This window comes from Megalops cyprinoides, chromosome 12 (genome assembly GCF_013368585.1).
Source record: "Megalops cyprinoides isolate fMegCyp1 chromosome 12, fMegCyp1.pri, whole genome shotgun sequence".
Taxonomy (NCBI): Eukaryota; Metazoa; Chordata; class Actinopteri; order Elopiformes; family Megalopidae; genus Megalops; species Megalops cyprinoides.
Window position 1 is genome coordinate 27,224,855 of NC_050594.1, and position 114,966 is coordinate 27,339,820.

Genomic DNA, 114,966 nt, shown 5'->3' on the forward strand with positions numbered 1-114,966 from the left:
AGGAAGAGAAAGCAACCATTGATGGCAGCATCCATCCTCAGACCACACAGCACATCGCCCCCTTCTGTCACGCATGGGAACTGCAACTCCCTTCCTATTCTGAATCCTTCATATTTACATGCTTCTCAACAGAAGTCCCACAGCTGACATTCTTTCAAATGAAAATTAAATACCACTTTCTAAGAAAACAAGCAAAAACAAAACAAAAAAAAAAAAACGGCCATCAAAGTGCAATGGTAGAGTTAAACATTGGCCTACAAAGACTTGAATACACAGTACGTTTACAGTTGGTTGTATACATGGATGGGGGGAGGAAAGCTGATATGAGTGGGAGGAGTCAGTGGTGGAGGAGAGGGGAGTGTTGGAGGACTCCGCCCCGCCTTCTCCTCGCATTGCTCCGCCTCCTGCCAGGGATCCCGCTCGGACCGTCAGTGCGCCAGGTCCGTGTGGCTGGCGCTCAGGTCGCGGCCTTTCTTCAGACGATTATTTCGTTCCTGTGAGGGGAGCAGGGGCAACACAGAGTCAATTCGGTTCCAGCAAGTGCAACGCTGAAGGGTTAGTGGTAAATAATTCAGTTTAATGTAACAAAAATGTTGAAATGTGGACAATGACTACTGATGGACTTTTTTTTTTTAACCATCATAATGTCTCAGGTTTCAGTGAAAATTAAGAGTCAGTTGTCTGTAATCTGAAAATGTGAACTGAGAGCAGAAGGGAGAGTCAAGATGGATCACTCTCCCCATGTGTTCCTGGGGCTGCAATCAATCTACGCAATGAGAAAGACCCCAAATGTTCAGCAGAGCAGCATTCTGGTTTCCACTGATGATGAGTGATGCTGGGTTTAACACAGGTTTTAAAGGACTAGAACACCTGCACAGAAAAGTAAGAGTCCACAGCCCAGCACCCACACTTGGAACATCAGTCGTACGGAGCATGGGCCAGCCCTCTGTTCCCACTGCAATCTACAGCATTACAAATGTGCCGAACCCAACTGGCCCCATAATCTGACAGGCACAATACATGCAGATCCCTGTATATTTAAAGAAAACCACAAGACAACATGATCCTCTGCTATGTAAGACCTCTTTCATTCAGGAGTGAACAGTGATGCAGTTTTAAACCAGCTAATGCCACGTGCCGCAGTACAGCACTGATGTGGTTCATGGCATTTAAGCAGTGAAAGAAGCCCTTTAAATAATGCAAAGCTAATTCAGAACACTGCTGATCCAAGCTGAAAGTGGCTATGTGGCTGTGTCTGTAGTGTGCAGACGCAGCAACACTGTACTGAAGTGGAGTGTCAGGTATGTCCTCTTGCTATTCAGGTAACTCTTAACATATTAAAGAGTAAATATTTGTTTGCAGTTCATATAAAAAATGATACTGCTGGTCATAAAAATGAATGGATAGCATTTTTGCAGGGCCTTTTTACAGATTTCAAAGCCCTTCATATTGCAGACTTCAACCATAAAATATGTAGTATGTGCATGTATGAGGTACAGCACACCTGCCATTCATCCGCTGAGGCCGACAGGAAAGAATGTATTTTAGCCAATTAACCTAAGGGGTGACCAGATGGCCAGGACACAAACTCTGCTGTCTGAAATAAGTGCCACAGGACCCTTAATGGCCAAAGTAACCATGCATCTCAAGGGTAAGAGACAGACCACAGCCCACCGGGCTCTCCTAAGCCGTGCTACTGTGCATTCACCATCTCAGGTCAGCAGAGGTGTATGTGAGGTTTACTTGATGCAATGCTACCCACTGCGGGTTTTTCATGCTATGTCTCCCACCTTTAAACATGTCTGTGTTACTACTGCACATTGCAAGAATCCTAACAAGCAGCACAAACAGGAATTTCTTGTCACACTGCTTGTTTGTTAGGAGGGAGTGGTAGCAGCTCACGCCAGTCAAATGGCAGACCAGCACACTGCACAGTAAGCAAAGTGATCCATACAATTCAATTGACCAGATATGCTGGCAGTGGCAACCCAACTTGAAAAACTCCTGAGAAACACAGAGCCACACGATCACTTGGCTGACCGAGTCACACAAAACAACAGGGGCAGAATACAGCCGAGCCACTTCGTTAATATGACAGTTCCTCCAAGTTTCAGCACAGCGGCCAGCCTCAGGTCATACTCCACAGGTTACAGGGCCGTCAGGGGGGTTAGTGGACACACTGGGACACGACACATGTTAGTCTGTAAACCACACTGATGTTACACACACATCATTAGTGACCAGAATTGTTAACTGCGTCTGCTGCTCAGGTGTGATGGTGAGTTGTGGAAAGAGTACTGTGAGAGAGTGAAATATTACACATGGAAAGCAATAGGGCACACACAACACTGATAACAGGCAGTCCTTAGCCAGGAGGTTGTTCATTTCAGTAACATACCTTATATAACTGTATATTTAGTATATACCTGCTTTAGACCAATGATCTGCTTTTTGTAGGCACTATGCTGTTCTATATATTAATTTGATGCCCAACAAAAGTTTTTGAGAATAGTATGGTAATATATTTTATAGCAGTAACAGAAAAATATATTGTAAATACCAAATTTAACAACTTTTGTTGAATATGCTGAGTTTAGTATGCTAATGTAGTATTCTGTCTATACCAGCTATATCCTTAAACGGAATAAGTTAACTTTCCGAAATGAACTTTTTACATTTTATTTGCAGTGTGTTTGAGGTAATCATAATTCATATTAACATATCTACATAGCCCCAAAGGAAATAGTGCCTTGAGGGAATGATTTGATATCTCAAGGGAAAGACATCCTTATCATGAGGGGAACAGCGGGTAGTGAGGATCTTGTTCCCTCCAAATAAGTCATTCCATCAGGATGGGGATGCCATCCCCTTGAGATTAGTCTGTCCCTCATGATACTCAGTTGCTCCTGTGAGCAAAATATTTTTCTTCTCGTTACCATCTTAGGGGCATTGTACTTAGTACAATACACTATAGGAGCAAAACTACAGTGTCTTGATTCCTCCTGTCTACAGAGACCTTACAGGTCAGGTCTGCACAGGACTTTGAACCTTGATTTTTGGTGTGTCCACATATTGTGTATTTTTGGGGGAAAGAGAGAAAGAAAGATGGACTCCTTACTTGGAAGGGTTCCCCAGCAGCCTTGTCCGCCACGTTTAGAACCCCCAGCGAGCTGGCGCGCTTCATGCTGCATCCAGGGCAGTGACATGCAAGGACAAATCAGTGAGAGGGGGCGGAGCCAGTCGCCACAGAGACGCCGCGCTAACGGGCGCGGCGGTGGCAAGGAAGAGTGCACGTGTGTGTTAATTGGATCTTTCACAGAGGTTAGTTTTACCTGACCACACCTTGCCCCCAAATCCCAGAATTCAAAGAACATTTTTTTAACACCCTCACAGAAGTGAGTGGACCAATCCACAAAGAGGATCCTGTGCAGGACTCCGTCTGGGCAGTAAGGACAGTGAGTGCAGATATGCCACAGGCTTAGGGATGGCATGTCACAGTCATCTCCTGTGGCTGTCTTTCCCTCAATACTACACACTTCAATAATGTCAAACCCTATGACTCCATGCCATTTCACTATTGGCTAAATTCCTCATTGCCAAGTGCTCTGCAGATGACCTCCTCTTATGATGCAAGATACAGGAAGTGTCTGCATGCACAGAGCTGCATTCCAGCCATCCTTATGCAAAACGAAACCATATCAGTTCGTCACACAGCCTGTTCTGAGAAGACTGGTACATTGAATCAGAGGGGTTAAAATCCAAAGCAATTCAGGAAAGTTCCACAATGATCACTCGTTTCATGTTGACAATACCATAGCATGAGGTCACCTGCCATGCCAGCCTTTCGTACATCCCACAAACTTTCAAGGAGTGCTTTGGATGTGTGAGTATCTCCTGGTTACATGTTACTAATCCCGCCCCTCACCAGTTTCCCAAACATCCATCTGAATTGAGAGGAGATGAGTTGGTGTAATCAAAATGCGGTTAATGTACGATTGACACCATCGATATATGTCACTGACAGTGGTTAATGGTTTGGACCAGCCGGAGAGGGCCAGTGTTAGAGTGGTTTGGGGCAATGGACAGAAAAGCCACACAGCGTACGACACGCAGAGAGAGAGCGAGAGAGAGAAAGGGATGAGGCATGCAGCAGTCGCTCTCTTGCTTTAAAAGTTATTTATTTGTTAAATAAGTACAACAGAGCGCAGAGATATTCAAATTAAAAAAAAAATGCTCATGCAGACAATATTCATACACATACAATCACAGGCAACATACTTTGAAAGAAAGGGGTTCTTAAAAATATGTACACTTAAGGAAACAAAATAAAATGGAAAAATAGAAAAAATGTAACAAGGCATGAAAATAAATAAAAAGCAGTTGTATGGGGTTTGCATACTGAGAGACCAGTGTGTAATTCAAAGGAGTGAATTTGTGCACAATAACCTGTAGTCTTTTTTGATACAGGGTGTGGTTAGTTAGGAAAGGTATGCAGCAAATAGCCAATCCTTCCATGACACCGTCCTAACGACCGGACGGGCCATAAAAAGGTTAACTGGTGTAGTATAATACACATTCTTAGCTGAATAAAAAGATTTATGAGGGAACACAGATGCCCAACATTCCTGTTGAGATCTGCAACAGAGGAGCCAGTCAGTGAGCAAACCCTTGAGGCCACATAAGAAGACACAGAGAGAGAGTGTGACCACAGAGAGTGTGCAGTCAGAGCTGAACGCTGAGGATCACTGCTGTGCTTCGGTTCACCGCTCAGACACACCCTGCACCCCACTGGCAATCTCAGGGAAAATTGCTTCAATTCGATTCGGAGCTTTTTATTAAGAGGAGGAATAAATTAATACAAAAACATCAACTGCTTGCAACCATATGCTGCTCTATCAATTTACAAATGTCAGGATATCCAGGACCACAGCACTGAATGAGCATTACTCTTTCAAGTGGAGTCAGCAGTAATGTGCAAAATCCTTATCGTTGTCTACTGGCACAGATTTTTGCAGACAGACCAAGGAAAAACACAATAAGGTATTTTAAGTGTTTGGAGATTTTATAATACTTTATCTGCACTCAATCGATGAGTCTTGTCAATGTATAGCGCTACATATTCCAAAACCTGTATTGCTTTTCAGTGTTTGGCACGAGTAAACAGATTCATCCTGGAAGAGCAGCACAAGCATATCTGTCAGATTCCCGAGATGAATCATACGAGCCCCTCTGTGCCGCAGCTCTGCTGTAAACGTCTATGTACAGTCTTTAAAATGATATAAAACAATAAATTCTTACAGTAGTTAAAACCAGCTTTGAAGCTAGGGAATCAGGAGAGGCCGTGCCAGCATTGACTCTGATGTCAAAAATCACAGGTGTACCTAATGGAGGCACTTCAAAAAACTATCTCAAATCTGAAAATGGATGGTAGAGCGTTTTAAAAAAAGTTCCTGCCCCAGCCACCTATGACAATAACTGTGACATACGTATACCTGGAAATGGAAGAGCAGAGTATAGTACAGTGGGTGGGGCTCAGTAACAGTGCTGCTCATGTGATGTAAACTGAAGCATCATGGCACAGTGGCCCACAGATTAGAGTCATCAGAAAAAATGTCTCACAGAGACACTTAATGACTCCTTTTACAATTGTACTGAAAAAAAAAAAAGAATTGGTTGTGGGTTTCTAGATTTACATGGTTTTACATGGCTGGTATTGTGATCATGCCCACCTTCTATCCTTTTAATCGGCAATCTGATATGGCACCTCCGACCCCACATTCAGAGGATTTCCTTATTGCCTGACCAATTGCCTGACCAATTTGCAAGGTGACTGGTCCTCAAGGGCAGCCTTGTAAGACTCAGCACACTGTTGGCATATGCGTGGATTATCTTTGGCAATATTGGCCGCTGGACAGGAAACAATCTGACTGTACAATAAGCCTGAGCACAAGGTAATGCGCCAGATTACCACATGCTGCAACCTCAGTTTCCTCAGAGATCGATGCAGACGTGCAGCACTACGTGCATGGTGACAGCACCACCTCCACTGGGAGCACATACCCCACCCCATCTCTAACCAGCCCCCTCCTACCTACTGCCTTATTCATACATACTGTGTCATCTGTATTCATCTCACCATGAAGATAGTTTTTTGTGTGAAAGTGGAGGCCTTAGGGGGAAGGCTGGTGCAACTGGATGTAGAATGTGATATGCTGGTGAAAACGGGCTGCCACCTTTCTGGCTGTGCCTCACTATAATTCATTGGAGCATTCAAAGGGTGCACGGTCTCATCTCTCCCGACTCGCGGGGGGTAAGAAACTGAAATTCACACTCTGTAAGCTGTGTCTGCGTTCCCAAACCCTCACTGCTGTTGGAGGAGTGCCCCTGTGTGTCACACCGGATGAACGCCAATCAGCCGCCTCGGTCCTTCCCCATTTTGCCGCGGCGAGGAGTCCTTTCTCTTAAAAACGCCAGATCTGGGCCTTTCCTGACGGCGGGGGGCCTCTCCAGGAACAGCAGGGGTGTTTTTTTTTTTTTTTTTTTACAGTCAAAGCAGAAGCACCACGGCCCAGCGGAGGAGAGCGAGGCACCACACACTCAGGCTCCGGAGCGGGGAGGGGCTGGGGGGTGACGGGAGGGGGAGCGGGGGGGGAGGGTGCCGGATAGTTACCCAGGGTTCTTGGGCTCGCTGTCCCGGGACCCGCCGCCCTTCAGCTTGCGGACCAGCTTCTCGCTGCTGCGGCGGATGGAGGCGCGCAGCTTGCTGAAGGAGCCGCTGCGCTTGAGGGAGCCCGAGCCGTCCTGAAGAGAGAGGGCAGAGGGGGTTACTCCCACACACACACGCACACACACACACACACACAGGCACACCATCCGCATGCCCGCACCCACGGGCGGCTACAGGCAAGCTGTGCTTCTAACAGGGTTTGACCGCAAGTCTCCTCTGATGTGAGTGCTAACTCACTCTTTGGCTTTTCTTGGGCTTTTTGTGTGGTCTGTGGTTTTTATATTCATGGTTGGGAATGAACAATGTACACTTTCTGCATTTTCAACAGGACTGCACACTTGTTATGTCAGGTCCACCGGTTGATAATGAGGTAAATTCTGTGACTGTGATGTGATTTCTCTTTTGCCTAGAACACAATCCTCTTCTTTATGTTACTGTGAAATGGAAAGGATGTAGTTCCACACTTCTGAACACACAAAACAGCAGTTTGCTTATTCGTAAGAATATTTCAAAAGCCAGGCTCTAAACAGAGATGGTTCCACTGGAGGCAAACAGACACACAGATACGCACAGAAAGAAACACACACGCACGCAAAAATACAGACAAGTTAGTTATGTGCCATTCAGGGAGGTCCAGACTTGCTTTGTAAACAGATGCAACACTTTTTCAAAGCCAAGCATGGATTAACAAAGAATTCCTCCATGGACTTGGGCTACTAGTCAACCTTTTCAAAAGCAGGAACATAAGGTACGAAGATAAGGAGACTGCCTCACAGGGCAAACTGCCCACCAGAAACATATCCAAGGATAATGGGGGGCAAGGATAGTTGGGGGGGGGGGGGGGGGGGGTTAAATACTGCTTACCAGCTGAGCTTGGTTTCCATATGTCAGTGCTATTGCTTTAATATTTTCTCCCAGTGCTGTCAAAATGTAGCAGGAGGAGGGATATGGAAGAATTCCAGTGATTTGGGGGAACAGTCTGCTTAAATTCGGCCACACTGGCCTATAATTATGAAGCCCAAATAACCTCAGGGACAGAGAGCACCATTTATGTCAAGCCAACCTCCTGGGTGGTTTGGGCTCCTGTGATCACTGTGAACAAACCCACCAGGGCAATAATTCACCAATCATCTGTGACCTCTGCACATGGTGTACAGATTCACTGAGCAATGTCTAATCAATCAAAAATAAACAAGCCCCCAAATACCTTCTTAAATTTTGTCTGAATGCAAAACAATATTATTAGCACACAAAAAGAGCTGGTTTGGAGTTCTGGGATCATGGTGGAGTCTTGTGCAGGATCCATTGCGTTCATCTGATAACACCCTGATCAGCTTGACCTTCACTGTTACTGCAATAGGCACTGCTGACTATCATATTAAAGAGTAGCTTAACAAAAATATTAGAGACTAAGGATATGTTCATGAAAATGTTCATGTTTTCTCCCAAAAAATTAGCCACTTAAATCATCATTTGAGAAGAAAACACTTGAGATGTAGGCTCTCAACAACAGATGCATAGAAGTTGTGTCGTGTTTTATTTTCAACTTTCTTCACTGGTAGAAAAGTATGTGTTGCCCCATCTCTTTTGAGAATATTGCTCATACTAAACCATTATTCCCATTCTCTCTCTCTCTCACTCACACACTCACACACACTCTATGTCTGTCTGTCTCAGTGAGCGAGTAACACACCTTCTCAGTAACACTCTCTCACACTCACTCCCTCTCTCAGGTCCACTGTGCTGTGTCTAAACCAGCCTGTCTCCCAGGAGTCCAACGGGGCAGAGGGAAAAGGAGGACGTGTGGTACTGCCACAGCACCAGAGTAAATCTTCACCACAAAGATTTACACACACACACGTGCGCACACACACACACACGCCAGGGAAAGAGAGCACAAAGAGGCAACAGGCACAGACACAGGTGAGTAAAGAGTGAGTTTTATTAGAAGTTAAGAAAGACATAGATACACCAACACCACAGGACACGGAAGAGATTAGTAGGAGCAAACAAGAGAAGAGTTTGTCTTGTTTCCTGCAATCCAGGGCATGACGTGTCCCCTCCCCTCGCCCATCTCTTCCCCTGTATCTGGGAGCGGTACTGCATTTCACCACGCTCTTGTGACAGTAACATCACAGTAATGTTAGTCTGACATCAATTTATAAAAAGGGTACAGAGTCAAACACTTAACACAGAGTACATATGCTAGTCAAACAACGGTTCTCTGCATAAGCTTACGATCATGCCACTTAAATAACCATGTTAATAAGAGTAATAGCTGTTAGCTCGATGCCACACCAGAATGAAGAGAGGCTCCTTCAGTAATGGTACACTGTAATGCATGGCAGGGGTGTCTTGGGATGGCTGGGGGGGGTTCTGAACAATACGAGAGCTGCTGTTTCTCTCCTCGGAGAGGCTGGCGGTTCTGAGAGCACTGTGGGGGGGAGGAGGGACGGCCCGGGGGAGACGAGGGAGGGGGGGGAGGCCCGAGAGATAAGAGGCCAGAGCTGGACAGAGAGAGCTGTAAAGCTGGAAGATGGCGCACATCCGTCATGCAGAAGACATGTTTTAGAATCACAAAAGGCATCTTGATCTAGGCCTGCCAGCCGGAGAGAGGCAGAAAGAGAAGCAGAGAGAGAGAGAAAGAGAGAAAGAGAGAGAGAGAGGAAGAAAAGCAGGTCAAACTGTTGCATCAGACCCAACAGTTTACTCCTGACAGAAACAGTATTTCTCCAAATGAGAGGGGATCTGGTGGTGTACTGTCTATTGCTCTGGAGCTCTACGGGGAAAGGAAGTCGACAACTACAACAGGAAGTCAACAAAATGAAGAATGAAACAAAAAAAATGTCAACAAGAAAAATCAACAGCAAAGCAAACGGAGAACCAAATGAATTAATGCAGACATATGACCTTGACCCTGCACTGATAAATGAAAGCTGCACGGTACAAAATGCATTCAAAAGACTGATGTTAATTGAGCTCTTTCAGTATATTGAGCTCAGCTTATTACACCAGACCTATTGCCTGAAGTGCAACTACAGTAACCTGGGAGATTCTGACTTTGAAAGTATTAGCCTTCAAGAGCAAATAGATTCTCTCAGGTTCTCCTCCATACTCCAGTAAGCTTGTTTTTAACTGACACACAGGAAAGAGATGTCATCTAAAAAAGCGACAAGTCAGTTTGCCAAGAGTACAAACGTCTAACACAAGCGTCCTAAATTAGCCAGACACAACACAATGAAACCAGATGTCAAGCTAATATCCCTTACGAATATGAATTCATTAAATCACTGTCATGCAAAACATTACAAATATATGAATTCATAAATCTCAAACAAAGCAAACGGTGTCCTGCAGTGCTCTCTCTTTTTCACCAGTTCTATAACTGACAACACCACGCTTTCCTCCAGAAATAATCACCGCAAAAAGCCATCTGCCATTTTCTACTCCGAGAGTCCAAGACGCCCACAGCCCATCTACTATAGCCGCTGAGGGCCTGATGGCAGCCGAGTGGCCAACAAAAACAATACGGGCTGAGCGTCCGTGAGGGTTCAGGCACAGTTCTTCAGAGTGACAAGCTCTGACCTGAGGCCATGCCCAGAGCCAGCAGCCTGCTCTCGGCTTTCTCTGCACGCCCGGAGCACAGCCTGCAGACAGTTTCCACGGCACCGGTGCAGGGCACTGGGCGTTACCACGGGGCCTGGCATGCCTCATAATGTGGAGCCAGATCAGTGAACTGGGCTAGGGTCATACAGGCCTTGTGCTATGAGAGTAGTGTCATCTGTTGAGTGGTGTTGGGAAAATGATTTTAAACCTCCCATTTCTCACATCTACAAGACTTCTGCAGAAAATCATTGCAACTGGAATTTACAGCTGTGAATGCCTGTCATAGCTGAATTTCATGACAGCTCTCTTTGATCCAAATATGTTACTGTGTACTACTGTGTTCTACACGACATATTTTTGAAACAGGCCTGCCACATAGCATTTGCTTAATCTTGTATTCCTGATCTTGGTACCCTCACATACCTCAGGGGCCGCGACAAACAGCAAGAGCAAAGAAAACACAGGGAAAGCAGACACAAAGGGAAAATGCATGAGGACCTTTCCATGCAAAAACACAGGTGTCAAGATGCAAAGCGAGAGTAATACTGTTTCTGTGTAACAGTTTTTTTTTGGCATTTGCACAGTTATGACATTGTAATGCACAGCACACCACACCGTTTCACATGACAGAAAGAAGGAAGAGAGAAACAGGTTATTCACTCAGGACATGCTCACAGGAACGAGGCAGAGAAACACCAAAGGTGTACAGTACACAGCGCCCACGCATGAGTCAGTGTATGGAGTCTCCTACAGACAGGTCTGAGGGCGGAGCTTGCTGGGGGAGATGCTGATTGGTTGTCTTGGAGCTGAAGTTACTGTTGCTATGGGAACAGGACAGCCGTTAACTATGTGGAATAGAGGGAAATGGACTGACACAAGGATCAAAAGCGCCATATTCACACATGGGGGCAAAAAGCCATTGCAGACTACAACGATAAACTACAGGAGAGATGGTACCCAAGCACCCTTCTGCCTGATGAAATAAACTGTCCTTCACATAGCAAGAAACAAGAATAATCTCATTGCAGATTCTTTGCTGGTTTCCTTTATTAGTGACCTTCACAATTGAACACTAAAATAAAGGTGCTGCCAGTTTCTGTGGCTGCTTCAACACAATCAAAAATACCATACTGACAATTAAGGAGTCGATGCAACACACTAAATGTTTTTTCCTATTAGGAAACGAAACTTATATTGTACCAATGCTTTCTGATATGGCCTTGCTAAACAAAAAGATAAAAAGCAGGAGCCTTACAGGCTGCCTCTGCGAAGCTTACAGGCAGTACTGACAATGTCTAACACACAGCATGCTTACTAGACCAGCCAAAACATGTGAAAAAATTGACAGATACACAAACTAAGCAAATAACTACAAAGAAAAGGAGAACTGCATATTTGGATTGCTCGTCGCAATGCTGTTTTTAGGGACACCGTTTTAAAATGTCAGTAAGCCTAACTTTTCCAATTTAAAACATCCAGTACATCTTATTGGCAGTACATAGTGCCAAATGGAAAAATGCCAAATGGTGGTCAAGATGGCTAACAGTGTGGCTGTGGAAAGTGCAGAAGGTGGGGAATGGTCTGGTTAATTGGGGACTATGCGCATTAGTGAGACTGTGAGGGACAGACACACACACTCATGGTGAATAGGGCCCAGGACAGTCAATCAGCATTATGGTATGACGCCACAAACTGGCTGAACCCTGGGGAAAGGGACTACAGCCATGATGGTACCCACCACTGTTGTTACTGACACAAATGACAGGGTCTCTGGTCATGACATACCCATGTTACACACTGATTTACACTGTGTTAAATGACAAGAATAGGGCACATTTTTGAAGAAAAGTAATTCCCCACAATCCCCTCAGGTCTGCCATATCCTTCTTCAAGAGAAGCCACAGTTCATTATTATTTATGCTTATGTGTCTTAATTTGACACTAATTAACAGTGTAGTACTTTCTCACTGATGAATAGGAATTGAGAGCTATCCAGACTAAAGATTCCCAGGCTAGAGAGAATGAATAACCAAAATTAGAACATCAATTCTGACAAAAGATGTGGCTGAGAGAGCATATCGACCATGAGATGTTGCTGTCCTCTGATGGGTATTAATATGTACTATGAGATATGGCTTCTCTCCAAGGAGGATATATCTATGAGATGTGGCTTCTCTCCGAGAAGGATATATCTATGAGATGTGGCTTCTCCCTGAGGGGGGTATTTGTGTTTGTGTTTGGGTGCAGGCTCCCTCCCCCCAGCCTCCCCCTGTGTCTGGGCTGTGTACTGTACTTACCCCGTTCCACTCCACGCTCATACTCACTTCCTCGCCCCCGTCCGGGCCGCTCTCATACTTCACCACGTCCGAGGTCAGGCTCTCACGGCTGCGCTGTTTCTCCCGCGCCTCGGGGTCGTTCAGCACCTCCGCCACGCGCTGCTTATGCACCGTGTCCAGACCCTGTGCATGCGCGCGCACACACACACACACACACACACACGGACAGACAGACACACAAGCGTGCATACACACAAAGACACAGCAACGTGTACACACGCATGTACCCAGAAACAGAGAGACAGACAGACAGTCACACAGATACAGACACAGACAGGCAGACAAACAGATTTATGCAGAGAAGACTCCACTCAGAGTTTCCCTGCTACCTTAATATTAACAGGTCCTCATGGACCGTTTCAAGAGGATGAAAGGCATGATGGCTCAATAAATGGTCTATACTTCCTAACAACAGCTGCTGCACAGCTCTACACAATAACACCAACCTGATCTGACAACTACCGTACCTCTTTTTCTGTTAATGTTAGATTAAAGTCTTCTGCATACCTTAATGTGTTTCATCAAAAAGCATACAGTAATGAGACTGGTCCGTAAGGAATTCTTTGCGGAGGAAAAACTATAAGGAGATATATTTCCTCTGATCCCCACCAGAGGGAGTAATACACCATCGCTAAGCATGCATTTCTGGAAATTTACATGCAAAAGGTAAAGGCTGCCCTGATTCCATTCTGACTACTTTGCTCTGGACCCTGCTCTCTATAACATTTCCTTTCTGATAGCGCTTTCCCACAATGCAATCTAATGGATTCTGGCTGCAGAAGATAACTTAAGATAGCTGAAACGTAACAGCAGGGAATCAGAAACGCGGGACCCACCTGCTTCCGGGAGCGCATGGCCGCCTCCTCGAGGGTCTCTGCTGCCTCAAACTTGCCCTGTCGTCTGTAGAGGGCGCCCAAGTTTTTAAGAGTGGTTGTCACTGTGGGACTGTGGGACAAACACAATGATGAGGGACACTGGGTATTAGATTTAATATTTACAGCTCTACAGAAATTTACTTAATTTACCTTGAATTGTCAGTAAAAAATAATGTAAATGGATGAATATCTTTTCTATTGCATGGCAGGTAGTTCAGAGTTCTGTTTCTCTGAATTATTTCGGGCAGTTGAATGGCTTCATTAGTCGATAGAAAAACTTTTGATATTCTGTAATTCCCGCTCAGATGATAAGGGAAACTCTGGGAGTTTCATTTTCTTTTCACTTCACATGAAATTTGAAACGAATAAAAAAAGTAGGCAAAAAGCTCATAAAAAGCCCATCATAAAAGCACGGAATATCTCTGAAATTAGTGTGGCTCATTCTTCATTTCCCACATGAAACCTTCAAGGACATTAACACTGGAGGCAGGAGAGATAATGTGCAGAGTTTGATATCATGAGCGAGGACATTTGTCTGCGCAGCTCAAGATCACTGCTGGGCTGAATTCCCGCTCTGCATGTGAGGAACGTCACCTGGGCACTGACCTGTCTACTTTGCATGCCTTGTACCAGCCGCCGTACTCTCCGAAGGGTGAGCCGTCTTTCTGCTTTCCCTGCAGGAACACAGACACATTCGCTAATACACACCTGCGGCAGCACTCCGCCCATTCCGCTATCAAACCATTCACTCTCAAACGACCTCTGCAGTCTTAAATAATACAGAGTTTCAGGAGAATCTCTGCATGTAAATGTACTTTTCAAACTTTTCAAACACAGAACTGGAGAATTAGACAAGTATTTCTGCTTTGCTGTGCATGGTATTGCATGGGAAGGTAGCAGGTTTACATCATACAGAGGACACATGTTGGTGGCCTTTGTATTGTATGACAAATGTGAAGAGGATAGGCGAGTATAGTGAGAGTTAAAAGGGTTGGCAGGCTATGGCTTGGGTTAACAGGATAAGTAAGGTAAAGGTTAGTAGCATAAGCATGGTGTAAGGGTGAGGGTGGTTAATTAGCATGGTTCATTGGTAAGAAGGATAATAAGTATGTGTTTTGCATTGTTTGATCCAGTGTATGTGTGTGTGGAGGAATGTGAGAGAGAGCTCGTGGGTAGTTTGAGTGGCAGAGGAATGTGTTCATTGTTCAAACTTCAAGGGCATTACAGATGAATTAGCAGCATTAGTCACTTGCATAAGGTTCCATGTATTAATTTGGCAAATTTGACTAAAAACAGATTTAAGATTAGAACATTATGAAAGACTAGCATGATAACCCTGTTAAAAAAGGCATATTCCATCATATAACAAAATGAGTGATGACACTTTTTCTGATTTTTATCTCAAACCTCAAAATACCAAATAGTTTAACAATTCAAATTCAAATGCAGAGAGGCATTTGAACTTCACTGACCTGAGGGGCAATGCAAATTCAATCAGCTGAATGTGTAGAGTTCTTCAATCATTTTGGATAATAATGTTGCAGTTGTATAACCCCTACTATGTCATACCCTCATAGCATCCAATTAAAATATTTTAAGGGTATTTATTATTTAGAGGAATGACAGATTTCCCTGCAGTCAGTTTCCCTACAGCCGTTTTAGCCTATCACTTTCTGAGCAGCTTTCCCGGATCTTAATGCTGCAGAGTCTTTGAGTTTTGACTTTCCTCAAAATCCAAAAAACTGCAGCTGAAGCTAAAGCAGTGACTGATTTAATGCCATTTGGGGATTATCTCTTCTAAGCAGGCATGCAACTGGGCATCTTAAAGACTGCCTTGTATCAGAACAGACACGAGAGTAGGTTAGGATTGAAGTGGGAGGTATTCACCTTGCTCTGTTCTTCTCTCTCCTCCGCGTGCATCCAGATGGGCTTGTTCTCATCTGTGAGGACAGTCACAGGCAGTCAGATAGACGGGCAGTCAGACAGACGGACAGAGACAGACAGGCAGGCCCAGACAGGCAGTCTGACAGAGGGGCAGTACAAAGTAGGAGGTGTTGTCCCCCTTACTCTCACTGAAAGGTCACTGTTGTTTTCAGACAAATGGATTTTAATGCTGAGGACAGCAGTCTAAACCTGACCTTTTCATGAAGGAGCAGAAGACCCCTGGTCACTGTGTGTGTGTGTGTATGCGTGTGTCTGTCTGTCTGTCTGTGTCTGTCTTTTTGTCTATGTCTGTCTATGTCTGTCTATGTGTGTGTGTGCGTGTGTGTGTGTGTATGTATATGTGTGTGTGTGCATGTGTGTGTGTGTATGTGTGTGTGTGTGCGCGCATGTGAGTTTGCGTATGCTGGCCTCATCTGACATCAAAATAATTACATTTGGAAACCCACTTTCATATTTTGTTTGTTTTAATTTAATATGTAGTCGATTTGAATTGGTACACATGAACTCAAAGACATCTCAATAAACCTCTCCTCTAATGTTCCTTAGAAACTAGTAAACAGATACCAACCTTCACTCAAAATATGGACACAAGGAAAGGCTGGTCTACTGACAGCTGACAAACACTCTTCATTTAGGACAATCAGAACAGAGGCCCTTACCATCCACAGAGCCGAACTCCCTCTCGTGCGCGCGGGTGAGGATCTCTTTGTACAGCGTTTCTGCCTGCTTGAACTTCCCCTGCTTGAGGTAGCAGGACGCCTGGGAGAGGAGAAACGACAGCAACTCTAATGGCAAAGCTCATCGCCGCTGACACCTAATCACTTTAATATCGTGCTGCTTTTATTGGCCGGCGCTGGTGCTCATACCACTGACCGTGTGAACGGGGTATCGTGAGCCCACAGCCAATCACGCGGCACTGAAGACAGTGGTCTCAGCGGTTACATAAACTGGCTGCTCTTACTGACCCCCAGTCTCAGCCTGTTTGAGCCAATCTATCACAGGAGGCGGTCAGCAGCCCCCGGGCTGAGAGAGGAGCCTGGGCCTGTTACCTACACGCCTACAAAGAGGCCGAGTCAGTCCTCGGGGCCTCGCTGAAACAGTGTCACTCTGTTACAGTATGGATTTTGTGACTGCAGACACAGCGCACATGTCAGACAGGCACTGAATAAGGTCTAACAGTGATGGAGAATCCATCTGTGGTTCAGAACTGTGCGCATTTATTGCTTTAACAAGAAACGGCTGTCTCTGTAGCAATTACTAAAGGCTAGGAGCAAACAACAACCATGTTATTTGGAGGAATCAGTGACAAATGGCTTCATTGAAGTGGAGGGCAATGTAGCAAAAGGAGGTTGTGGGAAGGGCATGCTTAAGGCTCTGATGTGCCTTTGGGGGCGTGGGGGCGTGGGGGCGTGGGGGCGTGGGGCGGGGGGGGGGGGTTCCTCTCACCAGATTGTTCTTGGTCTTGGCCACGTTGGGGTCGTCGGGGCCCAGCTTGGTCTGGTAGATCTCCAGCGCGCGCTGGTAGTAGTACTCCACCTCGTCGTACTTGCCCTGGTTCTGGCACAGCAGCGCCAGGTTGTTCAGCTGCTTGGCCACGTCCGGGTGGTCCTTGCCCAGCACCTGGTGGGACACACACGCTGTGGGCCGCCGATCCACGCAAACGTCCAAACGCAGCACACTGCGGCCACTCCCCTATTCACGCGCTCGAAAGAATGTGCTGACACAGACACAGCGGCTCTCTTTACAAAACCCCATTTAAAACGCGCACACACACACATACACACACACACACACACACACACACACACACACACACGCACACATGCACAGACCCCAAACACAGATCAATTACACACACTGAGTGAGAATAAACACACACAGTGACAGAGCGGGGGTGGTGTTTGGATGTGGTGTACATCAGTGCTGCTTCCCAGACACATGTGGCCCCCACTGCTTCCACTGCAGAAGAAGTGGGCAGCAGAACTGTTTACCGTTCCTCTGCTCCAAACACTGGGCACGCAACACTCGCATCACTGATAAAAACCCCAGAGTGCTCTGCAGTGGGGGGGGGGGGGGCCCAGAACAACAACTCACTCCACTTACATTCCCCAGGCTTATAACTTTAATGTGCTCACAGCAAACAAAGTGCACGCGGGCAGAGAATGGATGGCGCTCATTACGGGGACAGCAAAGCCCGGGGGCCACAGGCTCGCTGAGGAGGCCGGCTGATCGTTAGAGAGGGGGTGCTCCAGCGGGACTCGGAGACGGAGTGTCTCGGGCTCGGCGTGTCACGAACGGCTGCGGGGAGGAGAGAGGCCGCCCCGCTGAAGCGGCTCTCGCCGCTTGCCTCTGCCGGCTCACTCACTCACGCTGGGGAGCAAATCTCTCCTAAGCTTCAGTGAGAGCCTTATCATTAGAAAGTTTTGCGCAGAAGCCGGGGGTGTTAATAGACGGTTTTCCGCTGTTCTTAAGCCGATGAGCGAGCCGCCGCTCCCCTACCAGCACCACCACCACCCTCCCGCCCCACGGAGATGAGGCTTTGGAGTACTGACGCAGGGAGAGGGGGAGGGAGGGAGGAGCGTGGCGGAAAGAGCTGCGCTCCTCGTTTTTGGGACCGCTGAGTCTCCGACGTCCCTCTTTATTTGTCTGAGTCGCATTATTAGGGACCCAAAATAAACGGACTCTCCAGATTTGACTTTCACAGAAGTCAGAGGTTCTCTTTGTTGCCAGGACAGAAAGAAAGAAGGAAGGGGGGGGGTTGCTTTGAGTCCCGAGGGAGAGTAGGGAGATGATGACAAAGGACAGAGCGGTGTGTCGCACAGTGGTCCGAGTGACCTCAGCGCAGGGTCAGCTTCTGCTTCCAAACTTGCCGCAGAACTTGAGAGTCTGCTCTATTCATCCTCTCTCCGTCACCCACAGTGCATCTTTCACCCCTGCGTCCCCTGCCCCTCGGACCCACCTTCTCCCGGATCTCCAGCGCCCTCTTGCACAGCGGCTCCGCCTCCTTGTACTTGCCCCTCTTCCCATAGAGAACAGCCAAGTTGTTGAGCGTGGCTGCGACCTGGAAGGAGGGGAGGGGGGGTTAAAAACACAAACTTGTGTCACTGAGAAATTAGCCTCTTGACAAACTTCTGCTCAATCATGCCTGTGTGCTCAGTGAAGGACCACCAGACCAACAACAGCAGCTGTGCGCAATTGATCAGGGAGCATCACGCGGTGAGAAAGCAAATTACACAGAGGAACACCAAGGGAGTGAGGGGGAGAACAACTGAACAAAAGGGAAATAACCGCCGGCTAAAATTAGACAGGAATCAACATAATGAATTCTCCCCACATGAAAGAGATTCACAACAGCGATCGCCCCGCTGTGGGAGGGATTGCTCTCTGATTGAGACTGATCCCTGTGCACGCCAGAGAAGGTGCTGTTGACTGAGTCTAACCTCTCCGTAGCAACGAGGGGGGTCACAGGTTCCGGAGGGGGGGCCTGTCGGGTTCAACACAGTACACAAGTCACTGTGCAGCTGTGGGAGTCAACAACGCACCACACAGAGAGGAGGGGGGGTAAGGGAGGAGCCCCGAACACTCACCGCCGGGTGGTCCCTGCCCAGGGTCTTCTCCCGGATGGCCAGAGCGTCGTTCAGCAGGTTGGCCGCCTCCTTGTACTTGTTCTGGTCCCTAGAAGGGAGGAGCGTTGGGACTCGTTAGCATCTCCATGGCAACTCCAACAACATGCGCCACTTCGGCTTTCATCCTTTTCTTACTGCTGTCCTTGGTGGGAAAGCAGCACGGATAAAATGACACTGGCACTGTGAGTGGGGGACTCTCTCACCTGTGACTGAGCACTCAGCTGAAGAGAGCTAAATGCATGTTAGTGAGAATATGTCGGCAAACTGGTTTTCCCCAGTAAAGCCAGGCAATTTAGAAAACAATACTCTACAATAATCTGCTTGGTAGCACAGTGAGCCGGGACTGAAGGGGCGAGCTCAGTGTGAGGGCGCGATTCCCAGGAGCCCACCTGTAGACCAGGGCCAGGATGTTGAGCATGGTGGCCACGTCCGGGTGGTCGTGGCCGGAGGTCTTCTCCAGGTCCTCCAGGGCCTGCTTGCAGAGGGGCACGGCCACCTCGTAGCGGCCCTGAGAGGCGTACTGGATCACCAGGTTGTGCAGGGTGCGCAGGCGGGCCGGGATCTCGTAGCCTCCCTGCTGCGCTGCCGCCGCTGCGCTGCTGTTGTGCTGCTGGACTGCAGGGGGGGGGGGGAGAGAGACGCCGTTATCCTCCCCACAACTGAGCCTGCACACACTCTGAACAGCATGCAGCTCCATGCACAAACACTCCTGTTTCACTTCAGGTTTCAGGCTCAGAATCATAAGCAGTAAAAAAGAAAAAAACACTGACAATCATTCACAGAAAAAAAGCTTGAAAGGTAGTCAGGTAGTGGTGTCTTGTGCATTTCAACAGAGGAGACTGGAAAACATCAACAATATTGCTGCAGAAATCAAATGAAACTATATCACTTCACAATAATAAATATTCTGTGTTTCGGCAGTAAGGGAGTGGGCAGGAATGTATCAGACCTTCTAAATATAAGACCGCAGTTCCCCATCTACGTGAACTGTACAAGTTCTCCAGAGTGGCAATTCACAGTAATAACAAAATTTCACCAGAAAGAGGAAGTGAGCCATGGGAAGTGATTCCAGGTGTTCAAACGCGTCCACATTTCTGCATTTCTGCAACAATAACCTGCTATACTGATGTACCTGGCACTGGTGTAGCCCTGCCCTTTAGACTGGAACACAACAAAACCCTCACTGAATTACCAGAGCAGACAGACTTCAGATGTAAATTAGACCAGATGCTCCATATTGTTCTAATCCACCTACGTGTAATTAACTCAGCGTGTGGCAAACGTGACCTGCCACGCCAGTGGAGGGGTGTAAAAGATCATGTCCCAGATGGACGACCCGGTGTTTGTTTGTCGGGGCAGAGAGTAGCACAGAAGTTTTACTGATCCGCCCGTCTCCACTGCAGATCCTCCATGATGCGAAAGCCATGTAGCTACACATGCACCGAGAGCTTTCATCTGGCAGGAGAGCTGATGACAGTGTTCTCCGCAGCGCTCCGCGCGTTTGATGATGCATTCCGCCTACACCGGAGCCTCTCCTGCCGCCGCTCCGGCTCTCCTTTGATGCCTTCCTCAATGCCAGGTAATTAATAGGCAGGCGCAGACAACGAACCTCTGGATAAACAAGGACAGGAGCCTGCCTGTATGCGCGCCTCACGCGTTGCTGGGGATACCTCTCTGCCGCACCGCCGGGACTGCGGTCTCAGCCAGCGGGTCTGTGAACAGAGGGCTCTGTGCCACAGTCACACAGCCACGCGCTGCCTGTACATTTGCTAGGTCTCAGGCCTCCGCTGTGATCTGCTGCATTAGGCCCAGGTCCAGCCCCCAGGCAAGCCCGCTTTGCCCCGTAGGACTTGGCTCGTGGGCACTGCGGTTCGGTTAAAAGATTTAATCAGACTATCAGGGAGATGAAAGGGCTTTCAGGGGCCCGCTTCCGCTCCCTCAGCCCTGCTGGAGGAAGCGCTACGGGAGAGACTTACTGCCCGGGCCCTGGTCGTCCTCGTCGTTGGGGAAGAGGTCGTCCAGCGTCTCCTTGCTGGAGTCCGAGTCTTTCTCTTCCTGCTCGGGAGAGAGGGAGAGGGACTGTGGTGAGAATATCAGTTGCAAGTAAACTGTACACTCTCCGGCGGATCTGGAGGAACTGTCAAAAAATCAATTCCCTAATCCAGACAGTCCCTGGCAGCTTTGAGACTCTGCAAGCTACCTTCCAGCGCTGGCCTGGATTCACATTCAGCTACTGATGCAGAGGTGGCCTCACCCCTCACACATGAAAGGGACCCGCCCCTATCTGCTATTTAAATCTGATCCAGTAATAGCACTTCTTTCAGAAAACGTTTTATAAAGTATACTCAATGCAAGAAACAGGTATTTCATGTGAGCTGGGAGGACTAACAGTTCGAAATGCATTTAAGTCAAGACATCTATAAGATTTCAACACTGACTGCAGAGAAAACATTCCAGAGCAGGAAACCCGCCCATGCAGTCTTTACATTGGCCACAGCTTTCCTTCACACTGCAATTACAGTACACACCCCTCCAGATTAATGTGCGCATTTGTTTTCACTGAACTTTGTGCCAGTTAATATGTCAATTATGCACATATTATTTAAATTCAGTTCCCTATCGAACAATGACATGTTGTGATAACAGGAGTAAGTTGGAGAAAGCTTTTCACCCAAAATCCATTTAGTGTAAGAGATGAATTATTATGATTTTGTAGCAGGGCTGTTTTTTCTGTTTGAATCAAGCCACCGATCCCACACCCACTCTATGACTGACATTTCCTGCTATGGGACTCATAGGCTGGAACCTGTTCAACTGCTATATCTTCACAATATGATTTACAGGGTGTTCATTATACGCCCTCAGTCAGGGTAATATTAACATTTGACATATTACTCAATAACCACGCTGGATTCATACAGGAGCAAATCAGGCGAAGTGAGTTATGTCTAATATTCCGACTTCTTTTTAAATCACAAGACACTACTGCGTGATACCATTTACATTTAAATGTAGTCCTTTAACAGACGCTCTTATCCAGAGTGGCTTACAAAAGGGAGCAGAAAGTAGTGATGGAATTACGATCCTGTGGAACTGAAGGATTCTAGGCTGACGCACCACATGAGCCGTGGTGTGCGTCACCACCTCAGGACCTGGCAACACTGACAATGACACAGCCCTGTATGATGGTTATAAGGAGCTAGTCACAACACCTGAACACTCACAAAAATACCATCCTTTCTGCCAAGCTGTCCTGTTATTGCTGTATTTTTATCATTCTTCCGCTGTTCGTCACAGCAGGTTTCTGCAGCTCTTCTGTGCTATACTCCTGGGCAGCATGCGCTTCTTACTACGCTGTGCTTCCTGTTCCTCGCTTACCTCCTACTTGATGTGCTGCTGTAAAACCTTACGCTGAATATGACTCAACGAAAATTTCCTGCTTCCTAGAAATGGGCTCGCAGCTCAAAGGAGCTTCCAAGAACAGTCACCATCACTTCAAAGCATGAGACATCCGATGCCATCAGAGGTGTCACGCCACTGTGTGGTTTCAGCATGCACTTTTAATGTCAGAAGAGTTCATTTGTGGCCAAAATCCTGACCACTACACATAACTGAAAGGTAATGGGTAGCAGTGGTGGCACAGTGGTAAGGAGCAGGGCTTGTGAACTGAAAGGTTGCAGATTCAATTCCCTGCTGAGGCTCTGCTGCTGTACCCTTGGGCAAGGTACTTAACCAAGAGTTGCCTCAGTAAATATATCCAGCTATATAAATGGATAAATCTGTAACCTATGTATATCGCTCCGGATAAGAGCGTCTGCTAAATGACAATGAGAGAGTTGAGCTGTAAGCGTTACGGGTGCGTTAGAAGGGACGGCCTGGGCCGTGACTCACCGAAGGGGAGAGGTCCTCGTCGTACTTCTTGAGCTGGTTCATGAACTCCAGGTGCTTCTTCTCCTCCTCCAGCTGGGCCACGCTCTGCTCGCTCTTCTGCAGCTTCTGCTGCGTGTTGGCCAGCTCGTCCCGCAGCCACTGGTTCTCCTGGCACAGCCGGCGCACCTGCGCCCGCAGCTTCTGCTTCTCCGACTCCACCGAGCTCAGGTGCCCCGACAGCGCCATCATCACCTGCGGGAGGGGCAGAGAGGGGCAGGGGGAAAGGGGGAACACATGGAGGAATGGAGAGGGAAGCAGACAGACATCAGAAAAGAGAGGAAGAGAAAGTGAAAGGGAACAGGGAGAGATAAAAGATCAGAGAACACAGATTGTTCAGGGCAATAGAAAACTACAAAAAAGGACTACAGTTAAACACAAACTCCTTACTGTGCCTCTTTTTTTTTTTTTTTTTTTGCAGAGTGATCTTTGGGAGTTGTTACCATTCCGATTCTAAATGCATTTCACTGTGTAGTGACTGCAGCCCTGGGAAGTATGATCCCTCAGAATGCTGGACTCCTGGATCAACCCAATACGTTTCCCCTTTAATGCATTACTCTAGAGGCCAAAATTGACTCCTGACCTCTACCCAGGTTATTATCTTTGAGATACAACCCCAGACCTCCCCCCCATCCCCAGGAACAGTGTCTGACCTGTGCCTCGCTCAGCCCCAGCTCCAGCATCTCCAGGGACTTGCGGATCATGAGGGACTTCTCCTCCACCAGGCTGGTCTCCTCCTCCTGCTTGAGGCAGTTGAGCGTCTGCAGCAGGCCGTCCAGGATGGAGTGGTGCTCGTGCTTCAGGGCCTCCAGGCCTTGGATCACCTGCTTGGTCTTGGAGATGATCTCATCCTGGGACAGCTTCTCGCCCGGGTCCTCCTTCACGCACACCATCGTGGACATGTTCTCATACATTCTGTGGGGAGGGAGGGAGATGGAGTTACTGTCACGCTCACAGCACAGGGAAAAGGGCCACGGAGAACCCAAACACCAGCCGCGCAGCATTATCTCGGGACGCACCACACATTCCTCCCCTCCCTTGCTTATCTGGCATGCTTTTAACACAGACTGCCTTGTATTACCAAGAATGACATCTCAAGGAGGGAGAGTAGCAATTAGTTTAGTCCGACAGGGGCTTGAGCTTGCCTCTAATATAGGAAATGTACCCGTTCAATCACTTTACAGATTAATCTGAATTCATTTCTGAAGCAAGACATCCCCTCGCTGAATCGACTACATTCAAAGAACCAAAAAAAAAAAAATCAACAAATGAAAAATCAGATGAATTCAGCTACAAGCTCAAAGCTGAATAATTCATCGCGGCTCTCCAAGAACCAATTTATTACCATTCTTTCTGAAGAAGAAGATGCAAGAGGGCCCCGGTGCTGGCAGAAAATCCCTTGCTGTATATTCTTTAGCTCCTGCTCTACATATCTGACAGTTGTACGACTGGGAGAGAACCAGACAGGCCGAAATTGGCATTCTAATGCGGCTAGCTTTACGCAGCTTGTGCTTGCATACTCTTTCTGTCGGTCCCTCCCCAGTTCATTTCTACCACAGTCTGTCCTGGCTTCACACAGATGTTTTGCCATGCTGCTGTTGAGATATGAAGTGGTGTGAGCGCTCAACCCGGGCTGACCGTCTGCTGTCTGATCCTCCTCAGTGTGGTTTTTATTACAAAGGAACATCTGCACTGCGAGAATATTCTGGAATGCTGCATTTTGGAGCGAGCATGAGGGTGAACCTGCTGAACCTTTGCGCCCTGGTTGGCGGAGAAGACCATGCCAAGCTGAGAGATGCCACACTGTGGATAGGGGCGAGAGATTATCTATCTAGGTCTATGACGCATCCTCTGTGCCATAGAATAAAACAGACAAACATTACCTTTACACTGGTCAGGGGGTGGGTGAGCCTGTCTCTTTCACACAAAATCCTGTACTCTAATACCTCTAATAAACACAAATCCCAATCCAATTTGCACAATGAAAACATGCAAGTACATACACACTGCACATAGCTTTGGGCACAGTCACAAGTTTTGGGTTTAACACTGTAAATAGCTGATTGCTTCTTCACATTGCATGTTATTAGTAATGAATCTGTCTTAAGTGGACCCCAGTGGGCCATCACTGTTGTGGTAGTTTTCAAAGCTCTGGCATCTTTCTGTTATGTCAGAAAGTACCGACATGTTCAAAGGATACACAGCTATCAAGCTGCATATGCCGGCTTATTGTCGTCAGCTCCCTGCTGATAATTCGCCCTCGGCCTTGTCACCCTGATCAAGCACCGCTCTGCAGTATTTGAAAACCCTGTTTCTGCCATCCTCCCTGATGTTTTTTCAGTGGAGGGACTCACTGCCGACAGAACCTTAGATATTTCTCTGAATCCATTCTCTGCACAAATATCAATGAAGGTGACATTCGCATTACACCACCACGTCATTTCAGTTTCAATATTAATTCAATATACACTGGGCGAGCAAGCAGTTATGTGACACTGCTGAAACTGTAAGCCACACATGACCTGAGGAGAAGCTAGTTAGATATGGGTTTTTTTCCCCCCATGTACATATCAGATCCATAAAGCCTCCTCTTCACTAAAGAGCCGCCCAACAAACATATGCTTCACATCACTTTTCTCAAGTGTGTTACTCTGCCCGCAGACCTATGGGGAAAAGCGCAGCACAAGATGTGAAAGGAGGTTAATGTTACCCCAATTACTACTACCCGGCACCATCCCAAAGCAGGCCTGAGGAATGCTTTTGTGGATGGAGTTAAGGGCAACAATGTCCCACTCCATGCATTATGCAGCAAATTTGAATCTGATTTAGGAGCGGCCATTCATTAGTACGGAGAAGGGGGTGTCAGTTGCTAGAGATGGACTATTGTCATTCCAGAACAGCAGCTTTTTGGTTCTCATTACATGCCACCTCCTCCTCCTTCTCAAGCCTTCTCTCACTGTGGTCATAAAAACCAGACAAACTGTAATGTCCTACATTTTCAGTACATACCCAAGACAGATCTTTGAGTCTATGAGAAAATGAAATACCCTGCAGCTGAAATTATCAAACCCACTTCTAAAGACTGGACAGACACCTCTGGATACCATGACTTTTTGTGATTTCACTGTAAGCTATTTCTACCTTTTTTCACCTAATTTGGAATCCTCAGTCTTGTTACATTAAGCTTGTCTCTTCACACATCCCCTATTCTTTCACAGCAGTGGCTGAGGCGAGAACAGACCTCTGACAGTCTCGGACACAGCCAGCGGCTATTTTTCACTTTGCCCAAGTCCCACAATGCACCACAGCAGGGCCGATGCCAGTAGGGAGGACGGACACGTCCCCAATGACATCACCGGGGGACTTATCAGGCGCCTCACAAGTCGTTAGAGAGCACCGCTCTGGAGAAACGAGGGAACACCAGATGACCTACGCACCCCTATGCCCCAGCAGAACGAAGCCAATTTGTTCTGCTGCTGTGGTCTCCCGGTCACCGTAGGCAGACGGCACAGCCAGTCTCGAACCCTGGCCGGAGGGCTCAGCCTGGACTTGAATCAAATGTCTGGGCCACGCAGGAGTCTGAAGAGCATGACTGCTTTGCAGGACGGCAAAGATGGGCCCAGTATCAGACACTAAACATGATCAGGGTCCATGAGAACAGTCAAAACTAAAAAAACCGTCACTCTAGATGTAGTGCGATGACAGCACTGCAACAGCAGGCAATTCCGTGCATCAGCCCAAGGCAGATAAAGCTTCTCTGCTACTCAGAGGAGCGTGTGTGTCACAGACAGCGCCTTCACTTCTCTTAATACCAAATGAAACCTTAACTGAAATGCACATAAAATATAATTCCAAAATGATTCAAAACAAGTAAAACTAAAATGACTGCGGTAAGCACACAGAAGCCTTATCTGCTGATGCAGGTAGACTGGGCTCCGTGCCCAGATCAGAATCACACTGATGGGTGGCACCGAATTCAGACAGAGAGAGTTCTAGGCTATTGGTTACCAGTATTTACCACACTGCACTTTCAATAGACGCTGCCTCTGTTAAACACAATACAGAGGCCATTTGTAGCTGTTCATCTGTAAAGATAAGCAGCAGCAAAGGGAGTGTCCAATGGTGTCAAGGGGTAGCTCCAGCCCGGATTAAACAGCCTACCTGTCAGGGCAGCTACGCCAGGCAGCCAGACATGGCTGATCAGTCATGAGGAAAGCTACAGATATAACGAAGATAACAAGCCTTGACAGGCTATTCCAAAACAGACCAACACACAAAACACTTTTTAGTGCCAGTGGTGGGAACCATAATTGCAATATCCAACAAAGATAAGGGATGAGTTAACAATCGCACTGGGAGAGAAACCCACTCTGGTGACTGCATTAAGCTTTACTAAACTGCATCGCAATATTAACAGCCGTTCTGCTAATTGTTTTTCTCTGTTAATGCAATGATAAACATCATTATCGTTATTGCGCTGTGTGTAAGAATACATCTCTAAGCTAAGGGATATGACTCAGCCCTTGTATTGGATCAAAACTTTATTTTTAAGTCCTGCTCTCCGTGAAGTGAAAATTGGTAACTACTGCTGACGAGGACATTAAACAGCGGCTACTGCCTGTAACACCATGAAAAGAAAGTCACACAAACCCCATATTTTGCCCAAATTACTTCAAAACCATGGGGTCAGACGCGTCATGTGAACAAAGCTTCAGCGCTGCAGAATCTCCCTGTCGACAGCGAGTGATCATGCTAAGCCTCCTTGGGCTGGTTTTAACGGGAATAAATTTCAAACGTTTAAACAGAGCATAATGTTCAGACTTGGTACAGTAGAATATACAACTGAAAGAAGTCTTACATACATTACAGCCTGCGACTGCCTCCTCCGTCACTATGGACTGGTGAACATAATTCCCTTCCATTTGCCTGCGCTTGCCCCTCTCTCCTTCTCCACCATTGTCATTAGGATGGTTGACTGTTTATGGGGAGCATTACACACACATGTAAGAGGATTAGCAGGACTTCAGCATGCAGCCGGCATAGGAAGTAAATCTGTGCACGCACAAAATACTCAAACAATAAGCCCATTTTCTAAAGGTTTAAATCGCAAATGCATAAGGCCTCGCCTTATCTCTGGAGGTCAATACTTCACTAGAGAAACACAGATTCTTGTTATTCTAATTTATTTTCCATACATGTGTCATCCCACCTTGTTTATGAATGACAGTGAGTAAGCTCTCTGATCCTATAAATATTACTGTGGCTCAGGTCAAGCATGACTGGAGACTTCAGCCTCCTGGGAGGTCCTTTTAATAAAGAAAACTAATGTCAATCATCACTCAAACAAATGCCTGACAGCACTACATAATTCACCATGACTTCCCAACCCTCTAACCTGTCATTACCCTCAACAATTAAAAATAATTTGAGATATAACAGGCTAAACATATTTTAAGAACGTAAAGGCCACTTCAACATTACCTTATACACTGCGCTAGTTAAAACAAATCACCATTTTAAAACTGAGAGTGCAACCTTGCTATATTTATCATTGATTTAGCTCGCTTGCACCACTTTAGGGTCAATATTATAATTACTGAAACAGAGCGTAACAGAGAAAGTCAGTAGAGAGTCATGCGACATTGCATACATTGTTACATGAGCCTTCTACAGACACTGTCTCTGTCCTTAAAGTCTCAAGGTTACAGGTCACTGGGCTAAGATATCACTGTAAACAGTTGCTATGATACCAGGGGAGGCACCCTTGGTGCTCTGGTGGGGTGTGACTGTGTACAAGAAGTTGAAACACAAGCTTTAAAAAAAAAAAAAAAACGTTCTTTCCAAATAACAGCATGTGTGGAGCAATGATGAGCTATTGAGAAAGGTTCGTCCCTAAGCCGCCCTGAGAAAACCCCAGCTGCGTTCAACTTACATTTAATCTACAGCAACTTTTGTGATAGAACCCAGATCCGTATTTTCCACAGGACTTCCTCTGCTGCAGCTCTTCCTGCTCATGTGCGCTGAGGATCCGTGGCTTATGAGTTACCGGCTGAGTATTCAACTATTGCATTGTTTGAAATCCCCACCCCTGCCATTACATTTTGCCAAGAGAAACAGTGACACTGACGCATTCAATGAACTAAAGACTTGGCAATGGACTCAGTCCCAGTCTTATATAGTAAGTAATGAGTCTACATTTTGGACAGACAGATAGATGAGTGCCGTGCCTATAGCAGTAAAGCTAACAATAAAGAGAAATACTAGGCTGTTCTGAAGAGACACCTACTTCACGCAGTGGGTTGCTGCTTCATCAGTGCAGTCAAGCCTGAGAGAGACGTTTCTCCACCATCACTGGATCTGGAGGAAATGGAAGCGAAACCACCACGTGCTGCACTTTCTCCGGGGTCATGTGACTTTGCGGTCAGCCAGTGGCCAGGCATGTGACAGGACAGGAAATGCAGGCACGCGGGGAGTCGAGGGGCAGTCACTGACACACCTCATGCCCGCCCTCCCTCTCGCCCAAATCCCACACTTCTCTCACTCAGCCCTGATGCTCACACGTTTCAATCGTATGCAAATACAAGTTTTTCCTAACCTGAATCCCAAATCACAAGCGGCTCCGGCAGAAGGAAGCCTTGCGATGTTATCTTTAGAAATGTAAATACAGTGTTTTCAAGCAGAGCTTGGGGAATGCGCATTTTCGCATTGAGTCTATAGCTCAGTGCAGATGTATTGGGGGGGGCCTGAGTTTCAAACTTCTGCCCACACACACCGCATTGTTGCCTGTAACACACCTCTTCCAAAAATGTGCCCTTCTCTGCAGTACATGCGAAGGAGCAAAAAGTAACAGAACAGGGAGGTAGGAGCACACCCACAAGAACCACAGCTCCACAGTGATGGAGGTGAAGGGACAGAGCTGGAAGGCTGTATGGGCGGGTGGGGTTATGTCTATGGTATGTCTGAGCAGTAGGGCCTCACTAACCAGCTCTGCTGGGATTTCCACACTGGCCAGGGCTGAAAGAGGGTGTAACGCTCTGATATTTGCATATGGGATTCGAGCACCGCCCAGCCACACTAATGAACTCCGGGCAAGCAAAGAAAGCTGCCGAGACCGAGCCCTGCCCAGCTTGCAGGCACAAAACGCCGTCCATCCCCCCAACACAGAATCTGTTTGTTATTCCTCTCACTCCAGGCATCAACAGGAATATCCATCATCTCATCTCACTGATCAAGAGGTCTTTCTGGTCCTACAGGCAGAAGCAGCAACAGTCTGGGGGGTGTTAGGACTTGGATGCTGACCAGTCGCTCTCAGACAGGAGCCCAACAGGAGTTTACAGAGAGCCCAGCTACACCTCCAATGCATGTACGATGAGGCTCAACAGAAGATTCATTACCCTTATTCTCAGACCTCCGTCATCCGTGAAGGTTTCAGCTCCGTCATCAGCGTTTCAGCAAGGGAGCGCTGTTGCCAGAGCTGGGGCCGATTGAAATGCGGCTGTACAGATCGACCAGAAGAAAGTACAGCAAATCCCTGACTGGAATCCCCCCCCATTCAAAGATGCAGGGGTTTTCGATGATCTAACTGAATCGGTCCTTACCGGAAGTGCGAGTGGACAACAACGCACCAGAGTCGGCAGATTTCATTAGTGCCACTGAATCCTCTGACCCTAACTCCTCCTGACCTTTCACCAGGCCTCACAGAGTCAGAGCGCCCAGCCCCCGACCAACCCCCTGCAAGCCACATCCTCCGCCCGGCGCCCTGAAACAACAGGAAGCTCTGTCGGAGGATGGGTCGCGTGAGCGACATCAGCCGGGGCGACCGCTCCGCGTGCACGGGTGAGCCACACGCTGGCCTGCCGGGGAAGAGAAGGGGCATTGTGGGGGAAAAAGACTGACTGACGCAGTTTTGTCTCTCTGTCTCATTCTCAGACAGAGCACAAAAGTATGAGGCAGTTATGAGACGGCAGCACAAAATTACCACTCAGATTCTCCAAGATGTTACACAGGCTCTGAGCGAGTGTGCCGCAAGGAGGATTCTGGGAAGGGCACCGAGACGCATTTCCAGGCCCGACGGGCCTGAGGGCACGGTGACGGACAGACTGAAAAGCAGTACCCCATTAGACGGCCGTCCTAATGGAATTAGATAAAAAGGACACAATAAAAAAAACATAACCCCAAAAGAAAACAAAAACACGGACAGCCTTTTCTGTTTCTAAGTATCCAAGTGTATCAATGTAAAACAAGGAAACACAGGTGAATAAAGATACGTGTCAAAATGTTTTTATGCTACATAGCTGCTGATTCAAATATCATTGTCTATAGCATGCACAGGCACAAAAGTGGCATAGGCACAGGACTGAAGCGGCATAGGAAAAGGAATAGAGGCACAACACAGAGAAAGAGAGTGCAGAGTACCTCTGCAACCTTTACCTGTTGCCTTATAAGCCCTAAAATTCAATCCTTCATTCCTTTTCCCAGGGGCATGTCATTCTACATGTTATCCGGATTGGTCCATAACTAATACAGTTATCCTGCTCAAAGACAGACAGACAGACAAAGAGGAAACTGAATAACCTACACTCCACCTAATACCTGCTCAGACCAGACTGCTGCACAGATGATTGATGGTGTACAAAGAACATCCTTGTATGATTCAGTTACTATCCTAAACAAAGCAGAGATGAAGGTCTATTCTATATCTCACAGTACAAAGGAAGTTGATTGGTTTCTTCTGCCTGGAGACTCACCGGTGTAGCCTACCACTAGAGGCAGGAAGTACCCAGAATATAGGTCCCAAGAGATGAATAAATCAGGAATGCAGTGTTGGAGTAAGAGGAGGGGCAGTCATATCCAGGCAGGGATAATCTCACAATAATACACCCATTCCTCCTTCAGCGGGCAGCAAACGTTCGCCGTGACAGGACCGAATCTGGTTCCCCGGTACCCAGCACACCCATGGGAGTGGATTCAGGTGGGACAGCGTATTACTGTCCGCCTCACAGTTAGGGTGTGTTCACACCGGTCTCTCCACAGGTGAGCAGCAGGTGAGTCTCTCCTGCATTCTCGCCCTGCCTAGCTGTAAACAGGAAGGCTATTCAAGAAAGGAACTTGTCACACATGGGCTGGGTAGTTCTGTCTCTATGAAGCGGATTCACTGAGCTGACAGAGCACCCCGAACCAAACTGCAAAGAAGCAGGGAAGATGCTGACGACACGTCTACTGTTGTTCAGCCCGGTTCAGACGAATCACACTCAAATCCCACTGAGTGCCAGCATGAAAAAAATGCTAAATTCAGCACCAGACCAATTCAGTTAAATTCACTGTAACGTCTAGCGCTCAAGGTTCCACAAATTCCCCGAAAAGGCAGGAAAACGGGAACCTCTGTGATTTCTCAATGCGGGGGGGGGGGGGGGTAAAAACGATTCACCACCCACGCTATGGGCTCCTGCCAGCGAGCTTTCCGCTGCCCTCAGGATCCTGCTCGCCACACGCACGCCCTGCGGGGCCACTACAGGCGCCCCGCAGACACTGGCACGCCACGGTGGGCGTCCGCGTCCCACTCTCCCACTGTCGTTTCCACTCGCCAGCACTTTCTGGGAGGTGCCACTTCCTCCCACAGCTGCACCGAATTCCTCCTCTTCAAAACCCGCAGGTCCCTCCCCCCCTCCCCCCCGGCCCCAGAATTCCTACAAAGTGGGACCCAAGCGGGATCCGGGAGTTTCTGCAGACCGAAAAAGCGTCGCTGCCCAAAAAGATCCTGTTACCGGGTGGGGAAGCAGCCCCTGAGCTCAGCATTTCTGCAGGTCAATTCACTGTGGCATTACATAGAACCCACAATGACAGCCAGCATATGTGCGTGGACACCACACCGCAGGGTGTTGAGGTCCTGCAACAGTCACGCTGCACCTCGGAAGTCTGGGAGATCATTGGTTATGCAGCTCTAGGACTTAGACCTAGGAACCCCCCCACCACCACCCACCCAGGTGGAATACAGTGGTTGTTTAGAGCAAGGCAAGAAAACAACTAAATCCCAGAGCTTCTTCCACCCCCTACCCTCTGTGGTTTGTTTATTTTCTCTCAGTGGGAGGTGTGGTTGGATGAGCTAGGGCTTCACTACCTTTCTTTGCCTTAAGGATCTGCTGTCTGACACTGCACTGAGGGGAATAAGAGAGCCCTCAATGCTCTGCCCTCTGAAGGCACTTAAGCAAGCCCTGCCAGCACCGCTGATCGACTCCTTGCAGAGGCAGACATTCAGGGCGGGACTGACAATCTTCACATCCGCCACACAGAAAAGCAGGTTTGTTGGGCCACTTAAATAGAGGCAGGTCCCCGACACTGAGCCTTTCGGTTTACATTTCGTGAAATTGAGTACGGAGGGTGCTTGGAAACAAAGACCACTGAGAGGGCGTAGCAGAGTTCTTATTATTTCAGCTGTACAAGAAAGAGAAAAAGAAAAAGCCTAGCTCAACCACCTTTAAGACTCCTCTGTCCTACGCTCCCCGACAAAAGAAGTGACCCAGGAATAAGATTTCCTGCATAACAGTTTTAAATAATCGGGAGAAACTCGTTAACTATTGAAATCAGACCCGGGCACCAAGCCCTGCGCAAAACCGTTGTCTGAGAATGATACTGTAGTTATGAGGGGGATGGCCTCTACATAGTAACTTGCAGCATTTTAGCCCATGCGACTGCTAATTTAAACAACTTGCGACGAACGCAGTGTCCTTGAAGCAAGTGGTGTGGATTTAATTTCATTAATTCGCAGGCGACGGAGTTCCCGACAAACCAGAGCGCCCACCTGTCCGTGACACAGTGGGCACTCAGTAACCACGGACACAGAGCCAACATCCTGACCGACACAACCACGCTCTGAAGAAGGCCACAGCTGTCTTTCCCCCAAACGCACGCATCCGGAATAATAATCGTAACCGTAAAACACCCACCTTATACAACTCAACAGAATCGCACAATTCAGATGCATCTGCAGGACAAAAACAAGTGCCCTGGTGCTTGCGGGTGATGACACAACAGTGTCTTCGGACTGAGCCGTTTTACACGCTACGGCGGAGTGAATGTATTTTGCAGCAATGTGACAAAGCAGGTTCGCTTGTTTAATGTTGTTTTTTAGTTAAAAGATTAAAGGACAGAATCCAAGAGGTACGAAACTAGTTCTCGCTGTCCTCAAAGCTGCGCGCACACAAGAGAGCGTTGATTCTAAGATTACCTATAGGCGATCAGTTCATAATCAAATCTTTTGCTCGCAATAACATAACTGCATTTTAAATATTAATGAGATCGGGTCTGTCATTAATAAATGCACATCACTCCACAGCCTGCCAGATTAAGAATTTTTTTACAATAATAGTTCAGTTGCACGTAACCAGCCACCAAGCAAGCATGCTGCCACAACAGAAAATAACTATCCAAGCCCTACCCTAGATAAATTAACTAAGGTTATTATATCAACGTTGTAGAAACGAACCAAATGAATAACTAATCAATCAACTAGCAAACAACGAGACTTTTTCTTGCTGTGGCTAGAGCTGCTTACTCCTTAACGACCTTATGTATCTAAGCACTTTGCTAACTTGTCCAGTTTAGAGAATACCTCAGATCGCTAGCTAACGTTAGCTGGGTTTAATGTGACGAAACTAGCTAGCTGGCTAGCCAGGCGATTACTATTAAAATCATAGCCAGTTTACATTGTTAGTTAACAGTTCGTTAAACCCATCAATAACGTTGTAGCGAGCTATCCGTGGCTTATTGAGAAAACACCCGGTGTTGTAAGAGGCATCTCGGGAACTTAGCTAATGTGAGCTAGCGCGCTAACGATACTTAAAATACAGGAATTACCCAGCTAGCTACCCAGTTAGCTACCCATGACTATTCGGGGATTAATACAAGTTGGCTAGCTGGCTAAATGCTTTTAACATGAGCCTTTGACAGGCAGACACAAACACACGCAAGTGATCAATAGTTGGGTAGCTAGCTAGTCACTAGCAAGCAATTCCTACCGTTCTGCCGAACATCCAGTTGCCTGGTGATGTATGACAAGGCTGCTTTACCCGGCTTTCCTCCAGGGGTATGGTTGCAGACCGTTGGCTTTACAGCGATCTGGACCTTTTACGTTGATTTATCGCTTCTTGATGTGATTAAAGTGGCCAAAAGGCCGACCCGGTGAAAATAAGCAGTCCCAGTGTCCCGTCTTCCGAAGTTCGTCTTGAGTCAGTCCTAAGCTCTTTTTGTATGAAGAGGTAGCTAGCTTAGCGATTTCGGCAGCTAGCAAGCGAATAACCACTGGCACTTGCTGGCTCGCTGGCAACCGCCTCTACATGCACCGGACACACAGCAGTTTTTCGGCAAAACTCAGGGCACCCCGACGTGTTACATGTTCGTCGGACAGTCGAGGGCCACACACTTCCGTCTTGATCAGTGATTTCTAGTACAGCAGAAGCGCATCCCCTCACTGACAGCTCCTATCCCTGTACGAAAATGGCGTTACCTTGCGCCCCATAATTCCCCTCTTCCTTAATCATGATGTCATCCTTTTCAGACCTAAACCGGAAGTAACAATAACATTGATTTTAGAACAAGCGCATGGTATTCAGATGACGCATAATGTACGAATGGACGGAGCCTAGTTCTGTCATAAGAAAAATCAGTTACTAATACAAGCAATATAAATCGGCACTGGATCCTGGGAAGGCGTGCCCGTTGAAATCTAACTATTAACAGTCAAATCCTCCTCAGCTGGACTGAAAAAAGTGCAAATAATGAACTCTGAAAGAGTTGAACATGATTTTGTAAATAGCATAATTTATTTGGGGCATAATTAGCAATACTTTTAAATAATATTTATCAAGCAACATCTGTTGATGTTTTCATCTATTTTTCCATTAAAATGACTCAAACAGGGGAAAAAAGGGATTTTATTCCTCTAATGCCTTCAATGCCAGGGAGTGAATGTTGTAAGAGGATCACTGAATTGTACCAGGAGGGAAGGTGAAGTCATTTCAGTGTAACTGCACACAGCCACTTTTGTTTTTTTTTTTTTTCATTTCCCCAAAGGACCTAAGCCATTTTTTCCTTAAATGACCATAAATAAACCCAATACTGTGTGCTGTGCAGTTTTTTTAATCCTGTACACAGGACTGATGTTTGTGAATCAGAGTTAAAATGTGTGACAGATCATCAAAGTACAATATCAAACTGGACTACAGGCCACGTGCATTATTTAATCAGAATATTTCTTTACAGGAAAACAAGTGCAATGATGTCTAGGTTTAAGGTCTTTGACAGAGGTGATCATATACTGATTCCAATAAATTATTCTAGATTATTGTCCCATTCAATTTCACATTCCACCAGTACAAAAAAGATAATTATAATTTGTGATGTAAAGGAAGAATTTTATTTTCTCATAAAACAAGTTTAAAGTATTTATTGTTATAATTATGTTTGCTACTCCTGTAATTCCACTCTCTTGTTTCTGTTGCCTCCACCTGGGCAAACCTGTGAATATTTGCCATGACCACTCCCTAATCTACAACCACTCAGACTGAAGTGTGCAAGATGACCACAACATCGAATGCATGTGTGTAGATTTTAGTGACAATGTTCATAGGAGGGCTACCTTGAAGTCAACACACTTCACTTAAACTGTTCACACCACATTGCACTGCTATAAGGTAACCATGACCTGTCTTTTTGCCAATGTCACCTGACCCCTCCTCCTCAGTGTCAGGCACAGAGAGACACTCCAAACATGTAACACACAGCAGACACGGCCATGACTGTACAGGCAACAACTTTATTGAGGGTCACGTAACAGGACTCCGTCTCCTTGTCAGCCTCCTCCAGGCCCTGTGCAGGGCCACTCTTCCCATGAGTAAGGTGATTGTGAAATTGCGTCTGTACCACTCCCTGTGGACAGACAGCAGAAAACACTGAGAAAACTGATGTAACGGTCACACACCCTTCACAACAAACTAGTATCAACTTCAGCGGCATTCTGCCGCTTCAGATCCCTTCCGCTGAAGAGTCCAGTTACAGGCAGCTCCTTACAGGGACACGCTGAATAGTCTGGACAGGAGAGAAATATAAGCCTTTTGCTGCTGCTGCTGCTTTGCTGAAAGATTTATGTTCGATTTGTAATTGGTTCCAGTTGTCTCAATCTTAGCAGGGCTTAATGTAATATTTGTTTCGTCTTTCCAGTGAGAGTACTGTTTTATTTATCCTAATGCTTACAACAGACTGCTAATAAAATTCAGATTCTCCACTTGCTGCTCAGTATCTGCATAAATGAAAAGGTCAGGCAACACTCACTTGTTGTAATTGGCATGTTTCGTGCAGTTCTTGTCAAGGAAATCTTTGTAAAAAACTGCCATCTCTTCACTGCTCAGAGTTCTCTTCCTGCCTGAAAAGCACACATCAAGACCCCCAAGAATGACTCTTTAGCTATAGTTATCTTTCTCCATAAACAATGGTGAATATTTATTTATATTTAAGGAACATAATTGATAGGTGGGCAATCAAGCAGGTACCACTGTAATGAAAAGATTGTACTTGACATGCTCACCATTCTCATCTCTACGATTAAGGCCCTTTGCCTTCAGGCACATATGGATAAACTCATCTTTCTCCTGAAAGAAAAGAGGAACGTTAGAATGACACTCACCTATCACTTGTATATCTGGAAAAATTCAATGCATTTGACATACTGTCAAAAAAGACATACATTCTGTGGGGCAAATAATTCTTATTGTTGACAAAATTAGCAAAATGAATGTGCATTACAATATACCATTCAATAACAACTACTACTGTAATTAATACCTATAACATGACGAAAACCCATTTGACTAAATTGTGTATCAGGCAAAATGTTCCCTAAAATATTCTTATCCTGTTTTGTAGTGCATAGACTATTCTTTTGAAGTAACAGCCTGCCCTCTTCTGTTAAAAAATAATATGGCAGGTGCATCTCAAGTTATCTAGTTAGCATGAAACCCCCTCTAGTTTTAACATGCATTAATTGTATGTTTAGGAGATGTAAAGAGAATGTAAGGTTAGAGCTAACTAAGAATAGACATTTTGTATCCTTGAATGAGCTGTAGCTGTACTGTGTCTCTTAATTAAAGAAGGGATCATCTCATAAAACTTTACTAATATTACTATACGAGCAGTATAACAACATGTCCAATCACCAAAAATGTATCCACTCTTTGTTACAATTGTTTCAATCACTGACTCTAACCTTGCTGAAAGTGAGATTTTGATTGGCCCAGAACTGATGATTCCAGTCCTCTGTCTCCTGTCTCATGTGCCTTAGCTGTCTCTCCAATGGAGTCTCATTCTCGGGAATATGGTATATGATTGGCCGGAGATTCGACAGCCTGTCTGGGGGACCAATCCAGTCATGCTTGGAGCTGGCAACCGGAACAAAGTTGGACCTCTAAGAACACAAAGAGCACACATGATGCAAAACAGAGATATGACCAGCAGCCACACACAAATAAGTAGTTCAATACAGGCCTAATACACAAGTTCATACAAACAATTACACTATATGGACAAAAGTATTTGGCCACACCTGTTTTTCAGGGTTTGGGCTAGGCCCCTTATCTCCAGTGAAGGGCAATCTTAATGCTTCAGCATACCAAGACATTTTGGACAATGCTATGCTTCCAACTTTGTTGCAACAGTTTGGGGAAGGCCCTTTTCTATTCCAACATGACTGTGCCCCAGTGCACAAAGCAAGGACTATAAAGACATGGTTTGATGAGTTCGGTGTGGAAGAACTTGACTGGCCCGCACAGAGCCCTGACCTCAACCCCATCCAGCACCTTTGGGATGAACTGGAACGGACATTACGAGCCAGGCCTTCTTGTCCAACATCAGTGCCTGACCTCATAAATGCTCTCCAGAATGAATGGGCACATATTCCCACAGAAACACTCCAAAATCTTGTGGAAAGCCTTCCAAGAAGAGTGAAAGTTGTTATAGCTGCAAAAGGGGGACCAACTCCATATTAAAATCTATGTCATTACAGTCCCTGTTGGTGTAATGGTCAGGTGTCCAAATACTTTTGTCCATATAGTGTATATTCTTAGACCAACATTTCCTTAAGGCAGGACTAGTTCAGCTCTGCATTTTAAATGTATAAACAATGGACCTCTTGCACCTTGTACAGTGTAAACCACTGTGTGTCTTTAAGCTTTAAGCACTGCTGCAATTGTTGGTAATCATAAAATCATATCCCTTCACTTGCTGCCTTTTACTGTAACCTCATCTTTACAGAACACAAAGATATATGAGTAAATTGACTCTGAGATGGTATATTAATGGGCTACTTAAATGTTAGTTCCACAGGAATTCAGAACAATGTTAAGTCGATGCTTTCTAGTAAGTAATTAGATAATTCCTCCAGTTTATTCAAACTGCTGCAACAGTCTCCCACTGGAAGTTGTTTCTAAACTCTGAAAAGGCATTATTCATTGTAAAAAAAAATCATTTTCATTCTTTAAGAAAATGAAGTGGCAAGTGACCACCTCCCTGATCAGAAACTAACATATTAGCCCCGCACAACTTCAATAGAAAATCTGCGGACGAGACAACCCTATCAAATGGACCAAAAATATTCAATGTAAGACAATGCCCTAACATCTGTACTAAGGAAACTTTCTATGAAATCAGTAATGGAGTCAGCACACTTACTCTCCCTTTCCTTTATGTGTGCCGGACGGCGCAGTTGTGACACTAAAAATATTTATATATAGACATGGTGAAAAACGGTTAATAACAATATAGCGATTAGGACTTATTTGTTTAAGACAGGTATAGTAGAGAACGGGATAGTTCGCTCTGTAGGTCAGTTTTAATCCTCAGTTTACAAATAGAGACTCGCCCCCTGAATTACTGAGGTAGGTGCAAACCGGGTAGATTTAAAAATAATTTTTATGTGTGCGCCCAACTTAAAACATGATTTCGCTGGGCGGTACAGTGTGATTAAATAAGCAGTTTTTCCTTTAAATCAGGCGCACGGAGCTAATATAATAATTAGAATAAACCGATCCTTCATTTTTGCGCTCTAGCTGACACTCCTTGAAATACATATTCATCAGCTCTACGGCTCACGTTGATCCCGGGGAAATCTCCGCAAATAAGTAACAGGCCTAATATATTTTTCTACGTTATAGCAGAGACACTAGAATTATAGTGTGTGTGTAGCAGGGTGCACCCCGCTTTCTGTGTGGAGTCGGGAGGAGAGGGTTTAAATCACGAAGCCGGCTCAACGTCGTGATGTCTGTCAGCCATCGGCCCAACCCTAATCAGAAATATAATAAAGTAATTCACAGAAACATCACCCGCATTGATAAACTCAGGAGTGGAAAAACCAAATATGACTAATGGGCTAAAATGTGCTGTTTTAAGTTTCTTCAATTATAAAATTGCAAGAATGTCTAATACTTTTGCACAGTAATATACAGTATATAGACGATTTTAAGTCCTCGTTAACTGGCTTACAGATTAATTCACATTAGCTATTGGAGTATTCTTTTTGAAGATGTGTGTTTAAAATTAGGAACCTAGAAATTTGATTTCTCTGGCTCCTCAACTTTATTCTGTCTGAGGAGTAGGTGTATTGAATGAGATGATTATAATCAGCATGCGGCTTCTTCCTCAGGCCAGCGCCTCTCTGACTCTGTAGCCTTCAACTCCTTCAAGACAAATGCTCATGTCTACCTGAGCCACCTTGCACTGACATGTTTTAGTGTCATGATTGCGCAAAACGGACATCAGTGCGAAATATATATCCCAATTATAAAGATGACATCACTGAACCCTTAATACATGTGTGCAGGGTTTGAAGACACAAAATAATTTCATGATTTAATCTGTTTTCTGTAGTGACAAGGGTATTCTGTTGCACCATGTTATTAAACTTGTTCTGTTAACTCTTTTCTTAATTCCTCTAAAAATCAGATTGTCATATTGTTGACAAGATCTAGGAATTTCAGTAAGGTTCATTCTGTGTGTCTACGATCTGTCGGGTTCCTAAATCCATTTCGTCTATACCCTGAGGCAATATATTTTGACAGTTATACCTCGATACAAACAAGTTACAATAACTGTTTCGGGTAATGTTGCTGTTTAACTGGTCTTATACCACGTACAGTACAGGGAGTTGTATTGGTTTACGTTTCGTAATCGGTTGGATATGCCTGAACCAATAGTACATTTATCTTTCGCCAGACATCGGTGATCTCAAAAACTCAGCAACCAACTGTCTTAAGGATAATGCAGATCTGTTTGTTAGACACAAAACTGGTACAGCTCGTTAGTGACAGTATTTGCAATGCCACTATTTTAATTTGGCTAACGACAACTCACAGACCTTGCCTGTCCTTTCTGGTTGTCCGCTGTCTGATTCGTTTGCGCTGCATGTTCGGCGACTTGCACAAACGTTTCTCAACGTCTGAAAACAGGGTAGGTTGTGCTGGTGGTATGTTCTCCATAGCTGACAAACTGCTGCCTTTACGTTCATTTTTACTCCAGCTTTTTTCCCCTTAAAAATGGCCTCATGTCCTCATTCCATTGTCGCAAACTGCAAAGCCAGTAGTACGACTAACATGACACGTGACTACGACCTGCTGCTAAAGTGGTTGAGCGACCAAAACGTTTCACTGGGGTAGAATCTACTGAGTCCTTTATAATTCCAAAAGCAACCGACATATTGCCAGATTTGTAACGTTATAACAGCTGATTCAGACTATATTGCTGGATCGCTACTCCTGTGATCTGCAGAAAACGTAGTTCCGTGCTATTCAGACTTGCGTTGGTGCTAGTGCTTCGTGGACGAATATAATTTACTTGAAGTTAGGCAACAATAGCGAATTCACAGCTGAGTTAGAATAGACCATTTAAAATTTAAACAAATTGTGTCGCTAGGTGGTTAACCGGTTTGCTAGCAAGGGAATTGACTTCAGGTAAGTTAGCTAGATAGATCAGCTATGGTAAAAGACCTTTTATTCCATAATTAAAATAGTAAAAATAACAATAAAACATACCCTGTACTGATATACACTTGTCTCGGAAACTAACTGACGGAGGGACAGTGTATGTCCTCGTTGCTAGGGTTGAGAGTGACGTGCAAGGCACACGGATGTTATGAGCAAATGTTAGCTTCCTGGCTGTACTGTAAGGCTGGCCAGCGTTAGCGTGTGGAATTGGAAGCCTTCGGCGTTATCTCGCTCGACCAGCCCTGACTGCATCCCTCTCTGCTGTGCGTGTGATGTGGATTGCTTGTTTATCTCTCGTTCCCAACTGCTCCAATGGCTGTTCGCTGGTTATGCAGGTAAGTGTGAAGCAGTACTTTCCTAACATCAGCTAACCTAGCTTAAAGTAACTGCGTTACTTTATACTTTGAAGCTAGCTGTAGTAGCTAGCTAACAAAATTTATACGAGATAACGTACAAGTAGGTACATAGCAAGCTACTTTGTCCTGCATTACTTTTTAATATAATATGGGTGAGGGTCAGCTACGCCGCTGTCACCGGTCACCACCACACTACAGGTATCTAGCTAGCTAGCTGCTAGCGACACAGGATTTTGAAGCAGCTTTGTGTACGGTTGTCAGCCATCAATCCAACGCTACTCTACACAAAGAAACACAGGTACTGATATAGCTGTTCGTGTTATGTGGATTTTCGTCGCGGTCTGTGTTTCCTGCATAGGATTTTGCTCTGTGTATGGAGTTGATGCTACAGTTTCGACGAGACCACTTGCTTGCTAGATAGCTTGGCATTGCAATTAAAAGATCAAACCATTTAAATGGGGGTATGCGTGTGACTCCGGATGCTTGTTTAAATAACATTGCCCGGGATTAGAGCTGAGCTCAGATGTGCATTGCTGACATGTCGAGGCGTTCGCGTGTCCCATCGGTACCTGCTCTCGCGAGCTCGCTTGCTTACGTCGCGACAGTTCTGCTATCCCCCCCATCACGGCGCACAATTGGTACCCCCACTTTCTCCATTCGTGCGTGGGAGGGGTTGACAATGCAGCTAGGCTCAACGCGAGGTGAATTTGCCGAAAGGATTCGAAAAAACCGATGTTGCAAAATGCCTAGACACCCGTGTCTTTGAATGCCACGACACGCCGATGCTTTTTAGCTGATGGAAACTGACATCCTTCGCAATGTGCGCGAATGTCTTTGGCGCTTTGAAAAGGTGAGAGATTTCTTGCGCATCTCTGAAGGTGGTGAGACATAGCACTTTGTCAGATAGCTAGCTAGAAACAGCTTAGCTGCCTGCAGGAGGGTGAAAATGTCTCTCGGTTGATGAAAAATCATACAAATACCAATCAGAAGTGGCACTGCAATCACTGGGAGAAATGATGAGGAAACAGCGTTATGAAGGCGTCTGTGTGTATGCATGTGTGTGAACCAGTTGTATTACATCACGGTCATATCTGGAAAGGATATGATAGGGTTGGATATCTGGAAGTTGGCTACTGTATATTTTTTGGCAGGTGGATTGATTAGTTGTCTTCAGTGTTGCATTTGACACTAAACCTATATTGAATGAATGATCTATAAAGTGCCGTATTTGTTTACAGTGCAGTTCACATTTTCTAGGGGGTGGGTGCCACTGTCACCTAAAAACACCTAAAACTGGCAAACAACCCCAGCTTTTAAGACCTTCATTTAATAAAGGCCATAATGCACCATGGTGTTGCTTTTTTGGGGGGGGTGTATTTTTAGTCTTGGCATAAACACACAATTCTAGAGCCATATTACGCCTTATCAAATGTTTTGATTTTTGGATCATGTCCAGAAAGCCCAATAAAAAGAGGAGAGTAATCTGAGAGTCATTCACCAGACATCCTGGTGCTGACAGTATTGCGATTAGGCTTTTCCTGATGAAATGGACCACGATATATAGGTCCAGACACAGAGAGCATGACCTGACCAAGCTTGGAAGAGAGCTAGAGCAAATCAACAGGCATGGACTTTCCCAGCTGTTGATTTCCTCAGATCAGCGTCTTCATGTGCACCATCTGCCCCTCCCCTGAGAATTCGGGCACTCACGCCCACTCGATCTGCTGCTCCAGTGTCTCTGGTGCTGAGTGAGAGGGTAAACATCTGGAGGGAAGACAGCAGCTGTGGCGTTTGCTTGGCATCGTGACTCACCCTGTACTGGCCCTGTCCACACTTGTGTGTTTCCTTTTTTTCCCCATATAGTTAATTATATCCCACTGTGTAGCATATCACTATGACTCATTCTGTGCTTTTCTGTGCCATTCGTAGGTGAGTGTTTCGCCGTGAGGCTGTAGTGTATCCCATTTTTCTTGTAGGTCTCGTGATACTTAAAGTGTCTTCTTTTTTCACTAATCAGCCGTACGTGCACACACCCTCTCATGGATTGGAGATTTGCCGTAAAGTGTGTGTGTGTGTGTGTGTGCGCGCGCGCGTATGTGTGTGTGTTTATCTCTGTGCGTAGCTATGACCACAGAAGCAGATACAGACATTGTCTGTCACTGCAGTTATGACAGCTAGCGATCACGCTAGTGTTTCAAGTGACCTGGTGCGTACCCTAAAAGCACCATGTTGGAATCTTCTAGACAACGCTTTAAACAACTAACTTGTATTGTTGAGAGAATCTCAGGCAGCTGTAAGGGTAAAGTTGTACTGGTCAGGAGAGTGGACACTGAATGGTGAACAGCTGTACAGTTTGTTACTGCTCCAAAGTCTAGAGTGTGTCATGTTCACTAATTGTGAATTTAATGGTAGGCCATCAGCACAGAACCAGTACAGACACAGGCCTTTGTGTAACCTGTTATATAAATGCGAAAGACAAGGCATCTTCAGGCTCTCTATGAGTCCCGGGAGGACTGTTCCATTGCTTTAAAAAGAATCTATTCTCGCTCCTCTGCCAACCCTCACATCCGACTGTTGTGGTTGCACACAATGGCGTGTGAATCATAGGGATTAGCAATGTATTGTCAGGTTATGTATGTTTACCAGAGGACCCTGATTATAATTACTCAGAGTTGCTTCTATGTTCTTGTTTAGGTCAGCCATTTATTATAACCAAAATAGAATTTAGAGGCATTCCATCTGGTGAATAAGAGTTTGTTTTATGGATCATTTGAATCGTTTGGATTCTGTATGCCAGTGGATTCACACCTGAAATAAAGCTTTGAACGCCCAGTGGTATGCGATGCTGTCACTTTAAGATTCAGTGCAAGAGAAGGACCAGATCTGAGGTGACATCACAGACACGTCACTGTGGAATAGCAACTGCAGTGCTGCCTGCCGATAAAATGTTCTCCAGCCCCCTAGAATCTTCAGTGTCTGGATGCCAATGGCGCATAACTTATTAGTGTATTTAAGGGGATAGATTTCAACAGTAATTTCATTCAGCCGGTCCTCTCTCAGCAGTACTTGTGAGTAACGCTATGCTGAATACATATTTATGGATTTCTCTTTTTTGCATTTATGTAGTACTTTTCTTGTTGATTAAAAAATAAAGTGTGCAATTTTTTTGTTATGGTCACACTGAAAAAACAGAAGCAGATACTCTGAATTCGTATTAACCAGAGGTTACTAATAATTAAGTTTTTAAAAGTAGCAGAAACATTCAGACTCGCATGTATTTCACAGGTACTTTACACTGTCACTAATTAGACAACAGTTCTTCATTTGGTTGGATGGAATAAGTCAGTGCTTACATATTAAACATGGTATAAGCAAAGTTGGACTTTAAATGGTTGGCTGAATACCCCTCTATAAATAGCATTTTTTAGAAGTTTCAGCATGCCCCTATTGTTGAGAGACTATGTGTCAATATAGTATTTGGCCAAGGACTGCAATCAATGAGATAAATTAGTAATGTATTACATAATTTTTGGTTTGAACTCTGCTGTAGAAGGAGTTCCAGAAGTCACAATTTGCCATTAAGTTGTTCTGAGTGGATTGGGGGTAAAGGGCAGTTCCAACAGCACTCCGAGTCAACATTGCTCAGCAGGGAACGCCTGTTTAAACTCCACATGCCTGGCAGAAGTACCCTCTGTCTGTGCACGTATTTGGAGTGATCACTTCTTCATTTATTCCCGAGTGTGCATTTGTTATGGAGTAACCCAAAGACTGTAACTGAATCTCTCTCTTCGGAGTACGGGTTGTTGTCCTGCCTCTGGCTGCTGTAGAGCTGTTGTGTTGGAATGTCCTGACCTACCTGTTCCCGGGTCTCCCTTGTCCTCGCAGCCTGTTTGGGAAGCCCTTTGATGGTGGGAAGAGGATGGACAATGGCAGCCAGCACCCCTCCATGGCACGCCTGCAGGAGATACAGACAGAGGTGGCTGTGCTGGGCCAGCAGGTGTGCGCCTTCAGCGGCCTGCAGAGCGACCGCGAGTACCGGCGGCTGGAGCGCGAGCTGACCCGGCTGCAGATGGAGGTGGACCAGGTGGAGACGGAGGGCAAGGCCGAGCTGCAGCAGGCCCGCAAGCGCGCCGCCCAGGAGGCCGAGGGCCTGCTGCGCCACCTGGAGGAGAACGCCACGCACCCGTCGCGGCTGGCCATCGAGGAGCTGAGCCAGGAGGCGCAGCGGCTGGTGGAGCAGGGCGTGGTGGAGCCGCAGCGCGCCGGCGCCGCCGAGATCAGCGACGAGCTGGTGGACGCGCTGCAGGAGCTGGTGCTGCGGCTGACGCAGGTGAAGACGGGCGGGCGCGTGCCGCTGCGCAAGGCCCGCTACCGGGCGCTGACGCGCCTCTGCGCCGTGCAGGACATCATCGAGGGCCGCGCGCGGCAGCAGACGCTGCCGCTGCCGCTGTCGGAGGGCACGCATGCCGCCGTGCAGCGCATCAACCAGGTGATGGTGCAGGTGAGCGGGGCGCGCAGCCAGCTGGTGGCGCTGCTCATGGGCCTGAGCGGCCGGGACAGCTGCGCCCACCTCTCGCGCATCCTCACCGAACTGCTGGTGGAGCTGGACGCCCTCGACGTCTCCGGCAACGCCTCCGTCAGGAACTACCGCAAGCGCGTGGTGGAGGACATCAACGGCCTGCTGAAGCACCTGGACCTGGAGGGCGAGGGGGACGACACGCGCAGGTACAGCACCCAGCTCATTTTCATCAGATCAAAGGCTGAGCTGCACACTACACTGCATTACATTACATTACATTACTGTCATTTAGCAGATGCTCTTATTCAGTGCGACTTACATAGGCTACAGTGTTATCCATTTATACAGCTGGATATTTACTGAGGCAATTCTGGGTTAAGTACCTTACCTAAGGGTACAACAGCAGTGCCCCAGTGGAGAATTGAACCAGCAACCTTGCGGTTAAGAGCCTTGCTCCTTACCAGTACTCTACACTGCCAGCCCAATAACTGTGCCTGCTTGCGAGGCAAATTTCAGACAGTTAAATATTGCTGTTACGAGACGTTTATACACTCTGCTTTTAGCAGCACTTTACAGCTATGCAGGACATGTGTGGGCAGAGTACATTAAAATTACTACCCTGTCAGAATGATCCTATTACTGTTTTCATAAGCATATATTCATTTATTCTGAAACATTCAAATGACTAGTTGCTTCCACCTGCTGCACTGCTACACCTATGTGATTTTCTGTCGGACTACTTTTTTATTTGGTTGTTTTGAGGTTTTTTATTCTGTTTAAGTTTAAAGAAATCCCTGCATGTTTCTCTTGGCCTGTGTGGTCCAGTACGTCACGGGTGTTGAATGGATTTAGGATCACTCAAAATCTACTCACCGTGAAATGAAATCAGTGTATTTTAAACAGGTATATTCTGAACACTCTTAATCTTGTCATGCCTCCAAATGAAAATCACTTATTTTATATTTTTTTAATCAGAATTGCTTTATTTGCATGAAAAAACGTGGCATGTCTTGACATGCAAACTATCAAACCACAGTATACATTAGTAGCAAGCTAAATGAGACATGCTGTGGTTTCCCTCTACCTGCTTAGACTCGCTCAGCTGTTACTGACCGCTTGTGGGCCTGGGAGGAGGGTGATGTGGTTAGAGGGTAATATTTATCATTGTCAGACTCAGCTGGATATACACAGGGTAAATGGAGCTATCAGTCTGTGGTAGACGTCATAATGTTCCTTTTTAGTAACAGGATATTATTTAAAGGGTATAAGAATCCCACATGTCCTAGGCCCCTGTATCTTTGATTTTTGCTTATCAGTGATTATGGGTGCCCAACTGTCTCTTTCTCTTGTGCCCATTTTTACTTATTGACAAGGAGACAGAGGGTATTTTCCCTTTAGGCCAGTCTATGGTGTTCAGCTGTGTAACGTGTGTGTGTGCGTGTGTGTGTGTGCGTGTGTGTGTGTGCGTGTGTGTGCGTGCGTGTGTGTGCGTGCGTGTGTGTGTGTGTGTGTGTGTGTGTGCGTGTGTGTGTGCGTGTGTGCGTGTGTGTGTGCGTGTGTGCGTGTGTGTGCGTGTGTGTGTGTGCGTGCGTGTGCGTGCGTGTGTGTGCGTGCGTGTGTGTGCGTGTGTGTTTACAGGTATGACCTGGCCCAGAACGATTCCATCCGTCAGATCGAGGCGGTACGGGGGCGCGTGGCCCAGCTGCAGGGAGAGGTGCTCCGCCAGGGCGGGGCGGGCGAGTTCACCTTCAGGCCCAAGGCCGAGCTGCAGAGCCTGCTCACCCACCTGGACCAGGTGGACACGGCCAAAAACCCCTGCATCCGCGAGGCCCGCCGCCGCGCCGTGCTGGAGCTGCAGGCCGTCATCACCTTCCTGGACCTGCGGGAGGCGCTGGAGAGGCGGCAGCCGGGCCCCGGCGAGCACCCATCACACCAGGCCGTCTGGCAGGTCCTGGCCAGCCTGTCGGACCTGCAGGCCCAGGTGCTGGGCTTCGACGGCAAAAGGGCCGACAAGAGCTACATGATGCTGGAGGAGCTGCTGACCAAGCAGCTCCTGGCCCTGGACGCCGTGGACCCGCAGGGGGACCAGATGACCAAGGTCGCCCGCAAACAGGCCGTCAAGTTCGCCCAGAACATCCTCAGCTACCTGGACATGAAGACTGACGAGTGGGAGTACTGATCCCACAACCCCGCAGCCTCCTGCGTTCCTCTCCCTAACGCAGAGGGTGCTGCGTATCACACACAGACACAAACTGGAATAGGCTGTGAGTTTGGTGATGATTCGTGTATATATAAAGGGCATGGACTTAAGGGGAGTGTAAATACTGACGAAATGCTAGAATGCACTGCAGTGGTGGTCTCTATGTTTCCGTTTTTTGACTGTTGCCCCGTCTGATCGCTGGGAAACCGAATCCGGATCTTTTTGCAACCGCGTTATTATTATTATTAATATTCCATTGTGTGCTTGAAGTATCCGCAGCATCCCTGAGCGCTTGCTTGTGATTTTGAATTGTCCCCGTCGGCATGGTGCTAGAATGTGGTGTGGAGGCCTGCAGCCGGCGTGCTGATTGGTCTGCCTTTGTGTTAGCCCGTGCGGCTGTCCGATGCTCGTTAGGACAGGGAGGAGGGGTAGGATTGGAGGAACTGCATCTTAATCTGATGGCTTTCTGATTCACACTGAGGCTCTACATTTGCTTGTACTGCCACAGACTTTCATCTTTAACAATATGGCCCAAAATACCCTCTAGCAAAATGGCATACATTTCCTGTGTACCCTGAGGTTTGCTTTCAGCGTGACCCTTACAGCTCATGTTAAATTCACTCTCTATGATTAATATTTAGTCAGCTTTAATGCAAAATCCCCTCCCACCCCAGCTGTCACTGGCTGCCATTCAAATGTTGCAAAGCTGCAAACCAATGTTATGTCTCACATTAAAGTGGAAAGAATGCAGTGAATCCAGAGTGGAGCGTGAAGCTTTCCCCTCTGAAATTAGGCCAAGGATGGCCTCTCAGAAGCGTCATCAAACAGGGAACAGCAGGTCTGAGAATCCCCCCCCCACCCCCCGCGAGCAGCTCCGGGACCCGCCCGCACTCCTGCCTCATCCTGTCCTGCCCGGATCTGAAGAGCCCCTCTGCTCCTCACTCAGTTCCCTGTTTTAATTGTGAGGGGAGGAGAAGAGCGTGTTGGCTCTGTGCGCCCCTCCCCAGGGGTGTCACGTCTGAAGCGGAGACGGTGATCAAAGCGGACAGGGCTTTCTGGATCTCCGCTCCCGCCCGGTCGCAGGGAGCTATTTATAAGAGGCCCAAATGTCTGTGCCTTCCATTTCCTTTGTGATGCATCCCCCCTGTCCCCCTCCCTTACATTGGGGTGGGGGGGGCTTAATGTGGGTCAGCGGGGAGATGTGTAACCCGCCCATCCACAGAGGCACCGAGGAGAGTCTCTGCTTTCCCTGCTAAATTATTCATCTCAAGCACAAACTCGGAGCGGCGCTAGCCGGGTGACCCTGCGCACCTGCAGCTCCACCCCTCCCGGCCCCTCCCTCCCGAAGCCAGCCGAGCCGGAAGAGTCGCAGTGGAGGGAAGAGAAGGTCAGCCAGCACAATACAGTGGGGTGGGCCCAGGCCGCGGGCTGAGATTTGCACTTACAGCTTCAGTTTGATTGTATCCCCCCCGCCCCTCCCTTCTTTGTCTCGAGTAACCCACCTGCCCCCTGCCCATCTGTCCAAATCCGATGGCCCCGGAGCGTGTCCCCTCTGCACGGTGCCAGCCTCTCGGAGGCCGGCGGCGCTGCCCTTTTTCCGCTGTGACAGAGAGAGTGGGAGCGCCCGGGCAGCAGATTACACCGGACAGTCATCACATGGCACATCTGCCCTGGAAACAACCGTCTGCAGCAGCATAATCCACTCTGCCAACTGCAGAGCCCGACTGCAGCGTGGCGTCTGCCAGTCAATAGGCATGGCCTGCACGCAGTGGCTACTGTGCAGTATTCCCAAACAGTATTAAACCGCTCTCTCATCACACACGTCTGCTTTATGAGTGTGCTCTTCATTTATGGAACGAATTCCTGACGTCAAGCGAGTGTCAGAGAAACAATGTAGAGGCATTTCCTGGTTAGGATGGTGTAGCTTTGATCACCAAGAAGAACAGATTTTTCCATTACTAATTATCAGTAACTAAGTCAAATCTTATTTTTCTTTCTTCCATTTTTTGGAAGGGTGTGTATTCAATGTCTGGAAATGAAAACATCCTTGTGGAGTAGGGGTGTCAGACTTGACTGGTGTACAAGCAATGGTATTCTATTTTTATTTCTAGAAGTAATTGGTAATCAGTATGTCTCCTGCGGGGCTCTGCTCTTAAAATCGGATATGTTGTGACAGCTACAACATATTAAAAGCCTTGATATGCATACTTTCATGATGGCTCAAACCCAGTAATGCAGAACCAAAGCACACATAACCAGGTTTGCTTATAAACCTGAAAAATGTTTTTGAATTACATAACAGTATGTATAATTATTTTTCAGTATCTTAACTTAAAGGGCACTTATCAGCTATCGGCTCACTTTTATTCTTACAGATCAATTTCAAATTCATATGACTAGATGGCTTAAATCACAGAGACGAGGCTGTAATGTTAACCGTGCCTCATTGGTTCTTGGAAAAGGAATGGGACATTCCCAGTTTTAGAAGGATTTCAGACCTTGGGATTGGAAAGGATTGGGAAGGCTGTTACATAATGAGTTTAGACTCAATCCCTGAAAGAGGAGGGCTACACAGTCACCAGTCACCTCATAGGCACAGCAGAGAAGCATCAGCTGAAACTCTGAAATAGTGTCCTTTAAGTCTGTCACTTAGCACTACAATGCAGCGTTTTCTAGTTCTCTTTATATCTCCAGCTTCTTAACGGAAGGCAATGGTTGTATGTACCTTATCAAGTTTAAAAAAAAAAAGAATTTGTTTGGTGATTAAGGGGCCTGTTGGAGTGAGAGCCAGAAATCGTGGATCTGAATGGAAGAACTCTGTCCTTATACATCTGCTGTAATATTCAGTGGAGTTGGAAAATGTGTGTGCAGTCTCCCATACAAGGTCTCGGACCGCAGGGTCCGTGAGAGCGGGAGAAGAGAACCAGACCAGGATTGGGAAGGAATGCCACACATGAAGTATCTGCTGTCAAAGAGAAATGCTTCACACTTCAACTCCAGTGAAGCTTTAAGGCCCCACGCCCAGCTGAAACCTTCCATCTCCTCCCTCATAGGAAAGCAAGAAAACATTAGAGCTAGAATGTAGCAATTAAGAATGTCATCATCATGCCTCCAAGTACCAAAGCTATTTTTGCATAATTTTTTTTCCATCATTTTTAAAGAAAAAAAAAATTTTTTTACATTGTAAGGAGCCAGCTGTATGGGTTTATAAAAGATGCCTGGTAGTGGTTATTGCTTGGTGGCTGGATATCGGTTAGATATCTGTGGACAGTTTTTGGCCAGCACTACTTTTGCGTTTACATACTGCTGTCCATGGTGAGATTTTTGTTAGAGTTGTAAATATTGCGAAAAAGACAATAATTCATTTAACAAGGTAATAAGATAACAAGTGTCATCTTTACAAAAAAAAAACAGGTGATTGTGATGGGCTTGTTGTGTTTGTAAGTCAAAAAGGAGATGCTTGTACAAAAGCACACCCGGGTTTTAATTGTGTGTGAATGCTAAGATAACCGGTTCGTTTCTTGTACGTTTGATTTTCCAATCCAGCCCAATAAATGAATCTATCTTGATGTTTTTGAGTGGAGATATTTGTTTTCCCTTTCCTTTCCCACAATGGACATCATATGTGCCTATCATCTGGAGATATTTTTCTCTTTCCTTTCCCGCAATGTACATCATATTTGCGGTTGACTGGAAATAAGCAGGCACATAATTACAAAGCCATAATTCTTGTGGAATGCAGCTGCAGTTTTACAGGCCTTTCAAAATATCTACAAACATCCTGAGAAGAGCCACCACAAGGGGGCAGTGTAGCTCTGAAATTGCTTTTGACTTGAGATGACTTCCAACAAATTGGAAAACTATAGGAAATTTTTGTAATCATGTTGCCAGCCCTCTGAAAATGTGTTGCAAATGCTCTGAATTCGCATATGTAAGTGTAGTTAGCGTACAGGGTGGCACTTTTTGTTGGAGTAGGGTCTTGGACATTGATGTGCAGAGCCGCAGTGCACTGACAATGAAACTTCCATAGTTGGTCAAGGAGATATTACTGTATTTCTGTTGTCTGTCTGTCTGTCTGTGTCAGGTTATGCTGCATCTCTGTCTCTCTTCCCAGTCCACTGAGAATTTCAATCAGACCATGAAATCATCAACTGCAACAGAGCTACAAACCTCTGCCTCCTAGATGTCCTTTCCCTTTAACACAGCGTAAATTAATCCCAGAAGGTAATGAACAAAATTCAACAAACAACACAGTAACTTTCCACTCCTGCAGCCGAAAGGCTTCAGTCCCTTTTCCTTAGACAGCGTGGGTCATGGGGGGGCACTAACACTTCTGCTGCTGCGTCCCCTAACCCTTCACTCCCCCCCCCCCCCGGTCCACTGACCGCCGGAGCAGAAGAAGGACATGGCTGTGTGCGTGGGAGGTAACCCTAGCGCTGCCGAGTCCCTGTCAGCGCGAGTTCACCACGTTGCATTACTCTCATGATATCTAGACCGACTTACTTATAGTAGTTTACAACTTTATCCATTTATACAGCTGGATATTTACTGAGGCACTCGTGGATTAAGTACTTTGCTAAAGGGTACAACAGCAGTGCCCTAGCAGGGAATTGAACCAGCAGCCTTTCGGTTATAGTTCCTCTCCTTACCACTGTGCCACACTGCTGTGCAACTTAAGCGTGATGAGCAGAGCAGAGTGCCCCCTCTTCCCGATCCCATCTGTTTCTGGCTGGGCTTTAAAGAGACAAACTTCAATTAAGATATTTATTTACACTTTAATCTCTGCAGGACTGTGGCCAGCTCATGTAAGCCGAGAAGGCTGGCCCGGCACCAGGCGGGTGATATTGCTCTCTGCTGCTTCTGGTTATCTTATTGGCCCATTCTGTGGGTCCAGCCCCCTTTGTTTTATATGTTTTAACCGTAGGTGGGGCCAAGGTTAGGTCAGGCCTTGCTGGAAGGTGACGCTGTCTTTTGTTCCTGGCAGGGTGAGGAGAGCTAAATGTTCCAATGGCTGACAGAGGGACTTTGTTCTCTCCTGCCCCTCCCCAGCACACACATGCTGAGTCCCTCCCAGCTCCAGAACGACCCACCACTGCCAAAACACGTCCCCGTATCAGCCCTCAGACATTTACCAGCCTGAGATGTGTCATTGTCACCCCATGACAGTATTATCCCTCTCTCTCCAGGAGAACTAGTGCTATCCCAGATTCCCCCTTTTTCTTCGCCACAGTCAAGTTCCCTCCACTGCGGGGGGAGCCACACCCACACGCTCAGCAAAGAGACACTCTCTCTAGGGGCAGGGTAGAGGGGTGGCCCTTATGAGGATACACATCCATCACTGATGAACAGGTGCGTTTCCGTGGCAACAGCCGCTTTTTTTTCCCCCTCCTTGTTACACGAATGAGAGGACGCAGCAGGAGATGCATACCGAAAGCAGGGCAGGGGTTCACTCTCCTCTCTTTATTTTTCAGCAAATTCCATTCCCAAAACAGCTGAGCAATCAGGGGCACTGAGGAATGGCCGCCAACAATGGTGATAATAGCAGTGGGGTCTGTCTGTGGACGAGGGTCTTCCTTTCCGGCGAGAGCCACAGTTAATAACAGCGCAGGGACGTGGCCATGACAGGGGCTCAGGCTTGAGGCGTCTGACGCAGAGCTGGAGGACAGACGCTTCCTTCCGTAGCCTGAGAGCGGCTCTCTCTGCACAGACACGCTGGATCACTGAGCTACAGCCAGCAGTAGCAGCGCTGCCATTAATCACCCGGGCGGCTGCGCGGTCTGCTAGGGAGTGCTCCATCTTCATCCTGCTGGAATGCAACACTTAAACCACGCAGATAAAAACCGAGTCTCGCAGATTTCGCAGCTTGTAATGCAACATAGCGGTCACACGTGTAATAAAGCAGAACTGTGATAAAGCAGAAATGTCTCATTGACGACATCAGTTCCATATCATACAATAAACATCGATAACAGTGTTACCAGCTCTTCAGAACGAAGAGCGTATTGCCCTCTGAACATTGCTTTCGACAAAACACAAATTGCAAGTAAGGAAGGAGCTGACATGTTTCTAAGCATATCTAAGCATTATGGTACAGTAAACGCATAAACTGAATATTGTTTTTTTGGTAAATTGCGTAAGGAAAATTGATATCATTTGATTACACTAGATGCCTCTTACACTGGTAACAAAAAGAAAAAATGACACGCCCTAGACTACCAGAGTAAGATTACGGGTTTTTATGCAGCCAACAGATGGCACCAGATGCATTGCCCTGCACAAGCCAAGCCGCCTTTGTTTAAAATGGCACACACGAGTGGCAGCACACTGTATCCACAACAACATAATATCTGGTTTGAACCAGAAAGGAGGGGGGGGCTTTCCTAAGCAATGCTCCATGTTGCGGTGATGTGTGTGAAGCCCGGCCAGGGAGAGCAGACTGCACATCCCCGAATCCCGGCGGGGCACAGTGCATCCTTTGTGTGCTCCCGACAGGATTGCAGGATGTCCCCGGCGTGTCAGCACGCACCCGGCGTGGCTCGGCGTCTCTCACGGTGAGGGGATTCGGCGGAACTAGGTCACAACCCGTTCCCGTTGGCCGGACACACACACACACACACACACACACACACAGAGCCACGCACACACTGGCTGCGTGCTAGTGCTCTGTTCGCGAGAGGTCACCCTTTAGCGCCCCTTTCCGCAGGCTTGGCCGGCAGGTGGCTGGACATCGATCAGCATTTCCCATCAAGGGAAGGTATTGATCCTGCACTACAGCCCACAGCATTAGAGTACACAGATATACCTGAGGCCCTAAGTCATGAGGGATGCTCTGCAGATTTAGCTGGGCTTGGATGTGTGTCTATTCAGTTTGAAGCATACCATCCCACAGTATATTACCTGCATCCTGCAGGATGTATAAGACACCGCTGAGAGGGGGACCTGGGGGGCCACACGCGCACAGTCACGCCCACCCCTCTGCTTCTCACTGCACTGCAGCGACCTACTGCATGCTGTCACAGCGCTTCGCCACACCAGTGAAATAGCATATTGTTACGGTGGCCTGTTTCCCCCGTCTCCACACGCGGTGCTCTTACGCGGTGCGGGTTTGCTCTGCCAAGTGTGGAACGGAGTTAGGAGCAAAGTAAGATCACACGCAGGGAAATAAAAAAAAAGAGACACAACCGTCAGGAGCTCCGCTTCAGTTTCTCCTGCTCCGCCTGCTGCCGTCTCCATGGCGACGGTCACATGGGCTTGGCTGTCCCAGTTTCCACTCTCCCCATCCCTTCCTTGCATTGGCAGCCCCCTAGCTCACGGCTCACAGAAGGAGAGACTGATCTCCATCCCACTCTCCCCCCTCCCCAGCCTGGGTGCTTAAGAGGCAGCACACGTGCTGGACGGTATAAATACATGTTACATAACTGTACTCACTTCTGCACCATTACACCGGCTTACATGCAGCTCCCTCTGCCTTTTAAATGTACATAATGTGTATGTTAGGCAATGCACACAAGCTGATATTGAAATGTCACTACGTTTTCCCTGCAAGAGTTGCCCAATGGCCTCTCCCCAGTCCCATAATTACTGCTCTGCTTGTGTTGTGAGGATTTAAAATGGATCCTTTGTACGGTTTGCTCCTTGGCACCTCCGGCCAACAGGGCCCCTGCTGCTTACTAATTGGTAAAAATGTGGGCTGCTTTATTTTTGCACCTCAGTCATCACACGCACCTAAAAGAAAATGGCTTCCTTTGCAACAGCAAGAAAGATGAGCGTGTCAGTGTGTAAGGAGGGAGGGGGTTCATTGCTTGTGCTCTCCTTCCCTGTCTGTGACACACACATGTTGACTCGTGCGGTTTGCCGCCCCGAAACTCGGCCAGTCCGGAGCCAGGAGGCCAGCTGCTTTACATAACCGCTCCCTGCCAATGGGGAGAGCCGACACATCTGCGCATGAAAAGCCCGTCTGCGCACGCGGGCCACGGCGCTCTGCCGACGGCACAAACCGGGCCGTTCTGCTCCAGGATGTGGCTCCCGGGCCCCTTGCAAACACACTCCTCCTGCCCACCAGTGACTTAATAGCCGAGCCTCCTCCTCCTGCTCTGCGCTGGAACGGGCGTTGGCCGGGGATGAGTCTGTGCGAGACAGGCTGATGGGTGTGAGGGAGAGCAGAGCCCCGGTCTGAACAGTGGGAGTGAGATCTGATGCAGCATCCGTGTCCTCCCGCCTGCTGCGTGGGATTCTGCGAGGAGTGGGGGCGGAGCTGAGGGAGGGGTGCAAATGTAGGCCGCTCCGATCTGCCGAGAGCCCCACAAAAGACTCCGAAAAGCCGGTGGAGAAGTGAAAGGAATTTTTAATGTGGTGAAAAGTAGACACAGTCATCCAAGACAAGCCTTTCTCTCCCTGTTTTGTGGTTTGGCTATTAATATGCTCTTGTTTGCGTGCTTGAAAGAAGATGGAGTAGGGACCGGGAAGAACTACAGGACCTGGCTGTTAAAAACTTGTGCAAGGCGCATCCACCGATCTGTAGGTTAATTCAGCTTGCTGAGGCCCGTGCCAAATCACACGTAGTCCTGAGGCGCAGCTGCAGAACACATTTTCCCTCCGCCCAGCCCTCATGAGAAACGAGCCAGCTCCGGGCGTGAGTCACACAAACATGCAGTGGAAATTTCGCAATGGCAATCTTGTGGGTTTGGTTGGAGCGAAACCTCGGGATCGCAACAACTTGGCCACGGAGGTTGGCGGCGGCATGACAACTTGGATTACCGCTGCCCCGACAGGCCTCTGAATGAGCCTTCTGTGGCTGCGTCCCAGTGCCTTATTTGATGTTTCCCCGCTTAGTTAATGTAGCATTCCTCCATGTTGCGCAAGGCTGAGCTACAGGGCAGGCATTGTCGTGAATGACAGTTTAGTAGTGAAAGTAAAACAACTTATTTTACTTACACACAGCTCACTCCCAAGATCTCCACGACAGGTAAACTGGGACTGTCTCACCCCATTCACAGTACTGATTTGCCGCAGTCATAGCTCACTATCGAGATTTTTGTATGAGCATGCATATATCTGCCATACGGTTTCATATGCTTGCACATCAACGGAGCACATGTAATTGTCTTTATTTTAGAAGCCTTGTCTTTCCACCAGGGGAGGGCATTTATCCTGCACTACAGCCCATAGCATTAAAGTACACAGATATACCTGAGGTGGTAAGTCACTAGGGCTACTCTGCAGAGGTAGCTGGGCCTGTATGCTTGTGTATTTTGTCTGAAGCAAGCCATCCCACAGTACATTATCTGCATCACACAGGATGTACAGCCTTGTCTGTCATCTGTCACCGGGTAGGAGTCCTCTGAAGAGTTTATAACTTTGAATATATTCTGCACAATTCACCCTTGCAGTAGTTTCCTGGACGATGTTGCAAAGAGGATTTAACATAATATTGGTATACTGTACCAACTCAGTGGCTTACGCTATAAAACACCCAGATGCATCTTGCATATAAAATTGAACCACTATTCGCCTTTCCTTGTTTCCTCATGCAAAGCCATAAATGAAAATAAATGTCCTCTTATCGAATTGCATGAGATAAAATGACAGGAAATAAGGAGAAGCTGTATGACATCATCTGAAGCGTGGTGGTCTACGCCTTGTTGTCACAAAGCTTGGCCAGAGGGGGTGCAATGAGATTAAAACAATGTGGTCTCACTGCTCTGACATGCAGCACCGAATATCGATGTGTCAGAGAACAGCCTCCTATCTAATATCGTACATTTGACAGGCGAGCTGGAAGGGGCGATATGGCCCAGGGTAGGATGCAAGACCCAGCCAGAGACCTCACGCCCGAAAATAGGCTCTTCAGATAGGGAGGGAATGCTCTCAGCCATGGCGGTCAGCTGACAGAGGACTGGGTAGTGAATAGTTGCTTAGCTGTATGTTATCACAGTGGATTAGGTTCTCCTTTGCAGGTAAGATCTGATGCAGTGAAACAAAGGCCTCTCAATTTCAAGTTAAAAGCAGTCTCCTCGCTCAGCCAGGATTTGGCCACTCATGCTGTCTTCTTGACAGCTCTTTGTGTCTGCACCTGACAGGGCCTCTCTCACTGTTCGCATTGTACAGTGCCGGATAAAAGAAACAGAACTGACAGAGGCCTTATTCAGCACACACAAAGAGCAGCCCCCTGCTTAAAAATGTGTGTTTCACGGCCGATTTAGTCCATTGTGCCAGTCTAATTAGAAATACACTTTCATCCAGCTCCCTCAGTATCCTGAGTAAGGCTGTATTGCCAGTCTCTCATCACTTTACACACACACACACACGCACGCACGCACACATGCACGCACGCACGCACGCGCATGTGCAAGCACGTAGCTCAAGGAAGCGAAGACCTCCAAAAAACGTCCGCAACAGAATCCTTAATGAGCTGGAGGCATTGTGGCAAGGTGCGGTCTCCACGGCAACGGCCAGCAGAGCCGAACGGGGAGGGAGCGGCAAGCGGCCACGATCCTGGAGCGGCGCAAAAGTGGGGCGGGCAGGCCGTGGCACTCAGATGAGCCCCCTTTCCACGCACGGACCCTGTAGAGCAGTCAGCTGCCGAGGTCACACACACAGCTCATGAGCCAAAGAACCCATTTCTCGATTACAGGGCATGTCTGAGATCTGCACGACAGCAGGCTTTCCCCTCCTGATCCAAGGCCGTCTGCTTTTCCTTTTTTTTTCCTCTAGAGTATTGCATAAGCAGCTGAAGTCATGTGATCATATGCTGTCATCAGAGATGCTCTGAACAGGCTCGATGGAATGCCAGCAGCTCTTCGGACTTATGAGCGTCAGAGCGCACTTGGAGCAGTTCTCAAGGCCAAGTGGCTGCCATGGGATTTGTTTCTGTGAACAAAACATGAGTGGCCGTAGCCATGGAGCGGTGCTTCAAAGACCAGTGATCATCCCTCCCTGTCACTCACACTCTACCTTTGGTGTGATTGGGAGGTACGTCTTCAAAAGACTCAGCCTCACAGTATTCTGAAACAAGGATTAGCTCCGCTTTGCTTTTGTGTGTGGTTCAGCAGTTTACAGATTTCAAGAATGAAATGGCCACACAGTTCCCTAAAACTGTCTGTCCTCCTGAGAGATTTATCACTCGTGACTTTACTATTATATAGTACATCTCAGACTCCCATACAGCCATAAAGTGCCAAGCCGCAGTTACAATTTAGTTTCATCATTTCTACATAAGTATGTTTGACCAATGTGGCTTGGTCTGGGAAGCTACTGAAGACATTTTTGAAGTCCTTGTGTGAGGATTTTTCCACTCATATGAGTCAACCTCCCTGTCCTTCCACTTCCTCATTTTTGCCACGTCTCATGATGGGTTTTTCTACTTACTAGGTCCTACTTGCAGCAATTTCAGACCACCAGACTCCTGATTTGTTATGTTCTGAGTGAAAATTTAAAAAACACAGTTATAACAGAAGGCTTGGCAGACCACTGTGGCTGTGCCCAAACTTAACTGACCTTGAGCAAAGAGGACAAGGTTGCACAGGGTAAATTTACCCGTGACCAGGCGCTTGGGCAATTGAGAAAACATGTTTCTTTGAGGCAGTAACCGCCGTCATTAGTAACCTGGATAACATGCATTGCAGCTCAGCTATGATGCATTCCTCTCCAGCCTGGCTAGTTCGTCTGTGCTTTAAAGGCCCGTATTCCCCTGATCCTCTTCATTACGGCATGTTTACACTTCCCCAGGCCACTATCAATCTGTGGTTCAAACATCCGTAAACAGCCGTTCTCATCACCATCATCAGAGCCAGCAGGCCTGAGTCCCATCCCCCAGCCTCAGCGGTGAACAGAGGCTTGCTTATGACTGAAAGCTACAGCATACCAGCACACCAGAATAAGGGCGTTCGGGGTCCTTTACTTTCATTTTTCTCCCCTGAGGGGTCATCTAATCACAGCGCCATCTACTAGTGGCTGGCCTTGCGTCCATTCCTGAAGAATCAGTCCTTTCATCTTCAAACAGAACCCGGACAATGGACTGGGCTCTGTGTTTGTGTTCGAGGGCCGGCTGGCACTCTGGGCCGAAGGCCACTCCACCATTTATCTCGAGGAGCCTGTTCCCAGTGTGCTCTGTTTCCACTCACTCATCAGGTCCTTCTGCAAACTTAATCAGAGAGAAAACATGTTGCTTGGTCATGAGAATATTAAAAATGAAAATGACACACCTGACTTAGACTGAAAGGAGGGATCCTATGCCGCAGGAAAACAAATATTATTCTGAACCTTTCCTTTCATTGAGAGGGAGTGGCTGTCTCTCCAGCCACATCTATTATCCACAGTACCTCTAGTATGAAAAGATACGCTTCCACGTAAACCTGATCTGCACTAACCTGACGTAAGCCCGAGCAAGGCGATGACACAAAGGCCGTATTCTCCTTAGTGAAATAAGGTGGTTTCTCAGATACCGCGGCCTGATAGGCTCAGACCTTCACTTGTTCTTGAGCCGCACGGCGCCTCTGAACGCCAGCCATCACCTGAGGGATAAACTTCCTCATAAAAGGTTGGAGAGGGGCGGGACAGCACAGGTAGCAGCGGCCTGAAATGGCCGAAGTCCAAAGTCAACCTGCCGTATCTAAAGCGCACAGCCTCGTGACCGCCCTGGAGGTGCAGCCAGGCGCCTTTGTGTCAAGCACAGCAGGGAGTGCTGCTCTGCTCTTGACCGAGGTGTCCTGTTTAAATATAGCATAATTCCAGGCGTTTGACAAATATTCCACGCCTCAGCTACCTCAGGCAGTACAGTTAGAAGGGCAATACGCCACCTTGACCCATGTAGTAGCACTGGGTAGGGAGCTTCACTGCTGTAAAGGGATGTGCTTTGGGCTCCTGCACAACACTAGGAAGGGATTCTGGCCAATGACATGAGTGCTAAAGGGTATAATATCTGTACCGTAAAGAGAGAAACCAGGGACTGTACCGAATTAAGAAACGCTTACCGCAAGCCTCAGAGGTATCCTTGTAATGCATGCTAAAAAAATGGCTGACCTGGCATTACTGTCCAATAAGGAAGTGGTGGAGTACTGTTTCAGCACTAAACACATGAAAATGAGCTCTTTAAATGCAGTCGCTATCTAGTCTGGTGGCGTTCGTGCTGTACGGCATTCGCCAGACACGGTATGCGTCTGATATAGCCTTATCTTTTTACAGTCCATGTTCAGCTCACAGGGTCCTCTGTTCAGCACAAGGCAATGACATCACTCTGTGTCAATCAAAAACACAGATAAGACATTTATGGAGTTATTAAGTCTTTGCTAAAGCAACTTTACACAGCATTTATCTGTGACATGACACTTGTGCTCTGAGACAGTGAGAAACAAATGAAATGACGTAGTCTGACTGATCAAGTAATTTCAGCCATCATATGTCAGAACTGCAATATTTTCTTTATTCTTCAATATTTCATCTACTAATGCCCATTAAAATTCAGTTAGTTAAAGAAGAATATTGGAATGAACAGTGAATTCCAGGTAAATGTCAGCTATGTATATTCCCAGTGTTTCCAAGAGCATTTCCAAAGTAATTACTAATCTACCTTGGACCACCGGGGCCATGAAGATGTGACTTCACAACTCTCTTTTTATTCTGTGTTAAAATACACAGAAGGTATTCCAACATTGTTATACTTTTTCATACAAAATAATCAACACCTTGCATGAATTATTTGTAATTTAGTGAATAACTGCTCCTAAAATGATAAATAAATGGTGCTCTGTCCACAAAGAGTAAACCGGACTAACATTTAAGCAAAGGTGACTTTGTCTCCTCCCGCCTTCTTGTTTAAAAATGTAGTCCTGTGCGGGTAAATGCGTATGCTGTACGACAGAGAGGCAGGCTTCCAGCGGCAGAGCATGAATGTGGCATTCTCAGAGCTGATAACACAAAGCCTCCGCACTCAGCTGACCGGCCACCCGTGACGTCCGGGAGGAACAAAGCGTCCGTTTTTAACCCTGAGATGTACGCGGCGCGGCGCGCGATAGACCGGCGTGCGGAAAACGCCATCGCCAATCTTATCCACCCCGCTCTGAGATTACCGCCATAATGGAAAGAGCAGCTGAGAGAAAGAGTGCTATTTAACAAGTGGACTGGGTCCCGTAATCTTGGACCGGGCCATCATCGCGGGTTATGTCATTTCTGTAATCCGCCTCTATTCGCTGGTCCGTTCAGTTGTATCCCAAATACCCTGGGGATGGGGGATGGGGGGGGGGGTCTCATGCTGTCCTCGGTTCCAACAACACAGGGCAGATTAATCCAACGCAATCTGTAGATTTGGGTTTTATCAGCCTCTCTGATTAAAAATGAATGTGGGAAGGTCACACCTCTCAGCCCCTCCCCCTGCTCCCCCCTTAAATCGATTCAAAGTCCTGCCAAGCAGCTGTAGACAGTGCTGCCAACAAGGCAGTTGATAGTGGCTGTTTAAAAGCCAGTGGGTTGGTTCGTTTGTTTTGTATATGTGTTTGTGTGTGTGCGTGTGTGTGTGTGTCTGTATGGGGGGGACTTTTATGGCTCATGGGAACTCAGACATTTCCATTTAAGGCAGACAGAGGAATGGCATGATGCAATGTTATAAATGGATCCAGTGCAGGAACTCCAGTTGTGACATTAGTTTCCATTCAGTCCTGCTGAGTCTGACACTAATGGGCTCACAGACAGCCTTCAAAATGGATCGAACGAGGGGCTAAGTGGTAGCAAGCGAACACGATTGAACTGATACTACCGACTAGCGAACCGTCCCCACAAGAGGTGAATGACAAGCCCTTGCTGATTTCCTGTGTATTCTCTCTCCCACCACACCGTTAACACCCTGAGATTCCCACCATCCCCACGCAGTGTAATCGTCCGCACTGCAGAACGCACTGTCAGGGTGCTGTTTGTTTCCGGACACCACGCCCTCCGGCCAGGCGAGCAGGCCCACAGATCTGCAGTCCGCACTGCGTGTCCCTGCTCACAGGCGCAGGAGCGTGAGGCTGCATCTCCCGCTCCCGAAAAAAAAAAAAAATGCATCAGCACTGCCCACGGCACACTGATAGAACTGCTACACACATCTGCACACATCGATCCTGGGCTTTTCCTGCGCTCGCCATCTGCCAGACTGCGTTCTATGGCATGCGCGGATGATATACTGCATGTGCAGGGATGGTATAATTGCTGCACATATCAGGTATACCAGGAAATGGTTCTCATTTTTTGTGGCTCACTGAAATGTGGATTGTTTTCTATGATCGCAGGTTTACCCATCACAACTGCGTATAGACAGCAGAATTGGGTTACTTGCTAACCCAGTCACGTTATGCCTGTTGGCTGCAGCTTTCCCAAAGCCCCCCCCCCCCCGGGCTCTGACAAGATCTGTTCTTCTCCTGTGATCCAGTCATTGAGGCAGACATCACTGACACTCCAGCACATTGCTGGAAAGAAACATGGGCATATTCATTACACCACCGCCCATTTCCACACCTCTATGGTCCATATCTTCCACCCACTGCAGCACTTTCCCTTGCGTCCATCCGGGAGCTGATTCTCAGGCTTGGGAGCTGAACAAATCAACGAGTCCCTGATAAACCTATGAGCTTAGGAGCTATGATCCTCAAACCAGGCCCCACATTCGACGCACTGGGAAGGCATAAACAGGGCAATTAAGATACTGATTAACCCTAAACTGCTTCCCTGGAAATGTGCCTTTGGTGTTTTACAAGGCTATCAGCAGGAAGTCATCTATGAGATCATGCCAGGGAATCTCCTCTCAGTGCAGGCCCAGTGGAATGAGATAGCAGTGCCAATTTCTCACTGGCCAAGCAATACGGATCAGCTGGATTCGTGACGCTACAGCAAACGGCAGGGTCTGCTGTGCTTCACAGGGCACAGCAAAGCTGTAGCTGTGCGCAGACCTCATGGCCGGTGTGGTCTGTTGGCGGTAAGTAGAAGACTCACAGCGCCACATGCTGTGAGTCTTCTAGCTTTAAGGCCCAGCTGCCCCTGCTCATGCTAACTGCATGCTAACACTTCATCACCCAGGCCAGCAGAGAGAGAGAGAGAGAGAGAGAGAGAGAGAGAGAGAGAGAGAGAGAGAGCAACTAGCCTGCGGGACTCCCAGTCATAATCTTCACACGGCAACATTCGGAAAAGAAGTTCAGGGCTGCGGAACAGGATTTGGCAGTGTTGAGAGTTATGGTCCTGCTGACGTGAACGAAATTGCATATTTCTGTAAAGAGGGCAGGATGCTCAGCAGTGTGCTGGAGAGGGGGAGGGGGTGAGCGCACAGCATTCCTGGGCCCCTGCCTCCGCCAGGGCTGAGCAGGAGAAAATAATTGCACAGAATTCATTAGAAACCCCATCGATCCCGACTCAGGGAAGGATGACGAAGCACCTCGTAACGGTCCCAGCTGATTTTCACCCTCCACATCTCCAGGGACCCCATCAGCATGAGGCACTGCATAGTGGCTTTGGGGGGGAGGCAGGGAGTAAATAATCTTATAAATCAACAATCTGCCAATTTCATCCCATGCACTGGCTCCCAGGAGACAATGTAAGGGACAATCTGTATTGTCAGACGACACCCCTGACCCCTGGCTTCTCATGCAGATCTGAACATGATATATACACACACATTGTGCATAAAGAATCAGAGGGGAAATATACCAAGCCTGACCTCTGTATGACACACATGCGCGAATATTTTTTCCTGAATCCAGACAAAGGGAATGTCCTGAATGACGCGTCTTTATCTTCACAGTAAATAGGAATATGACTGCACACACTAAGACACTGAACAGCTGTCTTGTGATGGTAGACTCATACTAATCACGGAACTTTCCAATTTTTCGGGAAGTCTAAAGCAAGAAACGAGAGAGGAGATCCGTGCCTCACCACTCACATTTTCTATGCATATATTAATAAAACAGGGCACATTTAGTCACCCCATCTCTCCACCCCTATTTATAAACCCATCTATGGGAACATGCTATCACACCGCAATCTCACCACACTCTAGTTCCCATCCAATGTTTCAGACAAAAATAGACTGCAGATTCCCCCCTGGCAAAGACTGGCTACAAACTCCAGAATTTAGAGGGGAGGGAAATTTTTGCATGTAGAAATGTAGCTACCTCGCCCTTGTAAACAATGAGAAAATGCAAGAGTGAAAGTGTGTGTTTACTGAGTGTAAATGTATCTTGATTTCAGGGTTGAGAAATCAGTGTTCTCTTCATTAAGAAACTGAAAGTAATCTAGCTACAATTACAAGAATGTCTGTTGTTTCTGTCAATGGGTTATTTGGTGCAAGTGCAGCAGAGTGAAGCAGGTGGCGTCTAGCTGGAATGAAACCATTCTCAGTCTCCCTGGATTTCGGCGATAGTAAAACTCCAGGGCTGCACTCCTACGATACCCCAGAATACACTGGGGCGGGACAGCAGCAGTCACAGACTGCAGCTTGTCGCATAATGAGGAAACACAGGACTCCTTTAGGATAACACACAAAATCAGCCATGCAGATGGAACTGCGGCCAAGACACAGGACATCAGCCTTTGTGGGTAAAGCCAACACATTTGGCATAGTCACTGTAAAGCAAGCAGGGTTGCTGGGAGAGCGCCTGTCAGTCTTGGCTGTCTCCTGTACAAAGTATGAATGAAAGGCAGAGTGCTACTGAGGGAGAGGTGAAAGTAATGTGTAACCTCACTCTTAGCTGTGGTGTTAAAATCACAAAATGATGTTAATACCACCAAAGGTGGGGTGAGCTTAACTGTACTTACCGTCAAAATTTCTTCAGACCCTTAAAGAATTGTGGGGACATGGATCATGATTCCAAAAACCTCTCCCCCAGCCGTTACTGTTAAAGTTCACCTACATCCCCCTAACCCTAATATGAACATCATCAGGTCTGGGGCAGGACATGGAAGCTCAAAGCATGACAGAAACCCCCTTAAAAGGGTGTGCATTCAGAGGTCTAAACACAACCACAACACCAAAAAAAGTTTGCAAGCAAATTATTTTTGAAGGAGTCTTCACTGGCATTTAATTGCCTACCTCTGAACTTCATTGTTTTAGAATTTGTTGGGTATTGGGTTAGTTATTTTGTAGTTAAATGTTTATATAAATGTGCTGATAAGGATCTTTGTTTTGAACTTTGTCAATGATTAATAGGTTTAATTAATTGTTAGTTAATAACTTGAAATTAAAGTAAAATTGTAGTTTTTGTATAATATTTCACCTTTTAGTGTTTTTCTGTGCACTGCTTTGGCCCGCACTACTACATCATGTCATGATTGGGATTTCACTATCTTTTGTACAATTGTTATGCAATTCCTACTAACAGAAGATGTCAGACACATAAATAATTATTGGCCCTAATGATTGGCTGATTGGAATAAATGTAAACCATTGATACAAGCGTGATGCAAAGCTCTGTTTTTGCTGGTGTTGTACAAGTCCAAAATCACATGACAGTGATGAGGGGGGCGTTAGCATCGTATTCCGTCACCAGTATAGAAGCAGTCGTCAGAACAAGAGCCGCTTGTATAAGAGGTTTATTGTACAAAAACACCAACAAGAAGACACAGCTTTTCCTGAATCGCCGCTTGCGCTCTTTAATCTGATCAGTGTTTTATTTTTTGCTTGCACGAGCTATTCCAGGATTGAGGCTTAAATCCAAAAGTACTGACAGAAAGAAGGCTGGAGACCTAGAGAGTAGAGAAAGAGAGAGAGAGGAAGGGAAGGAGATAAAGAGAGGGAGGGAGGAAAGGAGACTGCTTCTTTATACGGACCACTTGTACAGAGAAAATCTTTACAAACACAAATTGCCTGGAGCACTGCTGGTCAGGGAGCTACTCAAACATAGCTCTCCCTTTGAGACATTAGCACAGAACACATTTTCCCATTTCTCCTCCGGTAGTTCCTCTTTTCATCCTCACAGCAGAGGCTGACAAGAAGAATAAACATGTAGGCAGGCTTGGTTTTCAGCCGCAGGTCCCACGCACGGGGTGAGGGGAGCGCAGCTCACACCCCTCACTGGGCAGGCAGAAGACATCCCACAAGCGCGCACACCTGACCTGAGGTCACAGGGTCGCTACCGCCCTGTCACAGCATGACAGCCTCTCACGAAGCTGGAACTAATAATATACAGGAATACAACCAATTCTCCCTCCGCCCCCAACCGCCAATTCCGCCCCCGTGACTGCAGGCCCCAAAATTGCACCTACAAGTCCCGTGCCACCCATCCTATCTCCTTCTCCAGTGTCTGGACCTGGACCCAAATCAGCTCAGTAAACAGAGGACAAGCTGATTAAAGGCTAGATTTCCAGGGGCTCAGGGCTGCTATTCCCAGCCTCAGCCCTCCAGATTAGACCCTCTTGGGCAGGCCATCAGGTGAGGGGCTTGGGCCGGGTCGGACGAGGAGACACCACTCTAAATGCCTCTGAAAGCAGCTACTGAACACAGCCACCTCAGGACACGGCCATTACCGCGTCCACATCACGTTTCCTCTTTCCTCACTGCAAAGTGTGTGTGTCTGTGTATGTGGGGTGAACTTTCCTAATTTTGCCAGTAAGGCAAAACGACATTTGAGCTCAATTCAGTGCGTTTCTGAGATTTTTCGCGGCCCTCCCCCTAGAGGTAACGAGAGAGTGAGAGGTGTGCAGTAACCCAAACAGAGCCTGCCCCAGCGCAGAGCGGCACATCTGCACCTCCACGAACGCAGCTGCTCCCTCTCGGCCTTATTTGGTGTGGAGCCACAGCCAGGGAAGCGATGGCAGTAACAGAGTTCATCCGAAACAGCAACGGGGACCGCGGCAGACAGGGCCCTGTAACTACAACAGCGCAAACCTCTGCAGAGCTGCGGGGGAGGGAGGAGGCAGAGACCATATCTGGCGAGAGGTATTTTAAGACCATTTATCCCCATTATCCCTCTTTGTATCGGAGTGCTTTTCGAAGGTTTTCCGATCTCCAACCCCCCAGTGCTAAAAGCACTCCAGTCCCTTTAACACACAGTACCTTACAGCTGCATGCTACACCTCAGGGACCGGTTGCATAAAAACAGACCCAAGTCTATGACTAAGTCTAACACTAAGTCAGACTGAGTTTGCTGTCCAGTTTAAATGCTTGCATAAAACTAACGAACTGATGTAACTTAAGTATGAGTAATACAGCCTCATTTACTTTCAACTGTGTGTAGTTTAACACATTAAGCAAACACGGCAGGTGTCAAACTCAATTCGATTGGTCTGAAAATCTGCATTTTAGAGTAACACACTACAGAAAAGACTATTTCATTCATGTAACTTTACCCCATGTTTCTAGTTATTGCTGACGGAGCAAGTGGTGTAACTTTGGATTCCTACAGATCTTTACAGTCCTGTATTTCCAATCATTGCTGCACAACAGATACATTACACTCAGAAATATCACTTTCGAGATGCCGATAGTGAGCTACTACAGCTAGCTGCCTTGTTAAGAAAATGATGCTCAAAGTCAGCCTTATATGTAAAGAGACTATCTTTTGGGAACTACATACAGTCAGTCTTAACATTTATAAAACTGACCAACTTCTTTTAGAACAGGCGAACATAAATCCAGTCTAATTGTTTATACCAGCCTTAAATTCTTCTGGGCAACTGGCCCAGGATTTTTGGAGAGGGGATTTTAAGGTTTCTAGCATCTAAGCACTTCATAAATTGAAATACATATTTCAGTTGCTTGAAAAGAATTCTTTGATTTTCAGCCAAGGCTACAGAGGTCACCACACAAAAAAAAAAGATTTGCAGCTATCACCACCTGAGGAGGATAAAAACGCTAGCAGAGAAACACATTATGTTCAATGCAATCAAACACTCAGTCATACTTTTGTGATTTGGGATAATACAAACGAGATAAGGTGTTCAGTCTGCTACAGTCAACCTTCATTCACTTCAGCATGAAACACAAGTCTATTCTGCTGGTAAATTATTAATATGGCTTACTGAAGTTCCAAATGAAGATTCAGGAGAATTTTCAGACGATCCCTACACACTTAGCCAAACTTAGTCCCATCCACGAATACAAATATCTCACTTACTGCTTCCTTTCTGCATCAGCTGTTCACGGCATCCCTCCTCCACCCCATCTCCCCCCTTTCTTTTCCCTGTTTATGACGTCCAAATGGGGGGTCAACAACCTCGGCCCACAGCCAGATGCAATCCCTTCTTCAGACTCCAAGCCAAATAAAAGTGCAGCTATAACCACATCAAACGCAACCCTCACACTTTGCTGGTGTGGAAAGTCATATCTACTGAATTATCTATTAAAAACACCTGCTGCTTTTATTTCCAACGCCCTATGTGAAGGACATAGAGATATAATCTACTATCATGTGAAAAATACCATTTCACACCAGCTGAATGCACATTATAAGCAGACATTGTTAACCAATGCACTGAGAAAGGTAGACTGTTTATATATATATATTACAATCAAAGACCTATGTTGCAAAAAATTTTAGTTCTGGATTAGACATATATAAAAATACATAAAGACCATACATACAAATGTTTTCAGACACAGGTTTTGGACAAAGTCAAGAAACACGCATTAATTTCAAATTGATTTTACTCCATTAAAGTCCAAAGTACAAAATAAATACAAAACAAATGCAGATGCTTTCAGAAACGGGTACTAAAAGAAATAAAATCTCAAAACTGAAAACTGAGTACTTAAGGAAATGTGATACTGAGAAAAGGCAGGTAGCCCATTACAATAACTGATCTATGTCATTAAGAGGGTGTGTGACTTATGCCTGCCTCTTTTCACAGCTGCCTCCACCGCTCTTCATCTCTGCAGTCAGCAGGCGGATGGGTCCGCCTCATCTGTCCAAAATCTGTGCACCTGTGGATTTGTATTCATGCCTATACACATGCATTACACCATGTATCAACAGATTCCTCTCAAGTTAAATTCTCTCAAGATTTCGCTGTGCGTACAGACAATGGACACCTATGTAGTGAGGAGAGACCAACAGTGAGAAAAACAAGTTTTCTCGCTGAGCTGGTTACATAGGCCAAACTCTTGTTATATATTGTGCACCTCACATTTGCTTAGGCCTCCAGTAACAGTCTCCTACAGTAATCTCCAACAGCAAATTCCTACACCAGGCTCTTAGTGGCGAAAGTCAGGTATCCGGTGTGGCCAGCCATTTCTCGAGGTGGCATGGCCGTCTTGCAGGTGACGGTGGCGTTAGCAGCGGGGGTCCCAGGTGCGCCCCCTTCTCCCGGAGCGTCGGGGCCAGCCTGGAGGGGATCGTCGGGCCCGAAGTCGGGCAGGGCGAGGGAGACGGAGCGCACGTCGAAGACCCGGAGCAGCACCTCCAGGGTGCAGATCTCCCCGAAGCCGTGCTCCGCCAGCGCCGCGCACGTCCGCTGCACCTGCTCGATGCAGGGGGAGAAGGAGCACAGGCGACCCCCTGCAGACACAGACACACACAGGGGTCGAGGGGACAGGGCTCATCATTCAGCTGCATGCGTTCAAGTTGTGTTGCTTTTCCTGTGAGCTGGGAGTTGGAAATATTCATACTCCGACAAGGGAGGAGCTGTGCTGCAAAGTGAAAATATAACGTGCAAAAGTATTTCATAACACACCCCCGACATTCCAGAAAACCATACTCTCTTAGTGTACATTCAGCCTGAAAGAATGCGTACTACTCAGCGTGACTGTGCTGTTCCGCCTCCCGTTGCTGTAAATCATTTTTAACTGAGGGCTGGACAGCAGAAGCAGGAACCTGATTCTGGCTTGCCCAAAAAGTGGCAAGCTGAAATAGGCAGAGGAAGGCCGAATGAGACAGCCAGAGCAAACCCCAGCAGCGGAGCAGCAGGTGAGAGATAATGTGCGTTGAGATGACACACACAGCTCCACAGCCCACCCACAGCACTGTCTAAGTTTGTGCAGCGAGTGGGAGCGCTGACCGACACCGCTGACCCGACCAGCGTCTTCAGTCAAGGGCGGTGGGCGCGGGGGGGGATAGTTGCTGTGGAAACGGCCTTGGCTGATGCTGACTGACGGACGCTGTGCGCTGGAGACGGGAGGTTCAAACCCGGGGCAGTGTGTTCTGCCGCTGACATGATCGCCGGCTTCCTCTCGGCTTCTGACGCACCCGCCGCATTCGCCGGAGGCAGGCCCCCGGAAGAGCCGCACCGCGGAGGGGCGAAAACACAAGGCACATAACGCAGGGCCCTTAAAATAGCGCGAGTGAGCCATTAACCTGCCGAACCACGCTGATACGGGGATGCAGGGAGACAGTGTGTCTAACAGCACATCTGCTGTTCCACTCTTTCACCCTGCTCTGCCTGCTCTCTCTTCTCCAGAACCTGAAACATTTTCACACACACACTGCTCCAGCAGCCTGCCATTTCACCTGCTGATTCTGCCCTGAACAGATTCAGATTAACATCCAAACTCTGCCTCTGTGGCAAAAAAACAGTTTGTGGATTACAGACTGCGCTACAGAGGGCAACTGTCAGTCATGTGACTCCCCATCCCAACAGGAAGCGGGAGGAGGGTTACTGATCTGAGAGCTCCCGCTCATTAGGGTACATTGTGTAAGCAGATGAGGGTGCAGTGAGGTGGGGGGGGAGGTCCTCACTGTTAATCAGTGGTATTTTACTTCCACTCCTTCACATAGGACTGGGATCTCATCCAATCCACTTTACTGAGGATCACCTCTTGCTTTTGTGTGCTGTGAAAGGTTAGAGGAGACAGATCAACAGCCTCATTAGGGAAGTGTGTTTGTGTGTGTTGGGGGGTGGGGGGTGTAAACCTCATGGCTTTTTATAGACTACTCTGACTTTTAGAACAAGAGTCAAATCTTGTCACCAACATTACACTGCACACAATCCTTCAAGAGAAACCAAATGATAGGGGCAGTCTCAGATTTTCCTTGACAGGCTAATGAAAGGTTATTAAAAATGCTGGCGCTATTGAAGGAGCCATGTTTTAAAAATGGTAGCTTTGTTTGTTGTGTTGGTTAGTATAAGCCATTTACCCATTAAATATTTTATTTTACATAATCGCCATCCCTTGGGTGACAGACATGCCACTGGCATGAGTGATTCTGTTCATGCCAGGTAAGTACTGCAGTCCAAAATGAACATCACACAAACATGCATGCCTATTCTGACATCTGTACAGCTACATTTAAGCCCGTTGTGATATTAAAACTTCAAATACGAAGCACAACGTCGCAGTAAATGCTGCTTTGAGAATGAAAATGGAGGCACCCGGATACCCACTGGCCCTGTACACAGCCTTCTGTTTATACCCTGGAGTGATTTTCTTTAAATGTCAAGCGTCAGTCCTGCTGTGAGAGGCTGGCTGAGGATGCAGTCCTCCTGCCGCAGTAACCGAGATGTGGAGCTGAACACGGGGCCGGGGTCTCCGGCGAATGCGGGAGGGTTACCATGAGTTACCGCTGTGACGATGACAGGGGCTGTCAAGCGAATGGTCAGACGTTGGGAGGGGGTCTGCTTAATGAGCGAGGAGCTGACCCCTCCATCTGCCACCTGCGGCCCACTCCCCTGCCCTCCCCTCCCCCCATCTCTCCTGCTATGCGAGTTATATAACGGCAGAGCAGGCAGGGCACAGCAGCAGGACAGCCAGCTTGTTTAATCCCCACACAGACACACACACACATACACAGACAGACACACAGAGACACACACACAGACAGAGACACACACACAGACACACACAGAGACACACACACAGAGACACACACACAGAGACACAGACACAGAGACACAGACACAGAGACACACACACACACAGACACTGGGAGGTCTGAGTCACACCACTTCAGTTGTGTAGCTACACTTAAAGCACTCATTGAGGACTGGGTAGCCTTGCTGAGGGCTCTCCTGACAGAGGATGCTAGATTTAGTGGGTGAGCAAGGAACACTGAGGGATGGTCATCACTGACACCTCAGTGTACCATGGAACACTGGTCCTTCGCTCCAGTACAAAGTGGGCCTGACTGAGCCTACATCACCCCTATTGTGACCCTAAAATATGTGTGATTCCTAGAACACTTAAGCTAATGGGTACATCGCGCTGGAATACTCTTCTTGCGCTGTGTATGACTATTCTGTCAGCAAATACCGGAGCGTGGTCCCCTCTACCCACCATCCTTTTCCCAGAGTGGAAGTGGACCCACATCCTGGAGGGGGCGAAGAGGAGCTGCTAATTCAGCCACACTTGCACAGACCTACACCTGCACAGAGGGCCCGGCACCCTCCAGCCTGCGGGTGTGGCAGCTCCCAAACACCGCCCCTGCCACAGAGGTGACGCAATATCCCATCATGTATGTCACTCACGACCATCTCACTGTGATGACAACGTACTGCTCTTAGCTGTTAATGATCAACGGCTTCTCCACATGGGTGCGTGTGTGCGCGCGCGCGCGTGTGTGTGTGTGTTACATTCAAAGTTTAACCTTCCTTGTTATCACAGGGAGATAAAACATCAATACTTTACAGGACGTGGCCTCCTGAAATGCAATCTTCAGTGTCACTGTTGACTGGAAAAGGAAGCAGCAGACGTGCACGGTGTCATGTGTCCTGCAGTCCTCCTGTACGGCAACATGTTTTATCAACATCGTCGCTGTGATTCTCCCTGGAACAATCCCAGCTGTTCCAGGACATTCACCTTAGGCCTGTCTGTACAGGAGCTAAGCCAGCAGGGTGGTTTTACCTGTTATTTCCTTGTATGTATGTAAATAAAAAACTGATGAGGCAAACCTTTTGCTCCCGGATGACATTAACCACTAAAGTTGCTGCTCGCAGATTGCAGGAAAACTAAGTGACAGTGAACTATCAGACAATAACCAATTCAGTTATTCTTGTACTCTTGAATTGAACTGTTTTGTGTGCTCTTTAAGTCCATTTTAACATCTAAGTCCATTCCACTGGCACACTGATGGAAGCAAGAATCCACATCACATAAAATTTGAAATCAAAGCTTATGAGTGCAGCATCTTTGTGGTAAGAGTTTGTGGTCACAGCAATATAATGAATCGACAGGCCATTCCACGCCTGCTAATGAACTTAATGATATAAAGTACTTACCTATCAAGCAGGCCTATTTTTTATATGATCACTTCTACATTTCAACAGTCATCGCAAACCCCCTGTGCTCTGCTTGGGATAGGCTGACTGCTTACACACTGATGTGACATCAGATATTCTGAAATCTGTGTGGTGCTGTTTCCAGGGCAAGAAGAATAAAGTTCATCTGACCTGAAAAAGTCTCCTGGCCTCCAGTTACTAATGTACTCACAAGAGATGGATCTAAATGGGGCTGATGATGGAGGGAGTCTCTGATGTACCTCCATGAGAGAATAGCACAGCTTCCACTATTCTTGTGGGATGTATGATACAGAGGAGCTTTCATACAGCTTAAGCAAAGGAGGAACACATTCTAAGGACCTCTTCAAACGAACTACAAAGCAGCATATTCAAATATGCTAAATATGCTCAACTGGGTACAACACACCTCCTGTAGTAAACCCAGGTACTGTACAGAGCACTGTGCAGTGAGCATAGGAAAATGCTAAGCACAAGCTTAAGAGCTTAAGAGACACGGCTGAGAGGAGTCACAGCACAATCAAGTCTGTTCCTCCAGATAACAGGCGTTCCATTGACAAATAAGGCCGGCTGTTCATGAGAGCAGGCATAAACACATGTTGCAGGTCTCCCGGCAACCAGGCCTGGGAGAGGGCAGCCCATGCCAGGATCTGGGACTGTCCAGACTCTGCTGCTCCAAATAAAAGATCCGGCTTCCGGCCAAAAATGAAAAGAATTATACAGGGAAAAAAAAGAAAAACAGCCACTCGCAGAGCCAGACTCTCTGGCTTTCAAGGGCGCAAAGCCGCTTATGGTCCACTCATTTACACTTAAAAAGAGGCCGAATGCAATCAAAAATGCCCTCTCATTTTAAAACTCCATGCACAGCTCTACTCTTACAGTCTGAGCATTTGACAGTAGCAGTCCTATGACAGGAGGTCAAGCCTCTATCTGGCTGTGCGTCCCTCCACAGAGACACGCCCACGGCCCGGGACTGCACACCCCTCAGCCACCTGGCAGGAGCAAAGGCGCCACGACTCCCCCCACTCTCCACCCCACCTGCATGATTAAATCAGCTCTCTTCATGTAGTGGCTACAGACTTTATGAATAAATAATGCAAGGAGCAGCATGAGTGCATGGGACCGCAGCAGCATGTGTTCCTCCTTCAGCTCTGCCCTTGGTGCCCTTTTGTACCAAGCTGAGGATGATCTGCCCTGCAGTCCTCAGTACTCCAGAGACGGGGGCTCACTGGTGCCGCGACAGCCTCTGCTGCAGGGGATACGAAGCCGCCTCTCCTGAAGGAGACTCTCTCGCCCGCTGCTCTTCCCGGCAACCTCACCCTTTATGGTCATGCAATCAGCGCTGAATCAACAAAGCCCCTGCAAAGAGGCCCCGTATCTACGCGCGCGCGTGTGTGTGTGTGTGTGTGTGTGTGTGTGTGTGTGTGTGTGTGAGAATGTGTGTGCGCGTGTGCCTGTGAAGAAAGATTGTGAGATAGTGTGAAGATGCCTTTGCAGCGCTCCCATGTAAGGCTGCAATTCCCTACATCACTCACTCTGAGAGACGCTTACATTTGCAGACGCGCACACACACGGAGTTGTGTTTCCACAGAAACGCCGAACACAGAAGGAGTGGAGGGCCTTTCTTCCCTACAGAGCGGAGCACTGGGGTTTGGAGCAGCTGCGAGCCCTGCGGGAGCGTGCCTCCATCACCTCTCCACGCCTCGCTGTATGCAAAACCATATTGTCTTTCAAAAGAAAACAAAGGCTGTTGCAAGCAAGCTTCAGAGAGAGAGAGAGAGAGAGAGAGAGAGATCTTCAGTAAGCACCCAGGTCACATGACAGGTCAGACGACAGGATTGACAGCAAAGAGTCAGGAGCGTAGCACCAAACGTCCAAGCTGTTGCCAATGACAACCCTGCCGGATGACTCAGAGTAAGGGAGGAGGGAGAGAGATAAGAGAGGAGAAAGGAGAGCAGGAGAGCAAAGGAGTAAGGAGATACGGTGGCAGTACTTTCCTTGTCGGTCAGGCAGCAATAAAACTTGCATGTAATCAGCCCTGAGCCACAGAACAACGGCAAGCGTTGCGGACGGCGGTAAGTGAAACCGGCAGCATGCGGGGCCAAAGAACAGCCCTGAAACAGGAGCCTCTCATCCTGTGTGACCCCGTCGCTCTGCCTCCCCACGGCATCTGAGGCTGTGACCCTCACGCAACGCACATTCCATTTCATACTGAGTCTCCCTTCTAATGTCTACATAATACCTCTTCATTTGCCTGAGATTACTATCCAAATACATTTGCAAATTACATGGAGCTTTTCACAGGGTAGGTAAAGGTGCTCCAGGGGAAATTTCTTATTGGTAAGACAGCTGTATGCTGCCTTCCCCTGAAAACATACCGCTGACCAGTATTCAAACTGCTACTCCACAGAACTGCCAGGTGCATCATCCACATGGCCAAAGTCCAGCAATATAAAACTAGACAGGGAAGCACCAGCCGAGCTTTGTTATTAAGGGATTTGTTAGTTTGATAGCCAGGTAGAGGATCAGCTCTAGAATTTGGGGAGGAGAGGGATTATAGAGCAGAGAGCCAAGGAATAAGATGGGCCTCTCCTGATTGAAAGCTGGCACGGTGCACCATGGGAAATGTGCTGTCTGTCCCCCAAAGGCCTTTGCATTACACTGCTCTTCATTTCCGCTTTCCCTGCTCAGACACCGTGCTTTGCTTTACGCACAGAAGAGACAGGCTCACTACAGCCCGCTGGCACCAGGCTGTATGAAACTGACAGCGGCATAAAAGAGAAGTGCCTACGCATACAGATGGATTTGGTTAATATCACCTGGCTTGATACCCACAACCTTTTTAAATGTCATGTTCTGTTCAAAACCATCTGTCATGCACCATTGGTTTCAATGTTAAATGGCCTCTTAATATTGTCAGGAAACCTGTGTATTGTCAGAGTACCACATTACGCCTTTTTGCCCTTTAGGTGTATAGTTTAAAATAATATTACCAATGACAATTGGATAATTTTACCCATAATAGCATAGTTGGCTGTAGAAACATTCTAGAGACGAAAGCTGTTGGGATGGTATTTTACATCATCAGCTGAATTTACAGAGGTTAACAACTTGTCATAACACTCCACCAAAAATGACCTCACGTGAGCGTACTAAAAAGTCAAAGTCATCGATCCACACCTTTTTAGAATAAGGTCAATTTAAGCTTACGTTCACTTATTGATTTTGAGGCTTGTCAACACACCTCGGGCAGGTTCAGCTGCCTACACCATTACCCTCTAGCAATAGGCTGCTGCTACCACTGCAGCTTGTTTAGGCTACTAATGTTCTGCTGGCTGCAGCAGCGGGATGTTCCAGAAGTCCTGGAGTGGACAGCCGCAAGTGGATGTGGAAAAACTGTGCATCAACTTCAACGGAAACAAGCATAGCTGGCATTTCACCCAGACAGCTTCGACTTCCTAAATCAACTCCCTCAGAGAAGTTAAGAGTACCGAAAGTGCATTTGCTTGCCAAAATGTTTGTTTCAGTTGTGTTTAAAACCTTTAAATACTACGATATTTGCTTTTAATGGCTCTTACCCCTTTTCCACCCAGTTTGGCGTCTGCAGTTGCGCTATGCTAGGTCTGTCTCTTTGCACACCCTACGTGCTCACACAGAAGTGCTGCAACCCTCCAATACACCCAAATGCAGCCGAGGGCTTTCTCACACCAGAAGTCCCACAATGCAACAGTCTGTGAATACTGATTGTAGGACAGGTACGTCTGCACTCACGTCACAGGTGGGTCATGAGCTACTAGACTGTACCACAGTGGCAAAACAAGCTTCCAGTCACAGTAAATGACACAGCTTAGACTCAAACCGAGGTCAGATCTGTAGCAGTCAGTCGGCATGGAACAAGAAGCTTAACTAGCTGAGCCACTCGGGAGCCCGCAGATAGCTACAACAATGTATAATGCTTTTGGCTAGCTGCTTACCAGGTGTTCTTTGTGTCCTCTGGCTTCCTAAGGAAGCGGCACAGCTACAACAGTGCCTCTCCATCTGGAAGAGTAGTGGGCTGTTTCTTATTGGTCCTCCCCAATGAGTAACCATAAAGCTGTATGTGCTGTTCAGTCATTTCATGCTGTAGCTTACTAGAACGACAACTGGTAACATGATGGAGAAATTCTGTAAAGCAGTTAACATGCTCTTAAAGAACTGAGTCAGTACATGCTGTATTATAATAATCCTTACTGACACTATGGTCAAGCAAGCTATTTGATAAATGAAAAATTGGAACTAGAGCACTAAATTGCCATGTAATATTCTAATAATGGTACAATATGGCAATAAAAATGTACAAACTGCAACTGAATTACTGACACCTTATGTGTTGAAATTATCACATTATCACATTTATGAAATGTGTAACGCATGAATAAACACTTTTAAATGCATTCTTGGCTGTTCTGCATGACAGTGTTCAAGGATCATATTGGAACCCTGTTAAAGTTATATCATACGTATCATCATATATTTGTGCTTTACAGCAGAGGTGAAATAAAGCAGATTATACTGTATTCCCATCTCTCCTCTCAAAGTCACACACCGCTTAGGGCAGGGAGCACACAGATTGCACACAGGGTATCTATGAAAGCTTAATCTTCTCTGGTCCAGAACATCTGACCTCCCTAACCCCCAGATAAGACATTAATGTGAAAAGCAGATAGGAAAGAGAGATACAGCATAGCCAGAGAGAGAACAGCACAGGGAGGGAGAGCGCATAGAGTTAAATAACTCCCTTTTAATCCATCTCTGGGCCAAGGGCCCAGCTCCCTGCTTTGTGAATCTACACAACTGCTCTGAGAGGCAGTGTGGATGCAGGTGGTTGCCATAGTAAAGGGCAGAGAGAGGGCCAGGCAGGGGGGGCTTCCACACTCCAGTGCACAGAAACTCTTCCTGCTCCTGGACACGGACTGAGGCTGACCCAAAGAAACGCTAAGAAGTAACAGGCGTCACAGATATTGGCATGTACTTGACAGACGCGGTCCATCGATCTCCACAGTTACACAACATCACATGTATACATGTAGTATACATGCCTTCCCTTGTCTAGTCATGTTGCACAAGTTAACTTGTGGTAGGGCTTGAATAGTGTTATGCTCACACTCACTGGTCTGGGAGTGTTGTTAGCCTGGTCTGACGTTCAGCTTGAATGGATACACTTTCTGCTCTTTTGTGCTGGAAGTCGCTCTGGATAAGAGCGTCTGCTAAAAGAATGTAATGTAATGTAATGTCATGAACCCAGCAGGCTGAGTTTAGCCCCTGAAGCTGAAAGGCAAGGGAAGACAGCTGTGATGAGTGCAGCAAGGCTAACCAGCAGGGAGCACGCAGAGTGACACAGAACAGGGCAGAACCTACGGCAGGTCCAGCCATCCCTGTACACACCTCCCACCCCCAGGACAGCTGGCGTGCCCAGGCCTGCCCAGCAGGCACCGGGGGGGTCCTGATTCCCATGGAGACGGCTGCATGCTCCACAGCCACGCCAGCCATGCCAGCTTTCTGAGGCGCCCCCCAGCTAGGCTCTTTTAAGAAAGCTGTAGGGCATGGAATGAAAGGGCATAACTTCAGTTCCTTTAACCCGCCCTCTCCCAGGAGTCCTCTACTAAAATGACCCTAGCCAACCACTGAAGATGACACAGCAGAGAGGTCAGAGGTGGTCTGTCATTTGTGATAAACAGTGAGAATAAGGCATGTGTGAAACAGGGACACTAGTCTACAGGGGGCATGGAGTGGAGCCCGAGTTTTCTCAGTATTAGAACAGAATGGTTAATATTCAGTCCCGCACTGTGGTCCTGCTCTGCCGTGCGCAGCGGGAACATGAGTGGGCTGTCTTTTGTAAGCCAGGTATCCAGCAGCCTGAAAAGGACGCTGCTGTTAGTGTGTCCAGCAATCAGTCACTGGCCAATCCAAGATTCAGCCACCGCTAATGGGGTCTTGAGGCAATTCTCACACAATAAATCAGCTCCTAACTACCCAAAGCCTAGCCTCAGCTGTTCTCTGTGCTCACGTCTGCCTCCCCGCACTCTCTCTGACTGTGGCTGAGTATCTCAGATGCTGTGAGCCAGTTCTCAAAGAGAATCGGTAAGCACCAATTAGAACAGTGGAGCACCGGAGAGCGCTTTCATTCTCACTGAGATGCTGGGGTGGAAACAATCTCTAGTGTCCAATGGCCAGCGTGTGACTCAGACTGCAGATGAGAATCTCGGGCTGCTGGTTAGTATTCTGAACACAGACACAGCTCCACACAGAGTGATGGATGTGCCCTATTACACTCAACAGGTCTGGAGTAGGAGTAGGTGCCGCAAGACTGGAAAGAGAGAGAACAGAGAGAGAGAGAGAGAGAGAGAGAGAGAGAGAGAGGAAAGGAGAGAGAGCAAGCAAAAGAGAATTGAAGTGAGAGAAATGGATAGCTTTCACGGCCCCTGAAGTACAAATATTTGAGTAAACCCTGCAGAGACATTAGTGGTGAGACTGCACTGTTAAGAATAGTGTTAAGTGCTACTGATACCAAGACAGACCTATTACGCACCACTCCAAAACAGTGTCCAAATCTGTTGGCACGCACAGGGTACACCAGCTCTGCTATATGTTCAGTAGGCACAAATGGCTCATCGAAACAACTTTCAACTTGTAATCAATAAGTGTAATGGCACAGGCAGGGGAGTGCCTCTCCCACCATAACAATGCCTTGAACTCAGTATGTTCCTTTCTGCATAAGTGAATTTGCTCTCTAACAGAACTGTGCTGGTTAAGACCCCAGAGAAGATAAAGAAGGGGCAGTCAGACCTGCCTGTACTGCCCACAGAAGCCTGCATGACACAGACAGAGCCACTCTGGGCTGACAGACAGAGAGAAGGGGGGGAGAGGAGGGGCTCTGAAAGGGTGATTGAACATGGCACCAGCTGAGAGCAGGGAGTCATGTTGCCCTGATAGGTTCATACAGTGGAGACAGGGGAGTGCACTGGAGAGCAGCAGTACTGATAAGACCGCCACCAGGGCTAATTAAACATAGTAACAACAACCATTAATCATCAAGTCATCAATCAAACATTTGACTGGGCTAAGAGTATCATCCCAAATTAACCCTCCCCCCAGGCACACATCGCACAGCACCCTGTTCCTCACCGTGTCTCTTGATGGCGCTCTTGGCGTGGCCGATGGCCTCCCAGGGGGACGGGATGTCCAGGAAGACGGCGTCGGCCACGCCCGTCACCCCGAAGCCGTCCTTGCAGACGTCCTGGTTGAGCACGGTGACCAGGTGGCCCACCTTGTGCTCGCGGAACTCCTCGATGGCCTTCTCGGCCCGCTGCTGGTGGAACTCCACGGTGTAGAGGCGGCCGGTGGGCGCGATGGTGCGGAGGATGGCGTGCGAGAGGGAGCCGCTGCCCGTGCCTGCAACGAGAGGCGATGTCACAGGGCGGGTCTGCACGGCCGAGCCGAAAACGCCTTCCCACAGAGCAGCCGCGATGCAAAGCACTGCTCATGCAATGATGTAAAAATAATGACATACATGATGTATAAATTCAAGCCACCGCGATACAATGTCAATACTGTTATAACAAATGATGACCCTGCCACACTATCAAATACAAGACAATGACAATTCACCTAAGTGTAACAATTTCAGCAAAAATGGTCATTTTCCTGCATTTCAGCAACGTGGTGTTTACATTTACATTTCTTAGACTGAATCGCTACTGAGACCGAGTACCAAAGAAAAGAAAAACAGTGAAAGGGATACAGTGAACAGCGATTTTCTGGCAACGTTTGTGTTATACTTGGCCCCTGTTCAACAAGGAGTAACTGAGGGCAACTTGCAGGCCTTGCTTCAACAGAAGGTGTATCCTCCTGTATCCCCCAGCATTGAGAAGGCCTATGTGAACATGTATGATGGCATGATCTGAAACAAACTAATATTCATCTCAATAAAATTTCACCTCCTGAGCTCCTCCAATTCCTCTTGTTCTTAGAATGAGATTTTTTTCATTTTCCAGAGAAGCGGATTTAAATCACATATGCTGTTGAATTCTTCCATTCTTCCAGAGGGAGGAAGCATTCAAGTGAGCAGTGTTCTAGGATGTGTGTAGATGGAATATTCACCTTGCTATATCATGTTTCGCATGAGTGTTGATTTTTTTTTTTTTACTTGAAGCATGACATTGTACCAATGTTATTTGCTGCTCAATTACATTTAATATTTATGAGGATGGATTTGAGCTCACAGACACTGTGTTTTGCCATATAAAAACCTGACATTTTTATGACACTGAGGGTAGGGCTGCATGCCTTATTTGCATACTAACACAGAGCTGCTTAAAAACAATATATTTGGAAAGCCTCGTTTAAATGAGATGGTGGTGCAGGGACTTGCCTCTGATCTGATGGCAGCCGATCCAGCAAGCAGTTCTGTACAGCGTGTGTCTTCCCCTGATGCTGTGCGTCACACCTCTCTCAGATCACCGTGCTGCCGCACCTCAACTGCATGTCACTGCGTACTGCTGCTGCTGGCAGCCTGACACACTCCATTCCCCAAGCTGCACCTTCCTGAAAACCTTCAGTACCTTTTCAGTGTATTTAAGCACCTACATTTTTACCTTGTGTCCCTGTTTAGATCAGGATCATTGGCAGTATGGTACTGGTACAAAAAAAAAAACACTGAATATCGACAGAGTATTAATCTCCTGTGTGTGATCAGTTATTGACATGTGCACTTCAATAACTGTTGGAACGACAGAGGTCAAGTTCAAGCTCGACTCCTAAGATTCCATTTTCATAAGGTCGCAAAACTGTGACTTCACTAGGGGGTTCGCAAAAGCACAAGGGGACATTAACCTGTCAGTTTTCACAATTCACTTCCACCTCAAACAGCAGCGTGTCGGACTTTCGGCAGGAGCTGACAGCAGAGAACACGGCCCTAGTGCCCCCCCACATCATCTGAGGGCTCCCGGAGAGTCAGGACAGTGACAGTCACCCACTAGGACCCAAACCGTCTTTTAAGTTCATTAGTCTACAGGGTGGGCAGAAGGAGTGCTTTGCTGGAATGTCCAAAAAGGTTGCATGCAAACATGACATATTAAGTAAGGCAGAGGGAAATTACGAATCTGCCCGGACTTTCAGACTGCTAGAACAACACGCGCTGTTGTGCGCGTCTGGGTGAGCCACGTAACTCGCCGGTCATATTAATGAGACACAGGGGCGGGGGGGTGGCAGAGGTGGGGGCAGACAATGGGGCAGCAACTTGGCTGCGTCCTCGCATTACGTCACCACTTTGTTCTCATGGTAACAATGGTGGCAATGTTTACATTAGAGCTCCGGCTTTGCATGCTAATTAAAGCTGATGAATGGAACCCACAGGGCAGGGGGGACTCTCTCCAGCGTGCCATCAGGAACGTTAAGTGCACTGCGTGTTACACTCCGAAGACATGCCAGGCTGTAGAGTAATTCCAGTTACAGCATTCAAGATAAAGGCTGGAACAGCAAAATCGTACTGTTACTTAAATTATTCCTGGAAAATGTATGGCCAATCTGAAAGCATTTAAATTAGTTCATTATTTGAACTACAGGAACCAATCAAAGGTTATCTGAATCAGCAGTGCCGAAATTATCGGATCCTAAGTTCTGACTAATATACACCATTTTATTGTCTCAGTACGAGGCCTCCAGGCATGTTTATTCAATTCAGTAAAACTCTATTCAAGTCAATGCCATTCTGTTCCATTCTATTTGTATAATGCTTCCCACAAAGACATTTTATCACAAAGCAGCTTCCCAGGCCTGAACCCCCAAGAGTAAGCCTAAGGAAAAAGTAACAAGGAAACAGCACTGATAGGCTACATCGTAAGTTATTGTAGTTATTGCCTGATATTGTGTGATTCTATGATTTGACTGTGACAATTCTGGCGATGCACCCCTTGTAAAAACAGCAAGAAGGAGAGAACTCGCCAAACAAACTAGGTCCAGCCTTGCCAGCGCCATAGCACACTCGCTCCTTCACAGGCCCGTGAAGTGGAACTCAATCCCATTTACTTAGAACTATGCAAAAAGCTGCGTTGCTTCCAAGCCACTCTGTCTGCTTCGGAAGTCAAATGGCTAGCTGAACAACCCTCTGTCCCTTGAGCAAAGGGCCGTCCGTTTACAGAAGAGAACACATCTGTCCCAAGCCTCTGCAATGCCGGTTAAACTGCGTCTTCTCATCTGGTGGGAGTCAGTTTGCCGTATTTCTGGTTTCAATTTAGAAGAGAAGCTGCAATTATCCCTCCCTCTGGCAGGCAGCTCTTGAGTTCCACACGCTACAGTCTGCAGTGCACTTCATCACTGCTCACCACGAGAGCGTGACTCATACATCTCAATCCAATGACAAAATGGCAGATGACCAGCGCGAATGACCTACATGACCCGTTTCATTGTACTACATTGAATACTGCACAAGGCCAGGGTGTTCTAAGGCCGACGAGAGTATAACAGTGCTAGGGCTACATTGGCTTGTTTTTCTAAGCCTCTTGAAATGTAAGGCAAGACAGAATCAGTGGAGAGACTGGGGGGAAGGGCCTATCGTATTATAACAGCTGCAGACTCCTGGTGAATGAATCCTAGAAATTCACAGGAATTCACCCAGTGTAAGGGGATGTTGACATTATCTGTGGATACAACTGTGGTTGTGCTTTGTACCTCATTTCAGCACTGGAGCTCAGAGGATGTGTATGACACGATACCTGGCCATGTTTTCCTTCATTACTCTCAGATGCATCCAGCATTACTGCACTCACTGCTGCTCTGTAATCTCTACAATCTGTCCAGTCAGAAACGGGAGTCCCTGCACAGTAGAATGTGAAGCTAGCTACGGTTTCCAGGACTTCAATGCATTTTTCTCCATGGACAGAACAAGACAGGAGTCGTACTCCTGCCTAGCTACAGTTATGAGAACTTGCGATAAAAATACATATCAATACCGTGGAAAAATGCCGCTCTTCCCCATTCCACCAACAGCCATCTGAAAGGACTGAGAGATGTAAAACATGGCCGTGCCTCATTCTCACCATCATCTGTGACGGGTCTGTAATCATCTGCTCCTGACAGTGCAGCAGACTGAGGGGAGGCGGGGGAGGGGAGGTGAAAATCACTGCACTCGCCGATTAGCAGGATGTGCTTCACTCCAGCCCTGACTAATACCACTGCTGCTGCTGCTGCTGCTGCTGCTGGGTGACTAACTCAGCTGCTGTAGTCACTGTCCATTCTGTTTCAAACTCCATCTTTCAGCAGGCCTGTGGGAAGGGGGGCTGGGCAGGGACACCAGCAGCCAATGCAATCTGCTCAGTCCTCTCTGGAGCCTCCCCCAGACGGCACGCACATCCACAGAGCACTGAGGGAATTCAGCACTCACGAAAACTGAGGTATAAGATATGGCCGACCTAACCTCATGTTTATGATACTGGGTTAGGTTTGGGTTAGGGTTGCAGTTTAGGGCTAGCCACAACCCAGCCCTAACCATAGCCCATGCTGTCTGTGTTGCTGACTAAAATGCAGGATGGGGGGAAAAAAAAAAAAAAAAAAAACTTTCCATGACCAATTTTGCATGCCACAGATGCAACCCAAAACTGCACTGTTGGCATGTTTGTATATTATTAATTTGTTAATATGTCAGTCACACTCATTATGCACTGACCACAAACAGGACTAAAGTCTCATATCGCTTTTCAAGCTGACAAACAGGACTGTGAATGTTTTGCTGCCAACCAAAATGATGTCACACAACTTCATGTCACAATGCCAGTCTCTGGTGCTCTAGAATCTTCTCAAGGTCTTGAGATTCTCCAGCCAGAATTCTCCACCATACTTCGCATTGTCATAACCTTGCCAACCAGCTTTCCAAATCTCTATCTAATTAACACACTGGCTAAGCAGGGCTGCTCGTGATCATCCCTGCCAGGGTAATTGTAGGGTAACTGGAGCTCCTTCCTGGCCTAGCACAAGCCTCCAGTCTGTACTCCAACTACCAGCCAGCAATGGGAAGGGTTGGAGGAGATACGAGAGCCCAAAAGCGTCTCCCCATCTCACATGCTGGCAGTTACCACTGGCATGCACTCACTCTTAGGGGTGCCCCCTTACAGGGCAGAAGGTTTGACTGTAATCTCTGGGCACTGCTGGCTCCCATTAGCCCTCACATAACAGCACATAACATTATCTACAACTTCAATCTACTCCTGGCAGAGCTATCAAGCCTGGTCAGGTGACTACAGGGCAAAAGAAGGCTTTGAAGGTCACAGACGACCTTCAGGGCGGTCTGACTGCAAATGTAATCAGTTTATATCATTATACTACCAGTTCTTAAATATCAGCCAGTAAAACATCTAGTCATAAACATTCATTAATGTGTTATAGAACACATGGGAAAAGTGAACAATGGGAACATTTTATTGTAAAGTAGTGATGGACATCTTAAAAGTAAACAGGACGTCAGTCACCTTTTTAGACTTGAAATACTTGCTTCAACTTGAATGAGAACCGATAGCCATCAACCACTTGATTTGGGTGTGTGTGGTATTTGGGTGTGTAATGGATCCCTCTGCTCTTTGTCTGTTTTTATAAAACCAACAAAAAAGAAAAACTAAACACTCACAATAGCTATCCACCCAAAGCATGTTTGTTCTTTACCTTGTTCCATTAATAAATACTTCTTTTAGAATAAATAAATAGATGAGTAATCTGCCGCCTGTTTTGAGTGTGGACCTTTCCTAAGAAAGGGATGAAGGAAATGCTCCAGTTTACACCTTGATGAAACTGAGCATGGGGATTCACTCCATAAAGGGCGGAGCAGTGCACCACCAAAGATGGGTTCCCATTACACAGTGGTGCAGATTCTGCTACAACACACTAGCTGCCATTGTGCTAACATGTCCCAGCCCAAGACCACAGAGGGGTGGGGTTATATTGGCACTACATCAGATTCATGAATCACACCATGCGCTGTACAGCACTGCGGCATGCAGCACTGCAGTAGCCCCAGAGTTATAGGTTACACACACACACACACACACACACACACACACACACACACACACACACACACACACAGACGCGCCATCCTCTCACAGATGAGCCATCAGCTGCAGTGGCCTACCCAGCCATCCAATGTCCCTGTGCAAATTACAGAAACACCCCAAAGAGAATGCTGTGCCACAGCCAGCTCATGCACTACACACTCCTTCCTTTAAGCAATTAATGTTTCATATTATCGTTCCTCAGCCCAAATCAAAATACACACAGAAAAGTTTCCAACAAGGCTTTAATGATCCGCAAAAGCCACAGAAAAAGAAAGTTACTTCAAGTCAATTCAGCAGTCTGTACAGTGTAAACTTCATTATAATCTTAAATGCCTGGCACATTTGCCACAGCCTCAAGTTGTCATTAAGACTTGATTTAGCAGCTGTTTTTATCCAGAAAAATTTATATAGGATACAAATTTATATGCTATCCATTTATACAGTATACATTTATACTGATTTAGTTCTGGGTTAAATATCTTTGCCCAAAGGTGCAGCAGCAGTGCCCTTGCGGTGAATTGAACCAGCAACCTTTTGGTTAGGAGCCCTGTCCCTTACCACTATGCTACACTGCCGCTGCCATAAAATGAGAGCAATCCGTGCATTCATTTTACCTGTCATTTTGTTTTACATTTCACAAAATCAGATATGTACTGAAGAAATCCAGACTAAGTTCCTTATTTAAGAGGACAAGGAAATGCCTGAAATCTACAGTCCTGTAGTCTCATGCATTTCCTTCTCAGCCAGGCACACGTGTGAAACACCAGAAAACTGACCAGATTTATAAAAAGGCTAGTACCCACAAATACATAAAACATAAAAATAATGTGAATTTTAGTACTTCTAGTTATTCTATGCTGCCTGTGTAGAGCTGGGAGCAAATGCAGGTCTGAAACTCACCTGACTCACAGACCACGGAGCCTGGCTTCAGTTCCAGCATCATGGTGATGTTGGCGATGTCGGTGGTGTAGAGAATCTGGGTGCGGTGTGGCAAATTAAGGGTCCACAGCTCCGGCGTGGGGTGCAGCACGTACACCCAGCCGCCCTTGCTGCACGTGACCTTGGAGCCGAAACGGCGGCCGATCAGGTCCGTGGAGTGGCGGATCACACCGTAGCGCGTCTGGGTCTGGGCCCCCTGCTGCACCTTCACCGGGAACATGGAGTCGTGGCCCATGAAGATGATGGCCACATCCCCCTCCTGGATGAGGTCGGCGTACTCCACAAAACTCATGGGAGGCACAGAGAGGACGGCTGGTGGTGCAGCACTGATGAAGGCAGTATTGGCACCTGCTTCAGGTCCTACAGTAACAAGGATGTGTAATCAGCAATGAGAAGAACAGACAGTCAAAGTCAAGTTTTCAGCGTTTAGAGACCTGAAGATGAGAGCGGTAGAGGGAGAAAAGGTTACATAAAATCTTCCAACACAACCAAGGTTATTTACCCTTGTTTTACCAAAGCAGAGGTGGTCCCAGCCCAGCTTTGTTAGAATCAATGATTGAAAACACGCAATATTCAGCTGGAGTAAATTCACGCAGTCATCTTTGTGACATTCACACTCCCATAACCAACATATGACATATCACAAATGACATCTCCAGACATGAATCCTTCTCAGAAATTATCGACTATGTCCAGCTTTAGTATAAAAGTTGGGTTTTGTTCAGGGATTCACCATCAGAAAAGGGCTGAAATGGGACGTATTGGATGACACTACAGGATCTTTGGTAAAGGTGAATTACAGTTCATTTGAGAGAAAGTCATCTCAGGAAAAATAAGTACAGAACAGCACAGTACAGTACAGAAAGTCAGACATGTGTACAACAAGTCACTTCACTTTTGCTTTCTCAGGGATATGGACAGTATCAGACTGGCAGTTGCAGCTGGGAATTATCTTACAGTGGAGGGTGGAGGAAGGCACAGTTATGGTGTAGTTCTACCATACCGACCAGGACATTGTTAATGGAATCTTAAAATTATCTGACCCATTACGACACCCCAAGACACTCACAAAGCTGCCTCTTATCATATTTGAACAATACCACCGCTCTTATCTCAAATGATTAGAGGAGCGTTTCCCAAACCTCTCCTGGAGGACCCCTTGTCCTGCATGTTTTAGATCTCTCCCTGTTCCAACACAGCTGATTTAAGTGAACAGTTTGTTATTAAGCAGCTTCAGCAGTTCATAACGAGTTGATCATTTGAATCAGCTGTGTTGGAGCAGGGAGAGATCTAACACATGCAGGACAAGGGGTCCTCCAGGAGAGGTTTGGGAAACGCTGGATTAGAGCATGCCTTGTATGTCAGCTGCAGCACTCAGGAATGACGTGGGACATAGCAACTGGAATCAACCGGTGAATTGGGGGAAACAGCAGGTCTGACATTGTCTGGTGTAGAAAGTTCACGTTTACACGGATTCCATGCATATTTACATGAATAATCCGCAGCGTAAAAACCTGTTTCCATATGATCTGAAACCTATTAAACGTTTTCATAATATAAGTGCAGGCCTACTGACATTAGCGTCATAGGTCTACTTAGCTAACGGGCTGTAATAAGACAAGCAACCTGATTTTATATATATATATTACTGTTGGATAGAAACTCATTTCACACAAAAATTAGGTAAAATATTACTTTACCAACATAGTTACAATTGCTGTTCCGTGAGAAGCCACCACAAGGGTAAAGCCGTGCAGCAACTTCCGAGGAAATTTAAGTTCACGTGGGTCGACTCTGCCACGCCATACAGGCTCACCACAATTAGCTTCCCAGCTAGACCGTTATCTGGCTATACATTACATTGATACATCGCTTAACTTTATTTTAACATTATTTAGTTATTTTCACTTTTGTTCCTCCTTACAGTTTCACGTAGCTAACTAACCACAAACACCTACAGTAACCACTTTACCAAGGGTATTTTTGGTTGTCACCAGTTTAGCTAGCTAACTGGCTACGAAAACCGTTAAAAAGCAACGCATGTCGTTTTCCAAGCCTGGATAGTTTGTAAGCTGCTAAACTTGCGAATAAATTGGAATGGATGGCAGGTATACCATCTGCTAAATTACGGGTTCGTGGTAGCATACCCCAAATTAAAATACAGAGGAAGAGCAGTAGCTCTTCTATTGGTAAGCAAGGCAGCCATGCAGCTGTTCAAGTTTAATTAAATGTTCATATATATAAAAGTCTAATGCCACTGACGTACAAACGTGTCAGGTGTTATAATAAAGAATGATTTCACAGAACATGCTTGCAAGTTTCAACAGAATGTCGCTTACCTTTGCAAAGATGTTACTTGCTCGCTAGCTAGCTAGCTGCTATCAACAACCCAGTGTAAAGCGGCCAGCATGCGTGTGTGGAAACCTGGCTCCATTTGATGACGCACAAGACCAATCTTTTAAAATGACAGTAACGTTAGCTATCTAGATCTACAATGTTAGCTAACTACGCCATGGCATTGTCTCTGCATGCGTGTTTTAGCAGTGGCACCACTATTATTACACATTATCTACACATACTTTTTCCTTAATGGAAAAAAAAAACGTTTGTTACCATTATGAAACCAGAATATGCAGAAACATCACACATAAACTGTAAATTATTCATTTTTGATATGAACGCATTGATGGTCGCAGATAACATCATGTTGATGTAAAATCAACATGAATTATCTTTCAGTATGTTCTTGGTGGGTTTTGAGTTATACAGAAAAAAATCAGAAATGTAAATAACAGTGAATATTAGTGCATAATTATTTTTACTTGAACGTCGACAAACTTCAACAAATGAAGGCTTATTATTAGAAAATGTGTCCTTGTTATTTTATTGTCACATGTTCATCTTCAGTAGTGTTTACGTTTATCACACAATCACAATCACAACAATCAAAACTGTCAAGGAAAATGTGTACTGGGCTCTGTGGAACTCACTGTACAGAAAAGCTCAGTGCGGTAACTGCAATAGCTTTTAGACCGCCAATAGAATGAATGGACTGCAAATAGCAACCAATCAGAAACGAGCTCGCCTGCTATATAATAAAACATTCAAGCGTACTAAATTCTGGACTCCAGAATAAGCGTTGGTGTGTTCATTCTTCCGTCGGAAAAATAGGGATCTTTGTATCTTCCCCCAGCGATCAGCAGCAGCAACAGCCTCGGCAGCAGCAGGTAGGAAGGCTGTTTTCATAATCTGCTTGAATTCATTTGATATAAACTGTATTTTGCACCACATTTGAAAGCTGTTTTAAAGCGACGTCGGATGTTGAAAAATCTTAGGAGATAAAACGGGAAACGCTGTTTAAAATACCAGTGAACAAAGACTTGGTTCTTCATCAGCCCGTTTACGGAAGCGCATAAATACCACTGTAAACCTCTTCGGATGCATTTTAGTGAAAACTCGTGCAGTATATTGACTTCAGCAGAACAAATTAGCGTTTTACACTTGGGTAGTTTTGTGAATATTGGACATTTTGCATGCTACTTTACTTTAATATCTGAACATGATATATGAACGCTTTTTAAAAGAGATGACGGTGAGAACGACCTCGCATTCTTAATCTACAAGGTCTTCGGAAACGTTATCAACGACTGTTCATCTTTTCTTGGGACAGTGGTCTTACTGCACCGCTTCTTTATCACGTCTCCTGGTCGCAAAATGTCAGTTTAACCCCTCACAAGCTGCGGTGATTGATGTTTGAGGTGCATTGTCGGTCTTTTGAGGGATAACTATCACAACGATTAACGGTCAGTTCCTAAAACTGAATTATTTTGCAAGTTTGGCGTTTATGTTAAAGTACTGATGTGGTGCACAGGAATTGTCCCTAACATTCTAATCATTTTATCACGTCGGCACTCCGTTCCTGGAATAGGAATGTAATTCAATTGCATAATGTATTCGAGTTTTTAAAAATGTTTTATTGAACATAGGCTACGTGAAAGAGTAAGTGATTGCCGTAACAATACTATCCAATCGGCTACTGGATACAATGTAATATTCAAAATGAAGGAGCCAAGTCTTTGAATCGTTTAAACGCATTCAGTTACGTATTCCGGTGTGGCTTGAACTTGATTCCTCTTCCCCGCTTTCGTTTTGCATCCAGGGAAAATCAACCATGCCTTTCGGCAACACTCACAACCAGATGAAGATGAACTACTCCGCGGAGCAGGAGTACCCCGACCTCAGCAAGCATAATAATCACATGGCAAAGGTGCTGACTTCGGCGATGTATGAACGCCTCCGGAGCAAACAAACTCCCAGTGGATTTACACTGGATGATGTCATTCAAACTGGGGTTGATAACCCAGGTAAAGACTCAAGCTGGTTTTATCTACCAGGCCATCTGTTCTGTCTGTTAAAGTGCATTTAAAAAGGGCAGCTCAAGTCTGAGGCACCACAGGTTTGTAAAGTCAGTCTTGTGTTCAGCTTTACCCTCTCCACACAGTGACCTTGCCAAAGAGTAATTTCTGGTCACACAGCAGCTGTGTTTAGAGTAGCAAATACAAATGAAATATTAACATAACAATGGAGGACTCTTTAAGCACTTTAAGTTATGAATTCAGTTCATAATCAACATTAATCATAATTTAATGGTACTATATATAAAGTATATAGTACATATAGTGAGACCCCCTGCTGGTGTCTTGTATGGGTCAATGCAACACCCGAAAACACATTTTTACAGTCTGTGTCAAGCCTGAGATGATGTCAGTAAAGGCTCATAACTTGTGATTGGGTGAATTGTCAAACTTCGTTACTAACTTTATTTTGCTGACACCTCACACTAACCTTTTCTAAGTGAAATGAAGCATTAGGTGCCATTCAACTAACACTTTGCAGATACACTAACTCTTCAAAGCACTTTAATGCATAACAGATGGCTTTCCTTTACTATGTAGAATTTGTTGCTACTGTTGTTGCTCAGCATTACTAAAATGGCCAAACTGAAAATAAAGAAGTTGTGTGCTGAAAAGGAATACCCTGACTTAAGTCAACACAGCAACCACATGGCCAAGGTCTTAACCAAGGACATGTACAAGACACTGAGAGAGCACTCTACGCCCAATGGATTCGCCATAGATGGTTTCATGCAGGCTGGGGTTTATAATCTTGGTAAAACATGCCTTGTAAACTTAAATAATACTGTTTAGAGCTCAGCTATAGTGCTAAAGCAGGATTGTAGTAATCAACAAGTGGAGTAATAGCATGTTTGTATGGTCAGATTGGATGCGATGGCTGTCATTCATGACACTTTTTGCTCCTGTGGCTCTTTGCCCCTGCCAGGCCACCCATTTATCATGACAGTGGGCTGCGTGGCAGGAGATGAGGAGACCTATGAAGTTTTTAAGGAGCTGCTGGACCCTGTCATTGAGGACCGACATGGAGGATACAAGCCCACAGATAAACACAAGACTGACCTGAACCCTGAACATCTGAAGGTACTTTTCCAGTTCAGCTGAGGCAATGCCAGCTGTATTCCTCCAGTTAAGCCTTTATGGATGGCCCCCACTGACCCCCCCATGTTATTTTTCATAGGGTGGGGATGACCTGGACCCCAACTACGTCCTCAGCTCCCGAGTCCGAACCGGCAGGAGCATCCGTGGGTTCTGCCTGCCCCCCCACTGCAGCCGTGGAGAGCGGCGTGGCATTGAGAAACTCTCCATTGAAGGTAAGCAAGGCCCTCTGTATCATCTATGGGAATCTTGTCATTTGTTGAAAGCTTCCTTTGGTAATATTAAATGGAATTTTAAAGTGCTTTTCTTCTGCTTCGGTGTGAACAAACACTATTTATAGCACAAACTGCTTAAGACCAAATAAAAATTATGAGTTTGTAGATAGTTCTTTTCTAAGGGGAATCTTTTTGACATCTAATTCTCTTCCAAAGCATTAAGTGCCCTGGATGGGGACCTGAAAGGCAAATACTACGCCCTGAAGAACATGACAGAGCAAGAGCAGCAGCAGCTAATTGATGACCACTTCCTGTTTGACAAGCCTGTTTCTCCCTTGTTGCTGGCTTCTGGAATGGCGCGTGACTGGCCCGATGCCAGAGGAATCTGGTGAGAATATTTGTTTATTCTACGACACAATGTGGCAGAGCAAAAATACATTTCACTTCATATAGCATTTTACAACCACTTTTGTCTCAGTGACTCCTGGGCAATCAAAATGCATATTCCAAGAGACAAGTTCTGTTAATACAAGACTTTGAAATACGGGTCACAGTCAAAATAAACTCCACAGCAGAACCCTTCTTAATCCTGTAACAGAGACTAAGGGTCATGCTCTATGTCAACAACTAGGTTTATTTTCTTATTTTTATTTATTCATTCAGCAGACATCCTTGTCGAGTGTGACTTATGCAACATTAGAATGTACAGTGTTCTACACAAATAGCAAATAGGGAAGTACAGTGCATATTATGGGATCCAATGGTCTAAAAGGCAATATAGCCAACTTATTCAATTAAAGCTCAAACAATAGGTTAATTACACAGGTGTGGGTGTGCACTGAAATGGGTTCTGATATTTGTTCTGTCTCCCCCCAGGCACAATGACAATAAGACTTTCCTAGTCTGGATCAACGAGGAGGATCACCTCCGAGTCATTTCCATGCAGAAGGGAGGGAACATGAGGGAGGTCTTCACCCGCTTCTGCACTGGCCTCACCAAGGTAACCGAGAAGCAGAGATATATAACCTCATGTAGGACTGTTCTGGAGTGAGAGGATTTGGTGGAATGGTCTCAGACATTTTTTATTTAATTCTTCCTCAGATTGAGTCCCTGTTCAAGCAGAAGGGCCATGAGTTCATGTGGAACGAGCACTTGGGCTACGTCCTGACCTGCCCCTCGAACCTGGGCACTGGCCTCCGTGGCGGAGTACACGTGAAGCTGCCCAACGTCAGCAAACATGACAAATTTGGCGAGATTCTGAAAAGACTGAGACTCCAGAAGCGTGGAACAGGTATTATATGCACACCACTCCTTTTATTTCCTTAGGGCAACATGCCACATGTTCTGTGAGCAGCGTGTCTTTATATAGCAAATGTTATATTTATACAAAATCTTCCTCAAGCAATTTTAGTCGAGTGACTAACTCTTGGCTGGTGTGCACAGGGGTGTGGATGTTTCTCCTTATCCTCCCTCATCTAATGGACCTATCTTCTCTCAGGTGGTGTGGACACCGCAGCTGTGGGCGGAGTCTTCGACATCTCCAACGCTGACCGCCTGGGCTTCTCTGAGGTGGAGCTGGTGCAGATGGTGGTGGATGGAGTCAAGCTGCTGGTAGAGATGGAGAAGCGTCTGGAGAAGGGCCAGTCCATCGATGACCTCATGCCTGCGCAGAAGTGAACCTTTAGTGTGTTACACCCGACCCTTCCTGCAGCCCCTCCCGACCCCCAACTGTACCCCATGATCAAAATGAATAATTGTATGTACTTCGAAGAATACTCCATTGCTGAGTGTTGGAGACTCTTAAACTCAACAAGCCGTCCATCAGTGTGATGGAGGGTGGAATCTCAAGGGTATTGCATTGTTCTTGAGGATGGATTTCAACACCTGAAAATAAATATTACTGCCCTACAGAGTCTTTGAGTGTCTTTTGTTTTGACAAAAACACTGTGCTGTTTATTCTTTGTTGTCACATGTGACCACAACCAGGATAATACATACAGGATTTACAGTGTTCCTGATATAACGTTCTGGCACTTATGTTGCTGCACTATTGTAGCAACCATGTGAGGACATTGTACGTCTGACTGCTACAAGCATTCAAAACGGTCTTTTGTCTTATCGACTAACTTGAAACAAGGACTGTTGTTTTTATGCTGTGTCTGAAAAGAGGTATTTCTAGTTTTTTACTTGACCTGACCACTGATTGCCAAGAGTCTTAACCCTCTAGTCAGTCCCCCAAAAATGTGATGCGACTCAGAAATATCTGCATGTCAATTAAAGGGAATGAGACAATGAGACAGTTGGGGTCAATTTATCTTCCTTTTAATTAAAAACAAACAAAACTAAAAGTAGGTCTGACCTCCATGATGATGTTTTATGACATTTTAACTAGTCAGTTGTGTTTCCTCATGCCTTGTGCATGCACAGAATAGATTTGCTCATAACATCCAATGTTTGCCATCCTTACCAGCTGTTCATAAGTAAGTGTATCCATGCTACTGAGTGCAGAATGCAAACTGGTGAACTTATCATGTGATTACATTCCAAATTATCAGCCTGCTGAATTGCAATTCTTGCAAGTGCAAAATTGAAGTGTAAAATTGGAGCTAAGTGGAATATTTGTTGGGAGCTGGGTGAGAAAGACATTTTCTTTACACACCATAACATGGGCTGCTTAGGTGACTGACTTCCCATTACCCACCTTGTGCACAAAATAATATAAATTCACATTCCACTGGGTTCATAAGGGACACCAACATTATGCTGTAAAAGCTTGTCATTTGTAAGGGTTGCACACAGGCCTCTCTCAGGTAAAGATGATTATGAAGGGATATGTGTAATATGGCAGCCAATAATTACTGCTATCCTTCTTACCTCATTTTTGTAGCTTAACACCATGTGTCTTTGCGGTTCCCCCTCTTTTTCCTGACAGGCACAGATATGAGTGCAGATTTAAATGTTAGAGAGGAAAGATAGTAGAGATTTGACCTCCTTGCTTGGGCCAACCGGGCACAGTGGAAACAGATGTTTTCTGTTTGTTGTTGCTTGTTTTTGATGGGGGCAGCTGTGGTATCTTACACAAAAGACCATTGGTATCTGCCATTCTAGAACCACTGGAGCTGCTTCAATGTACAAATATAACTGAGTTTTAGCTGTTGTCTACAGAAAATCATCAGCAGAAAAAAGTAAAATCATGCATTTATGCAAACCTAAAAAATGTAACATTCCAGATCATTCTGTTCTGTTCAAACAGGTTTGATGTTTTTCAGGAGACAGAAATAATGAGGTGAAGGCCCAAAACCTCCTATTATCTAAGAAATATTTATATTTGTTCATCTATTATATAGTGATTCAAATGGCAAAGAGAAAGAGGCAAGCCTGCCATGTGGAATGCGATGATTATAATGTAGGCCAGTAGCGACACCTTGTGGCACAATTAATAATGTGCACTTAGCCCTTACACACCTCACAGGTGACGAGTCACAGATAGAGCAAATTGCGTGACAATTAACTAAAATATTTCTTGAATGCTGAATATACCACATTTTCAAAAGTTCCTACTTTCTGCAAGATGTATAAGTTTTTCAAGTTTATATATATTTTTTAAAGCAGTAAATTGCTGTATCTAACCAACCCCCAAAGTGTTACGGAATTATGGTGAATCAGTGTAAACCAAATAATATCAAACAATCCAAATCATATTTCACAGAAAAAAATGGTTGCAGAAAATACTGCTTTTGCTGAAAAAAAAAAAAAACATTTTCTACAGTGAGTGACCAGTTACACACAATGAGGAAATATATTGAAAATTGGACAAATGACTTCAAGTTAAAAGATTGAACTGGTTAAATTGTTGGTTAAATTGGTGCACTGTTTAAGTTCTCATAAAGAGCAAGTGAAATGGTTTGCATGTGTGGTAGAGTAATTTTGATTATTACAAACATTTACATGTTTAAAGACACTTTCTACTGATTCAAATACCATACCACTGTTGTAAAAGACATAGCACAGCAGTCATGTCTAAAATTACAGTACTTAGCCCTGCACATATAGGCAAAACTGAAGGCCGGTAAATAAGGTAAATAAAGCTCGTTGTTTTATTGCACATATTGAAATCCATAGGTGTCACTTCAACAGTTTCAGAGCCACACATCCAGTGGAAACAGGGGAAGCGGAAACACTACCTTTAAATCTATCATTACTTTCAAGCTGTTCCCCTTTATCCTCCTTGATTAGCAATAAAACAAATAATTCACCGAATAATCGACACCAATCGCGTAGGCCTAAATAGTATAAATGATTATGCTCGTGAAACAGCGCAGATTGTCTGTAGTTTGTGTGCTTGCGAAAGCTACAACGTGAGATTGTTTAATTAACAAAGATGGCATTCATCGATTTAAATTATGTTAAATGCTCATGACATATCACAGCTTTTGTGAGGTCTGTGTTCTAAACGTTATTGTTCATTGCACTCAACCTAACCTAGTTTATTCTCAGTGGTTTAAATCGAGTTAACTAAATTTAGCTCCGTTTTGTAATTTGAATTTTGTAACACGGGAAAGCTATAATGTGAAACATTCAAGAGAAAGCTTTGCATTGCTTGCCACTTAATTATTCAAATTGCCATCCTTGTTAATTAAACAATCTCATGCTGTAGCTTTCGCAATAGCACACACATTTCATACAATCTGCGGTGTTTCACGAGCATAATCATTTATTCTTCTTACGCGATTGGTGTTGATTTTTCTGTGAATTATTTGTTCTATTGTTAATCAAGGAGGATAAAGGGGAACAGGTTGAAAGTAATGATAGATTTAAAGGTAGTGTTCGGGCTTTCCCTGTTTCCAGCTCACTCGCCGCCACTGCCCACATCTCACAAAAAATTACATACCTAGGTCTGGATATTTTGTATAGAAAGATTAGATTCATTTTGGCCTTTCCCAAATCATCTGAACTGAAATGAGCATAATTAGCTGCATTTAAATCATGCATTGCATTCCAGTGTGCATCAAACTAAAACCTGACACAATCGCATGTGAAATGAATTGGTACCATTTTATAATGACCAACAATGCAATTTGGACCACATTTGAAAGAGAAGATAAGAATAATTGGGGAATTGGGGAAGGCACTGAGAAATCTATTACAAATGTTTGCATACACTGACTATATAATGTACTGTGGAAGAGCTGCAAAATGCATTATCTCTGACTTCATTATACCATGACAATGCACCACAAACGTATTATTGACATTGACAATGTACTCAATAGTTATTGGAAAACACCTACACTACACATTGTGTGAGGTGCAGTGAGGGGCCAAGTCATAGACTGAAGACATGTGAAGGTGTGACGGCTCCACCAGATGGTGCTGCACAAACAACCTGAGCTGGAACACAGCTGAACTGATTCCCTTCCTCCTATTTAACCACTGCAACTTCACCCACTGGGGGGAGTTTCATGAACTGGGATGTCTGAGTAATTTCCATCTAATTTTCCTGTTCCATGAAGAGAGCTTGAACTATAATCAGTTACTAAAACCAACAAATGAGGTTTCACCAGTCTGCTTTTTGGCAGGCTCAGTGGCTAACTACTTTGAATGGAGTACAAGTACAGACAAGTGTAGCTATACATAGCTACAGCATATGTATTGTAACAGAACAATCTACATGAACTGTAACAATTCATAGCATTCATACAAAATGAACTGGCTACACAAAGAAAATGTACATATTTGTATTTCAATAAAAATAATACAATAATCATAGTGTGCTAAAGCTCACCTTACCTGTGAACCTGTGAACCTGTGTATGTTGGAGTTCGGAACAGTCCAAAGAGTTCTGGGCACCAACAGAGTGTTCGGGGACAAAATAAATCCACTTAGCAACTCAGATGAGCGGTCATTGGAACAGCATAAGTTCTCCAGACAAAGCATCATCTACTTTTGCAATGTATGCTGAAGCCATATACAATACAGCAAATGACACCCACTGCAGCTTAGAATTTACTATAACCCAAACCCTTTGTATTGCACTACCCTTTCTGGCAAGAGGCACCAAATTATACATTTTTGGGGATGCTGAACATCTAAGCAAAGCCACCATAGGCGTGGCAGTGAAGAAAGAGTGAAGAAAGAGTTTGAAAAGATCTTGTTGCATTCTCTGGACACTAAGCAATTCCATGCAATTACAGGTATATCTCCTGTCCCCTGTTGCTTCAGTGCTTGAATATTTATTATGAGGGCTCAACATGAAGAGTTTCCCCATTGCCCAGGGCAATGGGAAAATGCGTCAGGCAAGTAAAACTGATTAGTTCCTTGCCCAATCAGGAAAGTGATAATTCAGAAAGTTTCTATGCCCCAGCCATCAGGACGTTGTGTGCTTTTGTGTGAAAAAGGAATGTGTCAGTACTCCGCCTCCCTAGCTGTGGTGCTTTTGTTTGTTGTTTTTCCTTGTGTTCCAGCCCTGCCCCACTCTCCACCCTGTCTCCGCCCACCTGACCAGTTCCACCTGCCTGCCCGCACACCAGTTTCCAGTCCCCTCATCAGCCCAGCCCTATTTCTTCCCTGCTTGTTTCTGTCTTGTTTGCTAGTTTGTCACAGTGTGTTATTTCACCCGATTGCCTGATAGCCTGCCTGCCTGCCCTCAGATTGCCTTCCTGGTCTCAACCCAGCCTGTCTTTGTTGTATGAATTTGTTTACCGTTTACAATAAACCCGCCTGGAACCCGAAGCTCCCGTGGTCTGCAACTGAGTCCTTGTCTGAGTCGTTACAGAATGAGGGGGGCACACACCTGTCGTATACCTTACCTGTTGATTAATAACTAGCCGTCTGCGACAGTAGGAGCAGACTAAAGTGAATTAAATTGGGTACTTGTGAAAACTTTTGTTGAAATAATGAAAAAACTGTGGTGGGTAGGTTTATCCACTTCATTTTTCCTCCATTAGATTAATTATGTAAAGAGGCATTTGGCACATTATTTAAAATATTTAGGAATTATAAGGCACTTTGTGACTGCTTTGAGACTGCACCTGGACCAAACAAACACTCTCTCCTTGGAGCTTCTGGTTTTCTTTTTAGAGAGAGATGCAGTTTTTGCATGTCTCAGAGTTACTGAACAGAAATAAAATCAGATATTACAATTATTGCATTGCATTCAGCATGCATTCAGAATTTGTTAATCATGGCTGTTTCATACATTCACTCATTCTCTACGTTTGTATTTTCAAAATACTCAAATCACTTCCTAGTCTCCTGTTACCCCCATGATAGACCTGTCATTTTCTATGAAGTCTCTTTGACTTTCAAGCAAACACAGGTAAGGACCACAGGAGGTTGGATGCAGTTGTGCTTAATCTCTGTTCATGCCATAGGTTCATCCATTTGGGTTTTGTAATCCAGTAATGTGATGTGTTCATCCGTTTGTCATTTTATGAACCAGAAATACTTTGTCCAGAAATGAGCCCACGCTGAAAACATTGACTCGTTAGGTCAGCACTCTGTGGGCTATTTTTCCATTGTTTCTAGCTAACTACATAGCTGTTGCTGCTCTAGAGCACCCCTTGGTACTTTCTCACTTGATAATTTCCCTTGGATTGTATGTTGTCAATGGACATCAAAAGTCTTGAAGGTTACGTTATGGTAAGTTTTCCTCACACTATTTTGATCGATGAATTTGTCAGTATCATCATATCAGTTTTGCTATGGAGGAACACATACATTTTTAAAATGTACAGCCTCATTAATGTGTATCCAGCGTCCATTTGTCTATTTAAGCTTTTAAAAATAATTTATTTATTAAAATATGTTTAAAATAAATTTCAGATAAAGTGGGACCAAGTCTCAAAATGACATTTTCATGTTGTTCCTCACGTTAACCATTATTTTACATGCAAATAACAGGTCAGAAAAAAGACTCTAAGAGTAGTGTTTTTTTGCTCCAGGTCTCATCTGCACACCACTCTGTGGTGGGTTATGCTCACTGATATTGCCTTTCCAGGGGTTGAAATAACTTTTTTTTGCATAGCAGATTTGCAACACAAAATTCACACAAAAATGTACAGTATAGCATTTTTTTGTTCTTGATGTGTTGCTGCTGAAATTACCAAACAAAATATTAGATGAATGTGCCACTGAAGATCATAGTTACACTTGTTTCATGTTGCTCCACACCTTTAAACATATTTTGCATACAAATGAAACATAGCTGACGGGCGTGTACCTCATTACCAACAGCCCTTCCACAGACAGGTTCCAACACCGGGGCAGATATGTATTGCTTTCCAGCAAATCACTCTGGTTTGGAAATTAAATGGCTAGTTGAACAAACCTATGCCACCTAAACAAAGGGGTATCCCTAACAACAAATACCAAACAACAGTAGTGATACAACAAACAACAACAGTAGTGCAAGACAGTTACATGGAATAAGGATGGAATGAATGAGGTACATAAAAATAAATATGAACAGCTACTGTACAATAAGTTAGAATGTACATGAGTGCAGGCTGTGGGTCTGTACAACTATTAGTTATAGACAACTATTGCACTATGTTATGAACAGCTATTGCACAATGAGCATGAGATAAAGTGTACCTGAGTGCAGTCTATGGATATGTACAATTATAGTTGTACAACTGTTGCACTGTGAACATGCAGTGACAGAGATACAGTTGAAACATTGCTATTTTAACAGTTTGTGAGTGTGATGGGTGTGGGGAGAAGCTATTCTGGTGTCAGCTTGTTTTGGTGGGTAGTGATCTGAAGGGCCTGCCAGAGAGGAGGAGTTCAAATATGTGCTGGTTAGGATGCGAGGGGTCAAAAATGATTTTTCCTGCCCGTTTCCTGGCTTTGGAGGTGAAAAGATCTCAGGGTGTGGGCAGGTTAACTCTGATACACTGTGGGCTGTAGTCTGTTGTTATCTTGTTTGGTGGCAGAGCCAAACCAGACCATTACAGTGGTGGTAAGGACAGAATCAATGATTGCAATGTAGAACTGCACCAGCAGTTCTGTGGCAGGTCGAACTTCTTCAACTGGCACAGGAAGTATATCCTCTGCTGGGGCCTTTTTTGCAATGGCGACAGTGTTTGTCTCCCACTTTAGGCCTTTGGAAATTGTAGTTCCCAAGAACCCGAAGGTCTCCACAGTTGAGATAGTGCTGCCTAGTATGATGAGGGGGGTCAGGAGTGGGGGATTCCTCCTGAAGTCCAGCATCATCTCCTGAGTGTGTTCAGCTCTAAGTTGTTGTGGCTGCACCACAGGGCCAGCTGTTCTACCTCCCACCTGTATGCAGACTCATCACCGTCTCGGATAAAACTGATGACTGTTTTGTTGTCCACAAACTTCAAGAGTTTGACCAAGGGGTCCCTGGAGGTGCAGTCTTTAGTGTAAAAGGTGCAGTCATTAGTGTAACAATCATCAAAGGGTCTATTTTTCCATACAGTTTATTACCTCTTTTCATGATCTGTTCACTGTGTTTCTTGGGTACAAAGTAGGAGAGAATCTGCAATAATCTAGCTCTTCCATTCTGCTAGAGTCCGCTGTACACTTCAGCACTCCCTTCTTATGAAATTCTTTTTATTCTAGATTTTCACATATTTAAACATATAAACACAGACAACATAAATGCAACACACCCTATTTCACCACCTCAACACAAATAAAACATACACAAATAAAAAATGCACTAAATAATCTAAATGACTTATGTGCTCACCACAAGAATGTGACCCATCTGAAGGCAGATGACCATTGTTAATGACCTACATGACCCATTTCATTACACTATATTGAATAATGCACAAGGCCAGGGTGTTGTGTAAGGCCAACCTGAGTACATTGTGACAGATATTTTGGCTTTTATTTCAATGGGTTTAGAAAAACAAGGCAAATGAAAACAACTGAGGGACTTGAACTCACAAACGCTGCAGATTCCAGGTGAATGACTTCTACACATTCACAGGAATCCCACCAGTGTCAGGCATGCACTTTGTAAGGGGATGTTGACATAATCTGTGCACAGACCTGGGGTTGTGCTTTATTCCTGATTTCAGCGCTCGACCTCAGAGGATGTGTATGACACGATACCTGGCCATGTTTTCCTTTGTTACTCTCAGATGCATCTAGCTGCCTCCATAAAAATCTTATACGTGCAGCACGATTAAATGAAAATCGCTGCATTTCATAACCGATAAATCCATAAGGCATGTGAGAGGGCCGGGTGTCACTCCAAATAAGCCACAAAGTAAGTACAATCATGAACTCCACTGTGCTGTGCAAGAGCGCTTTTCTTCAACACAAAAGGTTACTCTGTGATGACGTACGCGTGCTCAGGCCCGGAAGGTTAAGCGCAATGTGAGCAGGCCAGCGGGGGAGTGGGGAGGGGGGAGAATTGTGCTCGGGCATGTTGAATTGTACAAGGCAAGTGAACTTGCCCCACAGCAGATTTCTAGAGATTCTTCATTCCCCTTTTACCAATGATCTACAGAAGAATGAAAAAGAACCAGATCCATAGCTTCAGGGCTAAAAGTCATGTTAAAATTTCCATAAGCAGGGGCCAGGCCTGTCTGCTGAATTTTAGCCTTAACATTTTTCAGTAGGGTTCTTCAGTTTGTAGGCTGCAAAATACACAGTCATTACTTTCTATTACTCTATACTCTATACTATATTACTCTATTACTTATCCATCATTCCCCAGGATTATGTATGAACATGTGAAAACACTTCCGTCACATTTTGAGGCTGTAGCCCTGGGTCCTTCACTACTCCTCCAGAAGTTTAAACCCGCTGATCCAGTGATGCAAAATGTTCATTTTCAGATGCAACAACATGGTCCCTCTCATTACTGCCAGCAAGAATCAACTACACACCTCAAGCACACACAACACCTAATGCATGCAAAAGGAGTTTTCCAGCTTCCCATATGGTATATTCCAAGACCTGTTTTAACCTGTTGAACAGGCAGTGGCAGAAAATCATCTTACAACCAATCGGTGGGGTCAGTCCGACAGGTTACTGTCTCTAGCTTGACACTGGTGGTTCAGTGATACCCACCCACCTTTATTATAACTAACTGAAGGCAAGCACATCTGTTTGAAAGATCCAGTGTGCCATTCTGGATTTAAGAACTATCGCTGGTGTGTTCATTCAGAAAAACAGATCTTTGTGTCTTTCCCCAACGATCAGCAGCAATCAGCATCAGGTAGGAATTCTCCTTTGTCATCATTGGCTTGGAATCATTTTATTTTTTCCACAACATTTGAAAACTGTTTCAGAAGGGATATTGACAAGTGTTGGAGACAACACAGGTGACACTACTAAAATCTGAGTGAAAGACTCAAATCAACCCAATTACAGAAACACATTATATGCACCTGTTAACCATCTCATATGCATTTTAGCAAAAACTCAGGCAATATATTGACTATAGCAAAATAAAGTAATTTACATTTGGCTTGTTCCTGTTTATATTGGGTACTGTGTAAGCTTTAGGGCTGGGTATTAGCAGAGATGCCCCGATCCAATTTGATTCCGATTCACAAGCTAAGGATTCGATTCAATCCGATTCGATAGGAATGAGATATGAAATACTATAGCAGCTTTCCATATTTGGAGACATGTTTAAAAAGCTCTAAAGGGAACACATATTCACAAATGCAGAGTCACTGGAAACAAATTGTGAAAATCATAATCACAAAGGCTTGTACAGTCATGCGCCACTTCCAGTCTTCCGCCACAACGTCCGTTCTCATATACGTCCGTAGTCCCATAAGGTTATAATAAAGTTTAAAAATCCCGATTGCAGAACGGGACGTAGCGGACATAACCGGATGTAGTGAAGGCAACGCTTCCCGCACGCAACACGTGTATCTCATGTCTCTTGGAAATAAAGCGATTTCGCTGCCAGGCGTACAATGGTACAGTACATAGTTTACCATATAATACGTATTGATAGTCATAATAAACGCCTATGCTAATGTCTTAGGTATGTACTGTATCTACTGTACTTTCTATCGGTGTTTTAATGTGAACTTTGCATACTTACAATTAAAAAGTTTACCGTATAACAGAGTAGGCCCTATGCTTCGACTCGTAAGAAGCAGCATCCAATCTCATGCCTGTTCCATATAGGTTTGCTAAGCATATAATATGGTATTCGCACAACGTCCAAATCACATAATGTCCTATTTCACAGAACGTATCGTGGACGTTGAGCGACGCATGGCTGTATACCAAAATCTTTTTATTTGAGGAACACATGGCCATGAGTATTGTTCCTTAAAAACAAAACCAACCTGTGTCATTGCCTACTTATTAATGACACGAAGCAGTAATGTGTTTGCATTAGTTAACTCAGGGAAAGCTGGTAAGGTAGCTACAATGACTGACAAAACGTAGCTAACTGCCAGTAGCAACAAGCGTGAACAAGTGTTGCTGTTAAGTTTAGCTAGCTAGCTAGTTAGGTAGCTAGGTAGTAGTTGTGCACTGTATTAAAGTTAAAACTAGAAAGCTGTGACTGCAGTGCACATATATATGAATATGTATACCAGGCATCTCCACGATTTCGGACAACCTTCTCCACGCATCAGTGGGGGCCATCCATAAAGGCTTAACTGGAGGAATACAGTTGGTGGCATTGCCTCAGCTGAACTGGAGAAGTACTTTCAGATGTCCAGGGTTCACGTCAGTCTTATGTTTGTCTGTGGGCTTGTATCCTCCATGTTGGTGCTCAATGACAGGGTCCAGCAGCTCCTTTAAAACTCCGTAGGTCTCCTCATCACCTGCCACACAGCCCACTGATGGGATGAATCGGCGGCCTGGAAGGAGCGAAGAGCCATAGAAGCAAAAGAGTCAAACTACGGGTTAAGACCCAGGCCATCTGGGTGCCGTGTTGACTTAGAGAGAGGCAAAATGGAAAGCCACACTAGTTTTCTTATTCATCTTTTTGTTAATATGGTGTCAATACCAAAATAACCGTGTTCAGCATTTTCACTATCCCATAAATGCGTCCCGCTGTCAGAGAGTGATACGAGCTGCTCGGATAAGGGTTTTTGCATAGACAGGTGGCAATGCCAAATGAATTTGCAGCTTTGGTTGCAGAGCATGCACGCATACCCTCAAGGTGAGCGAACAGTGTGGCTACCTGCAGTTATTTCCCGAATAGTTGTAGATGCGACAGGCAAATAAATTACACGTCATCAGTAGCGTTTACATCTTGGTTTTAGATCGGATAGCTTTCACACCAAATGGGAACCGCACTAGAGTTCAAATGAACCGTACCCCAGACCGCCGTTTTCTGGGGGACTCGGGTACGGTTCCTGGTGCGCACCCGAGTTCGGAAAACAGCGTTCACATCAACAACACGAACCGAACTAACGGCTCAAGCGGACTCGGGTCCACACCAACAGTTCTAGCGTGAAAGCACAAGAGGTCGCATCACAGAAAAAATAAATAAATAAAAATGATATAACAGGTTTTCCTCTATGCGTTCGCAGGTCGTTAAACGTTAAAAGTTAAACGAGAGAGCGACATCTAATGGGTGGGACTAGTAATTGCCGTTAATACGACATGTCAGAGCCCTCTATTTAATTCTCTGGCTATGTTTAACCATTTCGGAAATGAACCTAGAAAACCGGAAAAAGCATATTAGCCTAGAAGATCGATCCATGAATTTTACAGATCGATATCGAATCGGGCGAATTAAAAAAAAAAAGATTAATCGGGGAAAAAAATTTTGCACACCCCTAGTAAGCTGGATGATTTTCTGCTTCCATATCTAAAATTTATATAATAGGGTGTTTCAAGAAGAAAGCAGGGTGAGAACGATCTTGCAATATTTTATGTATGGCGAGGAAATATTATCAACAACAATTGGGACAGTGGTGTTATTATACTTTTTCTTTTTTACATCTATAGTCTTAGTCCAACTGTAAAATGTCATTTTAACTCTTCACATGTTGTGGAGATTGATATTTGTGGTGCTTTGATATATTCAGTGGTAACTATGTAAATAATTATGAATAGTGGTCAATTGTTAAAACATACTCTATTATTTAATATATTTAATATATTTATAAGGCTAGTGTTTCTTTTAGATTTATCAACAATGAAATGGTGTACCAGTCCATACCCCTAACATTCTAATCATTCTCTAATAGAAACATTTTGCTCCTGGAATAGCTATTAATTAGACACATCTAGATTACACTATCTTGTTTATGCGTTGTGTAAAATTTAGCCAATCCAGGTTTAAATTTAGTGGTGAGCAAAATGAGGCAATATTGAATGTTCTCAGCAACATTCTTGGGACCACTAATTACATCAGCATTGACTTGTCAGCATTGAACTGAAGAAAATTTTGGAATATCCAACACTGTAAAACAGTCCTGAAGAATGGGACCCATAATTGATCCATGTGGGACTCCACATATGATTGGTGCTGGGGAAGACACAAATTAACAATAGCAACTCAGAACTTTTGGTCCATTACAATGGTATGATCAATCATATGAAATGCTGCAGTGAGTCTGAGGACAACTAAACTGAGCACGCACCAGCATTTGCTGCTACAAGAAGGACATTTACTTTGAGAAACTTTAAGAACTTTAACAAAACAGACTCTGTGCAGTAGAGTGAATGAAACCCTGACTTAAATTTCCCAAATAAATTGGTTTGACTCATTCATGTTGAATTGATTCCTCTTCTCCTTACTCACTTCCACTGATTTCCAGGGAAAATCAACCATGCCTTTCAGCAACACCCACAACCAGATGAAGATGAACCATTCTGCTGAAGAGGAGTACCCCGACCTCAGAAAGCATGGGCCTAACCATTACATGGCAAAGGTGCTGACTCCGGCCATGTATGAACGCCTCCGGAGTAAACAAACTCCCAGTGGATTTACACTGGATGATGTCATTCAAACTGGGGTTGATAACCCAGGTAAAGACTCAAGCTGGTTTTATCTACCAAGCCATATGTTCTGTCTGTTAAAGTGCATTTACAAAGGGCAGCTCAAGTCTCCAGCACAACAGATTTGGAAAGTCAATCATGTTTTGAGCTTTACCCTTGTCATACAGTGACATTGCCATAGGATATTTTTGGTCACACAGCAGCTGTACTTCCAATGGCACTTACAAATAAAAGGACAATGGGTAGATCCAACTCCTGTTGACTGCAGGTAAAAAAGGTATAAATTCAGGTTAACTTTTTGATGTCACATGAGCTCCCTGGTGGTATCTAGCTTGGGTCGATGCATCACCTGAAAAACATAACTTTAAAAAAATATTTGTCAAGTCTGGAGTGATGTCAACAATGGAGTAATTACCCATCAAGTCAGGGACTAATCTTGCACTGACCAATTTTATAGTGAACTGACACATATGGAATAACATCCATCCCAATGCAACAGAAACACGGCACTCTTTAAGGCATGGTAATCCATAACATCCACTCCATAAGAGTGTTTTTCTCTTAGGTGGAATTTGTTATTGTTGTTGTTCAGCATTACTAGACTGGACACACTGACAGTTAAGTTGCTGAGGAGTGTCCCGACCTATGTCAACACAACACCCGAATGGCCTGGGTCTTAACCCATAGTTTGACTCTTTTGCTTCTATGGCTCTTCACTCCTTCCAGGCCGCCGATTCATCCCATCAGTGGGCTGTGTGGCAGGTGATGAGGAGACCTATGAAGTTTTTAAGGAGCTGCTGGACCCTGTCATTGAGCACCAACATGGAGGATACAAGCCCACAGACAAACATAAGACTGACCTGAACCCTGAACATCTGAAAGTACTTTTCCAGTTCAGCTGAGGCAATGCCAACTGTATTCCTCCAGTTAAGCCTTTATGGATGGCCCCCACTGACCCCCCCATGTTATTTTTCATAGGGTGGGGATGAGCTGGACCCCAGCTATGTCCTAAGCTGCCGAGTCCGAACCGGCAGGAGCATCCGTGGGTTCTGCCTGCCCCCCCACTGCAGCCGTGGAGAGCGGCGTGCCATTGAGAAACTCTCCATTGAAGGTAAGCAAGGCCCTCTGTATCATCTATGGGAATTTTGTTTGAGGAGGTATTTGCAGGTAGCTCCCTCAGGTAATATTAAACTGTTTTTTCATCTGTTTCCGTCATTAAGTTTAGCAGAATACTTATAGACTTAGTATAAACTTTGGTAGATGATTATTTCTAAAAGGGATCTTTATTCTTTTTATACATTCTTATTTGCATTCTTTTTTTTAAGTATTAAGTACCTTGGATGGGGATCTCAAAGGCAAATACTACGCCCTGAAGAACATGACAGCAGAGGACCAGCAGCAGCTGATTCATGACCACTTCCTGTTTAACAAGCCTGTCTCTCCCTTCATGCTGGCCACTGGAATGGCGCGTGACTGGCCCGATGCCAGGGGAATCTGGTGAGAATATTTGTTTATTCTTCGACACAATGTGGCAGACATTTATGCATTTATGCAGCTTTTTACAACCACTATTGTCTCAGTGACTCCTAGACAATCAAAATGTATATTTCAAGAGAAAAGTTAATTTGAGACTCTGAAATGTGGGTAACAGGCAAAATAAATTCAAAAGCAGAACCCCTCTGAATCCTGTAACAGAGGCTAAGGATCAGACTCTATGTCAGCAGCATTATATGTTGACTGTAATTAAGGGAATATTCACATGTGCACTGAAATGGGTTCTAAAAATATTTGGCACAAATAGGCCAACTTATTCAATTAAAGCTCAAACAATGGGTTAATTACACAGGTGTGGGTGTGCACTGAAATGGGTTCTGATATTTGTTCTGTCTCCCCCCAGGCACAATGACAATAAGACTTTCCTAGTCTGGATCAACGAGGAGGATCACCTCCGAGTCATTTCCATGCAGAATGGAGGGAACATGAGGGAGGTCTTCACCCGCTTCTGCACTGGCCTCACCAAGGTAACTGAGAAGCAGAAATATATAACCTCATGTAGGACTGTTCTAGAGTAAGAGGATTTGGTGGAATGGTCTCAGACATTTTTTTATTTAATTCTTCCTCAGATTGAATCCCTGTTCAAGCAGAAGGGCCATGAGTTCATGTGGAACGAGCACTTGGGCTATGTCCTGACCTGCCCCTCGAATCTGGGCACTGGCCTCCGTGGCGGAGTACACGTGAAGCTGCCCAACGTCAGCAAACACGGCAAATTTGGCGAAATTCTGAAAAGACTGAGACTCCAGAAGCGTGGAACAGGTATTACATGCACACCACTCCTTTTATTTCTTTGGCATGGGGTGCTGCAATGTTCCACAAATATAGTGGATCTTAAATACATTTGGTTTAAAAATTGCTCAGCAGACACTCTTATCCAGAGAGACATACACGATGAGTACAATTAACAACACATTTACATCACTGACATCAAGTAGACGCTGTTATCCAGATAGATGTACAAGATGAGTGCATGTAACATTACATTTACATTATTGACATCAAGGGATTTCAATCCAAGGCTAAACATCAAAATTCAAAGGAAGGAATTACTTGGAATTAGCCTTTCTGCACAGCGATGTGGATGTTTCTCTGTGTCTCCTTCTCTACCTAATGAAGTCATCTTTTCATAGACGGTGAAGACACTGCAGTTGTAGACGATGTCTTTGATATTTCCAACGCTCACCGCCTGGGCTTCTCTGAGGTGGAGCTGGTGCAGATGGTGGTGGATGGAGTCAAGCTGCTGGTAGAGATGGAGAAGCGTCTGGAGAAGGGCCAGTCCATCGATGACCTCATGCCTGCGCAGCAGTGAACTTTCAATGTGTTCCATGGCCACCTCCCTGGAATATTAAGATGGCCTGCACTACTTTCAGTGTTTCTGGAACATTGTGAGAACACTATGCATCTGACTAGTACCATGATTCCTTTATTTATATTCCCTATATTATATTTGCTTATATATTACTTTATTTATAGTTTATATGCCTTTATTATCATTTAGATGGAAGGTATCCCATCTGCAATTTTATGAGATCCAGAGTGGTAAGATTACCATTTAAGACTGTTTTTGCAAATAAGTTTTCAATTTTAAATGTGATGTTTTTAAACTACAAGTTTCTGACTGAAATCCTTATAGTCAGCATAATTTGTGCTGTGTTTTCTGCTGTGTCTGAGTACACCCTGAAAAGAGTTTTTTTTTTTTTTTTTTTTTTACTTTTTACTTGACCTGACTCCTAATTACTAACACTTCTTCACCCCCTGGTCAGTCCCCCCAAAACACCATGAAACTCAGAAACTAATTTCTGCATGTGGATTAAAGGGAATGAATGAGGCAGTTTTATCTTCAGCATAATTTGAATAAAATAAATAAAAGTCAGCCTGACCTCCCTCTGAAGTTTTACTTCTGTTTGATTCATTGGGAGCTTCTACAGAAAGAAACAATACTTTCTTTAAAGGTCAGAATATCAGCTGCTTGGTTTGCAACTTTGCTGGTGACACTTCTCACCATCTGCCCTGAGCATAAACGTATACAAATTCACATTCCACTGTTTTCATAAGGGACACTAATTTTATGTTGATTGGTACACAAAATCTTGTGGTTGTAAGCATTGCATAATATGTTATTTATAATATGCAATATAACAGACAAACATTATGGCTCAAGCCTATTCTTTTTAACTCCTGCATTTCATTTTTGCAACTTAAAACCATGTGTCTTTGCTGTTCCCTATCTTTTCCCTCACAGGCACAGACATGAGTGTAGATTTAATGTGCATTAGTGAAGTGTCCAAAAGCCAACTCTACCTGGGCCAGCTGGACACAGTGGAAACAGGTGGTTGATGGACAGCTATAGTATCTTACAGGAAAGGCAACTGGTACCTGTCATTTCCCGCCAATGATGCAGCCACCATGTACAAACACGATTTTGTACTATATAACAGCTAAAAGTCAGTCATCACAAGAAAATGTAATATGCATGCATTTATGCAAGACCAGATAATGCATGTCCTTATTGGCCACATTTGTTGGAAAATGTTTGATATTCATAATCATTGTTCCTTTCCAGAACGTTTGATTGTGCCTTAAGAGAGGGAATAATGAGGTGAGGGGCCAAAACCCCCTACCATCTAAGTAATGTTAATATTTGTTCACTAACTATATAGTGAAATCAATTTCATATTTACATTTTAGTTCGTGTAAAAATTAAGGATACGTCATTAAAAACACTCGAAGCAATATTTGAAATAACCTCAGACAAATAATCGTTTGTATGAGGTATTTACAGCGTGGGCTTTAAGTTTAACAACATCAGGTCGCAATGCGTAGCATTCTTTTTTTCAAACCATTAAATAGTTTATCCGTCAAAATAGCCAGGAAAGCTCCAAGGTACAACGAACTGTGAGGTCAAGAACGGTTTCAGAATTACGTTCATAAAATGCACATAAGAGTATCATTTGCTGTTGGCCTGTTTGTTTTCAACCCAAAGCGGTTTGCTTCATAACGGTTCTTGTTCAACGTCTTGTTGCACTTTTTCATTACGTTACTTCATAAACCACATTCTTAAAACACAGACCTACCAACATGGATAATATGTAAGTTAATGCATTAAATAATAGGACAACTGAATCTACAACGGTAATTTTCAGAAATGTCTTACTCCCTTGGTGCATGACATGACATGACATAGTATTTAGTTAAACATATTATGCATTAAATATTTAAATGTACCATCATACTTATAATATATTTTAAGTTTATTATTTTGTTTTTGCAACTTTTGCCGTTTTACTGTGTTCCGTTTTAAGTGTGTTAGCGTTATGGCCATATTGCTCAAGCATAACATCTGCCCTATCCTGTCAATCTGTCGTCGTTAAAACTCATTTAATTGAACTGACATACGTTCCGCCCGCTGGCCACATTAGCATAAACGGAAACAATTTTTGACGAAAACAGTTGTTTACAAAGTCTTTGAATTCTAGCATTCATAAAATGCGCAAAAT

General features: G+C 45.6%; 6 protein-coding genes across 14 annotated transcripts; 3 read left to right on the forward strand and 3 right to left on the reverse strand.

Annotated features, from left to right (window-relative positions):
• Positions 1-201: 201 nt before the first annotated feature.
• klc1a (kinesin light chain 1a) lies at positions 202-35,294 on the reverse strand. 5 transcript variants are annotated; one of them, XM_036543006.1, is made up of 16 exons: positions 35,107-35,294; positions 23,695-23,956; positions 23,006-23,236; positions 21,091-21,169; positions 19,504-19,729; positions 19,076-19,163; positions 18,448-18,549; positions 16,935-17,108; positions 16,148-16,247; positions 15,432-15,484; positions 14,151-14,218; positions 13,506-13,614; positions 12,631-12,792; positions 6,671-6,801; positions 3,119-3,185; positions 202-494 (listed from the first exon to the last, which is right to left on the reverse strand). In XM_036543006.1, exons 2-16 carry the CDS (start codon positions 23,953-23,955, stop codon positions 429-431), a joined length of 1,917 nt encoding a protein of 638 aa, XP_036398899.1. In that variant the 5' UTR covers position 23,956; positions 35,107-35,294; the 3' UTR covers positions 202-428. The 5 variants fall into 5 exon arrangements, with proteins under 5 accessions (XP_036398899.1, XP_036398898.1, XP_036398900.1 ...); XM_036543005.1 differs by having other exon boundaries at positions 35,056-35,294; XM_036543007.1 differs by lacking the exon at positions 3,119-3,185 and having other exon boundaries at positions 203-494; positions 35,056-35,294.
• A 1,537-nt stretch (positions 35,295-36,831) lies between these two features.
• Positions 36,832-41,677, reverse strand: LOC118787403 (cytochrome c oxidase assembly factor 8). Its single transcript, XM_036542953.1, has 5 exons — positions 41,439-41,677; positions 38,298-38,495; positions 37,620-37,683; positions 37,367-37,457; positions 36,832-36,964 (listed from the first exon to the last, which is right to left on the reverse strand). Exons 1-5 carry the CDS (start codon positions 41,586-41,588, stop codon positions 36,862-36,864), a joined length of 606 nt encoding a protein of 201 aa, XP_036398846.1. The 5' UTR covers positions 41,589-41,677; the 3' UTR covers positions 36,832-36,861.
• A 485-nt stretch (positions 41,678-42,162) lies between these two features.
• On the forward strand, positions 42,163-52,681 carry bag5 (BCL2 associated athanogene 5). 3 transcript variants are annotated; one of them, XM_036542833.1, is made up of 3 exons: positions 42,163-42,398; positions 46,305-47,144; positions 48,577-52,681. In XM_036542833.1, exons 1-3 carry the CDS (start codon positions 42,376-42,378, stop codon positions 49,115-49,117), a joined length of 1,404 nt encoding a protein of 467 aa, XP_036398726.1. In that variant the 5' UTR covers positions 42,163-42,375; the 3' UTR covers positions 49,118-52,681. The 3 variants fall into 3 exon arrangements, with proteins under 3 accessions (XP_036398726.1, XP_036398725.1, XP_036398727.1); XM_036542832.1 differs by lacking the exon at positions 42,163-42,398 and adding an exon at positions 43,110-43,269; XM_036542834.1 differs by lacking the exon at positions 42,163-42,398 and adding an exon at positions 45,407-45,487.
• An 18,135-nt stretch (positions 52,682-70,816) lies between these two features.
• trmt61a (tRNA methyltransferase 61A) lies at positions 70,817-91,695 on the reverse strand. Its single transcript, XM_036541586.1, has 4 exons — positions 91,620-91,695; positions 89,242-89,640; positions 82,427-82,693; positions 70,817-71,592 (listed from the first exon to the last, which is right to left on the reverse strand). The coding sequence occupies exons 2-4, from the start codon at positions 89,570-89,572 to the stop codon at positions 71,276-71,278; spliced, it is 915 nt and encodes a 304-aa protein (XP_036397479.1). The 5' UTR covers positions 89,573-89,640; positions 91,620-91,695; the 3' UTR covers positions 70,817-71,275.
• Positions 91,696-92,399: 704 nt separating this feature from the next.
• On the forward strand, positions 92,400-96,743 carry LOC118786507 (creatine kinase B-type-like). Of its 2 annotated transcripts, XM_036541584.1 has the most exons (8): positions 92,400-92,507; positions 93,440-93,644; positions 94,621-94,775; positions 94,873-95,005; positions 95,222-95,393; positions 95,882-96,005; positions 96,107-96,296; positions 96,504-96,743. In XM_036541584.1, the coding sequence occupies exons 2-8, from the start codon at positions 93,452-93,454 to the stop codon at positions 96,680-96,682; spliced, it is 1,146 nt and encodes a 381-aa protein (XP_036397477.1). In that variant the 5' UTR covers positions 92,400-92,507; positions 93,440-93,451; the 3' UTR covers positions 96,683-96,743. The 2 variants fall into 2 exon arrangements, with proteins under 2 accessions (XP_036397477.1, XP_036397478.1); XM_036541585.1 differs by lacking the exons at positions 92,400-92,507; positions 93,440-93,644 and adding an exon at positions 93,661-94,449.
• Positions 96,744-104,078: 7,335 nt separating this feature from the next.
• Positions 104,079-112,778, forward strand: LOC118787369 (creatine kinase B-type-like). 2 transcript variants are annotated; one of them, XM_036542908.1, is made up of 8 exons: positions 104,079-104,087; positions 109,774-109,945; positions 110,642-110,796; positions 110,894-111,026; positions 111,241-111,412; positions 111,813-111,936; positions 112,039-112,228; positions 112,600-112,778. In XM_036542908.1, the coding sequence occupies exons 1-8, from the start codon at positions 104,079-104,081 to the stop codon at positions 112,776-112,778; spliced, it is 1,134 nt and encodes a 377-aa protein (XP_036398801.1). The 2 variants fall into 2 exon arrangements, with proteins under 2 accessions (XP_036398801.1, XP_036398800.1); XM_036542907.1 differs by lacking the exon at positions 104,079-104,087 and having other exon boundaries at positions 109,747-109,945.
• Positions 112,779-114,966: the final 2,188 nt, after the last annotated feature.

What these genes read in the sequence shown, in the direction of transcription:
- bag5 (XM_036542832.1), top strand. Translation starts at nt 43,238, where the DNA reads ATGTGCGCGAATGTCTTTGGCGCTTTGAAAAG. An exon ending in GTCTTTGGCGCTTTGAAAAG is followed by an intron (nt 43,270 to 46,304) that starts GTGAGAGATTTC and finishes TTGTCCTCGCAG; the next exon opens with CCTGTTTGGGAAGCCCTTTG. An exon ending in GAGGGGGACGACACGCGCAG is followed by an intron (nt 47,145 to 48,576) that starts GTACAGCACCCA and finishes GTGTGTTTACAG; the next exon opens with GTATGACCTGGCCCAGAACG.
- trmt61a (XM_036541586.1), bottom strand. Translation starts at nt 89,572, where the DNA reads ATGAGTTTTGTGGAGTACGCCGACCTCATCCAGGAGGGGGATGTGGCC. An exon ending in CTCCGTGGTCTGTGAGTCAG is followed by an intron (nt 82,694 to 89,241) that starts GTGAGTTTCAGA and finishes CTCTCGTTGCAG; the next exon opens with GCACGGGCAGCGGCTCCCTC. An exon ending in GAGCGCCATCAAGAGACACG is followed by an intron (nt 71,593 to 82,426) that starts GTGAGGAACAGG and finishes CTGTGTCTGCAG; the next exon opens with GGGGTCGCCTGTGCTCCTTC.
- LOC118787403 (XM_036542953.1), bottom strand. Translation starts at nt 41,588, where the DNA reads ATGAACGTAAAGGCAGCAGTTTGTCAGCTATGGAGAACATACCACCAG. An exon ending in AAAATCTCACTTTCAGCAAG is followed by an intron (nt 37,684 to 38,297) that starts GTTAGAGTCAGT and finishes CTTTTCTTTCAG; the next exon opens with GAGAAAGATGAGTTTATCCA. An exon ending in AAACATGCCAATTACAACAA is followed by an intron (nt 36,965 to 37,366) that starts GTGAGTGTTGCC and finishes GTCTGTCCACAG; the next exon opens with GGAGTGGTACAGACGCAATT.
- klc1a (XM_036543006.1), bottom strand. Translation starts at nt 23,955, where the DNA reads ATGTATGAGAACATGTCCACGATGGTGTGCGTGAAGGAGGACCCGGGC. An exon ending in CGCTGGAGATCCGGGAGAAG is followed by an intron (nt 17,109 to 18,447) that starts GTGGGTCCGAGG and finishes GTGTCCCACCAG; the next exon opens with GTGCTGGGCAAGGACCACCC. An exon ending in TGAGCGTGGAGTGGAACGGG is followed by an intron (nt 6,802 to 12,630) that starts GTAAGTACAGTA and finishes CTCTCTCTTCAG; the next exon opens with GACGGCTCGGGCTCCCTCAA.
- LOC118786507 (XM_036541584.1), top strand. Translation starts at nt 93,452, where the DNA reads ATGCCTTTCGGCAACACTCACAACCAGATGAAGATGAACTACTCCGCG. An exon ending in AACTGGGGTTGATAACCCAG is followed by an intron (nt 93,645 to 94,620) that starts GTAAAGACTCAA and finishes TGCCCCTGCCAG; the next exon opens with GCCACCCATTTATCATGACA. An exon ending in TGAACCCTGAACATCTGAAG is followed by an intron (nt 94,776 to 94,872) that starts GTACTTTTCCAG and finishes TATTTTTCATAG; the next exon opens with GGTGGGGATGACCTGGACCC.
- LOC118787369 (XM_036542907.1), top strand. Translation starts at nt 109,747, where the DNA reads ATGCCTTTCAGCAACACCCACAACCAGATGAAGATGAACCATTCTGCT. An exon ending in TGAGAAACTCTCCATTGAAG is followed by an intron (nt 111,027 to 111,240) that starts GTAAGCAAGGCC and finishes CTTTTTTTTAAG; the next exon opens with TATTAAGTACCTTGGATGGG. An exon ending in ACTCCAGAAGCGTGGAACAG is followed by an intron (nt 112,229 to 112,599) that starts GTATTACATGCA and finishes ATCTTTTCATAG; the next exon opens with ACGGTGAAGACACTGCAGTT.